The sequence below is a fragment of the Schistocerca americana genome, chromosome 2 (assembly GCF_021461395.2).
Source record: "Schistocerca americana isolate TAMUIC-IGC-003095 chromosome 2, iqSchAmer2.1, whole genome shotgun sequence".
NCBI classification, from domain to species: domain Eukaryota; kingdom Metazoa; phylum Arthropoda; class Insecta; order Orthoptera; family Acrididae; genus Schistocerca; species Schistocerca americana.
Window position 1 is genome coordinate 123,875,257 of NC_060120.1, and position 144,179 is coordinate 124,019,435.

A 144,179-nucleotide genomic window follows, 5' to 3' on the forward strand; every position below is an offset into this window, starting at 1 on the left:
TGCCAGTAAACTCAAGAAGAACGAGAGCAGACGGACAAGTCATCTTTGAAAAGATTGTACCTTTGGCCGCATATAACCTAAAGTACATACAATTTATATACACTCCTGGAAATTGAAATAAGAACACCGTGAATTCATTGTCCCAGGAAGGGGAAACTTTATTGACACATTCCTGGGGTCAGATACATCACATGATCACACTGACAGAACCACAGGCACATAGACACAGGCAACAGAGCATGCACAATGTCGGCACTAGTACAGTGTATATCCACCTTTCGCAGCAATGCAGGCTGCTATTCTCCCATGGAGACGATCGTAGAGATGCTGGATGTAGTCCTGTGGAACGGCTTGCCGTGCCATTTCCACCTGGCGCCTCAGTTGGACCAGCGTTCGTGCTGGACGTGCAGACCGCGTGAGACGACGCTTCATCCAGTCCCAAACATGCTCAATGGGGGAAAGATCCGGGGATCTTGCTGGCCAGGGTAGTTGACTTACACCTTCTAGAGCACGTTGGGTGGCACGGGATACATGCGGACGTGCATTGTCCTGTTGGAACAGCAAGTTCCCTTGCCGGTCTAGGAATGGTAGAACGATGGGTTCGATGACGGTTTGGATGTACCGTGCACTATTCAGTGTCCCCTCGACGATCACCAGTGGTGTACGGCCAGTGTAGGAGATCGCTCCCCACACCATGATGCCGGGTGTTGGCCCTGTGTGCCTCGGTCGTATGCAGTCCTGATTGTGGCGCTCACCTGCACGGCGCCAAACACGCATACGACCATCATTGGCACCAAGGCAGAAGCGACTCTCATCGCTGAAGACGACACGTCTCCATTCGTCCCTCCATTCACGCCTGTCGCGACACCACTGGAGGCGGGCTGCACGATGTTGGGGCGTGAGCGGAAGACGGCCTAACGGTGTGCGGGACCGTAGCCCAGCTTCATGGAGACGGTTGCGAATGGTCCTCGCCGATACCCCAGGAGCAACAGTGTCCCTAATTTGCTGGGAAGTGGCGGTGCGGTCCCCTACGGCACTGCGTAGGATCCTACGGTCTTGGCGTGCATCCGTGCGTCGCTGCGGTCCGGTCCCAGGTCGACGGGCACGTGCACCTTCCGCCGACCACTGGCGACAACATCGATGTTCTGTGGAGACCTTACGCCCCACGTGTTGAGCAATTCGGCGGTACGTCCACCCGGCCTCCCGCATGCCCACTATACGCCCTCGCTCAAAGCCCGTCAACTGCACATACGGTTCACGTCCACGCTGTCGCGGCATGCTACCAGTGTTAAAGACTGCGATGGAGCTCCGTATGCCACGGCAAACTGGCTGACACTGACGGCGGCGGTGCACAAATGCTGCGCAGCTAGCGCCATTCGACGGCCAACACCGCGATTCCTGGTGTGTCCGCTGTGCCGTGCGTGTGATCATTGCTTGTACAGCCCTCTCGCAGTGTCCGGAGCAAGTATGGTGGGTCTGACACACCGGTGTCAATGTGTTCTTTTTTCCATTTCCAGGAGTGTAGAACCTTCGATTTCTTTTCCTTACCAACTAGTGACACGAAAACTATGAAACTTGTACCACTTCTTGACGTAATCTCCCGGCAACCGAACACATCTTTCAGAACGTCGACGCATGATTGCATATACGCTCCCAACACTTCCTCAAGAGTCTGGTTTGACGTCTGGAAAATCGTTGATATAATAGCGGCACGGCTAGTGAATATGCGACCACGGAGAGCGTCTTTTATCGTTGGAAATGGTCATACCCCGCTAGGAGGCAGGTCATGTGAGTTGGGAGCACAAGTAATCACGTGAAAGTTGTCACGACGTAACTGCAGCATTGCCATCGTCAGATGTGCTGGGGCGTTGGCAAGGTGAAACAGGGCACATGCCGCCTTTTCCGGCAGTTTTTCACTCAATGCTGGAAAGAGTTTGTTCTTCAAATATCGTGGTAGGCTGCGCCTGTCATTACAGTACCCCGTACAACGCAATGAGTAGGGATTACGTCACTGCTGTTCCACAGCAGGGCCATAATCATTTATTTTTTCAATTTTATAGGCGGTGAGTGTGTGTTCTTCCATTGAGCTGACTGAAACGCTTCAGGACTATAAAACGGCTTCCGTGTCACATCCACTGTCACAGTCGATGAAAACAAAGTCACATTCATGCCATCAACACTCGTCAACATTGCTTGGCAACATGCCACGCTCTCAGTCTTGCGGTCGTCCGGCAGTATTCGTTGCACTCACCTCGAGGACTCTTCCTACGTTTCGATGTTTGCAGGCAGGATTGTGTTCACAAATCCCACTGAAATACCAACGATTAGCCGAGCGGTCTAAGGCGCTGCAGTCATAGACTGTGCGGCTGGTCCCGGTTGAGGTTCGAGTCTTCCCTCGGGTATGGGTGTGTGTGTTTGTCCTTAGGGTAATTTAGGTTAAGTAGTGTCTGTGGTGTCACCGCCAGACACCACACTTGCTAGGTGGTAGCCTTTAAATCGGCCGCGGTCCGGTAGTATACGTCGGACCCGCGTGTCGCCACTATCAGTGATTGCAGACCGAGCGCCGCCGCACGACAGGGCTAGAGAGACTTCCTAGCACTCACTCCAGTTGAACAACCGACTTTGCTAGCTATGGTTCACTGACAAAAGACGCTCTCATTTGCCGAGACGACAGTTTAGCATAGCCTTCAGCGACGTCATTTGCTACGACCTAGCAAGGCGCCATATTCAGTTACTATTGATATTGTGAATCATGTACCGTCAAGAGCGACGTTCATCATTAATGGATTAAAGTTAAGTATTCCACCAGCTACGTCCGTTTTTTCTAAATTCTAAATTCCTTGACCTGTTCCAGACCTCACGCCAGCATGCGTGAGCAAAAACGCGTGCCCTTCGGCCTCCTCTAGTAACACGGTGTTGGCTCTCCTGCCAACCACAACATTGGCGACGAGGCAAAACCGCGTTCTTATCGATATTGCCCTGATTTACTTGTGTAATGGCTTCGCCACAATCTCCAGATGTACTGTCAGAATTTTATTGCTTACAGAATCAGCTGACGCAGGCCTTACTGGATGCCCTTGGACAGCTCATCCAGGGTCAACGTGCAATGCAAAACGATGCGGCAGCCACTGCTCCACCGCTAACGCAGCCACAACACGCTGTTGCACCAACTTTTTGTCCTTTTGATGCTGCACTGGAAAGCTGGACGGAGTGGTCACGCCATTTTGGATTCCATCTCGCTGCCTACAGAATTCAGGGTAATGAGCGGCAGCCTTTTTTGTTATCATCAGTCGGCGTGACCATGTACCGTGTGATAGTCAAATTATTTCCCCGGCGCGACGTAGCAACTCTGTCCTACGAAGAAATTTTGTCTGCATTAGATGTATATTTCAAAGAATCTGTCAATGTAGTTGCAAAACGGTATACCTTCTTTCGTACAAAATGTATGGCAGGTCAGACTAATCCGGAGTGCGTTGCAACCTTGCAAGGCCTTACTAGGGATTGTGCTTTTGAGTGTCAATGTGGACTCCCTTATTCAGATACTATGGTATGTGATGCAATTGTACATAATGATTCCGATGTTCGTATAAGGCAACAGATTTTGAAACTAGTCAATCCCTCCCTTCAACAAGTGATGGATATATTAGATCGGCAGGACACACTTGACTTTGCACAGGAATCATTTAAAACTTCGCCAGCAGTGTGTCAGGTTAACCGGGCCGCCGGGCGAGCTGCACGGAGCAGTAAACAGTCCTCGCGCACGGCCGCGCCGCTGCCGCCAGGCTCTCAGCCACATGTGCCACGCCGGCAAGCAAATGCAGTGCTAAAATCATGCTCGCGGTGCGCTACTAGACATTCACATGAGATTTGCCCGTCACGCCAAGCTATTTGCTTTTATTGTAATAAAAAAGGACATGGTCAGAGCGTTTGCCTGAAAAAGCTCAGATCGGAAGCTCAATACCATTCCAGGCCCTTTGCTTCACGCCGGAATCGGAATCGAACCAAGGATACTCAGGCTCGTGAAACTTCACCCATGGAAATTCATGTAGTTCATTCCACTCTGTCCAGTGCCACTCTGTCTAACAGTGACTCTGTTCATCCCACAAACAGTGTGCGTCAACATCGCCAGAACTCCCGTAAAGCCACAAGTGATTTTGTACCAGTGTCAGTTCACGTTGCACGAGACAGTCACTCTTGTCGTCAGCAGAACAATAAAGTTTTTGCAGACTTGGACATTAACGGCAAAGTGATACCATTTCAGCTCAATACCGGAGCTGCAGTTTCACTGATCAATCAAGACATGTACAAACAGCTGTGCACATCTCCGTTGCGTGCTGCAAATGTTACGTTAACTAGCTATTCAGGTCAAGACATCCCTGTGTTAGGACAGTGCAGCCTTCTTGCAACATACAAAGGACAAACAAAACTTGTGTTATTTTACATCCTTCGTTTTTCTTCTGCAGTGAACTTGTTTGGTTTCGATTTATTTCAGTTGTTTAACTTGTCTATAGTAAATGAGGTCCTATCAGTGACCCAGACTGTGCCTTCAGACAGTGTTTCTCGTATATGTGAAGAATTTGCAGACATTTTTGCACCGGGCCTCGGTTGCGCTAAGAACTATAAAGCACATTTGTAACTGAAAGTAAACGCGCAACCGAAATTTTTCAGAGCGCGCAATGTTCCCCACGCATTGCGTGATGAGGTCGCAAAAACATTACACGATTTGGAATCACAAGGTGTGATTGAACATGTGCAGGCTTCTCTCTGGGCATCACCCTTAGTAATTTTGCCAAAATTTTCCGGAAAATTGAGACTTTGTGTGGACTTCAAGGCAACAGTGAATCCACAACTAGTGATTGCAACTTTTCCTTTACCCCGCCCGGAAGATCTTTTTGACAAACTGTGCCCGGATAAATATTTTTCGAAGTTGAACCTAGCAGATGCATACTTGCAAATACCGGTGGACGAAGAATCCCAGCGCGTTTTGGTGGTTAACACACATCTTGGTTTTGTATCGATTCAAACGACTGCCATTCGGGTGTGCATCCGCCACTGCATTGTTTCAGCAATTTCTAGAAACTGTTTGTGCGTCGGTCCCTACTGCAGCAAACAATCTGGACGATATTGTGATCTCCGGAAAGACGGAAGAAGAACATTTAACCAATCTCAGAACATTATTTCAGGTCTTGTCCGGATGCCTTCCACGACGTCATCTGCCACCATCCAAGCGTTATCTGCTATCTTTTGCATTGAAGGTCTTCCACAAACTATTGTTTCCGACAATGGCCCACGATTCATGTCCACAGAATTTCAGTCATTCTGCAAGGCCAATGGTATTCAACATCTGACGTCCGCGCCGTTTTCGCCACAGTCAAACGGTGCCGCTGAACGATTGGTCAGGACTTTTAAGTCACAGATGCTGAAGTTGAAAGAGTCGCATTCTCGGGATGACGCGTTATTGCTCTTTTTGTCCTTCGCTTGCGGAAGGACAAATGTGTGTTTTTTGCTCGTGACTTGCCATACCTGGGACATGTACTCAATGCCCAAGTCATACATCCCAGTCCCGAGCACCTCCATGCCATACAAGACTTGCCTTCGCCGCAGAATTTGAAGCAGCTACAGAGTGTGCTGGGAAAAATCTACTATTATCACCGATATGTTCCACACGCCTTTTCCATTTCACCTTCGCTTCATCGCTTACGCCGTAAAGGTGTTCCGTTCGTCTGGACGACGGAATGCGAACGCGCCTTTCGCCAGCTGAAATCGGCGTTGCTTTCCAATACTTGCCTTACGCCATTCGATCCCCGGAAGCCCTTTTGTTGATGGTGGATGCATCGGATTTCGGGATCGGTGCTGTGCTTGCGCACAAAGATGGATCGCACGATCGCCTTCTTGTCTTTGCGTCCAAATTGCTCTCGTCTGCGCAAAGAAATTATTCACAGATCGAGAAAGAAGCATTGGCTCTCGTATTTGGTGTAACAAAGTTTCATGATTTCTTGTATGGTCGTCACTTTACCATCATCACAGACCACAAACCTTTGACATCGCTTTTTCATCCGAACAAGCCTGTACCTCCACGTACAGCGCAGAAATTCATTCGCTGGACTATTTTCCTCTCGCAGTACCGTTACGATATCTTGTATCGGTCCACTGCTAAGCACGGAAACGCCGATGCGTTGTCCCGTTTGCCTGTTGCTGAGTATAGAGCATTCGATTCCTCCGAACTTGCTTGCATCTTCATTGCTTCGGAAACCGATGACGTGGTCGAATCGTTTCCGATTGATTTTCGTCGTGTAGCTACAGCCACAGTTGCCGACCCTGTCCTTGCTACCGTTCTGCGTTTCGTTGCTACTCAATGGCCCTTGTCAAAGTCACGGATCGGGGATCCGTTGGTTCGCAGAATTTTTTGCTCACAAGGAGAGACTTTTTGTTCGACGTAGTGTTTTGCTGTTGCGTTCTGATAATGATTAGTCCAGGGTTGTGGTACCACGTTCGTTACAGTCCTCCGTCTTAATGCTTCTCCACTAAGGACATTGGGGTATAGTAAGAACGAGCAACTTGCTCGTCAGCACTGTACTTGGTTCGGAATCGATGTGATTACGAATATGTGCTCTTCTTGCATGGTGTGTGCCGAACAACAATCAGCACCACCGCGGAAATTCTTTGCATGGCCAAAAGCCACTTCCCCTTGGCAACGCTTACACATCGATTTTGCTGGTCCATTCTGGAATGCTCGATGGTTGGTTGTGGTAGATTCATTCAGTAATTTTCCTTTTGTTGTCCGGATGTCTTCCACGACGTCATCTGCCACCATCCAAGCGTTATCTGCTATCTTTTGCATTGTAAGGTGTCGGGCAAATCCAACACCTTCCATGAAAACCCTGACATGATAAGCAAATCCAGTAGTATGTCACATAGCTCCGAATAAATCGTGACATTAAATTAACCAAAGTAATACGAGTAACGAGTGAGCAAATGGAATACCACAGACGAACACAAGAATGCCTAAATGCATGTCATACCTTCCCACCATGAGACAGACGCAGTTCCGAGGGGAGAAACGAGAACAGAAGCCGAGAGCAGAACCGTGTCAAGCTGAAGGCCCTACGATAAGGGACGGACACCCACGTCGCCAGCTAACCGCTAGTACCACCCCCAGCCCATGTTAAAAGCTAGAGCCCTCCAGAAGAACAGTATAGATCTCACGATAACACAAAAAGGGCCACCCACCAGCCGCAAGTTTTAGCATGAGACTTCTTCGCGTCTTTGTTACGTCAGGACCACCCCCCAGCCCATGTTAAAAGCTAGAGCCCTCCAGAAGAACAGTATAGATCTTAAGATAACACAAAAAGGGCCACCACCTGCAAGTTTTAGCGTGAGACTTTTTCGCGTCTCTGTTACGTTGCAAACTTTAAAAACATTGCCCCACCATGAAAAGTATAACGTTTCTCATTGGATAGACAAAATTTTCGCAGGCGGAGCTTAAGGTTTGCATTGAGGCCCTGATTGGTCAGATGAAAACACAGCCAGATAGCTTTTCTAAACCAACTTCGGTAAATTGTAGTAAGGAGAAGTTAGGAGGGAGTTGCTTCCGAGACGGCGAGGTGAGTGGAGCTGTGCTTCCCGCCGCCCCCTGACGAACACCGACAAGGTAATGAACGCACGTAATGCCGCATAACAGTGCATAAAGCTTCACTCAGAACTGCAGAAGTCTCATCTGTTACACCCCCTTCTTGCGTAATACTAGTGTCGATCGTCAATTAAAGCTCATGGTGTTCACATTTGCCACTTGAAGTAAAAATCTGAAACCCGATGATTTTTCTGTTATGTAGTTATTGAGAAGCCACATCAGCCAATGTAATTTATGACAAGTTAGATAAGTAATTAAAGATAATTGAGGGTCACTGTAGACCATTTTGATAGTTTTCTCTTTTGTGAAACTTAATTTAAACCTAGATTATAGATGTGATATGGCATAGGTCATCCTTCGATCCATTGTAGAACTTGGAAACCCATTCAGGGAATATTCGTTCACATTTTTGTTGAACGCAGTTGGTTTTTACCATCCTGTATTAAAACATTTCCTTTTATCAATAGTGCAATTTATCGATGTTTTGTGAGTAGAATAAAATTTCCAATGGTAAACTTAACTGCTGTTTCGACGTTATTTTACCAACTAACTAAAAATAGGAAAGCCTTGAACCCCTTCCACTAAATGTAGTTAGAATTTAGATTCTTTTACAGGGAGTGCAGTGGAGCTGCCGCTGAAATCATTAAGTGTTTGGTTATATCATCGCTAGTCTCACTGAACTCTTCTGAATTCTACATGTCATGTGTGGTCTGGCGTCTCCTTACCAGCAACAGGTCCCAGGTTCAAACTAGTCAATTCCCTAAAAAACACGCTCAGAGCGTCGTTGCCCGAAAGTGGTAGGGAGACACGATATAGAACAAACAGACGCCATGCAGAATGTTAGAGCATTGAAGGTCTTAAGCAGACTATTGTTTCCGACAATGGCCCACAATTCATGTCCGCAGAATTTCAGTCATTCTGCAAGGCCAATGGTATTCAACATCTGACGTCCGCGCCGTTTTCGCCACAGTCAAACGGTGCCGCTGAACGATTGGTCAGGACTTTCAAGCCACAGATGTTGAAGTTGGAAGAGTCACATTCTTGGGAGGACGCGTTATTGCTCTTTTTGTCCTTGTATCGCTCTCAGCCCCGAGATGGTCGCTCGCCGGCTGAGTTGCTCCACGGTCGTCATCATCGAACCTTGATGTCTTTGCTACATCCGCCGCATCGGGTTCCTGTGCAGCGGCAGACACCTGCTTTTGCTCCAGGCGACGTTGTCTACTATCGCCACTATCGAGATTCACGGCGTTGGTTCGAAGGGCGCATTCTTCGCTGCCTCGGCCGCGCTATGTATCTGGGTTTGGGGGCCTCTGATGAGGTGCGTCGGCATCTCAATCAGCTGCGCCTCTGTCGTCGCACGGGATCTGCCGCTCCCCGGTCTGCTTTCAGCGACGGTGCCGTCCGGTCAGCGCCCTGGGGATCCATCTACTGGCTCGCCTCAGCCCCAGGTGTTACCAATGCTGCCTTCCATTTTGCCCCATGGCGACGCGCCGCCGCCGCCGCCTGTTCTCCCGCCGACGACGCCCGCAGTGGACGCTTCGCTCTACTAGAATCTGGAGTAAATATTCAGTTAGCTAACGTTGTTCTCTGATCTCCAATCACAGCTCTACGCAGTGGCATGTAGAAGAATTACTGCTACATTAGATAAATAGGCCATCCTAGATACTAAGTCTATCTGTGCGAAACTGGGGCGCATCGCTAGTTTTCTTATAATCAGCACTAATACTTTCGTTTACGATAGAGATTTCTCGTTATAAGGACCCAGACGACGGAAACATGATGTCGCCTATGAACCGAGATTTTAGCACCGAAATATACTGAACAAGAAAGTGAATTTCATTCATAATGGATGCTGTTCAACTCCGTGACTGTCCTTTTATAGGGTGTAGAATAAGATCCGTTACCAGTCACAAATGAAGGTGATTTATTTAAGACACAACTGGTTTCGAGCTTGAGCCCATCTTCAAGTCATCATACATTCATTTTCATGTTACCACATTCTGTGTTGGCGATCACTACTTAAAAAAAAGGTAGACTACGTAACGTTGACTAAAGAGGCGAATGTGAAAGAATTGGAATTGGTGAAGGGATACGTAATGAAAATATTGGTGTACTTACACACAGCTGGAGTATCGAAGTCGTAATTGCACATTGGTCACATTTATTACAAACATATTTTCGATTTTCACACATTAACTGTACATTTGTTTGCATAGTAGTTATTTTTAACACTTTATATGTTCATAACTGTAGATAAGACAAGAACGCGCAACATCCATGGTCTTTACATTGGTACACACAACGTTAGTGATGGCATTTTTCCTGGAGCAAGTCCCGCCAATTTATCCCTTTACACACATTCCCGTTCACTGAGCCCCACCCAGGTGGAAGTTACATCAAAGTTCATAGCATCGCAGACGTATCAGTCGTACAAGTAACTTCCACACTAACATGCCAACTTACGCATAAGTTACGAAAGTTGAAAGCTGCTCTACTTTCTTGCGCGATATCGCTTGCCCCACCACCGCCTATGAGCTTCAGCACCAGCCGATAGGTGGATCTCCTCTTTCTACTCTGGTTCGTACAGACCTAAAATCTTGTGTTTATTGGCGCCGCCATGTTAGATGACCCAGAACATTAACAGACTGTTGTTTACATTAAGGTTGTTTACGATTGCTCTCTGTTCGTAATTTCTGTCTTTTGCAGGCGACAGTTGTTTCAAATAGGAAATATTACAGTGCTTATGCTAATAATACAGTGTCAGGAAGGCATTTTCAAACGTTTTTTCTGGTCTTAAATACGTATTTGATTCAGCAATACGACGCACTCAGCCTCATAATTGTAGCTTTCTTTTTTTTTGTATACATTTCAAATACCGTAACGATAACCAAGAAGCTAAGTTTGTGATATGAAAATGAAGCTTTCATAATCTATTTAAATCTTCTTTTACTGTTGTAATGTTGTTGCATTAATTTGTTCTGAAAGCGGTGCTGATATTCAAGACCATAAAAAAGGGTTAAAAGCTGTGAACTATCTGAGGAAGTTAACCTTGCATTACTGCGCAACTGTTTCACCAGGTATCCAGTCTAGCTTACCAATTTCCCAACCAGACTAACATTAATTATAATATTTTAGTACTCATCTTACGATAACCGGTGATATACAGGGTGTTACAAAAAAGTGCGGCCAAACTTTCAGGAAACATTCCTCACACACAAATAAAGAAAATATGTTATGTGGACATGTGTCCGGAAACGCTTAATTTCCATGTTAGAGCTCATTTTAGTTTCGTCAGTATGTACTGTACTTCCTCGATTCACTGCCAGTTGGCCCAATTGAAGGAAGGTAATGTTGACTTCGGTGCTTGTGTTGACATGCAACTCATTGCTCTACAAAATTAGCATCAAGCACATCAGTACGTAGCATCAACAGGTTAGTGTTCATCACGAACGTGGTTTTGTAGTCAGTGCAATGTTTACAAATGCGGAGTTGGCAGATGCACATTTGATGTATGGATTAGCACGGGGCAATAGCCATGGCGCGGTACGTTTGCATCGAGACACATTTCCAGAACGAAGGTGTCCCGACAGGAAGACGTTCGAAGCAATTGATCGGCGTCTTAGGGAGCACGGAACACTCCAGCCTATGACTGGGGAAGACCTAGAACGACGAGGACACCTGCAATGGACGAGGCAATTCTTCGTGCAGTCGACGATAACCCTAATGTCAGCGTCAGAGAAGTTGCTGCTGTACAAGGTAACGTCGACCACGTCACTGTATGGAGAGTGCTACGGGAGAACCAGTTGTTTCCGTACCATGTACAGCGTGTGCAGGCACTATCAGCAGCTGATTGGCCTCCACGGGTACACTTCTGCGAATGGTTCATCCAACAATGTGTCAATCCTCATTTCAGTGCAAATGTTCTCTTTACGGATGAGGCTTCATTCCAACGTGATCAAATTGTATATTTTCACAATCAACATGTGTGGGCTGACGAGAAATCGCACGCAATTGTGCAATCACGTCATCAACACAGATTTTCTGTGAACGTTTGGACAGGCGTTGTTCGTGATTTTTTGATTGGGACCCATGTTCTTCCATCTACGCTCAATGGAGCAGGTTATGATTTCATACGGGATACTCTACCTGTGCTGCTAGAACATGTGCCTTTACAAGTACGATACAACATGTGGTTCATGCACGATGGAGCTCCTGCACATTTCAGTCGAAGTGTTCGTACGCTTCTCAACAGCAGATTCGGTGACCGATGGATTGGTTGAGGCGGACCAATTCCATGGCCTCCACGCTCTCCTGAGCTCAATCCTCTTGACTTTCATTTATGGGGGCATTTGAAAGCTCTTGTCTACGCAACCCCGGTACCAAATGTAGAGACTCTTCGTGCTCGTATTGTGGATGGCTGTGATACAATACGTCATTCTCCAGGGCTGCCTCAGCACATCAGGGTTTCCATGCGACGGAGGGTGGATGCATGTATCCTCGCTAACGGAGGACATTTTGAACATTTCCTGTAACAAAGTGTTTGAAGTCACGCTGGTAAGTTCTGTTGCTGTGTGTTTCCATTCCATGATTAATGTGATTTGAAGAGGAGTAATAAAATGAGCTCTAACATGGAAAGTAAGCGTTTCCAGACACATGTCCACATAACATATTTTCTTTATTTGTGTGTGAGGAATGTTTCCTGAAAGTTTGGCCGCACCTTTTTGTAACACCCTGTATATATATATATATATATATATATATATATATATATATATATATATATATATAATCAAAAGAAATAAATCAGTTTATATTTGGACATTTATTTTAACATTGATCATTGAAATTTCAGCATATTAAACTTGATTCATAACTAAACTGCTGCCTTATTTAGGAGTCTGTAATCTTATGGAACACATCAAATAAGGAGCCAATATTGGGAGACTACATACAACACTGCATTCATAAAATAACACACGAAAAACGTTGAAACATATGCAAGAGGAAATTAACCACAACCAACCGATTCAATTTTCACCCAAAGAAGTTACGTTCGTAGCGCAATCCTGTCCGTCATGAAATTACCACACACTGGTGTACTAAATTCATACTAACTCTCTGTGTAATCTTCCCGAAAAGAACAGCTGAGGGCTACTTTGATGCTTACACCACATGCTTCACGTGGTCAACTTGGTTTACACAAAGAGTGTAACTCCACAATAGTTTTGATAATTAAAATAAATTACATCGAAACGCAATTTATAAAAGAAAAACCTCGAACTGGTTACTATCGTCTTACTATTGACCTGATGGGTCAAACAATTGTATAAGCACGTGGTACTGGTCTCACAAAGTACACCCACGTGGGTTGAACATAAAGAAAAGTTGCTATATTGAAAAATATTGTCAAGATGAGACGTTATAATCTCACGCACATTCACATTTAAGATTGATGATCTTAGTTAGAGTTACTGATCAATATGTGGTTCCACTTTACTCACAAAGTAGTGACAAAGCAACTAGCGGAATATATTCTGAATTTCACACTCGAAATACACTGCGTTGCAATTTAAGATAACATTAGATATTTTAGAGCTAAACCTGAAATGAAGGTGATTATATTTTCAGTTAGGCTGGACTTAAGAAATCCATTGTTCTACGGACTTAGCAGACACGCGCTTAACCGGAGATCTTACCACTTCAGACGCTCGCCATGGACCGACTGCCGTGGGTCCCTCCTGAAGGGTGCCTCACAAATACAAACGGAAGTGGCCAGAGAGGCAGCTTCCTATACCAACATGACAAGGGACGGACAGGACCATACTAAGAATAGAAACCTCTTTGCTTCTAGAAAGCGTAGGTACCTGTTCCGACGTTGGTCCTACTGTTCTCTAGCAGACAGGCTTGTCTGCTACCATCAAGCATGCAACTAGAAATACATTTGCTCATTCATTCTTTCACACAGGAGGGAAGGGGGATGACAGTATCTTGTCATATACAGTATATAAAAGAAAGCGGATGTAGGTTCCGTATTAGACTGTGTAACATGAATTACATATAAACTGTGTTTTAAAGTGTAGTAGTGTGACAGATCGTACTTGTTTATGTGTGAAAGTAACACGTTTCACTGCTCAGTCTCCTCCCAGATAGTCGGAAACACCACAGTAAATTTAGAAGAGGAATTTATGCCGTAAATGACAACAGATTTAAGAAATTAACATGAAAGGAATCCAACAGAGACCTTTCACTGTATCTGTGTCGAAAGCTGATGAAGTTATAGCGCCGTAAACAACGCTTGATTGCTTACTCGCACTGATTCTTAATCATTACATTTTCAACTTCCTGATAATATGAACAGCATATTGAATGTTCACGTTTGCCAGAAACTTATCATTGTTTTCTTTGTTAGCACATAAGTGTGTGCAGTAAGGAAAGAAGTAAACAAGCACACTATCATGACTTGTGGATGTCAACAAAATGAAAGATTCTTGAAATGTTGAACGAACAGAACTTTATGGAGGTATATCTCCATGCAGAATTGGGTTCTTGTTTTATTAGACTGCCTGTGTCATTGTAGTTTACACATCTTCTCACTTTGAAATCGCACCCAGTAATTGTCATTCACTACATGACTAATAATAGTAAAAACCATAAATTTATTTTCCTTCTTCTCTATAATCATCTCGCCTTTAAACCGTCAATTTTGTTTTCAGTACAAAACTACCTGCAGAGCGGCTGATTGCACTGGTTCAAAAGTAGCATGACGTGAACTGGAGAAGGAATTAGGATCAGAAAATAAAAATTAACCAAATTATTTCAGAATAAAAATATATTAATCCGCATACATTTTTTATTCTATGTTCAGTAAATTACATCAGAGAACTGAAATTAACAGAACTGAATCTTGTCCATGTTGTCCAGTGTCACACACATCCTTTTAATAATGCTGCTGGCTGTCTCCTTGTCAGTGCCAGTGAAGTATCCAATAGGCAGAAGAAAATCACCAGAGGCAAAGTATCTGAGTGTTAGTAGGAGCCGGTTCGTTGGTGGAACAGAGTCATTTCTGAAAGAAAGAAAAGAATAGCATGAGACAAATTGTCTGACACTTCAAGATAAATTTAAAAATGTCATTTATTTAAGTGTCCCTCGGACTGAAATTCCACACTTACTTCTGTACTCTTTCATGATCTCTTTCAAACGTATTGTAATTGCACAATTTTGTCTTGGAACCGAATTTTGCAAATAGAAATTACCACCACATTACAGTTTTAATAAACAAGCATTTATTTATTAATTGTATCATATAGTATGTAGTCAGGCATTGCAATTGCATTCCCATCATTGGTAGTTCCAGAAGTTAAATGTGAAATTAATTTAACTTACAAAGTGCTGATGAAACGGTGTGACTTAAAGCTGAGTGGCATTGCTTTGAATTTTTTAAAAAAAATCTGTATTACATGAGTAAACTAAACATTACAACCATATTAGTTGATTGATTGCAAAACAACAACTTATTTTCTGTACAGGTGTGGAAGCAGCATGTTGTTTTTAGGATCCAGCGGTCATGTAAGCCTCTTCAAATTTATTTTTCAGTGATAGAATTTCCACTGCTGTGCCTGGATTAGAACCACAACTGCGTCCTTTATCTTGAGACTTTAGTGTGGAAATTTAACAGTTTTCAAACTTTGCAGACCTGTAGCATTTCACAGAGTTGTCCTGTATCTTTACAGATTAGTAGGTTTTTTCTTCCTTACCGAGATAATTGAGAAAAACTAGAGATGATTAAGTTGAAAAATGCACCTTTTGTGTTGTTTATATAGAATGACGCAGTAACGTGTATGTTCATCATAACAGTCCTCTCAGAATCGGACAGTCTCCCTACGCAACCCAGCTGATCTCATGTACCGTAACCTTATGTCATGCTTATGCATTTAAAAATGTATCTACAATTTATTCTAACTAACAGACACAAATGCCATTGCCAGTCAAAGGGCTTCTGCGTGATGCTGACAATGCATATTGTTCTTACCACTTGCTTCTGTACGTTAAATATTGCATTAGCCCAAACACTCATTCAATACGAGAACAGGAAGAGCAAATATGAATGATATACAATCATGCATCAGTAACACAGCGTGCTATCTTAGTGGAAGGCAATAAGACTGGAGTTTCTCAAACAGCCTATCAACACATTGCCTTCCTCTTAGTTATTGGTGGAGCTGGGCACACGAATTTCACGCAGGGTATTTCAATAAGTGCATGACATTCAGTATCAAGTCTGGGAGTCTATAAGCAGAATGAATTTCAAATTTTTATCAGTAGTTAATGAGACTTGGGGATGGAAACAGGGGAGAGGTAAATCTTAAATTCTTTACAGTTGCTATAGCCTACTGAAGGCCCAAGAAAGCATGCTTATCTAACACGTAAGTAGTATGAGTCTACATTACAAAAATATAACAATAATTTAATTGTTTTTTTACGTGATTGCACCACCAGTTACACAGATCATATTATGTAGACTGTAGCTGATACAAGGAGCACAGCAGCATCTTCGCAGTCGAGGAGCCATAGGTTGGTGTTTCAGTTTGTGTGCAGGAGTAGAGGTCGGAACTATGTTCTAAATTGGAAGTAAACAGAAAAAACCCAGGAATCATCAGCAAATGTTCTCAGTGTTTACGGCAATGAAGAACAAAACTATGGTTTATCCTGCAAGTTACCTAAAACCAATTGTGTGTAAATCAAGGAATATTGTGCAGGGACTCACTGAATGGGGCAGTGCAGTTGTTAAGAAACTGAACTAATATTCAGGAGGATGGAGTTTCTCTGTCAAAATATCCTGATTTTGGTCTTCCTGGATCGCTACGGCAAATGGCTCAACGGTTCCTTAATCAAGGCCACGACAACCACCTGCCCTGTCATCACAAACCGTGTTATGTATACTGCGTGTTATATATTTTGGCGTACTGATTCTCATTGTAATAGCTTGACGAATTTTATGTCACTGTGGATTATCCTTGGATAAATGAAGATAAATCAAAATGAAATAGAAATGTTTGTCAAATGCAAAATACTGATCCAAATAAAAATGTCTTCAGCTGTTCAGTTATTTATACAGAACAAAACGATAAAGCCATTGTATTACAACAGGACTAATCACTGCATTTAAGGCAGCTTTACCACATGAGAATGTAATAAAACTTTGTTACAATAAAACATACAGTGTTAGTTTTGTTTCTATGTTGTGGGAGGGTAATATAACCTGCTTCGTAACATAACAGTTCAATATCAATAGGTTACAAAACGAGTAACAGAAGGATCAGTGTTGAAAGATTCTCCATGGGAATCAAAATAGTAAATTGCTTTTACTTCGGTCATCTACACAATGCTAAGTTGAAATCAGCGAAATACTGTTCATATATTTCTTTCCTGAATTTTGTTGAAAAATCAGCAACCAGTTGCATGAAAGAAATTTTATTTCTTGATCGGTATTAGGCACTTATTACCCTTCTTCAGAAGACTGTACAGAAAAATATGCCATAAATAAGTACAATATAGATAACAGTATTAAAATTTAAGAAAGAAAAGTATAAAAATTTAAAGATAAAGAGATGATACATACTCATAGTTACCGCATTATTAGCGAGCGTCAAAAATAAACATGTGTATGCAACAAGAGGAGACATCATGCAAGAACTGGAGCTAAACAACTAATGACATGTATATCTCGAGGCCGGTCTCAGAGTGACGGTAAAAGTAAGATAAAATATTAAAGCAAAACCTTACGCAACAGTAGTCGCCATAAAACACGAACGAAAATGTGAGTGCGCATATCCAGGATATTAACTAAAACTATAAAACCCTGTGTTGCTGATGATGAATAAAGCATGAATTGGTATGTATCCCTTCGGTAGAACACTTGGAAGATGATTTCCTTTTTCCTACCACCTGGTTCTTATGGAACTCTCGCATTCAGTTGGGAAAATGTGGCGCATTCATAAAGGAGAAGGCGCATAGAACGATAGTGCGAATGGCTCTTGAGTATTGCTCGCGTGGTTCGGAGGCGGAGCCGGCCGCGGTGGCCGAGCGGTTCTAGGCGCTTCAGTCCAAAACCGCGCGACTGCTACGGTCGCAGGTTCGAATCCTGCCTCGGGCATGGGTGTGTGTGATGTCCTTAGGTTAGTTAGGTTTAAGTAGTTCAAGTTCTAGGGGACTGATGACCTCAGAAGTTAAGTCCCATAGTGCACAGAGCCATTTGAAACTTTTTTTGTTTGTTTGTTTGGATGCGGGCTGCTAGATTTGTTATAGGTAGTTTCGATCAGCAAGCAACTGTTGCGAAAATGCTTCGTGAACTCAAATGGGAATCCATGGTGGGAAGTCAACGCTCTTTGCAGGAGGCACTATTGCGGAAATTTAGAGAATCGGCATTTGGGCCGACTGCGTATCCATTCTACTGCCACCGACGTACATTTCGCATTAAGATCTCGAAGATAATGAAAGAAATTAGGGCTCATACGGAGGCTTACAGAGAGTCCTTTTTCCCTCGCTCTACTTGCCAGTGGAACAGGAAAGGAAATGACAACAGCGGTTTGTGGTACACTCCACCATGCACCGTTCGGTGGGTTTGCTGAGTATGGATGTAGATGTACCTGATACTTTTTCAGCTGTCTTGTCTCCAGATGAAATCGTCCTGTTTACAGCAGAGAGTGAGCTGTTTTCCAACAGTAATGGAAGACTGCAGCAGAATCCTGGCTGGCTCACAACTTTTCATCTTCTCTTAAAAATAAAAGTAGTGTTGTTAATATATTTCGGAATGGCATAAAAACTGAAGAAATTAGATACTGTAAAACATTCTGCAACATATAATTCAACGTGTTTTATCATTGATTGCTAAAAGTTGGTCTAAGTTTATCTTGGACATACAAAGTAGTAGCCTGTATAACCTACAGAACACAATGAAACGATAACAGTGTTTAACATTCTCTATCACAGGAACTAATTACTTCACAGTGTCAGGGATCTGCGTCGCCTAATTGTTACTTTCACCCTATATTTAAACGCACTGTGCCATGTTTAACACACTCTTCGTTGTTTTTTTGTTTTTTTTTTTTTAAAAAGCCTCAAGTTAAATTCTGAAAACGTATGTAAAGTAATGGACAGGACTCTGACTTGTTATTTTGATGCATATTCTTTTAATGTACAAGGGTTAAGTTAGAAAGTTGTGAGTCGACGAAGCTAACGAATGTGATTGCGAAATAAAGATTGTGGGAACAGATTTACCTGTAATGAAGCTTTATGTCTACGTTTGCACCAAACTTATTGAACTTCTTATCGTAAAAACTGAATGAAAAGTATTCCGTAAACCCGCATTAGACAGTTGAGAAATATCAGATGAGTGTGCGCTTTAATGCAGGTGATGTAGTACATATATCGCAAATAAATTACGAAAAAGGCAACTGTTACACTGTATGTAGTGTGGAGAACAATATTCTAATTATGAAAGTATTTTCAGCACCATGCTGCATTATTACTAACAGGAAATATGAGTTCATTCAGCTGCTATGGCTGGGTTTTGAAAACACATGCCACTTCGAGGTCTTGCTATAATTATACTCGTTTCCGCAATATTCACATTTCACAGCAGTCATTTCAATTTCTATCTGCAATAAACAGGCAAGCGCTAAAAACGTAAAGTTAGCGATAGCTTTTGTCCTGGAACAACTCCCTGTAAAACACATGCCCTGTACAGGTGAGCCGGCCGGGGTGGCCGAGCGGTTCTAGGCGCTACAGTCTGGAACCGCGCGACCGCTACTGTCGCAGGTTCGAATCCTGCCTCGGGCATGGATGTGTGTGATGTCCTTAAGTTAGTTAGGTTTAAGTAGTTCTAAGTTCTAGGGGACTAATGACCTCAGAGGTTAAGTCCCATAGTGCTCAGAGCCATTTGAATCATTTTTTTGTACTGGTGAGAACCAAAGGCCATGGACTATTCTTCGTAGACGAAAAACCTTACATAGCTTTTGGCGAGGGAGAGTACACTTTGTAGGTGTGGACGGGGATAAATGGGCAGGACTTGTTCTAGGAAAAACGCTACCTCTACCGTTTTCTATTTGGAATACAAAGGTTATAGTCAAAGAAATTTGAACTAAGAAATACAGAGAAACTACATACAGGGAAACATAGCAGTTTAACGTTTCCTCACTGGACTACAGAGTCTGTAGTCACAGGAATTTTATCTATGAAGTACAGAGAAGTTACACACAGGGAAACATAGCATGCACTGCAAATTACGAACATGACAACGGTTGCATGGTCGTAATACCGTAATATTCTGAACTGCCACATTTTACCTTTCACATATTATCGGCTCTTTACATTTTATATTGTGTTTAAAATTAGCTGCGAATTTTGACGTTTGTCTTATCGGAGACGAAGAGACGCCGTTGCACAGATAACACCATTGGCGAGCTGGCTTTCCCTACCCCACCGGTTCGGTTGGTAAAGCACTTCTGTTGCTGCGACGTAGATAAACAGTACCACGTGGTGCCACGCGTTAGATGCATGAAATTCGTCAGGTCTCGTTGTGAAGTAGTAGTTTTTGGCGTTTTAGTGTTCTGCGGACGTCAGGTTTGGTGAACGAGTTTTATGTTGGCGTTGCATTAATAATATCAATGCAGCGTGCGTAAACACGAGATTCGAAACGAAAGTGGTCATCCAGGAGTACGATCGCCGAGCAAATAATGTTCTGCTGCAATATATTCCTCCGAATTCAACAAAAGTAATGAACAGTGAGCCATAGGACTCTCTTGTAACGGATGAAGCTCCAACGATGTACTGCAGGAAAGCCGATATTTAGGTTTCGGTACAAAGAAATGTTCCTTTGGATAAACTGAAACTAACATTTATAAAAAGCAGTTACTGGAACCTTAAGTGTCGTACACGTGAAAAACTGCACGCTACTAAGTCGATGAACTAGCTAACGCTAAAGAGCATAGTTAAATCAGGCTTCCTCCGTACCTCGAACAAGAAGTTTATGTTTAGTGAGGCTGAAATGCGGACATAAGAAGCCACTGCAAATGTTACACCGCACGACTGTTTTCAAGTAGTTAGCCGTACCAAGACGGTAGATCGGGAGACAAGTATTCCTGAACGACGGATGGCTTTTGAGTAATACGTAACGTCTCTCGTTGCCACGTTAAAATCTGCTTCTTTTGACAAAACATGGCAGAGTTTAGACAAATATTCATCTCACTAAGATTCCAATGGTGCTGAAATTGTGACAGGGCCCTGAAACAGTGTATTATTAAACAAGCAAGTGAGGGGAAGACAAGTCAATATTTTATAAAAAGCCCAGTCTCAGTACAAAAACAAGTACAACTTCTTAACTTACTTTCTTAAATAACCTGCAGCAAGTCTCGTTTCACCACCTATCTACACCACTTAAAATTGCGTTATTTAATTGAAAAAGAAGAACACTGTAGTTCCTTGAATCTCCTGGTGTATATAAAAGTTTCGTATTTTAATCATATGTCAAAATTTCCTGCTCCTTGTCTGTTATCATTTGCCAAAATCTTGTTTCGATATCTGAAACGATATCTGAAACTCTTTATGATATGTACATGAGGGATTTATGAGTATTTCATTCTGGCCTCTTCGCTGGCTTGCTCATTGTGAAAGAGCGCTTTACATAAGCTTCATTTTCTCAAGATGGGAGGCAGAGAGTGATATCCTTCCATGTTTAAAGAAAATTCAGTATATTTTGCACATGTCATATACAGCAACACATGACCTAACACTCTCAAAACGCAAATTCCTAGCGACCCCTGTTTATCACTGAAAACTTTAAGAATTTCTTGTAGTGGTTTACCTAATCTAAAAAAAAATCACAATAACTGTTACCATTAACGAAATGATAGGCAGTACGTCATGAAGCTGATGAATCAAGCTATAATGTAAGCAAGAATCTTAGTTTTATATCGAATAATTTCTTTAATATCACTTGAGAAAGGTTTGCAGAGTGGCCAGTTTGTGCACCTTGCAGTTCACGCAGTCTAGCAAGCCCTAACTCATCACCCTGGTTACTTAGTGTCTAATTACGGGACAGTGACTTGAATGTTAGCTGTAATGATCGCCGTGTCTTATTATAGGACCAATACATGGTATTCCTTGTTCTAGTCAATGCTGTTAGGCAAGTCACTGAAAATTTACTTCTTTTGGTGTGTGATTCACCTGTTTGCTTTCACCATGTGGCTATAGCAACAGCAGACAACGGCAGCCGACAATGGCCAATTGCGGCAGAGTATCCAGAGCATTTGACGTCATGTCACTGTGCAGCTGCACTTGTAAACGGAATTTTGTTGCAGTCAGTTGCGAGTCAGGCTGTGAATAGAGCAATCAAAGAAACTCTACGGTCCCCCATGAACATTTTCTCAGGAGATGGGGGCGAAACGTTAGGTTTTAAAAGATCCAGTTGACCAAGTCGTAATACCTGGAATATTTTCTCAATTGTGTCATTTCCAGCCATGACAGTTTTCACTTTACAATCAAATAACAGCCAAGCTTTCCATATTTACCGGAAACCTTTCACCAATGATGTTGTCATAAACAGCTCCTCCGGTTGCCCCATGCACCACACACATTCTTCAGCTCTACCCTTAACCATATACATAAATTCCTACTCAGTCTTTTGATTAACAGTATGTACTTACAGTAGTCAAACAAATAGCATACAAGAATGGATGGAACCCAAATAGAATTGATAAATGTCACAACAGAATTAAAAAGAAGAATGCACCTCTCCTAAGTCAGTGTCACAAGAACAAATAAACACGTTCGATCACATCTTCTTTATAGGAAAATTTTCATACCTAGGAGCTAACCTTCTTCACAACAGTGATATTCAGATATTCTTAAGCATTAAAATAAGGTATAATAGCACATCATTCGAAGACAAATAGCCAATTTCACTACAAATTTGGTCCTTACAAACGTTTATGTAGCAACTGGTCACAGTTCTACATAGACCAAATACGACGAAGATACAGTGTAAGATACCAGGAACATATGCATGTCGTCAAGCCAAATAACTTTGATAAATCAGCTTTTGCAATGCATTTGAAAAAAACATAACCACTCAGCTGGAGGAATTAAAGACAACCTGTTGATACGACACATGATCAGCAAAAGGAAATAAGTAGATCAACTTGAAGAATTTGAAATTTTCCTCCACCACTTCAACTCACCATAACTCATTACTAATGAAATAGAGTCTTTGCAAACAAGTCATGTCTCCACATTTTTCATGAAATATTTAGAAATGAAAATGGTGACTCATTGCTCGTGATAAATAGTAATCAAAATATCCTTTATCATTAAATGCCTTACAGTACAAAATTATTTGTCTAACTACTTGATTTGTATATACCCTGTGAAAATCCAACATGTGAAAATAGATCACTTTAAACTCATTTCCAATTTATTTGACATATATTATTTGGCAGTGACTCTTTAACATAGCATAATTTGCCAGTAACCATTCTGCATATTATAGATGACAGTGTGGTTTCACGACCATGCAACAACTTTCGTCTTCGTTATTTGTATTATCTGCTATGCTTCCAAGTGTGTAACATCTCTGTACTTCTTAAATGTAAGTTCGTTAAGAATAACCTCTGTATTAGAATTTTCTATGTCATGAGTTCATGCCATAACTTTCGGAGGCGTAATATGGCTTTTCAAATAATTGCTATGGTGACAAATATGTGGTTAATGTCTGAAAATCGAAAATCTGTTTTTAAAAAAATTAACATATGTGATATTACGGTTTGTATACTCCAGTTTTATGTAATTGCATTAATATTTTTTACACATATCACTCTGACACTTTCTAATGTTTCACTTGCGTCTGTTTAGTGAATATCACGTAATTCGTTTTTATTTACTCCGACATTGAAAGTGGATACATTAAAAACGATGTATAACATCTGAATATAGGCCAAAGCTAGAAACTGCTAGTGTCTTAAATAAATTGCCTTCAGTTGTGACTGGTAGCGGATTACTCTACAAACCAAAGTGAACAAAGTATGCTCATTAGAGGAAGAGAGGATATTACACATATTTTACAGGAACTCCCCTTGAAGATGCGAGATTTAACTGATGCTCCAGGATATCTAAATACGACTTAAGCCAGTCCTTATCCACACCTCGTATTCCAAGTTATTCTAACTTCTGCAATTAAATTCTGCGGCCATACGTGTCGAATGCCTTTGATAAGTCCAGAAAAGTTCGATTCACGCAATCACCTTTGTCCAGCTCCTCAAAAATAACATTTTTGAACTGTACATTAGCAGATTCTGTACGTCTTCTGGTCCTGAAAGCATTGTGTTAATTGTAAAGGAGGTTAAATTTATTTAGGCACTTCATTAATCTAGTTTTCATTAGTTTTTCAATAATTCTGGAAATGATGGACAGTTAAGAGTTTGGTCTGTAGTTTTCTGCATTTTCCACATCACAATTTTGAAGTCTGAGTATTTCTTACATGGTCGAGAAAATAACCAGATTTGGATGATTATTTTTGTCAATGGTGTGTTAGTGGTATTTGCACGTTATGTAAGAACAAAAGCTGGGATTACAACTAGACAATTTATTTTTATTATTTAATTGGTGTGTAACTTGTGCCACCTCTCTCTCTGTTGTTGGATAGAGTACCATTGATTTTGGTGGTTGGTACTGTGTGAGTAAGACGTCAGGGTCTGGAAATTTCTATTCCAATTTTTTAACATGTTACCAAAGCCAACTTTCAGAATGTTTGTTATTTTTTGTTTAGCTTTTTTGAAAACCTTTTATTCTGATATTTAAATTCAGCTGTTACTGGCCAGTGTTTACTGTACTACATTTGATAATATTCCAGGTTTCTTTGCTTTTGTTTTCTGCCAATAATAGCGTTTTACGATTTTTAATTATTTTGGCGGCAAGAAATACCTTTCTGTAGATTCTTCTAAAGGTTTTTTTAGATTGCAAAATTGCTTGATTTTTGTAGACACAGTAAACAGCAATACGAGAGAACAACATGTGCATTCTGGAATATCCATTTGTTTAAGATATGCATACAGTCTCAGTCTGTGCTTTTTACCGTAACCCTTCCCTTACCACTTCCCCATCCCTTCTGCAGCCAATCAAAGCCTAATGTTAAAATAAGACAGGCAATCAAACCACAAGACGGCAGAATTAACTCAGTTGTGTTAGTGGGAAATTTAAAACCTCCCCTATCTCCAGCCAATCACAGCACTGTATTTTAGACTTCATTAAAATGAAACAGTAACTCAAAATCGGAGGTAGCAGAATATTTTGGTTGTGGTTTGTAAGCCCCCCGTCTCTTCCAATCAGAGCCTAATATGTTAGTTTCCAGGAAAATGAAAGAGCCAGTCGCAATGAAACCCCATCTTGCCTGTACTAAAAAATGGTCGAATTTGTGGAAAAATTACATTCGAAGTATTTCCACATCTGAAACAACACGGATATACACTTAAAGGTTCATAAACTCCACCGCAGTTTCATAAAAAGATGGAAGATTAAAAAAGTGCTGTCAAGTATGTTTCCATTTCAGAATGAAATTACTTTTTATCGACTGTCTGATGTAAATCTATTGATATTAAGGTTGGTAATGCTGATACCATTTCTGTTGCATAAGAAACTTGTCAAGTACTATTACTGTTCACTGAAGGTGCATCAAAGTATATGAAGATTGTCTGTGCTATTTTCATTTCCAGGAAAAATTAGATGCACGTCTAGTTGAGAAAATATGTATGTGTAGCTCCACCTTCGTAGACATTTAAGTCATATCAACAAAAAGTGTTCTGATTGCACTGCTACATATTCCAAAATGTACAGATGAACTTCCTTTTGCCAATGCAAGACTTTTCACTGTTAAATTTGCTAATTCCTGGTGTACAGTTAGATCTACAGCAGAGCTCATGTGAGTGTTTCGTCAACTAAATTCTATATATTTAACATGTGGTACAGAGGTCACCTGCTAACCTCTAATTTATTTAAGTATTGTCAAAAAGTTACCTGTACATATTTTAATAAATTACAAAGACAATTTAGATGCAGAAATATGTAATTGCACTGTCCATTGTGTTTTCAAAGTGTGGTACAACTGCCGATCTTCAGCCGTTAACAAATACTGCTTAACCTAAAAACTTTTGTCATAAGTGCCAATATGCAAGCTGTGTGTATTTTAATAAGTTTTATATGCATTTTACATATGAACATATTTCATTTGAAGGCTATCCATACTTCCAAATGTATTCTCTGCAGTTTTATTTTGGTGCAAAATTTGAATTCTTGTCGAGATTTGCGTTATACTTCTGAGAAACATAAATGTGCTTTCTTACTCAATAAAGACAAATAACTTTACTTTTGAGACATCGACTCTGCCATTTTTTTAGGTGTATCTCTGTCGCCTTACCAGATAGGACTGACAGAGAATCTGCAGGAGGGTGTCATAGAGCTTTGAAACAACAGAACTGGTATAATCTTGAAGACAGATGTAAACGATCCCACGAAAAGCTACCAACAGATTTTCAGGAACTGGCATTGAATGACGTCTCCAGGCATATGCTACAATACCCTACTAATCATTCCTACAGGGCTCATGGGGACAAAGTCAGACTAATCGCAGTATTTGCAGAGGTGTTTAAACCCTCTTCCTTCCCATGCTTAAAGCATGACTGGAATGGGATAAAGTCCTAATAATGGGTACAATGCATGCACCCTCTGCCATGAACTTCATTGTTGATTGCAGAGTATGAATGTTGATGTAGACCTTTGGTAGTATTGTAGGTGCCAACGAAGATTACACTCTCCATTTTTAGTAATAATCGTAATAAAAGCAACTTTACATTGTGTATTATCATTAAATAGTGTCTGTAAGCTTTTGGGAAGCCATAGTTACATTAGCAGTAATTAATTTTGTGCTTAACCATGACTAGGCCCAATCATTTGTAATGAAAGTCAATAACTACCCTTCATCATATTTTTTCTAGTAATACATTATCTCTGCCCCACCTAAATTGGTGGTAAAAATGTTTTGTGATGACAGTTCACAATGTCAGATTTAAATGGCAAAACACTGTGTTAGACACTGTTGGAACACTTATAGATGTGGAAATATTTAATTTGAGTATGTTACACCAAGAGTACACCTAAGAAATTACATTCAGAATGCCCATTTATTTGTGTCTTTGCCAATTATTTTAGCCAACATGCAGGTTAGTATCGTTTCTTTAGGCCTAACTTGGAATACCAAGTGCTGGTTTTTTTTAGCCACATGTGTTTAGGCATGAAGCTAGTTGTGAGGAACTTAACTTGATGGCCCACAGTGATGTTTTAGACAGCAGATTGACAGATATGAATATGTATGTCGAAAATAACATTATGATACAATAACTTCTCAGTGAGAAAATTCAGTCTATTTGCATTGCTGATGTACTTTTGCAGACATTTTAGAGCATTGTGACACTTGATAAGCATCACTGATACGGAAAAAATTAATCTGAGTCTCTTTTTTGCTTGATTATGTAATAAATTAATCAAACTTTGGGTATTTACAAGTACAGCAATCTGTGTTATGACAAGCAGCAAAATCATAAACCAGAGACTGATTTTACTTCATATTTTTTAATTCTTGCAGAATAGTACATAAAATGAACTTGACGTTAAACAGCTACACATCATTAATTCACTGACTACATTACAAAAGCAAACTTTGGTTTTTAATTGTATATGAAGAGTATGATTTATACTCATTCTCATAATTCACAGCAATTGATATACAATTTCCGACTAAACTTACAGATGCAACTGGTAAGGCAACCTATACACCATTTTTGTAGATTCAGAAGGATGTAGGCTGCAGTAGGTACTGGGAGATGAAGAAGCTTGCACAGGATAGAGTAGCATGAAGAGCTGCATCAAACCAGTCTCAGGACTGAAGGCCACAACAACAACAACACCATTTTTGTAGCCAGGAATGGAAATATTATTCACAATATTAAAAAAAATTGTCATCATTTTATAGAGTTCTGGTGGAGTTCACATATTTTTTTAGTCTGTGTGCCCTAGTCGTGTCTTAGATGTGGAATACAGAGAAACATTGAATCATACTTCGGCACAATGCAGGAACTGCAGTATCAAATTTACCTGTCAGCAGCAGGCAAGTGACTTTCAATTATAAAATGTCTTTCCTGTACAGAAATATACATAATGAATGTATGAGTGCAGGTTGTAGTTGGGTGACTGACGACATATGGGAGTTTGGGTCTTGCTGTGAGTCATGCATGGATAATCATCTTGAGGTTGAAGTTCTTTTATCTCTGTTTCCTTACAAAGATATTAGTTTCTGGAGAGGAGCCACCTTGACCAAAACATAATTTTTATTTTTATTTGTATTCCCCAGACACACTTTGCTGAGTGTAGAGAACTATTTCCCTATTTGTTACAAGTTTTTCTTCAATTATGGCTTCTTGTATTTGATGGTTTTCATCAGTTATTAGCTTTTATGGTGAGTTTTTGCCACATTTGAGAAATTTCAAGTTAGTTTTGATGTTTGTTGGGTTGTGTTTCATGTCCATAAAGTGTTCTGCAAATCTAGAATGACAGCTGTTACTTATTAATGCTCTCCGTGTTCTGTGTGTCTGATATTAAAGTTTCTGCTTGTCTGTCTTATATAAATTAGTTTCCAGTGTTTCAGTGTAGTTTTGTTCAGTCTATGCAACATCTACTGAAAACAGGCCAATTTGTGTGTAACTGAATTATTATAGTATTTGAAGGCATACACAGAAAAACTGATAACTCTCAAATACAAAAGCTTAGAGATAAGTGTTGCCATATGTTTCTGGATACAGGAACTATCAAAATTGACACTGGTACCATCCGTAAATACGTATCAATGTCAATTTTGATAGCTCCTGTACCCAGCAACAGATGGCAACATCATCTCTCACCTTTTAAATTTGAGGGTTAACCCTTTTTACTGCACATATATTCATTTCTGTTTGACTGTGCTGTTGGTGGTGACCTCCCTGAACATGGAGAATAGGTGTTGGTTGTTATCCCTGTGTGCTGTAAGGTCAAGGAAATTTAATATTTTGTCATTTGCTGTTTCTATAATGAATTTTATTTTGGGGAGAACTGTGTTTACATCATTGCAGAGTTGTGAGATGTGACTGAGTGCTTCAGTTAATACGTATACGATGTCATCTACATAACAATACCAATACACTATCCCGTATTGTTTGGATATACTGTCATATTTTGTCATATATGACAGCAGTACACATGTGATGTGGTACGACAGTGTAAGGAAGCTGTGACCACTGGAGACAGTGCCACAAGTTCCCCCAAAAAATCGTAACACAACACACACACAAATGTGATACTAACAAATGTAAATACACCTGATGATGGAGACTTAAACATTTGAAACGCGTCGTGGGGATAAATAAACAGTGACTGGTAACACAAAACTTGTTTCATTTAATGTCAGTAACAGTCACGGTAAAGCCTAACCTAAAATGTTCGCATTTAAAGTTTACACAGCCCAATTTTTACACAGTACAATCGAGTCACTGTCACGAATGATGATGAAATGATGAGGACAACACAAACACCCAGTTCCGATGCAGAGAATAATCCTCAACACGGCCGGGAATCGAACCCGGGAACCCGTAATCTAGAGGCAGACCCTACGAAGCCATGGACCCAAGTTGTCAACAAGGCACTGTGCAAGCTGGTGGTGGCTCCGTAATGGTGTGGGCTGTGTTTGCATGCAATGGAGTTGGTTCTCTGATCCTGCTGAACCTCTTGGAGACCATCTCCAGCCATACATGGTCTTTATGATCCCAAACAACAATAGAATGCGCCATGTCACCAGGCCACAATTGTTCACGACTGGTTCGAAGAAAATTCTGGACAGTTGGAGCTAATGATTTAACCACCACATCGAATCCCATCGAACATTTATGGGATGCAATCGAGAGGTCAAATAGTGCTCAACATTCTGCATCACCAACACTATCGCATTTATAGACAGCTATAGAGGCAGCATAGCTCAATATTTCTGTGGGGGACTTCCAACGACTTATTGAGTTCATGCAACGACGAGTTGCGACAGTACTCCGGGCAAAACAAGGTCCGACATGCTGTTAGGAGGTATCTGACGATTTTGTCACCTCATTGTATTACTGAGTATTTTAGTTCTTAAATATATCTATGTTTCTCCAGATTCCGATGGAATGGTCCTCAAATAATGTTTCACGCATTTAGCATTAGCAGTCAATTTCTTTAATGGTTGTAAGTTCTCCATTCACCATTCCTTACCCCGGTGCTATTCAGCCTGACCGCTGCGGCACACTAGTGCGCCGTGAATCACAGTCTGGGACGCTGTGGACTTGTTTCGCAGTTAGTGGCAAAGAAGATAGTTGTGGGGAATTTAATTTCTGTTGTCACCCTGTGTGACCTTGGAGGGATTTCGCTTTAGATGTTGGGCAACCTGCACAAGCTAACCTCGTAGCCGAATTGTCGTGCATTATACTTAGTACCAGCAGTGTGCGTGTTGTGTTCTCATACAGTTTTTACTATACTGTGAATTTATTGTAATGTGGACAAGACGTTAAACTATGGAAAAGTTTTTAAATATGTCAAGTGGAAGTAAAAAAGCGAAAGCTCTCTGAGGATAACAAACGCCAGACTCCGATGTCGTGCGTTTCACGAGGTACGAGTCACCGGCATGTGGCCTTCTTGCAAGCCTGACACTCATAGGTTGCAGTGGGGGAGAAGTAAACTCTGACAAAGTCAAGTGGTAATTGAAATATGAAATGCAGATACAGAAAATACCTCCCTTGTGAACAATGAATAGCGTCCACAGTGTGTTTTGTGCATGAAAGTATCGGGTGATCAAAAAGTCAGTATAAATTTGAAAACTTAATAAACCATGGAATAATGTAGATAGAGAGGTAAAAATTTGACACACATGCTTGCAATGACATGGAGTTTTATTAGAACAAAAAAAAACCAAGTTCACAAAACATCCGACAGATAGCGCTGGGCAGCAAAGCGTCAGTGACTGCGCATGACAATCGTGCATAAAAGGAGATGTAATGAGAGAGAGAATCAGATGCGCCAGCAGTCGCAGCATGTTGACGTTACCTCAAATGGTTCAAATGGCTCTGAGCACTATGGGACTTAACAGCTGTGGTCATCAGTCCCCTAGAACTTAGAACTACGTAAATCTAACTAACCTAAGGACATCACACACATCCATGCCCGAGGCAGGATTAGAACCTGCGACCGTAGCGATTTCGCGGTTCCAGACTGCAGCGCCTAGAACCGCACAGCCACTTCGACCGGCTGTTGCATGTTTGCTGTGTGTTACAAACGACAATGCGACAGGCCTTACTGCAGATATTTTTCCTGTAATTGAGCGAAATTCTTGTTAATTTAGAAAAATACGTTCCTCAAAACAGTGATAGGCTTCGCGGGGTTAAAATTCCTTCAGTGATAATTCTTGTTCTGAATTCAAAACTGCAGATCAGGAAGAGTTGACCGAATTTTCATCAGATACTTCATTGCAAGTAAATTTGACATTGGAAACATTTGAGCAATCAGTAAAAAAAGAGTTTCCAAGCTTTAGCAAGAAAGCAGTGAAGATATTAATTTCTCTTGCAACGTCTTATCATTGTAGAAATGGGTTTTCGGTAGTGGCTGTCATGAAAACCAAGTACAGAACAAGACAAGAGAAGAGAAGGGAATGAAGGTAGCTGTATCTCATTTGATGTCCAGATTTGGCAAGTCGTGTAACAAGAAGCAAGCACAAGTGCCGCATTGAGGTGAGTAGTACAGGGTGATTCAAAAAGAATACCACAACTTTAAAAATGTGTATTTAATGAAAGAAACATAATATAACCTTCTGTTATACATCATTACAAAGAGTATTTAAAAAGGTTTTTTTTCACTCAAAAACAAGTTCAGAGATGTTCAATATGGCCCCCTCCAGACACTCGAGCAATATCAACCCGATACTCCAACTCGTTCCACACTCTCTGTAGCATATCAGGCGTAACAGTTTGGATAGCTGCTGTTATTTCTCGTTTCAAATCATCAATGGTGGCTGGGAGAGGTCGCCGAAACACCATATCCTTAACATACCCCCACAAGAAAAAATCGCAGGGGGTAAGATCAGGGCTTCTTGGAGGCCAGTGATGAAGTGCTCTGTCACGGGATGCCTGGCGGCCGATCCATCGCCTCGGGTAGCTGACGTTCAGGTAGTTACGGACAGATAAGTGCCAATGTGGTGGCGCTCCATCCTGCTGAAATATGAATTGTTGTGCTTCTTGTTCGAGCTGAGGGAACAGCCAATTCTCTAACATCTCCAGAGAGTGTGGAACGAGTTGGAGTATCGGGTTGATATTGCTCGAGTGTCTGGAGGGGGCCATATTGAACATCTCTGAACTTGTTTTTGAGTGAAAAAAACCTTTTTAAATACTCTCTGTAATGATGTATAACAGAAGGTTATATTATGTTTCTTTCATTAAATACACATTTTTAAAGTTGTGGTATTCTTTTTGAATCACCCTGTATTTTATTCGTAACTTCCTTTTTGTTAATTATTTCAGTTTGTACAAGGTATCCTGCAGGGGCGCCACGGAAACGACATAGCTGGTCAGCGGAGGCACGAACTCAAAAAGGCAGAAGACCACTGATATACTGTGATAAGACAAACCATTTTGACTACTGCCCGCCGCGGCGTTGGGTGCTGCCTGGTGGCGTTGCGAGCACGTGACGCGATAGCAAAAATATGTAAGCAGAGCAGACACGGACGGGGGATCACTGCAGTGAGGGTATGGACTGAAAATGGGGAAGTCCAAGCAGATAAGCGACTTTGATAAAAGGCAGTTTGATATTAGGCAGAGGCTGTGAACGAGTATCACGGAAGCGGCGAAAGTGGTCAGAATGTCACGTGCTACTGTCGGGAGCTTCTACGTAAAGAGGCGCAAGGACAGTAAATCACCACTAGGTGCGTTGGACGTCCACGGCTCTTCACAGAACGTGGGCTTCGGAGGCTTGTCTGCCTTGCAAAGTAGGACAGATGGTGATCTGTGGCACCTCTGATAAAAGATAAAAAATGGTTCAGATGGCTCTAAGCACTATGGGACTTAACATCTGCGGTCATCAGTCCCCTAGACTTAGAACTACTTAAACCTAACTAACCTAAGGACATCACACACATCCATGCCCGAGACAGGATTCGAACCTGCCACCGTAGTAGCCGCGTGGTTCCGGGCTGAAGCGCCTAGAACCGCTCGGCCACCGCGGCCGGCGCCAAAAGATCACGATGCTGGTGGACGCACAAGTACAGGGCTATTACAAATGATTGAAGCGATTTCATAAATTCACTGTAGCTCCATTCATTGACATATGGTCACGACACACTACAGATACGTAGAAAAACTCATAAAGTTTTGTTCGGCTGAAGCCGCACTTCAGGTTTCTGCCGCCAGAGCGCTCGAGAGCGCAGTGAGACAAAATGGCGACAGGAGCCGAGAAAGTGTATGTCGTGCTTGAAATGCACTCACATCAGTCAGTCATAACAGTGCAACGACACTTAAGGACGAAGTTCAACAACGATCCACCAACTGCTAACTCCATTCGGCGATGGTATGCGCAGTTTAAAGCTTCTGGATGCTTCTGTAAGGGGAAATCAACGGGTCGGCCTGCAGTGAGCGAAGAAACGGTTGAACGCGTGCGGGCAAGTTTCACTCGTAGCCCACGGAAGTCGACGAATAAAGCAAGCAGGGAACTAAACGTACCACAGCCGACGGTTTGGAAAATCTTACGGAAAAGGCTAAAGCAGAAGCCTTACCGTTTACAATTGCTACAAGCCCTGACACCAGATGACAAAGTCAAACGCTTTGAATTTTCGGCGGGGTTGCAACAGCTCATGGAAGAGGATGCGTTCAGTGCGAAACTTGTTTTCAGTGATGAAGCAACATTTTTTCTTAATGGTGAAGTGAACAGACACAATGTGCGAATCTGGGCGGTAGAGAATCGCCACGCATTCGTGCAGCAAATTCGCAATTCACCAAAAGTTAACATGTTTTGTGCAATCTCACGGTTTAAAGTTTATGTCCTCTTTTTCTTCTGCGATAAAAACGTTACAGGACACGTGTATCTGGACATGCTGGAAAATTGGCTCATGCCACAACTGGAGACCGACAGCGCCGACTTCATCTTTCAACAGGATGGTGTTCCACCACACTTCCATCACGATGTTCGGCATTTCTTAAACAGGAGATTGGAAAACCGATGGATAGGTCGTGGTGGAGATCATGATCAGCAATTCATGTCATGGCCTCCACGCTCTCCCGACTTAACCCCATGCGATTTCATTCTGTGGGGTTATGTGAAAGATTCAGTGTTTAAGCATCCTCTACCAAGAAACGTGCCAGAACAGCGAGCTCGCATCAACGATGCTTTCGAACTCATTGATGGGGACATGCTGCGCCGAGTGTGGGAGGAACTTGATTATCGGCTTGATGTCTGCGAATCACTAAAGGAGCACATATCGAACATTTGTGAATGCCTAAAAAAACTTTTTGAATTTTTGTATGTGTGTGCAAAGCATTGTGAAAATATCTCAAATAATAAAGTTATTGTAGAGCTGTGAAATCGCTTCAATCATTTGTAATAACCCTGTATTTGGGGGCATACTGTTCATCGTCCATTATTGAACATGGAGCTCCGCAGCAGACCACCCCTACGTGTTCACATGTTGACCCAATGACATCGCCGGCCGGAGGGGCCGAGCGGTTCTAGGCGCTACAGTCTGGAACAGCGCGGCCGCTACGGTAGCAGGTTCGAATCCTGCCTCGGGCATGGATGTGTGTGATGTCCTTAGGTTAGTTAGGTTTAAGTAGCTCTGAGTTCTAGGGGACTGATGACCTCAGAAGTTGTCGCATAGTGCTCGGAGCCATTTGAACCCAATGACATCGTCAGATACGAATGTAGTGGGTACAGGACCATCGGATTCGACCGTTGATCAATGGAAACGCGTCGACTCTTCGGTTGAATTACATTTTTGCTACACTAGGTAGATGGTCGTCTCCACAAACACCGTCATCGAGGTAAACGGCGGCTCGAAACGTGCAGCGTGCCGCGGACGCAGGCTGGTGGGAGCAGTATTATGCTATGGGAGACTCTCCCGCTCATGCATGGGACCTGTGGTAGTAATCGAAGATACCCAGCCAGCTACGAAACACGTGCATTCCTTCATACTTGATGTCTTCCCTGGCGCCAATGTCGTCTTTCAGCAGTATAACTGTTAGAGTCTCGGTGTCAGAACCTTGCAACTCTGGTTTGAGGAGCATTATCGTGAACCGACGTTAATGTCTAGGCGACTAAATTCGCCTGGTCTAAATCCTTTGGAAAACCCATGTGGGTCGCTGTCGGGCGCTATCACTGGGAACCCAAATCAGCGGCTCATAATTTACGCGATTTACATGACCTGCCCGTAGACGTCTAATGTCACATACCTGCACAAACCTACCAACAAACTGTCGGATCCCTGATACATAGAATCAGTGACGTATTTGGTTTCAGAGAAGGACAACCAAGCTGTTAAGCAGGTGCTCATAGCGTTTCGGCCCAACAGTGCACCTGAAGATGTGAATAATGCTCTCTACATGTCACGACGATACAGTTGATGATGATTGGATTGTGGGGCGCTCAACGGCGTGGTTATCAGCGCCCGTACAAAATCCCAAACTTTGCTCACAAGGAGACGGCATGACCGTGGGGTCCGGGATTTGTCCGAAATTTTGTGTGGTGAAAGAGGACCCCTAACACCTCACGCGGTTAAAATATTAGGACGCACTACGCGGGAAATCCCGAGAAAAATCGATCCAAAGTTTCTGAGGTGCCTTATGAGTACAAAATGTTAGTCCATTGCCGAGCCGTCGTCTGGCCTACATGGTTAAAGGTCGGACCCTTACGCCAGAGGTCTCGGGTTCGATTCCTCCTCCGGCACTTTTTTTCCCCCCCTCCTGTTACTTGCAAAATTGCAGCGCATTGTTACAGGAGAATCGTGAAATTAATGCCCGGGAAGCCTGTATAAAAATTCAGTTATCGTCACCAATATTCCGAGACAATATACCTGGTTTCCGTCAAAATTATCAAAAACTCAAAACATTTTCGTAAATGTTAATGGGGCATATTTTTGTACAGATTTATTGCAAACGCCCTGTGATTGTAAAAAATCCGCTTTTATATGTTGCGCAAGATGTCGCAAAAATTATTGTTTGTTTTTTTTTACGATAATTACCACTGCGGTTCTTGTTTATAATTATTATATGGATAAAATTGAATGTTTCCCAATCGAATTTGTTATTCTGATTAAAAACCCAATGATTCTCCTTATATACTTTACAATGAAAAATGGAAAACCCACTGCCATGAATTGTGTTCTTGGACAAAAAGAAAATAATTTTTATTCAATTATGTAACTAATGTGTTAAAGATAATGTAGGTTTGGGAAACTTTCTGAATAATTGGTGGAATAACAAAAGAAAATAAACAGAAGAAAAGTGCCAGATGAGGAATAGAGCCCGAGACCTCTGGTGTAAGAATCCGAGCCCTAAACATCTAGGCTTTGGAATGGACTAACATGTTATACTCATAAGGCACCTAAGAAACTTTGGATCGATTTTTCCCGGGATTTTCCGGGTAGTGCGTCCTAATATTTTAACTACGTGAGGTGTTAGGGGTCCTCTTTCACCACACAAAATTTCGGACAAATCCCCGACCCCACGCTCGTGCCGTCTCCTTGTCAGTCCAATTTCACCTCTTTTATGAACGATGATGAAATCATGAGGACAACACAAACACCCAGTCATCTCGGGGGGGGGGGGGGGAGGGGGGGTTTAAATCTCTGACCCCTCCGGGAATCGAACCCGGGACTCTGTTCTCGGGCAGCGAGAACGCGACCGCGAGATCAGGAGCTGCGGAGACGGGACAGATGTCACAGACAAGATGCTGTCAGCGTCTCGTCTGATGATCAGCTTACCCAGCCTTCAGACGTTCTCTGCTGTGAGGAAGGTGCAGAGTGAAGAGCCGCAGTCAGTGACGTGGCGAGTTAGCTACACGCGGCCGCTGGCTCCGGCCCGCGCATCAGCGACTCCGGCCTGCAGCGGAAGTCCGCGTATCGCCCGCGAGGCGGCGGTGCGCCGGCGCGGACTCGCGTTACGCGTCTGGCTCAGCTTACCGTAGCCGGCCGCACACGCCCGTGTCGCAGCCACTTTTCGCTGTTCTCTCTTCCAGCAGAAAAAAGAAAAAAAGTTACCTAGTAGCTCTCCTTCCTTAGTAATCAGCAGTACTAGACTGGTCTGTGACTTTCCTCAAGTAGTCTCTGATTTGTAGAAAAACCATTTCAGAAGCAAAGATCGCACAAAACATTTTTTATTCAAGATAACCGTTTTCAACATGTTAGCTGTCATCTTGAGGTGTTAAACTTTTTTTTGTAGACAAACATGTTCATTTTACGATGAAGTCATGCATAGCGAGCGAGGTGGCGCATTGATTAGCTCACTGGACTAGCATTCGGGATGACGCGGGTTCAAACCTGCATAGGGCCATCCTGATGTAGGTTGCAATATTTTGTGCTTTACTTATTCTAGGATTGAAGATAACTGTGCAAGTTGAAATGACATGTTTAATGTCCCAATATTAGCACAAAAAATACGCCCTTTTACACAGAATTTTAGAACATGTTTTTTGCTCGCGTATCATGTCGTTTTTGGAAACCCAGAATCTACTCTGTAGGTATCAACATGGATTTCGGTAACAGCGATCGTGTGAGACCCAACTCGCTTTATTTGTTCATGAGACCCAGAAAATATTAGATACAGGCTCCCAGGTAGATGCTATTTTCCTTGACTTCCGGAAGGCATTCGATACAGTTCCGCACTGTCGCCTGATAAACAAAGTAAGAGCCTACTGAATATCAGACCAGCTGTGCGGCTGGATTGAAGAGTTTTTAGCAAACAGAACACAGCATGTTGTTATCAATGGAGAGACGTCTACAGACGTTAAGATGGCGTGCCACAGGGGAGTGTTACGGGATCATTGCTTTTCACAATATGTATGTAAATGACCTAGTAGATAGTGTCGGAAGTTCCATGCGGCTTTTCGCGGATGATGCTGTAGTATACAGAGAAGTTGCAGCATTAGAAAATTGTAGCGAAATGCAGGAAGATGTGCAGCGGATAGGCATTTGGGGCAGGGCGTGGAAACTGACCCTTAACATAGATAAATGTAATGTATTGCGAATACATAGAAAGAAGGATCCTTTATTGTATGATTATATGATAGCGGAATAAACACTGGTAGCAGTTACTTCTGTAAAATATCTGGGAGTATGCGTGCGGAACCATCTGAAGTGGAATGATCACGTAAAATTAATTGTTGGTAAGGCGGGTACCAGGTTGAGATTCATTGGGAGAGTCCTTAGAAAATGTAGTCCATCAACAAAGGAGGTGGCTTACAAAACACTCGTTCGACCTATACTTGAGTACTGCTCATCAGTGTGGGATCCGTACCAGATCGGGTTGACGGAGGAGATAGAGAAGATCCAAAGAAGAGCGACGCGTTTCGTCACAGGGTAACTGTGATAGCGTTACGGAGATGTTTAGCAAACTCAAGTGGCAGACTCTGCAAGAGAGGCGCTCTGTATCGCGGTGTAGCTTGCTCGCCAGGTTTCGAGAGGGTGCGTTTCTAGATGAGGTATCGAAAATATTGCTTCCCCCTATTTATACCTCCCGAGGAGATCATGAATGTAAAATTAGAGAGATTCGAGCGCGCACGGAAGCTTTCAGACAGTCGTTCTTCCCGCGAACCATGCGCGACTGGAACCGAAAAGGGAGGTAATGACAGTGGCACATGAAGTGCCCTCAGCCACACACCGTTGGGTGGCTTGTGGAGTATAAATGTAGATGTAGATGTAGATGTACAGTTTTCAATGTGACAACAAAAAACAGTTGTCAGGATAAAGCATCTCAAAAAAATAGGTTCAAATGGCTCTCAGCACTATGGGACGTAACATCTGAGGTCATCAGTCCCCTAGAACTTAGAACTACTTAAACCTAACTAACCTAAGGACATCACACACATCCATGCCCGAGGCAGGATTCGAACCTGCGACCGTAGCGCTCGCGCGGTTCCAGACTGAAGCGCCTAGAACCGCTCGGCCACACCGGCCGGCGATAAAGCATCACGTCAACATCCAAAAGTGAAATAATACTAAACACAACAATATTAAATATTAACTCTCCGAAGGTTAAATTATCCTAAACATGACAACATCAAAGTTTAACTAGAAGTTTCTTTACAAATTGTTTTAACACTTACGTTGTAATGTTGATCAGTACTACGAAAATCGTCCGATTCCGGTTCAAAATTCGGTACTATTTTTAGGATGACAATCAAGTCTATGGTGGATTGTTAGTTATGTGACAAACTGAGCAAAAGATTACCCAAGGTCGCTCGAGTTTACAGTGGACGCAAACTCGTGAACCAACAAGTTCATGCCTCTGCAGGTGGTACTTACCTTAAGCTGCGATGAGCTGTCGTCTGCTGGGCCGCTCTCTTCAGCTGAAATTCCTATAAAACTAATTACACCTTTGCTGAATTTTCCAGCAGAAACTTTCGCTATGTTTGTCGTTATGAGAGAGAACATTTACTCATTCCTAGTCTATGTGGCGATATACACGCACATGGTTGGAGCAGTGTGCATATTATAATGCCCTCTCAGTTCTCGCAAGAGCAATTAATCAATTGGCTGGTTCGTTTCTCCACAGTTGGTGCTAAACGGTGCTACAGCAAATTTCTAGCTGGATATCATCAGCTGTGAATCCAGTGTTCACACAAATTACTCCTCTGCGTCGTACATTCTGCACTAGACGCCAGTTCAGAGTCTCACCAAAATTTCCGTCTTGTCTTTCTCGTAGCCGAACTGGCTCTGAGCACTACGCGACTTAACTTCTGAGGTCATCAGTCGCCTAGAACGTAGAACTACTTAAACCTAACTAACCTAAGGACATCACACGCATCCATGCCCGAGGCAGGATTCGAACCTGCGACCGGAGCGGTCACGCGGTTCCAGACTGAAGCGCCTTTAACCGCACGGCCACACCGGCCGGCATAGCCGAACTGTCTCCCCACCTGGGTTCTTTTGTTCTTCACGTCACAGCTTTTTTCGACCAACAGCAGACTTCCTCTTTTTTTGTGGAAACTCTCTCTACCAATCGCAAGGGCCCTACCATCAAACTGTGTCGAAACTTCGGCTCCTTACTCCTTCCTAGTGAGCTTCCGTCAGTCGGACGTTTTGTGCCCACACCAGACGTGAAAATGCGTACATTGTCTCTCACGTGTCTACCAGTTACTGCATACGTGATCGAAAATGCGTCACTGGTCTTGTTAGTATGCATTTGGAATTTTGAAATGCAGTTTTTTAAAAGCTTTCATTCCTGTCCTCCCTCATATGGCCCGTTAACTCACTCTCCCCTTCTGAGTCACCTGGTCAGTAATTGACCTGGCTTGCGACACCCCTTTAAGTGGTTTCCATTGCATCTCCCATGGTGCGGCCTTGCCTCTGCTCTCGCCTCTCTGAATTCCAAACTAAAACGCTTCTCGCTGCTTGTTGTACCTTTCACTCAAACATGCATTATAGGATCGGTGTGTTAATTACTGTCGATTTTGAGTGTCATCCCTTCACCATTACATACTGATAGGCAAATTTGCTCATTACTGCCGAATCAAGTTAGGTTTCATATTCACTTTCCCGTTGCGATGTATAAAGCGCTCATGTAAGGTGTGAATAATCTGACCTTCATTTATTCTTCCACCTTACAAAGTTTTCCCTGATTTCCCTGACTCACTTCAGGCAAATTCCAGATTGATTCCTTTGAAAGGCGCGGCCAACTTCCTTCCCCATTATTCCCTGATCCAATGGGACTAATGACTTCAGTGTTCCGTCCCCTCCCCCACACCAACCAACCAACGATCCTCATGCACAAGATGTCAAGTGGATAAAACTCAGCAGATTATAAACGTTTGTCATCGCTAAAATATTTAAACACACAAAGAATGTTGTCCAAAAGGCGATGTCCATGTATATATGGCTCACAGATGCTTGTTACATGACTCAAATAAGGTAACAAGCATCTGTGAGCAATACGCATATGGACATGACCTTATGGATAAGATGGTGTGTGTTTTTAAATATTTTCAGAGCTGGCAAACGTTTATAATGTGCTGAGTTTTATTCACTTGATGTTTTGAGCATGAGGGCAGCGTAAAATGAACATGCTTTCCTATAAAAAAAAATATATATGACCTGAAGATGACAGCTAAGGCTGTTGATACTGTTTCTCTTGACTAAAAAGTATTTTGCGCGATCTTGGCTTCTGAAATGGCTTTTAACCATTAAAATAGGTCGCCCTTCAATACTCTCATAACGAAAAAATTCAGTCTCTGATTTGTGATTTCCGCCTTCGTTTCAGAATGCAGTAACGATCTTACTTTACCTTTGGGGTACACAGCTCTTATCGTCATTTTATCGACTACTGCATGAAGGATAACTCTCGGAAGCTAGGGTAAGCTATATTTTATCACACTCGGCTTTTTTATGCTCTTACACATTGCATCTACATCCACAGGGTGGTTCTTAGTAACGTTTAAAAACACCCGAAGAAACGTTGATGATGCTGAGACAATTTTTTTAACAAAAGACATTTGGAGACGCAAATATCGCGAAATATCCGAAAAGTGCTCTTACACATTGTATTTGCAAGTACCGGGTGGTTCTTATTAACGTTTAGCAACCCCCGACGAGACATAAATGACACTGAGAAAATTAATTTAACAAAAGAGACATGGAGACGCAAATATTGGGAAACATCCGAAAAGTGAACGACAAATGCTGAACATGTGACGTCACCAGATGACGTGCCTCACCACACGTGCGGTGTTTGGGCTTATTGTCTGTCGCATCTGATTATTGCAACCCAAGTCAAGTATTCACATCGGTGTGTCCCGGACCTACATGTGTGAGTACAGCGCTTGAGGCTCTGAGTTCGAATCTTGCGTGTGGCAGATAGTATTTTTTTTCATTCGATTACATAATTATGTGTTTACATTGAGGTAACATTTATTATTTCACACACCGGTCTCGTGATCTCAACTGGTTGTCAGACTCAACCGCTGCGCCAGTGACGAGGTACATCATTTGTTGACTGCACATGTTCAACATACGTCATTCACTTTTCGGCTATTTCGAGATTTATGCGGCCCTATGTGTCTTATATTAAATTACTTGTCTCATTGTCATCTACGTCGCTTTGCGGTTTTTTAAAATGTTAATAAGTCTCAACCTGTATACTGTCCAGTCACATTAAAGTGACCACTTGCCAGACACCTGAATAGCCACCTTTTGCAGCGTGGACGGCTGCGAGAAGCTCCACTAGATTTCTGGGGATCCATGGCGCGAACAGCCCGATCGAGGTAGTCCCATAGATTCCCAGTCGAGTTTAAACCCTGGAAGTTTGGTGGCCAGGGAGTACGGTAAACTCACCCTGCAACTGTTCGAACCACGTATGTACACTGCAAGCTGTGTGACACATCACATTGAGCTGAGGAAAAACAAACTGCATGTACAGCTGCATGTACATCTACGTATATAATCCGCAAGCAACCGTACGGTGCGTGGCGGAGGGTACCCTGTACCACAACTAGTCATTTCCTTTCCTGTTCGACTCGCACGTAGAGTGAGGGGAAAACGACTGTCTACATGCCTCCGTATGAGCCCTAATTTCTCGTACCTTATCTTCCTGGTCCTTACCTGAAAAGTGTCCGTCCCCTGTAGCTGAGTGGTCAGCGCGACAGAATGTCAATTCTAAGGGATCGGGTTCGATTCCCTGTTGGGTCGGAGATATTCTCTGCTCAGCGACTGGGTGTTGTGTTGTCGTAATCATCGTCATTTCATCCCCATCGACGCGCAATTCGCCGAAGTAGCGTAAAATCGAAAGACTTGCACCCTGCGAACGGCCTATACTACAGGAGGCCTTAGTCAAACGACATTTACATTTACCTGAAATGTATGTTGGTGGCAGTAGGATCGTTCTGCAGCCAGCTTCAAATGCCAGTTCTCTAAATTTTTTCAACAGTGACCTTCGATAGGACGTCGTCGTCCCTCCAGGGATTCCCATTTGAGTTCCCAAAGCATCTCCGCAACCCTTGCGTGATATTCGAACCTGCCGGCAGCAAATCTAGCAGCAGGAAAGGACGGACAGTCAGCTTCAGGATGGATGGGACATGATGGACAGAGGTCGAATCCCGAGCTCTGGCCACGATAACTCTCTCCCCGCCTGCCACAGTGCTGGTCGTATACCTAGTACTGGATTTTTTTATAAATTTTATTTATTTTTTGTGTGGAAACGTTACAACTCCCTACTCAGAACGGAAGGAAACCAGATCGGACTTAATTCTACATGGTTGTGTCACTGAAAAAAGAGAAAAGTACATTTCCAGTCTTGGCTTGCAATAATTTTTGTTTGTTTTTTAATCAAACTCAAAAAGAGACTAACAGGGCCATAAAAATGAAATAAACTCTAACAATACGTCTGAAAAGGGATCATAACGAAAATACCAAGAGAGCTAGTTAACTCCACGCCTTTCTTTTGTCAAGTTTATCAAAAGCAAGGTAACATGAATGAAACATACGAACAGAAAAGGGATTCTACGCTTTAGCAAATCGTAGACGACTGAATACGACGTACAGCACATTCACAATAAACTTTGCTATTCCAACGAGCAGTAACCGTGTATCTGTAAAAGGCACGAGTGTCCCGTTCCCCACCACGTAACGAACACAACCGTACTGTTCTTCGTTCTGGGAAAGGAGGTTAAGTCGTGGCGCATGAGAATCTCGCTGGAGACTGCCGCTTCCGCCACCTTGCCAACAAATGCCAGTTGTCGTCGAAGCCAGCTCCACTGCCTGTGTTCGCAGGCGACTAACTGATGACGTAATGTATCCTTTTCTTGGCTACGACTGCATCGGTCTACCTCACTTAGGGCAAGGCGAAAAAGTCGAACGTTGGTGGGGACAAGGTTATGAAGAACTCGATACTACGAGGACGCCACTTCCATCGGAAAAATACATAGACTGACATTGGACCAAACAACCTTCCAATGTGTCTCTGGCGATAGGAACTCCACAGAGGAAGAGTGATTTGGAAACGTCCAGCGACGTAACTGCATTTTGACAGAGAGATACGACTGGGAAGAAATATCAGTCCCTAAATAACTTGACAACAACAAAAAAATCACGAATATGCCTGAATTTATTATTTATCCTAATAGCATCTATTGGAGGGGTAAGCTCGCAGGTTGGAGACAGGCAAAAAGATCCTTTTAGACGTCAGATAAATTGCTAGGTTTCCCCAATACGACAACCATTGCACTGTTTTATCGCGTCTGCCTAACAGGCTTTAAATATCCCCAACTCCTAGTGCTGCCACCTGCCATCTGTGCGTGGTTGTTGGACGTTGACATCGAGCATTGGCGGTGGTCACATTAATGTCACTCGACTGTGTACATCTTAATCTACGTCTAACTACACAAGTCACGTTACGGTCTTTGATGAAGGGTACTTCCAGTACCACAGTGATCCTCCTCCTCCCACTGCTCATTCAAATGGCTCTGAGCACTACGGGACTTAACAGCTATGGTCATCGGTCCCCTAGAACTTAGAACTACTTAAATCTAACTAACCTAAGGACATCACACAACACCCAGTCATCACGACGCAGAGAAAATCCCTGACCCCGCTGGGAATCGAACCCTGGAACCCGGGCGTGCGAAGCGAGAACGCTACCGCACGACCACGAGCTGCGGACCCCTTCCAGTGCGTTCCCTGTTTCAGTAGCGAATGGTATGTGCGAAGGGTGACTGGTCAATAAACTTCCACATGAGCTGTAATTTTTCAGATTTTCTTGTCGCAGTCATTTCACGAAAAGTCTGAGAGAAGATAATATTTTGCCCGACTCTTCTTCGAACGCACACTCTCCGATTTTCAACAGAAAATCTCTCTGTAGTACACAACGCCTCTGTTGCAGCGTCTCCCACTAGACTTATTGAACATCTCCGTAAGGCTCTCGCTCTGTTTAAACGATGCTATGACGAAGAACGCCACACGCATGCGTCATATGCTGCATAGGAATCCCACTCTAACGATTCCTATGCGAAATCTGACGGATGCGTCTGGCGTTATGCGACAGACATAGTTTGGCCGACTCACAGATTAGGCGAGGGCAATGGTGCACATGGGACTAAGATCCGAATCTAGTATTTTTCCTACTTGTGGTTGTAGTGTGGCCGCCCTGCATCTCCAGTTGAGAGTTTATATGGTGGAATAGTTAGGTGTGCTGTGTTAGTGGTTTGCTCTCTGATGCTTTCGAGATATGAGGTGAGTTATTCTTTTGGAACACTCGACCTGTTACCATGTAACTGATGGCTGTCTGTCTGCTATAACAAAATCCCAAAGAATTATCAGTACTCCGTATGTAGGTACATAACGTAACTCACGCTTTAAGTTTAGCTGTTGGTTTAAAATGATGCCGTATATGGCACCTGATACCAGAAGTTCAGAAATCAGCGCCACGGAGCAAAGACCCTAGGAACTATCTGGGACAAATGTAAGCTTCCGCACCTTTACTCCACAACGTTAGTCTTTTCCTTTTCCGTATTTAATACCGAACGCGTAGGTGTATTTAACATATTTAATGGACCTTAATTTGTAGTTCTATGTTTTACATCGATAATTCAGTATTAATAAGACTATTTCAACTTCATGTTAGAAAAATTACGAGAGAAAAACTTCCTCCACCCCGTTGTCTTCTGAAACGTTAGAGGAGGCTAAGATGCTAATAGAAAAGTGATCTTACATTAGAAATGCGGCTAAAAGGCTTGGATGAGATGAATTCACACTACGTAAAAGATTTAAAACGGTCTATTGAGTGGCATCATTGGGGCGCTTCAAGAGAGTATTTTCTGAGACAGAGGAAACTGAAGTGGCAGAGCACTGTTTCAGTCTGGATTCTAAGTTCTATGGCTTTACTTTTAAACACTTCCGACATTTAGCGTATCACTTAGCGGCAAGTAATGGCGTTTCATAAAGAAACCCAAGTGGTAGAGGTGGACTAGCTCAGTTATCGCTCGTCATAATTTCAGTTTGAGGTAATAGGAGAAAGTCAGGATCGGGAGGGTAATGGGATTCAATAAAGTACGAATGGAATCTTTCTTTTTCAGCATCTTGGAAACTTTGCACTCTAAATACAGTTTTCCGCTCCATCGAGTCTCTAATCAAGATGTAATGGGGATGCAGACTGTACCGGAAAAACTGCAGAAAAATGTGGCAAGAAAATGCCAAATAATGATAATACAATGTGTTTCCTTCTGTTAAGATGTTATGTATTTAAATTAGTGATATGTTAATGTCATGTTTCGATGTTCAGTACGATCACGAAGATGGAGAATTATGATGATGATGATGATGGTGATGACTGTGATGGATTTGATATATTAAACTATTAGACATGTTAATAGCAGTGGTACCTGACAAATACGTAATTCTCCTTTAGCCTGTAATTACAACAATTTCCTTTGTGTACAATTTTTCCCCATAAGAATGCGATGCTTATCCCAGGCCTAGGGCAAAGATCTATTTCCTTCATTTGTAACATTTTGTTAAATATAGCTTTAATATCTCAGCAGACAATCTTGAACTTATGGTATCGTGTAAAGTATGATACTAGATGAATTGTATAGAATTTTCATTGTAACCAGAAAAGCAGAGTCGAAAAACAGAATAGCACGTCAGCCACACAGCGTTATTTGGTCTCCTGTATATGAAACGAAACGGAGAGTGAACTCGATTTGTTTTTTTATCCAGTGTTAGAAAACGCTGAAGATGGAGAAATACAACTACAGTTATATGAGGGAATGCCGAAGCACAGCCGATTTTCCGAACAGGAATTAAGGTAGGCTTTTTTGAACAACGCATCAGATGGAACTTGAAAAATGACCAGACATTTAGGGAGTATTGCAGGCTGAATATGTCGCAGTTCAACTATTTATTCGATCTCGTCAAAGAAGATATCAAGGATTCTTCTCCCAGATATCCATACTCTATAGATTCAGACGAAAAACTAGCTTCAATAATGAGGTATATAAAATTAAAAATCTTCCTCAATGTGTTACTGATTTATTAATAATGTAGACGTTATAAAAAAGGAGAAAAGCATACTATAAAAATAAGAAGTAAGACTCATTACAATATTACAAGGATTGGTCCGTTTGCTTTTCAGTCTCTGTGTAACCAGATTGTGCAATGTCGGTGTTATCCACACTTGATGGCGTTGGAGTTGTTGAGTATGAGTCAGCCCACCGAGAATTCATCGACTCCAAGATTTTGTCATTTTGACGTCTCCTGTTAACGAGAGGTCTGAATGGTGTGATGTCTTCGAGGTTTTCTGGAGAAACATCGTTATTGGACGAAGTTTGGCACACCACTCTGTATCTCGTTCCACGTGGACTTTGCACTTCATTTCCCTCAACGATGGATGTGTTTCTGTGAAATATATTACAAAAACAATTCAATAAAAATAATAAAAATTCAAAGGAGTGAAAAGTAAGGAAAACCGGCAAACACAGTGGGAACTTACTCTCACTTCTGATCTACTTTGTGTAAAAACGTGAACATATCAGTCAGTCCCCATTCAGTGCCTTTACTGCAAGTAGAACTTCCAGTACTTTTTTCTTTCCTCTGCCTTTTTTGATGTGTGTACTTAACGTAGTGCCACCTTTTCTTGCAATCTTCCCTAAAACAAACAATTTAATTAAACAATTATTATAGTATTAGTACTAAAAGTAGTAGTAATTTTGAATATTACATCTATATTATTTTTATTTTGTTTTTAAATTTAAGGCAACAGGAGATATTTTTATATCTTTGGCATCTGCGTTCAGAATATCTTCTAGTTATGTTGGCAACGTCTTACGAGTTGTGTTACTAGTTCTACGGAAGGAATTAGAGCCGATCCTTTTGCCAACGATCCCACCGATCAGTTAAAATCAAAATGTAAATAATTTGAAGAAAAGTGGCGATTTCCTAACAGTGTTGGTGCCATCGATGCAAAACATGTGCGAATTTTTTCCCCTGAGCAACCAGGTTTATTGTATTACAATTATACATTTTTTTCTCTACCTTTCTTATTGCTTTGGTTGACGTGAACTGCAAATTGATTTTCGTTGATGTCTGGCCATACGGGCAGGAAGGCGACAGTGGAATTTTGGGCAAAAGTAATAATAATAATTTGGAAGTGGAAAGATATTTACTCCGCCTACTAAACTGCCGAATTCGGACCTAGTAGTGATACGTGGTTTTGTAGGCGACGAGGAATTTCAATTACATCGCAAGATGTTGGAAATTTTCTCTCGCCGAATTGCTAGTAGTGATTAACAAAGTTCGTTTTTCACTACCGTCATTCAAGAGCTCCTAGAGTTTCTTAAAATGCCTTCGCACTGTTAACTCATATATTTCGAATATTATATTCGCCAACCAGTCTAAAGCCAGAAACGACTGATAGACTGATTATTGTTGCTTCCTGTTTATACAATTTACTTAGAGATGCAGTCTTAGAGAAATATAAGCAGCCTCCATTTGAATTAAGCAGCATGTACTCTAGATCTTGGATCATTAGCAAGCAGTGGAGGTTATTCACACGTTGAAAGACTTTCTGTGCGAGATTCATTTACAGATAACTTCAGCAGCCGCGTAGGTGCAGGGATAATACAATGGCAAAGCAATTAAGTTAAGAGGACTCAGTAGGCTTCGAACTTCATAGCGTTGCAGAGTCTTTTTCAAAATATGTAAGCACATATTTATAAATTAAACCTATATAATATAGAGCAGTTTCTGATGTTTCCTTTTTGTACGCTTCATTATTATAATAATACAAGAATAGCAAGTGGAATGGTGCAAAAAATAAACTTTTTTGTTTATTGCAATACGCACATTTGCCTGAAAATAAACTAAGAAACAATATGATAAAACGAAAATATACAGTACTTTTCTAACTTGTTCTCTCCACGAATTCTGCTATTTGTCTCGAAGCATTATTCATCATAGTTTGGTCCTCGTATAGGGGTAACCATACAGCTTAGAAGCAAGGATTTTTTTATCCATTCTATCAGTTTCTCATCATCCACCACTGTAAATAGTAGGTAGGACATGGTCACATCTTGTTTTTTGTCAATGCTTGCCCTATCAGAGCACTATCTCTGAAAATGTCGACGTAGATGGGGCGACAAACTCCAGTCGTCCTTCATTGCATCTTCTGCACAGTGACTATGAAATGTGGCGCTTTCAATGGAAATGAATACATGGTTCGTAGAAAGTTACTACCTAGGCTTTATTTGGTTGCAAGAATAACGTGATATCCCTTCCTATATCTTTTGGAAAACAATCAAAATAAACTGGTTGAGAAAGAGAATATCCTTCGTTAGAAAACTCAGTGCGCTTGTAAATGTATCACTGAACAGGTAGAGTCTCGAAGATATACAAAATGTTGCCCAATTGGAAAACATAGTGACAGCACAAGGACAGCAGAAAGATGCGGAATAAATTGAGCCAAGGCAGCACTCTGTGAAAGGAAAAGAATTTTCACAGCAACCACACATAATCTACCGCTGAAGAACAAGCCATTTAGCTGGCGGGTGCTTTTTTATGGGGGAGAGTCCTGGACATTTGTCGTGGACGAAATGAGACGGATTCAAGGGTTCCAAATGTGTTGCTTCAAAAGGATTCTCAGTATCCCATGGGAAGCTATTTAAATGGAAATTTTCTCTAGGGAACTAAAGAAAACCGCGGGCTGTTTGAGATGATTAAGAAGAGAAGAGACGTCTGGCTGGTTCAAATTCTGTGACATGATAGCTTTTTGCTGCAGAAGATTCGTGGAACTGAAAATGTAGGCCAAAGATGTTACCTGTAGATCTGCAGCCAATAAACCCAGGATTGTGAAATTAAAGAAGAAGGAGCAATATAGAAGAACCAGGACCACAAGCTAGTGTAGTTAGAGATCGCGGGAAGCACAAACGTACAAAGTTTCATAAGTGCAATGGAGACTGAGGGCACGTGTAAACTTGCAAGTAGGCTGTTTAGGTTCTTATATTGGTAACGCCACCGCCACGTAGCGCTCTGTATGAAAATCACTGGCTGTGCTGCGTGCAATCTGTGGCTGGTTTGAATTGTTGTTGGCTATTGTAGTGTTGGGCAGTTGGCTGTTAACAGCACGTAGCGTTGCGCAGTTGGAGGTGAGCCGCCAGCAGTGGTGGATGTGGGGAGAGAAATGGCGGAATTTTGAGAGCGGATGATCTGGACGTGTGTCTATCAGAAACAATATATTTGTAAGAATGGATGTCATTAACTGCTATATATATTATGACTTTTGAACACTTTTAAGGTAAATACATTGTTTGTTCTCTATCAAAATCTTTCATTTGCTAACTATGCCTATCAGTAGTAGATTTAAGTTAGCTTAAGAGGGGGTAGGCTATATAACAGAACGAGTTGTGATGAATTGGAAGATATGCATTGAGAAGCTATAAGAAAATGGTTTGGCCAAAACAGAATTTTTAAAGAGGATATGAACAAAACACTAGGGTTTAGGGACAAGAGGTATAGATAGGACTTTTTGGGAATAATGATGAATGAAGGGAGAAGTTTTGTTTGGAAAATACTGCAGTAAAACCTACCATGTCTTTTCCTTTTGTGTTATCCCACTATGTGTTTGTGGACCCTTGTGTATTTGTGTTCTTCCTGTCTTTATGTGTTTATCTGATAAGAGATATGTTGTAGAATTTTTCTAATAATATGTTACTTTCTTTGTAAAGATATTTAGACATTATTTATTTTGTTCTGTTTTAATGCTCATGTGTGAAGTTGATGTTTCAAAAGTTATTCTGATGTATGTACTTAGGTCATAATTTCTGTAACACTGATGTATCTGTTTATTTCTATTCTTTTGTAAAGCCTGTACTACTACAAATGTTATCTGTATTGTTATGTTCTTTAATGTTGTATTTTGTACCTTTGTTATTGTATTATTATGTTATAAAATTGTAATTGACACCAGTTCATCAAATTATTAACTTGTAAGGTACATTTCACTGCACACGTTTCTGTTGGTCATAGTATATGCACAATATGTGAAAAGAAAGAGGCCTGTTAGTGTTTGGACGTGTGTTAATAATTCAGCAAGGGACTGATTAACAACAATGCTGGTTCTAAGGACAATTTCAAAAACTTTGTGCGTGCACAAGTGGTGGTTTATGGACTTGCTATATTGTCCGCAGGACTCTTTGATGGTGATTGTGCACCTGTACAGTCGCAACAGATGGCTGCTGGCCGTCTCTACAAGGACTACAGTGGGTCTGCGTCTTTGATGGCCCACCAGTACCATTATTTCTACAAGGGCTGCAGTGGGTCTGCATCTTTGACGGCCCACCAATACCATTATTTCTATAAGGACTACAGTGGGTCTGCATCTCTGATGGCCCACCAATACCATTATTTCTACAAGGACTGCACTGTGTCTGCACCTCTGGTGGCCCACCAATACCGTAATCTTTGACAGGACTACAGTGGTCTGCTCTGTGATAATCTCCCTACCAATATTCTTCAAAACTTCGACTGACTCTGCTGTGGGTTTGCTCTGTTGTCTCCCATTACCTGTGTGCATGTCAAGAGTCAGCACTGTCTTTCCGTTGGAAGGACAACACTACTTCTTCAAGACTGCATGGAAATCCACTACTTCCGTGTGCATTTTCTTTTACTACTCAGACTTTGAGAAAAACACTGCAATTTTACTGTGATGAATGATCAGGACTGTCTTTATGGACTGTGAGAAAATTTTAGCTTTTGACCAACAATGTATCGATAAGTGTGTACATTTGATTTCTTTGTTATTGTAATTATGAAAAAAATTTTCAAATCTGTATTGGTCACTGCCCAAAACAATTTGTAAAATTTTTTGTGGGGAGCATGGGGGTTATGTAAGTAGGCTGTTTAGGTACTTACATTGGTTACGCCACCGCCACGTAGCGCTCTGTATGAAAATCACTGGCTGTGCTGCGTGCAGTCTGTGGCTGGTTTGCATTATTGTTGGCTGTTGTTGTGTTGGGCAGTTGGTTGTTAACAGCGCGTAGCGTTGCGCGGTTGGAGGTGAGCCGCCAGCAGTGGTGGATGTGGAGAGAGAAAAGGCAGAATCTTGAGAGCGGATGATCTGGACGTGTGTCTATCAGAAACAGTACATTTGTAAGAATGGATGTCATTATCTGCTATATATATTATGACTTTTCAACACTTTTAAGGTAAATACATTGTTTGTTCTCTATCAAAAATCTTTCATTAGCTAACTATGCCTATCAGTAGTTAGTGCCTTCAGTAGTTTGAATCTTTTATTTAGCTAGCAGTAGTGGCGCTCGCTGTATTGCAGTAGTTTGAGTAACAAAGATTTTTGTGAGGTAAGTGATTTGTGCAACGTATAGGTTAATTTAGTCAGGGCAATTCTCTTGTAGGGATTACTGAAAGTCAGATTGCGTTGCGCTAAAAAATATTGTGTGTCAGTTTAAGCACAGTCATGTATAATTTTTCTAATGGGACGTTTCAAACTTCAGGACAATCAACAAGTGTAAAAGAATGAGCAGAAAAGCTCGGAGACCATGAGGGAAAGGAGGTTGATTTTTGATGTACAACTGTGCAGAATGAACAAAAATAGACTATACAAACAAATATTTGATTACCTCTGAAACAGGAAGACCACCACGATGTGGATTAAGGAAGCTCGGAAAAACCCTGAGAGGTCTAACAAAGCAAAAGTACGCATATTAGAACGACACAAGTTTCGAAACAGAAAGAACAGTTTCGGAAGATTTCAAGTCGAATAAAGGCCTGCTATCACCGGAAGAAGATGGATGTAAGAACAAAAGCAATAGATTAGTAACATTATGAAGGAGCATTGCAAACAGATGAAGCTCCACACAAAGAGGACAAAATGAAGTTATTGCGTCATCCTAAGTGACCAATTCACCAATAAAAAAAGAAGCGACTGATTACAGTTTCTACACAAACGAACTATCACGAGACTAGTTTTTGTTCCGTTGGCTGTGGCCCCGTGTGGATGTCATAATTCGCCTGTTTGAGGTTTCTGTTTTCTTCGTCCTCTGGCCAGCATTCACACTGGACGTCCAGGAACCGCTACGTTGGCAAACACGGAACAGTTGGACGTCCACTTCGCCAGAAGACGGACGGCCCGGGGTGGCCGGCGACATCTCATCTCAGATGGCTGAGTGCTCAGGTTTTTCGCCCCGCGGTGCCCCCCCCCCCCCCCCCCCCAACCACCCTGTCAGCTGAGTGACGGGGCCTTGCTGTCTCTCTGAAGACCACTGGCGGGCTGGATGGGATGCTCCAGCCCCGCCCCCAGGGAACGTCCGACGCCGCAGGCGGCCGCACAGCAAAAACACGAGGTTCAGCCGAGTTCGGCACAGCCGTTCCGCGCCCTCCACGGGGATCAGCACATGAAACACGCCGCGGCGGGCGGCCAGACCTCCCACGTGTGTTGTGCGTGGAAGGTGGACGAGGGTGGAGGAGGACCACATGGGACAGTCAGCGCTCGCTCTAGGAAACCTGTGCGTGGAATTAGGTTTTCTACAATTCCGGCAAAAATCACCAAAAAATCAGTGATCTCAATCTTGGCCGTTTCAGTCTCATACTTAACATAGCGCTAGCCATATACCTGTTGCACCACAGTTAATAACGAAAATTAACATGAGTGAAAGTAAACTATAGTAGAAGCAGGAACTTTCCAGTAAGTATGAGCCCACAGTCGAACTGGTTCAGAGAAAACTTTGCGAATTAGTGGTGTAACGTATTTCTATGTTTACGACGTTTCTCATCGAGCCATATACGTTATCTCGCATTTCTAGCCGCTTCTCTCACACAAATAATGATAAAAATTCAGAAATTCAGGGTCGCCACCAGCCCAAGCCCTTCCTAACCATTTAGAAAAAAACGGAGCTGGAAAATTATTAGTTTAATTACTTTAATAATTTAATTACAAGAACGCAAATTTCTTTAAGCAGCCGGATAAATAGCACTCCATGTCGTGCATGAAGCAACTTGATTAATTCAGGAATGGAAAACAGTGTAAGGGGGTAAGGTCGACACCAAAGGATTTGTCTTTCACGTAAATTATTTATTGTAACTAAATATTTGGTTGTACATCCTAACTACACATAACTGGTGCCTGATTCGAAATATTTAAGTAAGAATTACGTGAGAATGAAACAGAGCACAATTTAACTACAGCAAGAAGAAACACAGAAGACGGGGGTGGGAGACCATTATACTATAATCTCCTTTGCATTAATACCATAAAAATATCTCAGTGAGATTTGCTTTACGATTCTACGCATGCACTATTCTGGACAGAGATTTAACGAATACACAAGGCTGTGCGATAATTATTTAACATGCTGCTTGCAAACGGCCGATCTAGAGCACGTGGTGCATTCTGACTCAAACTGTTGTGCTGCTTTGTAGAAAGCGCACGAAAGAACGGATGTTCTTGCAGAAATTGTACCTCATTAAACAAGCAAATCGTTAAAATAAAGCCTATTTCGGTGCCGTGGTGGACCAGAAGGGTCATTGATTACCAAACACGTGGCACAAAATCGACACACGAAGACAACAGCAATTTCCACAAAATATAAGATTAAAAATCATTAAAAAAATAGCTCGCTTCACACGCTTCAGTTAAGTTGAAGTTCTTAAGTATTTCACCAGTTAAACATAACGAAGTCCTAACTCAACCTGATTCCTATCACCTGAAACCCCCCTTAAGAGTTACGATCCGTAGTCACCAAGCATTCACCGAAGAGTGTCCCTTTCTCTTTAGAGATTACCTAGCTCCACGTGCAGCGGAAGCTACCAGAGGGGTAGCCCTCCGTCACCAACCTCACACACAAAAACAGCCTTCGACACAGTCCTCGACTAAGATGATTCAGGTATTGGAAACCTAAGTTGGTCATCCTAAGCTCTCCTTTGAACAAGAAGCAACATCGTCTGCTCCCAGCAGGCGATGACCAATTCAGCGATTCCCACAAAACAAAACCGAAACCCACATTAAAACACACATATAATAATCAATAGGCCTTATTTGAGTGCTCAGTCTTTCTGGAAGAGTTCATGAATTGAGCTAAAATCAGGTAGTAAAACGAATAGGTTGTACCGAATTCGACAAGCGTCTTATGAAACGACTTCACAGAGACGTTTCAGTGGTTACGAGGTGCCACCGACTTCAGTATGACTATACGGAGGTTGGACAAAAATATGAAAACAGCGTGCGGAATGCATGCCTAGAACATAAATGCAGATGCTGCCCAAGCCTGCAGCTTGCGCCGATGTATTTGACCATGAAAAGCACTTGTGCAATGTCCTCAACACGTTGCAAGTGTCCGTCTTGGTCAGAACAGTGTTGTATGTAGTTGTGAATTCATTATGTAGAAGCTAAGTGAATGCGAACGTGGACAAACTGTCGTTGCTCGTTTGGTGGATACTTCGGTAACCAAGGCAGCCGAAGTGTTTGATGAATCAAGGGGCACAGTATTGAAGATTTATACCGCATCTAGGAAAGCTGAAAATATCAGCCTCTAAGTCACAACGCGGGTGAAAGTGTGAGTTAATGATTGCGACAGACGGTCATTCAACGTGATTGTGTCGAAAAATTAGAGGACGACCGCTACAAAAGTCACTGCAGAACTGAACGCCGGAACCCTGTCAGCACCAACACGCACACGAAAAGAGCTCCATACTCATGAAGTAATAAGTGCTATCGACAGGGGATGTCAAATTGATTCCATATTTTTAGATATCCAGAAGGCTTTCGACACCGTTCCTCACAAGCGTCTCCTAACCAAACTGCGTGCCTACGGAGTATCGCCTCAGTAGTGCAACGCGATTCGTGATTTCCTGTCAGAAAGGTCACAGTTCGTAGTAATAGACGGAAAGTGATCGGGTAAAACAGAAGTAATATCCAGCGTTCCCCAAGGAAGTGTTATAGGCCCTCTATTGTTACTGGTCTATATTAATGACATAGTAGACAATCTGAGTAGCCGTCTTAGCTTGTTTGCAGATGATGCTGTCATTTACCGTCTTGTAAAGTCATCAGATAATAAAAACGACTTGCAAAATGATTTAGGTAAGATATCGGTATGGTGCGAAAAGTGGGAGTTGACCCTGAATAAAGAAAAGTGTGACGTTATTCACATGAGTACTAAAAGAAATCAGCTAAATTTGAATTACGCGGTAAGTCACACAAATCTGAAGGTTGTAAATTCAGCTAAATACTTAGGGATTACAATTACAAATAACCTAAATTGGAACGATCACATAGATAATATTGCGGGTAGAGCAAACCAAAGACTGCTATTCATTGGCAGAACACTTAGAAGGTGCAACAGATCTACGAAAGAGACTCCTCACACCACGCTTGTCCGCCATTTTTTGGAGTATTGCTGTGCGGTGTGGGATCCGTATCAGGTAGGACTGACGGATGACATCGAAAAAGAACAAAGAAGGGGAGGTCGTTTTGTATTATTGCGAAATAGGAGAGATAGTGTCACTGATATGATACGTGAATTGGAGTGGTAATCATTAAAATAAAGACGTTTTTCGTTGCGACGGGATCTTTTCATGAGATTTCATTCACCAGTTTTCTCCTCCGATTGCGAAAACATTCTGTTGGGACCCACCTACATAGGGAGAAATGATCATCACGATAAAATAAGAGAAATCAGGGCTCGCACAGAAAAATTTAAGTGCTCGTTTTTCCCGCGTGCCGTTCGAGAGTGGAACAGTAGAGAGACAGCTTGAAGGTGGTTCATTGAAAGCTCTGCCAGGCAGTTTATTGTGAATAGCACAGTAATCACGCAGATGTAGATGTAGAACCTAAGGCGAACTCGAAAGCCACGTATCAGCGATGCAAATGCCAGTAACAGGAAAACTTGGTGCCGAAGACATAAACCTGGACTATGGAGAAACGGGCCAAAGTCCCGAGGCGGAGGAGTCTTGTTTCACACTTTTTCAACTTCTGGCCGAGTTTACGTCCTATCAGTGAGACATGGTGGGTAGTCCGTGATAATTTGGACATCGATGTCGTTTTACTCCATGAGCTTCTGCAAAGTCGTTTTATTGTCAAGGACTATGCGACTATTTTGGCTGATCTTGTGAATCCCATAGTACAATGCTTGTTACCCAATGGTGAAGCTGTGTTCAAGAAGAAAGTGCCTCTGTTCATATAGATCGCATCGTCCACGACAAGTTTTCTGAGACCAAAGATGAATTGTTGCCTCTCCCCTGGCAATTATAGTCACCAGTTCTCAATATTGTTGATACTCCGTGAGAGAAGGCTGCGTGGAGAGATGGGTGCACGATCGCTATGCATCTCCATCATTGTCCCTTGAACTTACCAGTGGTTTGTAGGAGGTATGGTATAACATTCCCCTGAAAACGGTACGAAACATACATTCATCCATACCGAGCTGACTTGAAGCTGTTTTGAATGCCATATAGGGTGTTTAAAGAAAAGTGCCCTACAGAACGTAATATTTGTAGAAACTCGAAGAAAATTCCTACAATTACATACCTCGAGATCAATACCTGTTGAGAAATAAGCCGCTTTACTTGTGACCAGTAATGTGTAGTATTTGTTCGTGTCTGCCGTCTTACTTTTGCAGCATGGTTGTGTGACGAGGGCCTCCAGTCGAGTAGACCGCTCGCCTGGTGCAAGTCTTCCAATTTGACGCCACTTCGGCGACTTGCGCGTCGATGGGGATGAAATGATGATGATTAGGACAACACAACACCTAGTCCCTGAGCGGAGAAAGTCTCCGACCCAGCCGGGAATCGAACCCGGGCCCTTAGGATTGACAGTCTGTCGCGCTGACCACTCAGCTACCGGGTGCTGCATGGTAAACTACCACAATACGCATGCGTGGGCAGATCCAAACCCTCGGGAAATCATAAACACAGGATCAGGATCGCTTTAGCATCAATTTTTGGGCAGAATATGTCTCTGACAGACTTGCAGGCAAGTACACTTTAACAATGAGTTTAACAGATGTATCGCCGGTTTATACGCGATAAATTACCAGCACCATTGGAAAACGCTACCCTTTCAGAAAGACAACTACTGTGATTTTGCATGACTGGGCAACCACGCTGTTTTCAACGGATCGTAGCGTAGTACCTCAATGCAATGTTTCATTCTCTATGGCTATGCCTTCTCCTTCAGATTTCTGGTTGTGGGGACATTTCGAGATATTGGTGTATGGCCAGCCTATCGACATGAGCATGTGTTGCAGGAACGTGCGACCGATGCACGTGAAGCAATCCAAATTGATTCGTGTGTAAGACGTATGCATTGCCGGCGATGGGCAGGGCATAGGAGAGTCTCTGACCAGAGAGCAGTATGTAGTTAGTTGTTGCTTGTCGCTAGTCGGCAGTATTCGGCAGTTGTGTGCGCGTGTCGGCGCGTGTCGAGAGTCTGCTCTGGTCGAGACTCTGGAGGATGAGTATTATTGTTTAAGGTAAAGAAGCAGCCTTGCGCATATCTAGTAATGTACGTGAATTGTCATTCCAATTTTTTTTTAAAAATGCCACAATAATAATTTTTATAATATAAAGTAATTTTAAAAAAAATCATTCATTTCAATTTAAAGATTTTATCCAATGAATAATTAATTCCTTTCACGAATCACAAAGCATAGGCCAGCATTGCACGGAGCTGTGCCGAAATTTTTTCAGGTAAGAGCAGATATATTCGCAGTTTTTATTGAGGTAAGAATTATTGCTTTTTTTTATTCAGAATGCAGGGCCGAGGCGCAGCGCTGCTGTCGTCATAAAATTTACCAGGTTTTTATTATTTTGGTGTTTGGGAATTTTTCTGTTTCGAACTTAACATTAAATGAGAAAAGAATTTTGTGGGAACCTTAAATGTGAATGCATTTCTGCACATAGATTATAAATGGGAGCCAATTTTGTTCAGAGGTTACAATATTTAAAATTCATTTAATTATTATTTCCGTGGGAGGTTACATCTGGTTCATATTTCTTTTAATATTTTAGTGTGTGGAGGTTACACGTGTGTATTCCAAATAATGCGAGAGTCATTGAGAAGAAAGTCTGAAGGATGTACGTAACAAACAGACGGGAATAAGAAGGCAGACTGGCACACATCTCAACAGGTATTCGTCTGCAGACATATCATAATTGGAACATTTCTCCTAGTGTTCACCAGTGCTGCCACCTCTTGCAATATGTGATACTTTTTTTTTTGTTTTGAGTATTCTGTATGTGATGAAAGAAAACCAGAGAACTTCGAGAAATTTCGCCATAGCCCACCAGGGAAACACAATTTCGCAATATGCTGGTATTTAAGAGCGTTGTAGTGTTTTTTTTTTTTTAACACGTATTGTTTTACGATACAACAACATAAGATCCCATGGGAACAACTGCTTTATCACACCATGTCGTAAGACGTTACGTGAACGTTAGGAAGAAAATGGAGCTGTGGCGACTCCCTCCGTTCACCTCCACTCACAACGTCGTGCTTGCCGAACACCGGTTGCCAGCAAACCTCCTAGGTTCTCTCTAGGTTCAGTTGCAACCGTTGGAACCACGCCAATGCGTTCGATGCAAGCGTTTTTCAGTTTCTGTGGTTTGAGTCTGGGTGAAAGCTGTTAAAGTGGCGGCCAATGGACGGTTGCAACTAGTTTCTACTGATAAAAGGAAATTATTTTAACTGGCTGCAAAGCGTTTAACAACCCTGCTCCAAAGAGATCAGCGTGTGCATGCACATAGCTTTTTGTGTTCCGTCCGTAGCATTCTCGTTGAAGCAAATAAGTACTAGGGTCATGTTGGCCTTTTAAAGGAAGTGTACATCTCAACCTTCTGAAAATTTAATACATCCTAGTGTCTAATATTATTCCCTTGAGGGATTTTTCTGCAGAAATGTGTTAAATACATAAAGCCTGGGGTATCAACAGCAAAAGTATCCCACGACCCTCTGGTAACTTCACTTTCAAGACGAATAACTTTCACTCTTCCATACCAGAGGACGACCACTACAGCTGATAACTGAGGACTGCTTACTATACTCATTGCTAGAAATGAATTGCACACATTAACTTGGCTCACTTTAGGGTGAAGGTGGCATAGTTAGAAATAAGCGTGCTATAGTTTTACAAATATGTTAGTGAAATTAAGCTGCGTACCAGATTCATAGTCAGTGCACGCACTGGAGGCACTCCCTACCAGCTAAACCAACGATAATTTTTCTTCAAATTAGAAAATTTGCAGCATTTGTAATGTTCGGGAATTTACTCAGTTATAGCTTATTAACTTTGGTACTAATTATCTGCAATGTATCGTCAGACAGAAGCAAAGTTGTCTTATCAGAATCAGTTTATCAAATTCTTTTCATCGTATGCATATAATATAAATATGTAAAAAAGAAAGAATCTTTTACTCAATTTCATTCATCACAATAGATGTTTTTGGAAACCCTGCAACTCTAATTCATTCTGTAAATAATGAAGAACTGCGCCACTCCCATATATTTTTTTCATTCTTAGCACAACGCGTTTGGAAATTTCTCATTGCCCCGCTCAACTATTTACATTAGTATTTTGTGTGTTGTGCTCCCTGTCTTGCATTATTGTCGTCTTTTTGTGATTATAATATAATGTGCCTCCTCCATTAGCACACGCAAACCATCGCGCATACTGTTTATGAAATTTCCCAGGTTTCTCGTGCTGTGATTTCAGTTACTACTTCTTAGAGTTTATTTTTGGAACTAAAAGATATGAACGTTGTCCCATCGATATCTTTTATGACTGTTTTAGTCAGAGTCTATTGGTGTACGTTGCCCTAGCCCAAGACGCAAAGCGCGAGACGCTGTCTCGTCAAGCATCGTAATTTGCTGCCCAAGTTTACCTTGTTTCTGAACTACATCGCCACGAGCGACTGTATTTAATTCCGTAAATTAAATTTGCTAGTCTCCTAAACTTCCTGTTTTGTTGTGGTAGCTCGGGAACAAAGCTGAGATTACTTTCGTTAAAAGCAACCTTAACTTTCATTTATATGTCCTTAGGCTCATAGCAAACAGCTTACGCATTCCTTTCGGTGTACTGTATTATTGTGTTGTTTATTTATTGTTTAAATTAGCGTACGCTTAGACTCTTGTCTGCAGTGCTAGGATACGTATCTGATCTGCGTGGTGCTAGTCGACAATAATAAAAAAGGAAGCTAAGTCATTCCTTCAGAACTTTTGTTCAGAAATGCGTATCGGGAAGCCTCCAAAGCTGAAATACTTACAGTAGACGGACTTCTGTTCATAAGATATATATCTTTCACCGCCTTTGTTTGATATGTAAAACTATTAACATTTCTTTAAGAAAAATGTTTTTGTACATTTTGACCTGAGCTCGTCGTTGTGTTAATGGTACCATTGGATGACTGTTGCGAAAATATACTGATCAGCCAGAACATTATGACCACCGAACTACTATAGATACGCTACTGGCCACTAAAATTGCTACACCAAGAAGAAATGCAGATCATAAACTGGTATTCATTGGACAAATATGTTATACTAGAAATGACATGTAATAACATTTTCAAGCAATTTGTGTGCATAGATCCTGAGAAATCAGTACCCAGCACAACCACCTCTGGCCTTAATAACGGCCTTGATACGCCTGGGCATTGGGTCAAATAGAGCTTGGATGGCGTGTACAGGTACAGCTGCCCATGCAGCTTCAACACGATAACATAGTTCATCAAGAGTAGTGACTGGCGTATTGTGACGAGTCAGTTGCTCGGCCACCATTGACCAGCCGTTTTCAATTGGTGAGAGATCTGGAGAATGTGCTGGCCAGGGCAGCAGTCGAACATTTTCTGTATCCAGAAAGGCCCGTACAGGAGCTGTAACATGTGGTAGTGCATTATCCTGCTAAAATGTAGGGTTTCGCAGGGATCGAATCAAGGGTAGAGCCACGGGTCGTAACGCATCTGAAATGTAACGTCCACTGTTCAAAGTGTCGTCAGTGCGAACAAGAGGTGAGCGAGACGTGTAACCAATGGCACTCCATACCATCACGCCGGGTGATACGCCAGTATGGCGATGACGAACAAACGCTTCCAATACGCGTTCACCGTGATGCGAGTATCATGATGCTGTAAACAGAACCTGGATTCATCGGAAAAAATGACGTTTTGCCATTCGTGGACCCAGGTTCGTCGTTGAGTGCACCATCGCAGGCGCTCCTGTCTGTGATGCAGCGTCAAGGGTAACCGCAGCCATGGTCTCCGAGCTGATAGTCCATGCTACTGCAAACGTCGTCGAACTGTTCGTGCAGATGGTTGTTGTCTTGCAAACGTCCCCATCTGTTGACTCAGGGATCGAGGCGTGGCTGCACGATCCGTTATAGCCATGCGGATAAGATGCCTGTCATCTCGACTTTAAAAACACTTTTACGCCTGAGGACAATGTTAGGCCTACTTACAGACTCACAAAGGAGAAATACTGATATTAGACGCCAGTGCTGAAAAACAGTTAACAGTACTTAAAGGAAAGAAGGGACCAGACGGTGAGGGAATCCGTGATAGATTTCACGGTGATTACGTCAATTACCTAGCTTCTTTCCTGCCTCGTGTTTATCGAGTATCTCTTGCGCAGCGAATAGTCTCACCTGGCTGCAAAAGAGGAGAGATCTCTCTTACTTACGAAAGAGGAAAAAAAATCTTATGTACAGAATTACAGAGAAGTATCGCTGGATGCTAGAGAGTAACCCAACCTCAAACATTATGATGATACTGGAGCAAAATAAGCTTCTCTGAAAGAGTCAGCATGGACTCAGGAAGTACCAATCCTGTGAAATACAGCCTGTATCATTCAGCCACAACATACACTGAGGTGACAAAAGATATAGCATAGCGATATGCACTTACACGGATTACACGGATAGTGGTGGTATCGCGTACACAGGGTATAAAAGGGCAGTGCATTGGCGGAACTGTCCTTTGAACTCAGATACTTCATATGGAAAGGACAACGAGGTGATTACGGCCACACCACTGAAAGTAACGGACTTTGAACCCGAATGGTAGATGGAGTTAGACGAATGGTGTATTCCGTTTCAGAATTCAGTATTTCAGGAGTGTTCTGAGAATACAAAATTTCAGGCATTACCTCTCTCCACGGACAACGCAGTGGCCGATTGCCTTCACTTCACGACGGAGAGCTGCGACTTTTGCGCAGAATTGTCAGTGCTAACAGACAAGCAACACTGCGTGAAACAGCAGCAGAAATCAATGTGAAACGTACGACGAACATATCCATATCCGTTGCGACAGTGCTTCAAAATTTGGCTATAATGGGATATGGCAGCATACGAGCGACGCGAGTGACTTTGCTGACAGCACGACATCGCCTGCAGCGCCTCACCTAGGCTCGTGACCACATTGATTGGACGCTAGACGACTGGAAAACCGTGGTCTGATCAGATGAGTCCTCATTTCAGTTGGTAAGAGCTGATGGTAGGGTTCGAGTGTGGCGCAGACTCCATGAAAGCATGGACCCGAGTTGTCAACAAGGCACCGTGCAAGCTGGTGGTTGCTCCATAATGGCGTGGGCTCTGTTTCCAAGGAATGGACTGAGTCCTCTGATCCAACCGATCCGATCCTTGACTGGAAATTATTATGCTCGGCTACTGGGAGACTGTAATGTCTCTTTCTGCTATAAGTTATATGAGGAGTCTATTAAGTTCGTGAAGTTAAATTTCGTACAGCTATCTTTCAAAAATCTTCGTAAGAAATAATTACAAATAAGCAATATTGTATTTGCAGGTTGCCAAATTAAACTTTAAATTCTGATTGAAAACGAGCGCCAAGCTCCCTACAAACAATATCAGATGCGTTAGCGTAATTAAATTGATGCAAAGAGGCACCTGACCTACAAAAAATTGTATCACTGAAAATAGTCACTTTATGATAAAATAGACCATGTGGTTTGATGCTAATTAATTTTGATAGTATTTTAAATAAGTTCTTCTGCTCCGACTTCGTCTTGTGGAAATAAAAAGTTTAAATACGCCGCGTAATGGGGGCCAACTTTCTCAGTCAAAAATGATCGCAGCTAGCTCCGCAGCAGTTGCAAAAAATGCTACACGAACTCTTACGTTATAAAAAATGTGGCGTGGGTTCCTTAAATGATTACTCTACACTCCAGATTACCTTATTATATTTTCGTAACTCTTTTACACATGAATTATGTTCTAGTAATTAAAGGAGAGCAAGACAAACGCTGTCGCAATATAATCGTACTTTCTGCACTCAAACAATAGCTAAGACACAAGAAAACATCAGAAGACGACTAAGTTCGTTGTCTTCCAGTCCTTTTATAATATAAGAAAGATTATAGTGCTCAGTTTTTTAGTTTATACATATGATCTTATATCATGGGGAATATTGTCTTTTTTCTATTATCAGAACCGATAAATTGTCTTTAAAGTTTTTTCGTCACTTTGTCCGTATCACAATTACGCATTAAAATTCACACAACATTACGCAAGTGTAGTTCTTTTGTCGTTATTTGTATTGTTCATGTCAAATGTATGGAATGGGACACTACAAGACCATTTGCAGCCATCATGGTGTTCATGTACCCAAACAATGGGGTGTGAAGTCGTCGAGCCGTAATCGTTCGTGACTGGTTTGAAGAACATACTAGAGAACTCGAGCGAATGATTTGACCACATAAATCGCCTGATAAGAAGCCCATCGATAATATATGGGACATAATCGAGAGGCCAGTTCATGCACAAAATCCTGCGACGGCAACACTTTGGCGATTGGGGGTGGCTATAGTGGCAGCATGGCTCACTATAGTCTGTCGGTAAATTGAAGAGCGAGCGAGCGAGTCCCCAATCTGCCAACCCACTACGTCACAAGGCGCTACTACAGGCTGTTTCACAACTTAGTACCGGACCCGCCGCGGCGCGCACTTTAATCTGTGGCGACGCCGTGTACAGATACGTCCCGTCTGCGTTTATTTTTAGACAAATGCGTCTAGACTATCAGGAATACAAAAGACGATAGCTCCTTCCGAAACACAACATTATAGAGTAAATAATGTTAACATAAGAACGGAAGTCAGAATTCTACTGCAAAAATAGAACCGAATGCCTGTTCATGTCAGTGTATGTTCCTCTATTGCTATTCATAAAACGAGTCCCATATAGTTCAGCCAATCTGTAGAATCTGAGGTTTGTTCCTAATTTGTGTTTCTACTAAAAGTTAGAAGTTTCCTTTGAAGGGCTGCATTGAAACTTAACAATTCTTGCAATACGAAGAACGTTTAAAAAGTAACCAGAAATTTATGATTTCGTGTGTTGTATTACTTTTTTTGCCTACTTCGTAAACAAGTCTGAAAAGTATCTGCACAATGTTATGCATATTGGGTACTTTACCTTGTCAGTTGTCAAAAAGTTTTATATTTTCTGTAAGTAAAGTTGTTGTCCACCCAAGTTTCATCAATATAAAAGAATTTCCTGCCGAGCTCCCTTAATTTCCTCACTTGGATCAGGTACTTACATCTCCAGTCAATTATATCCGTTCTCTCTACCAGAATCTTTCGTTTACTTACAGATCTTTTCCAGGCAAATCCCATTTCACGCAGTGTCTTGTGTAAAACATCTTTCTGCCAAGGAAAATCTACTTTTTGTTTCACGGCAGTAAGCAATTTCCGTAATGTCGGCACTAGTTTTTGGTTTATGTAAAAGTCCTCAACGTTTGCCGTATGTCCGACTTTGTGGAACTGGGTTTCCTCCAGAAATTATTAGTTTTCTTTCGTGGCGATTCCAGTAAACAATTAGGCTTATTTTTCGCGAACCTTCCTTATGTGTCCTATTGTGGCGAGGCTGACTTTTGCATAAATTGCAGCCCTTTGATTGGGACTGGTAAAATTAGCAAACAGTTATTTTTGTGTCTCCTCCTTAGCACACGTTGTTATAACATTAGAGATGACTGAACGCTCGTTACTCCGCAGATACCTGCTCTTCGTATTCTGCACATTTTCTTGGAATGTAGAGCGATTATCCATCACTTTCGGATACATACGTATATCAGTGAGTATACAAAGTTAACTGATTGACACTGGAAACTACGATCCCCGAACAGAAACAACGTATATCATTGCACGCCAATCCACACCGCTGGACAGGTAACGGGCAACTGATTTTGGGTGCCCTTGTAGGCCAGTGACAGCGTTCTTCCGGGAAAGGCCGCTTCCCCAACTACATCTACATCTACATCTACATCTACATGATTACTCTGCAATTCACATTTAAGTGCTTGCCAGAGGGTTCATCGAACCACAATCATACTATCTCTCTACCATTCCACTCCCGAACAGCGCGCGGGAAAAACGAACACCTGAACCTTTCTGTTCGACCTCTGATTTCGCTTATTTTATTTTGATGATCATTCCTACCTATGTCAGTTGGCCTCAACAAAATATTTTCGCATTCGGAACAGAAAGTTGGCGACTGAAATTTTGTAAATAGATCTCGCAGCGACGAAAGACGTCTTTGCTTTAATGACTTCCATCCCAACTCGCGTATCATATCTGCCACACTCTCTCCCCTATTACGTGATAATACAAAACGAGCTGCCCTTTTTTACACCCTTTCGATGTCCTCCGTCAATCCCACCTGGTAAGGATCTCACATTGCGCAGCAATATTCCAACAGGGGACGAACGAGTGTAGTGTAAGCTGTTTCTTTAGTGGACTTCTTGCATCTTCTAAGTGTACTGCCAATGAAACGCAACCTTCGGCTCGCCTTCCCCACAATATTATCTATGTGGTCTTTCCAACTGAAGTTGTTCGTAGTTTTAACACCCAGGTACTTAGTTGAATTGACAGCCTTGAGAATTGTACTATTTATCGAGTAATCGAATTCCAACGGATTTCTTTTGGAACTCATGTGCATCACCTCACGCTTTTCGTTATTTAGCGTCAACTGCCACCTGCCACACCATACAGCAATCTTTTCTAAATCGCTTTGCAACTGATACTAGTCTTCGGATGACCTTACTAGACGGTAAATTACAGCATAATCTGCGAACAACCTAAGAGAACTGCTCAGATTGTCACCCAGGTCATTTATATAGATCAGGAACAGCAGAGGTCCCAGGACGCTTCCCTGGGGAACACCTGATATCACTTCAAGTTTGCTCGATGATTTGCCGTCCATTACTACGAACTGCGACCTTCCTGACAGGAAATCACGAATCCAGTCGCACAACTGAAACGATACCCCATAGGCCTGCAGTTTGATTAGAGGTCGCTTGTGAGGAACGGTGTCAAAAGCTTTCCGAAAATCTAGAAATACGGAATCAGCTTGAAATCCCCTGTCGATAGTGGCCATTACTTGGTGCGAATAAAGAGCTAGCTGCGTTTCACAAGAACGATGTTTTCTGAAACCATGCTGATTACGTATCAATAGATCGTTCCCTTCGAGGTGATTCATAATGTTTGAATGCAATATATGCTCCAAAACCCTACTGCAAACCGACGTCAATTATATAGGTCTGTAGTTCGATGGATTACTCCTACTACCCTTCTTAAACACTGATGCGATCTGCGCAATTTTCCAATCTGTGGGTACAGATCTATCGGTGCTCGCTCTTGAGTTTACAGACAGACTATATTTCTACATGGGACTTCCATCGAGTCCCTGCCACGTCGAGCTGCTGCACTACGCCCGACAACACGAAGGCCGACACGATATTAGGAGCTATGTTGCGATTTTAGTCAGTTCAGTGTATGACTCTGGAAACAGTGCAGCTGAAGACAGCGATCGAAACGCGCCAGTGTGAGAGCGCTCGAGCGGCGCTGGAAGACGTGACTATTGTGAGCGCAGCAGGCTGCTGGATTGACCAGACCGCCTGGCTGGGCCTGTGGAGGCGGGCAGGAGATGTGTTCCCAGCGGGGGCGGCCGCCTTGTCGCTAATTAGCCGCGGCGCGTAGAGGCGGCATTGTGGGGCGGCGTCGGTGTCGGCGTCGACGTCGCCGTTTTTGGCCGCGTCCTGTGGGGGAATGCCGCCATTACCGGCCACGGCGCGTCTTAATTACAGCCGTGGATGCCGCAGGAATCAATCAGGCGTGCACAGCCCCGCGCACCTGCGAGCCGTGGCGGCTGCAGCCTCGGACTATAGGCTCTGTGCTAGCAGGAACTCGCTGCGTCACCCCGCAGCGCTGGTCCCTGTTCCCCTGTCACCTCGCTGGCAGGCGACTCGCAATCGCCAGCAGTATAGAAAACTGTGTCCTTACAGGCCACAGGTGAACCTACACTTTTGGCTACCATAGAAACTTCTGCGTCCGGAGGCTTGGGGAGCTCCGTTTGCAACAACAACGTAATTTCCTGATGAGCAAAAAATTTATGACCACTGTCTTCCGCGAGGCTGAATTCCGAGTGGTGTCACGTGACGCGGTAAGAAAAGTGTATGAACGGAGCAGCCATAAGTTGGGAATCATCTACCACGATACGGTCTGCAAGAGACTTTCACAAAGGTTGGTTGTGTTAGCCCAGAGCCTGGGAACGGGCATCTCGAAATCGGCCGAGCAGTCATGAGCATCAATCGAAAATCGTTGAAAGACGGTAAAATAACGAAATTACAATTATATCAATACCATTAGCTGCTCACAGGTGTTGATATACACCAATGTGTGCCCCGACCGGGACTCGAACCCGGGATCTCCTGCTTGCGTGGCAGATGCTCTATCCATCCTTTTTTCTTTTCGTTGTTGATCGTTGTGTTTCGTCGTTGCGGACGTCACTTGACGTCCGTTCAAGTTCGCTGTTGATCGTTTCACTCAGTTTTTTTTACAACAGAGGCCAACCAGCTCTCCGACCGAACACGCTGAGCTAAAGTGCCGTCATACATCTGAGCCACCGAGGGCACAGACGATAGTGCGACTGCGGGGATTTATCTCTGGCACGCTCTCCGTGAGACCCACATTCTCAACTTATAGTCCACACGCTACATTCGTTGTGCCCCTGCCCGAAAGAAGAGATGCTATCAAAATATCGTTAAGGCTAACCGGCTGATGACGTTCTTCAGTGCGGATGCACACGAATTGCCTGAACTCTTACGGGACTAGGTGGATTGTCTGCCGCGAGTTATGGGAATAATGGCAGGGACACTACGAATGTAGTGTGTGGACTATTAAAAGTTGAGAATGTGGGTCTCACGGGGAGCGTGCCACAGATAAATTTCTGCAGTCGCACTATCGTCTGTGCCCTCGGTGTCTCAGATGGATAGAGCGTCTGCCATCTAAGCAGGAGATCCCGGGTTCGAGTTCCGGTTCAAATGGCTCTGAGCACTATCCGACTTAACTTCTGAGGTCATCAGTCGCCTAGAACTTAGAACTAATTAAACCTAACTAACCTAAGGACATCACACACATCCATGCCCGAGGCAGGATTCGAACCTGCAACCGTAGCGGTCGCTCGGTTCCAGACTGTAGCTCCTAGAACCGCACGGCCACTCCGGCCGGCTCGAGTCCCGGTCGGGATACACATTTTCAACTGTCCTCGTTGGTGTATATCAACAGCTAATGGTATTGATTTAATTGTAATTTCGTTCTAGAGAGCTGCACGGTCAACAATGGCGTCTGTTCTTTCGAACACGTCCGAAAGAAGAGATGCCATCTTCATATCGGTAAAAAAACGAGTGGGCCATAAGGTTTTTAATTTTTCCTTCAATATCCGTCTCAGTTGCGATAATAGTGATTTCATTTTGGTGACTAGTTTCGGACAATCACATCGATTATCAGACCACGACCTGCAAAAGACTTTTTGGTGTTAACAGAGGTAAAACTACAGTGTTCCTCCATGACTGGACATACAAGGTGAACGTTACGCAAAGTGTTACAAAAATTTTACATCTGTGTAGCACATGTTTTTACATGCCTTAAATGTCTGTGTAATGATGCAGTTCCCAACAAAATACGCATTATTCCTCACCATTAACCGTTACAGAGATACAACATGATAATCCTAGCATGAACATAATAAGTGAATTCTTTCCAGTTGTACACAGCAAACTCAAGCGCTGCGCCACCCTAGGCATCTCGTAACCTAGATGGAGATCGCGAAATGCGACAGTCTCATACGAAATTGAAAAATAACATGCACTTTTAGTTTAAAAAGTAACTCTTAAGAGCACAGACCTCCTTCGACGAAATTAGGCAGAATCTTAAGAAAACACCATGTCAAAGTAATCTTATGACCGCCTACAAAGACGTGTGTTCTTCTCTGTTCGGCAAAGGACAAAATGGGACTGCGGAAGGCTCTAATCTACATTAAACCTTGTCACTGTGGCAAATCCTGCACTAATCAGCAACGTTCACAGTGCGTGAAAGATACGTTGATCATGATCGCCACTCTCGTCTTTCGCAGTCCAGTAAGTCAGTCACAGCCGAGCACTGGATCTCCGCAAGTCATTCCATGGACTACTCTGCCACGGAAATCTTGGCCTCAACGAGGTCGTTCTGGGATTAAATTATTAAGGAATCCAGGTTGACTCTTACAGAGAAGTCCACAGCAACCAGCCACGTGTTACAATGCTATTTATTTATTTAAATAGCGTCGTTAACGGATTCAAACCGAAAGATTGATCTTCAGACGGCTAGTTCACGATAAGATGCATTTGACATTAGCTTTCACTTTTTGTTTCCCAAAACGATGAAATTTCCTTGGGTTGGTGGTGTCCTGTAACCAAAACAAGATGTGAGACAATGTCTTTTAACTTTTAGTTAATGTAAACAAATTATTCTAGTGGAGATGTTTCTGTTACTTACGTTGAATAAACCGCGCTATTACGTTCCAGTTCTGGCTGCCTGTGATCACGCAGCAGATAAGACTGTATGACGCACCTTGTTTAAGTTTATTTATACACATAACCTGAAGCACTGCTCACACACCAAGAAATTTCACCACATGGAAGTATGTACACAAAGATGGCGATATAGCAAACATAACAATGCCAAAGACTTCCACTCTCAGAGATATTTCGATATACATTCGTGACAGCAGGAATTTACAAATTACTGATGTTCCGCTACCTAATATTTGTATTAAACGAAACTGATTAAAATTAAGATAAACAAATAAAGCTGCCAGTTTGTTATAAAATGATACACTAGTGATAGTATGTAAGTATTGTGGTATACGTTGGAACTATAAATGATAAGGGATAGATGTACGTAAATAAATAGTGCAGCTGTGGACATATTATGTAAATACTCTGGCATACATCGGAAACAGCGTAGATGATTTGGAATAAGTATTACAACAGTGGACATTACAACTTTTTTAAAAGATGTACCTAGTTAAAGGTATTGTATGACGAGACAAGGAGATATATATTATTCACTATTTCATGTTGGGTTAGAGTTGCATGTTGTTATTGTTAAAGGGGAAGGGGAGTGAAATTTCGAAGAAAGGCTGCATTGGGTAACTCGGTTTGTTCATTGAGGAGAATTTGTGGCGATCTGCGTTTATGCACGTATATTTCAATCTCTTCAAGTAAATTCATAAAACTACCTTTCTCATCATGGGTGCACTAATCGTACGTGGTCCTCAGTGCTCTTTATTCCATGATTGTAAGTATTTGTGCGCGTGGCAAATGTGGATTTTGATACGTTGTTCAAACGTATGGCATCTGTATCCTCTTTGAACTGAGTCTCAATGCTTCTCCCAGTTTGTCTTATGTAGTAGGAGGGGCATATTTGACAGCTGAGTTTCTATATGCCAGATTTGTTGTATGGGGAGTTATTATTCTTTAAGTTGTGAATTGTCAATTTTCGAAAAATTAGCGTTAAGGAATCGATGGAAGTACGTTCATCACAATATCTTCTTAATCGTGATGGAGGATTTCAGCTGGATAAGGCGTGGGGCCCAGGTATTTCTTTAATTTCTTTAGAAAGCAATCATTTCAAGACCAATATCATGTCTACAATTTCATCGGTTGTGACACCTGAATTTTAACTCTGCAAGTGCGAAATCCGACAGCGAGCGAGCATGTAGCATCAAATCGCGCTTGCGCCAGCGCACCATAGATGGAGCAGTATCTGAAGAGGGCGCACATCTCGACAGAGGTCGCTTATGTAGCGGCTGCATTGACGCATGCAGCTCCACGCCAATTTTTGGTATAAAGGTAGAGGCGCGAACTAACAACCTCCAGTGCGAAACACTCACTTGAAAATGGCTGAATGGTTGTCAGCCGAAATATCGCGGCGAGAATTGGACGTTATACGGCTGCAGTCTCGTGGAATATTCTTTACTCCGGTAAAAGTTCTAGAATCAACTCTCCATTACTATTGTTACAATTAATTACAATCATTTACATTTATTTTACACAAAATGGCTTGCCCAAAACTAAATATCTGTCAGTTACGATCGACATGAAATGAAATAAGCGCATGGCATCATGGGCCGGGAGGCCCCTATTGGGGGAAGTTCGGCCGCCAAGTGCAAGGCTTATTTCATTCGACACGACACAGGGCGACTTGCGCGCCGGCGATGAGGATGAAATGATGATGAGGACAACACAACACCCAGTCCCTAAGCGGAGGAAATCTCCAACCCGGCCGGGAATCGAGTCGGGCCCCGCTTGCGTGGGAGGCGAGCACGTTCCACCCAGCTACGCAAGCGGACTACGATCAACATAAGATTTTTAATTAAAATTTTTTGCTTGTAAATTTTATTAAAATAGTCCATCAGGAACAAGCTGTTAAAACTGGCATGTATCTATGTCACACTTCTGTGTGGTACGACAGCGCAGCGCTTCCATTTGCTGCATTCGATTAGTAAGGATTCACATTGTACGGCCACACAGGGTTTGTCATGTGGTATCTGTGTAATGTGGGAACAGTTTGATGAAACGTACGTCTAAGGAATGTAAAACATGTATTGCATAAATGTAAAATTTCTGTAATGTTTTATGTAGCGTTCAAGCTATATTTACCGTCATAGAAGTGCATTCTAATTTTGCGTACGTTAACAATATAAAATCTTCTGTAGGCCATCGTTTGAAAATGGACGCTACTGTCTGAAACGAGCAATTAAAATGAAATGACTGCTATCCCAAATCTGACAGATACCGAAGGGAAAACAATGATTTTAATAGCCTAAGCTGCTTATTGGAATTTTATAAAAAGACGATAAGGTGCTCGATCCCCACGTGTCATCACAGACAGTGGCAGTTAGAGGCTTGCCCCTCTTTGTAAAGCAGCGGTAGTAATTGGATGCACCATGACATTTGTGGACAACGTGAGCACTATTGAAGATCAGCAATATCCCTTCATCCCTTCATATAAGGGAGGATAGGAACACAGCAGTCAGTCGTAGTCCCATTGGTTTTATTATTCTTGGATATCCAGGTTTCAGCTATAAATTGCCATCTTCAGTGCTAAAATATAATGAAATTACAGAACCAGAATTGATGTACATAAAATTATAAGTTAAGAACCCAAGTTATGCTACCCAATATAAATGATCCATTTTAGTCAACATACCAGTTGAGTAAGTTACAATCTAACAAACTCCCAGCAGTACCTGTTAACATGCGACTTAGCTGGTGTACAGGCACAAAGGAGTTGGGGTTGTTGTTTGCAACTACAATGGTACAGGAGCCTCACTTTGCGTCATGTAGTGTTAGTAACAGCCTCTATATTCCCAAAACTAACGAATTCAGTTTCTTTCCGATACAGTGGTTTAAAATTCACTTTTTATTAAATAAAAATCTGCTTGTCTACCATCATATCACCTTTAAAACACATCACGAAACGCCGATTTATTAAGTGTTTACTCATCTATTAGTGATGAAGCGATCCACCAAATCTTACGCAAAAGATAATTAACTGCTTCATACAGCTGTCTCCGTATACTGAAGGTAAAGGTAACAAGGCTACTTTAATCAGGTATAATTAATAAAAACATACTAATGCCATGTAGCAAGGCAAATTTCGTAAGTAACGGATGGTGCACTGCTTGCGAAGAACGATATAATGCGTGGCCTTATACCGGTACTTAGCTAGTGAGGATAATAGCTGAATGATGTTTTACTTTTTTGACGGTAGAACGGATATAGCGTTGGACAGTACCAGTGAAATAGAAGACAAATTGACCCACTCATTTCCAGAAATGTTTTAATTTTTATTTTGAATGTGATGTAACAACTTTGTGGGGGATTGTTGAATGAAGCAATTAACGATCTTTTGCATAAGACTTGGCGGATCGCTTCACTACTAGCGAATTAATAAGCACACTGTAAATCGGCATTTCTTGATGTATTTTGAAGGTGATATGCAAATAGACTTGCTGATTTTATTTAATGAAATATTGGTTTTAATCTACTATAACGGAAATAAACTGGGATAGTCAGTTTTAGGAATAAACAGGGCATTGATTAATTGATTGATTGATTTTAACAGGAGAGCTAAAACCGCTTAGGTTAACCCGCCACTGCCCCCACCGAAACTAGGAGTATTGTGCGGTATCGCTCCCCGTATATCTAGTAAAGCCAACCAGTGCCCTTAAATAGTGCAAGGAGTCCCTCTACCAGTTTTTTGTTAGACACAATTTCTTCAGGTCTAGTTGTCCCGAAGATTCTCTATCTATTGCTCTCCAGTGCCATGCATTCAAAGATTAGGCGTGATGCAGTTTCTTCACCCTCGTCACAGCTCCTACATTTAGGGTCCTCTTCCATTATACCCATTGTGTGTAGGTGTTTTTTGAAGTTCCATGGCCGGTCATCAGTCCAGTCATGAGTCTGATCTCTTTCCTGTTCAATCCGAGGATTACAGAGCTTCTTTTAAAACGTGGCTTGTGCAACATTACCTTACCACGTTTTTGTTTATGGACCTTGATCCAATAGCCTACGTGCTGTTTCCTAAGCCAGTTCCGTAGTTCTAATTTGATAATAGCCTTGGTGAGTCTCAAGACAGGTTCCGGACCAATAAATGGAGTTGTTCCCCTATCCCAGCCAGTCTATCGGCTTGTTCATTGCCACAGATCCCTGAGTGGCCAGGGACCCACACTGGGTACACCCTACTGCTTCCCCCTAGCTCCACCAGAGCCCTGTGGCAATCTGCAACAATCTTAGATCTTGTTGCAGGAGCTGCCAATCATTTCAGGGCTGCCTGGCTGTCTGAATAGATGTAGATGCTACGGTCATTGTAGCACCTACTCATATTCTCCTCCACACATGCCCTGATTGCAGTAATTTTGGCTTGGAATACAGAGGCCAAAACAGGGCATTACTTACACTACATGACGTAAACTGAGGCTGCCGTACTTGCTGCAAACAACGACTTCAGTACCCTTCTGCTTGTACATCAGTGACGTCGTATGGTGACATGTACTACTGGGAACTTGAAGCTCATTCAAATGGTATGACGATTATTCAAATGGTTCACATCGCTCTAAGCACTATGGGACTTAAAATGTGAGGTCATCAGTCCCCTAGAACTTAGAACTACTTAAACGTAACCAACCTAAGGACATCACACACATCCATGCCTGAGGCAGTATTCGAACCTGCGACCGCAGCAACAGCGCAGTTCCGGTTCAAATGGTTCAAATGGCTCTGAGCACTATGCAACTCAACTTCGGAGGTCAACTTAGAACTAATTAAACCTAACTAACCTAACGACATCACACATATCCATGCCCGAGGCAGGATTCGAACCTGCGACCGTAGCGGTCACGCGGTTGCAGGCTGAAGCGCCTTTAACCGCACGGCAACACCGGCCGGCCGCGGTCCCGGACTAAAGCGCCTATAACCGCTCGGTCACAGCGGCCGGCTGTTGACTATTGGATAACATGGTGCTACACTCCTTGTCTTTTGTATTATAAATCATTTCTGACTCTGTAATTTCTGTGATGGCGTAAGCTATCGCCAGCACACTGGTCGGCAAAACTGCAGCGCGAAGATCGATAGTAGGCGCTGGATCAAGCGCGCCTATCACGAGAGAGGTCAGAGTCACATCAACAAGCAACATGCCGCCAACGCCCTGTCAGCAGCAGATATTTGTGCCGCCGCCGCTGACCACAGGGCCTCACTGACTCATTCTAGTTTGGCGCCTGTCATTCACTCTCAGAGCGGGCTTAGTTCATATTCCAAGGTTGCGACAGTACACAGCGACCAGATTAGTGACTATACCGAGACTAAAGTTTGAAACAGCAAGATTACCGATATTTTCTGCAAGAGGACTATTACTGATGAGCTTCTATCACGACACATGGACTCTTTTCAAGATAAGTAAATGTTCATGTAAATAAAGAACCTTATTAACCCACGTGTGCACTTGTGTTGCTGAACAAGGATACCGGCCACCCGTAACAACACTCTCTCCCTTGCTTACTACGGTACAAGACTCTAAAGTTTCCTTATACTTTAGCACTGAAGATGGCTATTTATAGTTGAAGTCCAGATATGCAAGAAAAATAAAACAACGGGACTGCGATTGGTCGCTGTGTTCCTATCCTTCCTTATAATAATATGAAGTCGCCGTGCACAACTGTTCCGTATGGAAGCGAAGCTGGTGAATATCCCTTCATACTTGGTACCTTCCGCAACGGCGATGGCGTCTTCCAACCGCATAACTGTTCCTGTCACAAGGCGACAACAGATGACATTGAACTCATGTTGATGTCTTGTCCACTAAATTCTCTTGATATGAACCTGGTGGAACACATATGAAACGCTTTTTGGCCCCAACTCCACCCCCACAGACTAAAGGCCCGTCGTTTACGGGAAATACGTGACTTGTGCGTAGACATAGGTGCCACATATCTCCGAAAACGTAAATATGACCTATGAAATCGATCCAATCCACAGACGTCGCTGTATTGCATTCCAGAGAGGGATCAATGAATAAAATAGTTTTGGGTATTGTAACACACCAAATCAAATAAACTGCGAAGTTTCGATAGATTTACTGCAATGCTCTTCACGGTGGTTAATTCCCGCAACAAGCGTCGATAATTTTGTTTCTGTAGTGTTTTGCAGTGAAGCGGCCTAATACCTAAAATTGTTTTATTCAAAATGACACAGGCCGTGGAAGGCTAAGAACTTATACAAATAACCATAATGTTTCAGCTCATCAGTGTCTCTGTGTCTGTGTGTGTGTGTGTGTGTGTGTGTTTGTACGTATGTTTGTGTGCGTGTGTGCGTGCGCAGTGTGTGGTGAAGCACTTACTGCTTCGCAAGCTGTCGTCTGTGATACAGTTCGACACCTCCTCCTCTTTAAGGATGTGTCTACTTTACAACGCATACTAACAGACATACTTGTTGCCTACAGGCGGTTTCGAAGTCGTTACCTAGTGCTAACGTAAACACTTCCGTGTCGCTCACTAGACACACCTACCTACTCATGCCTCCTAGCGTTGGACATTCATAGTGATTAGCGTCCGTTCAAAAATCGTCCACCAAGCACGATATAAGGGAAAATCAAAAAGTTTCCTCAGTAAGACCTTCATAGCTTTGGAGTTTTCATGGGCATCGTTCAGAGAATTGTAACCAATTCTGAAGACCCCTGTTGCTAGGCTGTTGATGGAACGAAAGGTGAAATTATGAAACACATCGAAATACTGTATTCACAGTACAATGAACGGTTTAAAAGTCACGTAAGTGGATCGGTATGAACAGTAAAACGGGAACGTTCGTTCGAAAGTCTGTAATACACAAATTTTCTTATGCAGACAAATATTCTGAACCAATCTGGTGTTCACGAAGGAGACCAGTTCATAACATTGGTTTAGATACTGCACACAACCTGAATATCGTGCTGTTCACACACTACCCGACTGAAAGTATGAGGACAGCTCCTAGCTCCCATTAATATGTGGTGTGTCCAGTCTTCGCCTTTCCCAAGGCTTGTCTGAATGTCAGTGGAAGAATGGCAAACCATTCTTTCTCTAGAGTGAAAAGCAGAGAAGGTAGTGATGTCGGGAGGTGGGAAATGAAACAACGTCGAAGTTCTAACTTATCTCAAAGGTTTTGGGTCTGGAGAGGACAGTCCATTTCAGGAATGTTGTTGCCCACATTCCATGCCTTCAAAGACGATCCTTTATGAAAGGTTACATTGTCATGCAGATACAAACTACCATAGTCTCCGAACTATTCCTCTACTGAACGTAGAACACAAGATGTAAAATATGTTCACACTTTCCACATTTACCATTTTCTTAAGCTTAGCAGGGGAACGACAGTCTAATCACGCAAAACGTACCCAAACCGTAGCACCACCTCCTCTGTATTTCGCTGCTGGCACTACACATGAATGTAGGTAATGTTCTCCTAAAACTGGCCAAACCCTTAGCCTTCCATCGGATTGTAGCGTGATTCATCAACCCTAATCATTCGTCTGCATTCACTCACTAAACTGTGGCGTAGCTCTTCACACCCCTCAAGGATCGCTTTTTGAGTCCCTACACACAGTCACTTTGCCAGCTTAACAGATGGTAGCACTTTGGAACTCACGAGTGATTCCTTCAGCTGATTTCATTCCTTCATTTACAATAACCCTCCGCAAGCTAGACGGCACATCAGATTGGCTTAGGCTTAGTTTAGCTGCGGTTGTTGTTTCTCATATCACTTCATAATCGCATCACCAACAGTTGAAATGAACAGCTTTAGAGAGGTTGAAATATTCCTCGTTGTTGTTGCGGTCTTCAGTCCAGAGACAGGTTTGACGCAGCTCTCCATGCTACTCTATCCTGTGCAAGCCTCTTCATCTCCCAGTACCTACTGCAGCCTACATCCTTCTGAATCTGTTTAGTGTATTCATCTCTTCGTCTCCCTCTACGATTTTTACCCTCCACACTGCCCTCCAATACTAAATTGGTAATCCTTGATGCCTCGGAACATGTCCTTCCAACCGATCTCTTCTTCTAGTCGAGCTGTGCACAAATTTCTCTTCTCTCTAATTCTATTCAATACTTCCTCATTAGTTATGTGATCTACCCATCTAATCTTCAGCTTTCTTCTGCAGCACCACATTTCGATATCTTCTATTCTCTTCGTGTCCAAACTATTTATCGTCCACGTTTCACTTCCACACATGGCTACACTCCATACAAATACTTTCAGAAATGACTTCCTGACACTTAAATCTATACTCGATGTTAACAAATTTCGCTTCTTCAGAAATGCTTTCCTTGCCATTACCAGTGTACAATTTATATCCTCTCTACTTAGGCCATCATCAGTTATTTTGCTCCCCAAATAGCAAAACTCATTTACTACTTTAAGTGTCTCATTTCCTAATCTAATTCCCTCAGCATCGCCCGTCTTAATTCGATTACATTCCATTACACTTCATTTGCTTTTGTTGATGTTCATCTTATATCCTCCTTTCAAGGCACTGTCCATTCCGTTCAACTGCTCTTCCAGGTCCTTTGCTGTCTCTGAAAGAATTGCAATGTCATCGGCGAACCACAAAGTTTTTATTTCTTCTCCATGGATTTTAATTCCTACTTCGAATTTTTCTTTTGCTTCCTTTACTGCTTGGTCAATACACAGATTGAATAACATCGGGGATAGGCTACAACCCTGTGTCAATCGCTTCCAGACCACTGCTTCCCTTTCATGCCCCTCAACTCTTATAAATGCCATCTGGTTTCTGTAAATAGCCTCTCGCTCTTTGTATTTTACCCCTGCCACCTTCAGAATTTGAAATAGAGTATTCCAGTCAACATTATCAAAAGCTTTCTCTAAGTGTACAAATACTAGAAACGTAGGTTTGCCTTTCCTTAATCTATTTTCTAAGGTAAGTCGTAGGGTCAGTATTGCCTCACGTGTTCCAACATTTCTACGGAATCAAACTGATCTTCCCCGAGGTCGGCTTCTGCCAGTTTTTCCATTCGTCTGTAAAGAATTCGCGTTAGTATTTTGCAGCTGTGGCTTATTAAACTGATAGTTCGGTAATTTTCACATCTGTCAACACCTGCTTTCTTTTGGATTGGAATTATTATATTCTTCTTGAAGTCTGAGGGTATTTAGCCTGTCTCATACATCTTGCTCACCAGATGGCAGAGTTTTGTCAGGATTGGCTCTCCCAAGGCTGTCAGTAGTTCTAATGGAATGTTGTCTACTCCCGGGGACTAGTTTCGACTTAGGTCTTTCAGTGCTCTGTCAAACTCTTCAAGCAGTATCATATCTCCCATTTCATCTTCATCCACATCATCTGCCATTTCTATAAAATTGTCCTGAAGTACATCATCCTTGTTCCTCATGAATTTCTTATTCATGTGACATCCAGTCTCCTTCGATGTAACAGAGCTCTCCTGACCGACTCATTCTGCTGTTACTGGTCCTCTACCGACAGCACAATTCTCCCCGCCTCCTTCTATACTGGCGGGTCCGCTTCTCGTGACAGTCAGGGATCAGTTCCGAATTACATAGATGTGTCTGGATACTTTTGATACATAGCGTACGCAGCTTTTAACTTCCGAATTTTCTGGGCATAGTTGATACGATTGTGGAATGAAGGTGCTGAAAGGGAATACAAAATGAGAATGGCTATAGTGCAAAATGGCCAAACAGGAATGAGTCGAGGGCAAATGTAAGGATTCAGAAGTATATTTCACTAGGGGAAAGATACACATCGCCTACAGGAAAATTAAGGAGGCCTTTGGAGAAAAGAGAAGCAACTGTATGAACATCAAGAGCTCAGATGAAAAACCAGTCCTACGCAAAGAACGGAAAGATGAAAGGTGGTAGGAATATATAGAGGGTCTGTATAATGGAGATGAATTTGAAAGCAGAACTATGGGAAGGGCAGAAGACTTAGATGAGGGGGAGATGGGAGATACGACACTGCGACAAGAATTTGACAGAGCTCTGAACGATATTACTTAAACAAGACCCTGGGGGTTGATGATATTCCGTCAGAGTTATTGATAGCCTCGGGAGAGCCCGCCATGACAAAAATATTCCATCTGGTATGCAAGACGTGTGAGATAAGTGAAACACTCTTAGACTTCAAGAAGAATGTAATAATCGCAATTCCAAAGAAAGCAGGTGCTGACAGTTGTGAAAATTACAGAACTATCAGTTTAATAAGTCATGGTAGCAAAATACTAACATGAATACTTTACAGAAGAATGGAAAATCAAACAGAAGTCGACCGCGGGGAAGACCAGTTTGGATTTCGAAGAAATGAAACAACACTCGAAGCGATGCTGCCTCCCACGAATTACTTTAGAGGATAGGTTGAGAAAAGGTAAACCTACATTCATAGCCTTTGTAGATTTAGAAAAAGCTTCTGAAAATGTTGACTGAGGACCATCTTGGACATTTTGAAGGCAGCTGACACAGTACACGGAGCGGGAGGCTATTTACAACATGTACAGAAACCAGATGACGGTTATAAGAGCTGAGGGGCACGAAAGGGAAGCCGTGGTTGAGAAGGGTGTGAAAAAGGGTTATAGGCTATCATAGGCGTTACTGAATCTGTACACTGAGTAAGCAATAAAGAAAACCGAAAAAGAAGAATACGGAGTGGGAATTAAAGTTTAGGGAAAGGAAATAAAAACTTCGAGGTTTACCGGTAACACTGTAATTCTGTCAGAGACAGCAAGGACTTGGAAGAGCAGATGAACGGAATGGACTGTGTCTCGAAAGAACACCAACAAAAGCAAGACAAGGATAATCGAATGCAGTCGAATTAAATCAGGTGATGTTGAGGGAATTAGATTAGGCAACGAGACACTTAAAGTAGTAGGTGAATTTTGCTATTTGGGCAGCAAAATAACTGATGATGGCCGAAGTAGACGATATAAAACGTAGACTGGCCGTGGCAAGGAAAGCCTTTCTGAAGAATAGAAATTTGTTAATATCGGATATACATTTAAGTGTTAGGAAGTCTGTCGTGAAGGCATTTGTGTGGGTAGAGTGTAGCCGTGTATGGAAGTGAAACATGGACCATGAACACGATGGACAATAACAGCATAGATGCTTTTGAAATGAGGTGCTACAGAAGAATGCTAAAGATTAGGTGTGTAGTCACGTTACTAATGAGGAGGTACTGAACAGAGTTGTGTGACAAGAAATTTGTGGCAGAATTTGGATGAAAGAAGGAATCGGTTGATTGGACACATTCTGAAGCATCAAGAAATCACGAACTTAGTGTTTGAGGGGAAAGCGGGGTGGGGATCGTAGAGGGAGACCTAGAGATGAATACGGTAAGCAGATTCGGAAGAATGTAGGCTGCAATAGTTATTTGGAGCTGAAGAGGCTTTCACAGGATAGAGCAGCGTGGAGAGCTGCATCAAACCAGCCATTGGACTGAACACAACAACAACAACAGGTGCAACTGCCGTATCAAAGCATTTGAAAATTGCCTCGAAACTTGTAATGACAAAATAAACATCTTTAAAAATTTTAGCTATCAAAATGTACCTGTTCAGCGTTAACGCCGATAGAGTGCAGAGGATCTCTTTATCAATATGAAAAAAATTATGGAAAATGTGCCCATGTTGAGTACTCTGTATGTGACACTTCTGGTTTCACTTCTCCAGGCTCATGACCAGAAAGTTCACACCGGGGTGCTAGTCCAGTCACAGAATTTTATACATTAATTTATTTATGGCTTAATTATCTCAACCAGATCATGGCACAAAGGCCCTCTCTTACATCGGATCATCAGATAGTAGGTGGATGTCAGCGTTTCATAATAGATCGAAATAAAAATCGGTATGAATTTGTCTCCCACGTATCTCTGGCACTGAAATAACGTCTGCATCTGCATGACTACTTTGCAGTTCACAGTTAAGTGCTTCGCAGAGGGTCCATCGAACCTCCTTCACACTACTTCGCGAGCAGCCTCTTTAGAAAGTATGTAGCATTTTCTACGGCTTCTGCCAATAGAAAGCAGTCACTGGTTCGCCTTGCACACAATATTATCAGTGTGACTGTACCATTTTAAGATGTTCGAAGCTACAATTTCTAGATATTTTGTTATATTTACTGCCTTTAAACTTGTGCTATTTATCGTGTAACAGAAATTTGATGGATTCCTTTTAGTACTCGTCTGGATACCTCACATTTTCATAGGGAAAAATAACCATCGTAATAAATGAAGAGACTTCATTTATTATGATGGTTATTTTTCCCTATGTAGGTGCTAGCCACCAAATTATTTTCGCATTTAGAGGAGACAGGTGGTGATTGAAATTTCATGAAAAGTCTCCCCACCGAGAAACACGTTCTTGTTTTAATGATTGCCACCCCAACTCGCATATCATATCCGGGACACTCTCACTCCTATTTTGCGACAGAGCAAAATGACCTACCCTTCTTTCAGCTTTTTCGATGTCTTCTACAATACCACGCACGAGCACACCGGAAGATGGACAAGTATAACGTAGACAGCCTCTTTAGAAAGTATGTAGCATTTTCTACGGCTTCTGCCAATAGAAAGCAGTCACTGGTTCGCCTTGCACACAATATTATCAGTGTGACTGTCCCATTTTAAGATGTTCGAAGCTACAATTTCTAGATATTTTGTTATATTTACTGCCTTTAGACTTGTGCTATTTATCGTGTAACAGAAATTTGATGGATTCCTTTTAGTACTCGTCTGGATACCTCACATTTTCATTGTTTAGAGTCAGTTGTCACCTTTCGCACCCTAAAGATGTCTTGTTTAAATGATTTTGGAATTGGTCTTGATAATCTGATGACTTTACTACGAGGGCGTACTGGAAAGTAATACCTGCGAATATTTTACTTGAAAACCCTTAAAGCTTTTAAATGAAACAAATTTTGTTAACGTTCTACCTCTTTATTCTTCACGTCTACTTATTTATTTCTCAACATAGTCAAGCTGGCGATGAACACATTTTCCCTAACAAGACACCACTTTGTTGATGAATTCACTGGAGAATGCCAGACTTCATTGACGGAGCCACAGCCTCCTCGAAGTCTTCGAAGATGTTCTTTAAGTTCTGGAAACAGATGGAAATCGGACGGGGCCAACTCGGGACTGTGTGGAGGACGATCAATGACAGTGAACCCAGGGCGATGGATTGTTACAGATGTCGCAGCTTTCATGTGTAGTCTTTCATTCTCATGCTGAAGAAGAGAGAAAACGAGCTCTTCGAATTCGAAACTGGATTAAGTACGCTGTTCCTCATTTGCCAACATAGTTACTTTACACACTGCCATGTCACACGCAACTGTTCGCAGTCGTCTAGCGGCAGAGGACTGCAAAAATGTAGACACGAAGAACAAAGATGCAGAGCATTAATAACTTTTGTTTTGTTTAAAAAGCTTTAAGTGTTTCCACGCTAAATAATGCTAAGGCATTACTTTCTAGCACGCTCTCGTAAATAATATCTAGACAGAATTGTCTCATAGTAAACAAGACAGGTTGTTTGCTTCAGTAGATTTTTGTATCACTCTCAATTACCAAAACATCAAACGAAGAAGATATTCAAAATTGCGTTCTCATAATTATGTAGTACATTCTTAACTTCGTGAGTGTGCAACTATATCAGTGACTGTGGAAAGATATTTGAACAGTAAACTAGTATAGGGTGGCGATATCAGCGGGACATTCCATAGTCACATATAGTTAATTAAGAGAACCAACTGCATCCAGAAATTAATGACAAATCCGTTAACGAGCGCGAAATTTTAACATTTATTTTATGAACAGACTGATTCTTGCATAGCAGATAGCAGCAACCAGCCACTTTCTTGTAACTTTATTTATTTGCATAAATAGCGCCGTTACCGGTTTCGAACCGACAGGTTCATCATCATACGGCTGTTCTCGTTAAGGCACATTTTTCTTGCAGTTTACTTAGCTTTTGTCTTTTTATTCCCACATATGATGAAAATTCCTTGTCCTGGTGATGCCCTAGAACCAAAATATTACGTGAGAAATTGTCTGTTTAACTGTAATTGTGAATCATAACGATTTCAAACAATGTAAACACATGATTAAAGTGAAGATGTTTTAGTTACTTACGTCGAAAATTCCGTGCCATTACACTGCAGTATAAATTGCTCGTGTTCATTCAGTAGTGAAGACTATAATAAGCACTTATATATAAAAGTGAAGATGTTTTAGTTACTTACGTCGATAATTCCGTGCCATTACACTGCAGTATAAACTGCTCGTGTTCATTCAGTAGTGAAGACTATAATAAGCACTTATATATATATATATATACTTAAGTGGCAAGGAAACTGGTATAGGCATGCGTATTCAAATACAGAGATATGTAAACAAGCAGAAGACGGAGCTGCGGACGGCAACGTCTACAAAGACAACAAGTGTCTGGCTCAGTTGTTGGATCGATTACTGCTGCTACAATTGCAGGTTATCAAGATTTAAGTGAGTTTGAACGTGGTGTTACAGTAGGCGCAAGAGCGATGGAACACAGCACCTCCGAGATAGCCATGAAGTGGGGATTTTCCCATAACCCCATTTCACGAGTGTACTGTGAATAACAGGAATACAGTAAAACATGATATCTCTAACATCGCTGCGCCTGTGAAAAGATCCTTCAAGAACGGGACCAACGAGAACTGAAGAGAATCGTCCAATGTGAAAGAAGTGGAACCCTTCCGCAAACTGATGCAGATTTCAATGCCCGAATCACCATCGATATGGTCTTTCGGAGCCGAAAGGACACTCGTGTATTCTTGATGACTGCACGACGCAAAGTTTTACGCCTCGCCTGGGCTCTCCAAAACCGACATCGGACTGTTGATGACTGGAAACATGTTGCCTGGCCGGACGAGTCTCGTTTCAAATTGTATCGAACGGATGGACGAGTACGGGTTGTAGATAACCTCATGAATCCATGGACCCTGCATGTCAGCAGGGGACTGTTCAAGTTTGTGGAGGCTCTGTGATGGTGTGGAGCATGTGCAAATGGGGCGATGTGGAATCTCTGATACGTTTAGTTACGACTCTGACAGGTAATACGTACGTAAGCATCCTGTCTGACCACCGGCATCCATTCATGTCCATTTTGCGTTCCAGCAGACTTGACAATTCCAACAGGACAATGCGACACCCCACACGCCCAAAATTGCTGCAGAGTGGTTCCAGGAAAACATTTCTGGGTTTAAACACTGCCACTGGCCACCAAACTCCCCAGACATGAATTTTTATCGAGCTTCCCTGGGGTGGCTTGCAATGTCCTGTTCAGAATATATATATGAACAGTTGCAAGGACAGTGTTACAATGGAAGAGCAGCTTCTCACACGCCACACATTTCTGTAGTCACTGCTAAGTAACGCTTGAAGTAGAGTAAACAGGACGGCACTGGACAGCAGCTGACTAGAAGCCAGTCTAATGAACACTGTGGCAAACCGATGGGAGGGTTTGGGTTCGGTGAATGTCAGGAGAATGTTACCTGCCATCACGTGTAGTGCCAACAGTGAAGTATGGATAAGGTGGTGTTACAGTGTGGTGGTCTTTTTCTTGGTTAGGACGTGGTTCCCTTGTAGCGTTTACGAAAACACAAAATGGGGAAGGATATGAACACATTTTGCAGCATTGTGTACTGCGTACAGTAGAGGAACAGTTCGGAGATAATGATTGTTCGTATCTGCATGACAACGCATCCAATCATAAAACAGAATCTGTGAGGCAATGTCTTCTGTACAATAGCATTCCTGCAATGGACTGGCCTGCCGATAGCCCCGACCTGAACACAATGGAACAGCTTATAATCACTTAGAAAGATGATTCGTCCCAGACCCCAGCGTCCAACATCACTGCCTTCTCTGGTTTCGGTTTTTGTGGAAAGATGGACTGCCATCTCTCCATAGACATTTAGACCCCTTACTGAAAGTGTCCGCTGCAAAGATCAAGCCGTCATAAATACGAAGGGTGGACACACCACATATTGATGTCTACTATTACGTGTCTGGATACTTTCGATCATTAGCAATGTCTGGCTATATTTCTTTTGCCTGTTCCGCACCTAATGTCTTTTTTCTGTTTCTCGTGGTTTGTACTTAACCGACTACTGATTGCTAGATGTATTTTATATTCATGTTGAACAAGTGAAGTATCTTTGTTGCCTACATCAGTGTGATTACATTTATGAGGCTGTGGCTCTCTGTTGTTATCACTGAAGACTTCAGTATGTATTTATTTCAGTCTGAATAAGCCTCTCATTTGGGTACTGTTGTAATCTTTCCACTTACGCTTAATTTATAATGGTAGTTTTAATCCTGTTAGTTGTGGTCACTCAAAAATCCGGAGTTAACTACGTCCCAGTGTACAAGGACCTGACAGCCTTACGGGAGAAAATACTAATCAACACAGCGAGTCAAGTTTCTTACATTAACGCCATTTACAGACGAAAAAATAAAGAAAGCTATAAGCATGAAGCACAGCCTCCGAAACTGGTCTAACCGAGCAAATGAAACCATACAGTGGCTGAAGCTTTATTATTAGAAAACGAGTAATAATAAAATTAGTGTGTTCAAAAAATCAGAAGAGCTTTGGGAAGTTCACCTAATGGCAACGTTTCTGGGGGACATTACTTATACAACCTATAAAAATATTCACTTGTTTCGTTTGAAATGATGCAGATTTGGAATGCAGCTGACAACACTGTAATTAGAACTAAAACAGATCATGGTAACTGTCTAAGAAACCTAATTCTCTCATAATGTGCTTTGCGGTACCCAAGATACAACAAAATTAGTTTGAACGTATTGTGGATGAAATACCAGCCCATCGCTTTAGCGCTGAACCACCTGGAGCGGTCCGAGGGACTGCTACCGAGTACCCAGGGCAGTGACGTCATCATGCGCAGCCGGCTGTGATGTTTTATTCCCACAGGCCAGGCCTCGCAAAGGCTGTCGTCCCAGTCAAGAGTTTGCTTTACACAGAGCTTTCTGAGCCCCGAGATGGTGCGAGAGGACAATTTATATTAATGACAACGCGGATCCCCCCCTGGACTCTCCGCTTCTCGAGACGATGTACACACAGCAGCAAAAAGTAAGGAAAGTACTTGCACGTGATACGTAAATTCGTACCAGTGCGATGTAGCCCTAATTCTCGACTTCATTATGACTTGCATTAGTCTTAGCAGGGATCTGAATAAGAATCAGGCAACCTCACCTGGAATTTTAGAATTTTAACACACACACACACACACACACACACAGGGAGAGGGAGAGAGAGAGAAGATTAATGAATGTAGCAATTCTCTGTAGTATATAGTAACTCTTAAATCACAAGTATGATTGAGAACATTTTCACTATAAGTGGTAAGTTGTCACCTACAAGTTTACGGAATACAATAATAGATTAAGATACTGATGATGCAACTACCAAATCTTATTTTGCAACATGTCTGCTTAGCTTTCGCTCCACCAATTGCATGTGGAATTGCAGTAATACATTTGGGAATGGATTCTAAACGTATATTATGTGTGGCCCTAGGCAGATCGTGCACACTAACAGATCAGCCTATTACAGCGGACTGTGAAGAACAAAAGAGGATGGCAGAGAGTTTAACGGCCCGTCGATGTCGATAACAGTAAGTATGCAGAAGTTCAAACTCAAAAAGATGGGCTACAATAGTACTAAGTGTCAGATCGCGGGTTACACACATGTATCTCTCCATCTTTTGTGTATGTGACTGTGTGGTGTGAACTAACTGTATGATTCGGAGATTTATTTTGATTTAACTTTGTGGCCAGTTGCTGTTCTGACGTCACATGAGGGAATTTCTGTGCGCCACATGTCTTTCGATTGTGTAAACTTGTGGTTGTGTGTTATCGTATTTTTTGAAGCATTGGTTTGGGACTAGTCCAACATTTTCCTAAATGGGCGTGAAAAACCGGCTCAAAACCAAACTCAGGCTGATTGGTGGACTAGATTAGTGACTGTTAATCCGCTATGCGTATTTGATCCACATCTGGCTCACCTGATAAATTTATTTTCCAAATAGTTAATGTAAACGTCAGCTGAAAGGCCCACAAGACTGCTTCCCATTGCTCGACCATCAAGCAGCTTATAAATTTTGTTGTTGTATGAGAAAAAGTTATGTGACAGAATTGACTCTAAGATCTCTATGAGTTCACATATCTCTGCCTAGCAAACGTGTTTGTTTTTTAACATACTGCACTTAATTATTTCACTATGTGTGAACAGTGCCAGTAACCATTAAGAGATAACCTGATTTATTACAAAATGTATGTTGATGACACAGTCATCCTGTTCAGTGGTACAGTAGATGAAATAAAATGTTTTGTAAATGCCATTAGTATCATAAAGTAGAATGTCAAATTCACTGTTGTTCATCAGACAGATGATCTACAAATAAAAAGAGTTAAATCAAGAGCATACTTTTGAAATTCATAGAAAACCCACCATTACAGATATAATTATAAATAAATCTTGATGCTACACTGCACAGCACAAACTGCTTTATTTCAGATCCAAGTTAAAATGTATACATAAGCTTGTCCTTAGTTCAACCACCAAGGAGAAAGAAATCAATATTATCAAAACTGAGGCTAAAAGTAATGGCTGTAAACCACAAATAATTGAATTCCTATACAATAAAATTACAGATGTAGAATTACCTGCAGTAAATTTACAACCAGCAACATAAAAGGAAATATTTGCATGCATTCCCTTCAAAGGCATAATCTTATACCAAGTTACACATATTTTCTGAAACAGGAGTTCAAATAAGTATATGAACCAACAATACTGTGCAACAAAACATAATACACATCACAAAAATCACCATTCTAGGCTTTGAAAAATCGGAAATTTACAATATTGCTTTTGGAAACTGCCCCAGCATTCATCTTGGACAGATCAGCAGATTTAAAGTAAGATACAGTAAACACATAGATGTCTTTAGACTAAAAAAATTAAGTAAATCAACAATAGCCACTCACATAGATCAACTAAGACACTCTGGTGCTAATATTAAACTTACAGATACTGCATACCACTAACAAGGAAAAGAAAATTGACCTCTTAGAAGAACTAGAAACATATACTCGTATATTATTTTATTCATAGCTGTAATTTTCAGGTGAAATTTCAGTCATCCATTGCAAATAAATTTAATTATCTTTTACCAGTTCTGACGAATTAAATTGTCATCTTCAGCAGTCTACAAAATTGGGAATATTATAGATCCTTAGACATTGGCTATACATTGATATGAAGTATAAAAAGTATATTACAAAACTTACTTAGTTTAACAGAGAGTCAATATCTTCTTCATAGAAGGATAATACTGTGGTATGTCCAGAAATTTACATCTTGTATAAGTTTTAAACATCATCTGACAATTTACAATAACAGAATCACATCTATATATTAGTTGCACTAGCAGCAAGAACATATATAAAAGCATATACTAAAAATAACTAAGGTATATAAAGAAGTTATATATATCTTACACTAGGAAAGAACATGATACACAATACTAAGGTATGAAAGAGATGGGATAATTTTCATATTTTATAAGAGATCATCATCCAACAAATATTTTAAATTTAGGAGACAGTGTTCATATATTTGAAATTCTTCTAAAAGGCTCATTTTGTAGCCCTTGTCAATTAAATTAAATTTGCATATGAAGTACAAATTCAACATATTGAATTGAATTTTCTGCACCTGAAACTATGTTAAGTAGATGATGAAATTGACTTCGATATTTACAGGAAATCTACTACAACAGATAATATCATTCATGCCTCTTGTTGTTCATCTCTTCAAGCACAAATTGGCATTCTTTCACACTATGATCAACCATATCAGTGAGGTGCCCATAAACCCTCAGCTGTTGCTACAGAACTTAGTAGCTTTAAGTGTATAGTGGTCAGTAATGGATGTGAAGCAAACCTCATACAAGAACTTCACAATAATAAAACAAAAAAGAATATAAATTACTCTGTACTTAATAAAATGACCTTACTTTTAAGAAATACACTACAGTTCATTTCTTGTTAACATTTCATATTGTATAGACAATTTATTTATAAAATATGATATCACTATGTCCTTTACCAACAATGATGCCACCAAGTTTCTTTTCATATATAATGAGGAACTTCAAACTGACAAATTTCTCAGTTCTCGAGTATATAAAATATGATGTAATATATGTCCAAGCTTTTGTATTGGGTAGACAGGGAGGGCATTTAAGACCCACTTCTGTGAATACTCGCTCAACAAAGAAGGCCAGAATTCATATAAGTCAAGTTTTGAAGAACACTTCAAAACAGAGAAACACACATTTCCTCCTCCATCCATTTTTAAAATGGAAATGTTACAAATTATTGACAAGAGCTAAAAAATGAACCTTTTATTAAGAATTTTAAATGTGTAAACATTTTCACTTAAATTCAAAATATTTGTTGAATGATCAACCTGGAGTAAAAAACAGACAGTAGTTTGATTGTATATCATCTATTATAAAATCCGAAAATTAGCCCATCCCTTTAACATATTAGAATTATCTGATATATTTTTTCAAATGTATTATATAAAACTTTTTATGTCCCTTGGTTATATTTTTATAAATTCTTTTATGTATGTTTCTTGCTGCTACCACAACAGATACATATATTTGATTCAGTTATTGTGCTCATACAACATATGATATATCATTGCTCAATAGGAAACAAATTATTTCTTTATATCTTTGCTCAATGGATATTCATTACATTGTAAACAAAATAGCGAATTTCAAGGCATGTGTGAAGCTATTAAGAATGTTATGAAGAGTACCACAGTGATTTGTCTGCAATAGAAACGCTCTTTGCAATGCAGCAGCATACACATTGTCATGGAACACCATAAGGATCATAACAAAACAGATCTCTGCCTACTGGAACATATGTAAGTGTATACAACTGTTTCGTCCTATACCTAAATAAATGCAGGCACATTAACACGTTTTTATTAATGAAATAGCATATAAAGTAACGCTAAATATTGAAATATTTGTGTGTTGTGCAGGAGCAGATCACATGCTACTGATCAAAATATAAGTGCAATACTGTAAATGTTATCCATCTGAAGGTTGTCATGGAACCAAAAAACTGCTTATGAAATTGAAATGAGGCATTTAAAAGTACTTGTTTCTATTTGAATTGTTTGAGAATGAACATTAACAGCTGTGGAGTTCATAAAATTCAGTACAGATAAAATAAATTTATTATTATTATCTTGCTGTGCCTTTTTGCAAATAAGAATTATTAATGGGGAGAATGTTGTTAAGTAGTTGTCGTAGTAAGAGCTTTATTCATCTATAGATCTCTTTTTACAAGGATATAGGACATGTCACAGTGTTTACACTTTGACATGAAATAAGCTAATTTGTATACACGTATATTTACAGAATACTACTTAGAGACAATCGTTAGATTTACTCCTGGTATACAACTCTTTTCTAACAAATGACTTATTAAATAATGTAATGCCACACTGTTCACTCATATCTCACTATCAGTCATTGTACACACATTGTTTCATAACACTCCTCTTCCCTCACACACACACACACACACACACACACACACACACACACACACACACATATATATATATATATATATATATATATATATATATATATATATATATATATATATATGTGTGTGTGTGTGTCTGTGTGTGTGTGTGTGTGTGTGTGTGTGTGTGTGTGTGTGTGTGTGTGTGTGTGTGATGCTACAGATCTTTATTTATGGAAATATGCAGTACAATCAGCAACAAATTTTGCATATTCACATACACCTTTACCTTTAACCCAAATAAATACAGACTCATTTTGATTAATTTTCCTTTTGCTACAAGTATATAAGACAAGAGGAGAGGTTGAGTCATAAGCTGATTTACCAGAATCTTTATTACCAATTTCAAACATATGATAGGTACAATAGGCAATTACATCTCTATCATTAAAACTTTCAAGAACAGGTACACTAGGAATTCCGTTACCACCTCTTAGAATGGCAACGGTGAACCATCCATTTCCATGTGAAAAACTGTCATTTATATCCAAGCTAAAATTAAGAGAACATCCAAGAAATACACAGGGTCCATCAACGAGGGCATTGGCTGCAACACTCTTCACAGGAATGTGATTCTTCTTGTCTCCCGATGCTGTTGTAAGTTCAATGTTTTCTATGGTATATATATATATATATATATATATATATATATATATATATATATATATATTTCTGTTGACTCGTTTGCACTGCCTTGTTATAACATATGATTCTAAAGAAAAGCTATTTAAAAATAATGGCATGCTCCAACAACTGCAAGCTGGAGCCCTACTCTGCACTCCATACTGTACATTATTACTTATCTTCTTATTAATAACTCATTGTTGTTGTCATTATTACACTGAGGCCATTTGTTTGGAAGTCGTTCTTTCGCATTTCGCTTCTCTGATCTCTACTAAGTCTAGCTGAAAACTGCTCATATTTCTTTCCATTTCTCTGGTTTCCTTACAACTTTTAAACGCTGGCAGTGTTCACTCCTTTATAGAACTTTAGCTTCAAATGTCTTCCTCAAGATAATTGTATCATGAAAATTTTCCACCTGGAGATTAGAAACTTTTGGCATGGAAGTGTCATGATAATGCTGTTATTTCGAAATCTCTATGTGCTTAGATTACTTCATTCTGTCTTTAATACGGTGCTTAATGTTGTCTCCTGCATACTCATACCGTTGATCATTGCTGATTGTTCTGCCTTTGAGACAGTTCCTTACATCAAGCACAAGAGAGTCCCTAATGCACTATCTATTTCTCTGTTTATTTTGGCAAGGCTGCTGGTAAAACGAAAGTAATTCATTGCATTGTAAGTTTCAGTGGCTATAGTGATCATTTTGTTCAGAATTTAAAGCAGTAGCCAGAAATGTATCCAAAACCTTTTGGCCTCAAGTTCTTTATTTCACTGCAATCACAAGTATCTGTTTTCTTCCAAACAAAACTTATGAGCTTTGTGGTGCTTGAGTTCATCTGTTTCTGGTTGACAAAAATAATTTGAATCGGCGCGGAAGCCAAGAAAGGTAAATATAATATTCTGCTCCTGCTATTAAGATCCAATTTGAATGTGACTCCTTCCCAACCCACCATTGGAAATGTCTCCTGGATGGTATGTCTGAAGGAAGAGGATATGGAGGCGCTTCTGCATTCCTAACCCTATTCCATGTTACATTACTTTACCACTTTGGAATTCACATCAGCCGAAAATCTGTACACATTTAATTAGGAGCCATACATACATGGTGATCTCTTAAAGATGGGAAGTACTACACTCCACTGTAAAGTACTAAGAACAATTTAACGCTGCTCTGTGTGCTCTGATAGAACCACATCCTTCACATCATCGTTTTTAAGCTTGTTTGCAGTTGTAGGAATGAATTGACACCACCATCATAACTGAAAACATCAATGTAGATGACATCAGTCTACTCGAAAACACACCCATCATATCACTGTTTTTAAGTTTGTCTGCAATTCGAGGAATAAATAAACACCAACATCATAACTGAAAACGTCAATGAAAATAGCTTCAGCCTACTCGATAACCCTGTGTAAGACATTAATTCGGAAAGTATATCCATAGTGGAGAATTTTCTTTCCTGTTTTTGATTTAATATGAGGCTTTGTTTTGTGCCAAAAATTGTACTGTTGTACTGTTTCCAAAGTTACGTCATACAAGCATGTTAATGTAAGAGTTAATACAATTATACAGTTGTCACATCGTTCTTTAGTGTGCTCATTGTATGACACTTAGCCACTAATTTTTATTTTTATTTGAGAAAGTTGGTAGGTTGCTTGTTTCGAAGTGCCTTCAAGCTCGTGTTCATGTTTACTTCATCCTTCATTGTCGTTCTCTGATAAATAATAAAATATTTCAAAAGTACTCTTTCTATCAAATATGCCTAGACGTTAACGCTGCTACAATGTCTTACAATTCTGGAGCGGGAATACGCGTTTACAGCAAGAGAAACAGTGTATGCAGAGCTCCGTTGCCTTGCGAGGCACTGCTCCACTATCATTTGTCATCACGTGACCGGTAGTCGAGGAGCATGATTGGTTTCCGGCCGGCACCGCCGCTGTCGGAAATGTTAGCGCGCGAAAAGCGTTCGTGGCGAGCGTGACCCTCGGCTGGCGATTCCGGCGCTGCAAAATAAATGACCGGCTGGCGAGGGTTTGTCTTTCCCTCGGCGCTCCTTGGCACGCGACGCGCAACTCATTACGGGCCGCCCCCGCGTAATGGAGATGTGTCGCGCAGATAATGCTATCGCCTCGCCGCCATCTTGATTGCTGCTTCGACACTGTTTCGCCCTAAGGTTGGCTGGAGTGAACAACTTCTTGCTTACTAATGAAGCGCGGGGCTCTGTCGAGCACTTCCTACCTTTTCCGATAACCTGGAATGGGCATGCAGTACAAGGTAGAGACGCCACTGCAATGAAAATTAAGGGTATGTGCCTCACTCATTACTGGTTATCCAGTAAAACGTTTACTTTAGTAAGCATAATGACACTGTTTTTTCGTAGCTCAACTGAAAACACCAGTTAACCGAATCTCAAATGCTACAAATAATGTAGACATCATCTACATCTACACGATTACTCTTTAGTCCAAAATTAAGTGCCTGGCTGAGGGTTCGTTGAACCTACTTTAAGTTTTTTCTCTACCGTTCCACTGTCTAACAGCGCGCAGGAAAAGCGAACACTTAAATCTTTTTGCGCGAGCTCTGATTTCTGTTATTTTACTACGTTGATCTTTTCTCCCTGTCTAGGTGAGCGCTAACAAAATATTTTCACACTCTGCCAATAAATCGCAGTATTTGATTTGCTTTTCCCGCAACGTTATCTATGTGATCGCTTCAGTTTAAGTTATTCGTGAGTGTAACTAAAACTTGGGGGATGCCTTTTAGTATTCATGTGGCTGACTTCACACTTTTCGAGTAAATTGCCACTTTTCTCATGTTGCAGATATCTTGTGTCAATCACTTTGCAATTAGTTTGCATCATATGATGACTTTAGAAGAAGCTAAATGACAGCATCGTCTGCAAACAATCTGTCGGCTGCTCAGATTTTCTCCTAAACGGTTTATGTAGATCAGGAAAAACAGAGGACCTGTAGCTCTTCCTTGAGGCAATGCCAAATAGCACTTTTGTTTTATTTGATGATTTTATGTCGATTGCTATGTACTGTGACCCTTGTGAGAGGAAATCCTTTGTTATTACATCTGCAGTGTACTTATAGGTCAGATCATTATAAATAACTTACTACAAACTAAATTATTCACTTAATTGTCTCAACGAGCACATCTGAACTGCCAGATGCATTCTCCTTCCTTCACAAATAATAATGGGGACAAGATGCACAAGAATGGAATTTTTGATTGACAATACTCAAGTTAGATTTAAACTTACGATAAGCAACAGCGTACACAGTCGACGATAATGAACAAAGTAAGAGCATATGGACTATCAGACCAATTGTGTGATTGGACTGAAGAGTTACTAGATAATAGAACGCAGCATGTCATTCTCAATGGAGAGAAGTCTTCCGAAGTAAGAGTGATTTCAGGTGTGCCGCAGGGAAGTGTCGTAGGACCGTTGGTATTCACAATATACATAAATGACCTTGTGGATGATATCGGAAGTTCACTGAGGCTTTTTGCGGATGATGCTGTGGTATATCGAGAGGTTGTAACAATGGAAAATTGTACTGAAATGCAGGAGGATCTGCAGCGAATTGACACATGGTGCAGCTAATGCTATTGAATCTCAATGTAGACAAGTGTAATGTGCTGCGAATACATAGAAGGAAAGAGCCCTTATCATTTAGCTACAATATAGCAGGTCAGCAACTGGAAGCAGTTAATTCCATAAATTATCTGGGAGTACGCATTAGGATTGATTTAAAATGGAATGATCATATAAAGTTGATCGCCGGTAAAGCAGATGCCAGACTGAGATTCATTGGAAGAATCCTAAGGAAATGCAATCCGAAAACAAAGGAAGTAGGTTACAGTACACCTGTTCGCCCACTGCTTGAGTATTGCTCAGCAGTGTGGGATCTGTACCAGATGGGGTTGATAGAAGAGATAGACAAGATCCAACGGAGAGCAGCGCGCTTCGTTACAGGATCATTTAGTAATCACGAGAGCGTTACGGAGATGATAGATAAACTCCAGTGGAAGACTCTGCAGGAGAGACGCTCAGTAGCTCGGTACGGGCTTTTGTTGAAGTTTCGAGAACATACCTTCACCGAGGAGTCAAGCAGTATATTGCTCCCTCCTACGTATATCTCGCGAAGAGACCATGAGGATAAAATCAGAGAGATTAGAGCCCACACAGAGGCATACCGACAATCCTTCTTTCCACGAACAATACGAGACTGGAATAGAAGGGAGAACCGATAGAGGTACTCAAGGTACCCTCCGCCACACACCGTCAGGTGGCTTGCGGAGTATGGATTTAGATGTAGATGTATATAGCATTTGTGGCCTCTAGGCCGAGAGTGCGCAGTAAGCAATTGCGCGTCTAGCCAATCAGCGCTCGGTCTTTTTCCGCATTCCGTACTGTGTAAACTTCCGTCATATTTGAGCATTCTGTCGTGTTTTACGTATGCGAAAGTACGATTGACTGATTTCTGTGGTATTCTGTATGTATTCTAATAATGGCTGAAACACCTAGAAGGTGCCAAGTGCTTCACAAACAGGCAAGAGACCTTATCTTTTTTTAAGTGTACTCGTTCTTCAAACGCGAGGCGGATTTTCAAGGTGCAGGAATGTAACGTAGCTGCTGCGGAGTCAGTCAGAGGCCATTAACGCTGTCGCCGACAATAAGAGCGAGGCAGTGAGCAGTGTGGTATCAGTGACGGGAGAGGGACGAACGGGGGGGGGGGGCAGAGAGGGGAGCGTAACTCATGTTAGTGCTACAATGAAAGGTGTAAACATCCTGAGATTTCCAGAAAAATGGCTCTGAGTCGAGCTATCACGCCTGTGGCCATCGATATCAGAGAGGTTTGCAGCGAGAACGCCGTGGCGCTGGTAATCGTGGACCGACGCAGAAGTCGAACAACGTTGGCTGGTGTGCATTCTCACAAGGAGGCCCTCGAGTCCGAGGTCGCAAGAGGCCAATGATCTGTACAGCGTTCGTAGCCCCACATACTGTCTACCATTCAATAACAATACTGACTGCTACTGGCAACAGGGGGCGCTAGTGGAGGTGTATTCAGTGGTGATCACAGCATGAGGCTAAGAAGCTTAGCTGAATTGCTTAGTTGACTATTAACCCACAAAACAGAGCAATGGCAACGAAAATCAAGCAAACACTGCATTAGATCTACAACAACAGTTGCCGAAATTGACATTTCGTCAGAAAGGAAGCCAAGGAGTATCGCAGAGTGGGAAAGAACTGGCAAATGAAATATTAGCGTATCTGCAATATGAGTCAGTGCAATGCATGGCGTCGTATACGAACAACTGATCGGACAATATAGATGAGAAGTACAACAATGTCGACAAGTGCTTAACAAATGAAAGTCATACTGAATCAAGTGTCAGGCTATGTAGTTCATCACCCTTGTCAGACAGGGAGCCAGAAATCCCGTCTGCAGTGAAACGTAGTAAAGGACATCGTTGTCCACCGAGTAGTAAAAAAAATTATTTTTTAATTATGACCAGATTTCGAATAAGTTCGCAGCAGTACGACCGTGTAGTATAGAAGAAAAACTACGGCTATTCAAGGGAGGACAAGAACGTAAACGCCGTATTCGGCGAAAATTTACTATTTGCACGATATGCGGGAGAGAATTGTCAGAACTTGAGCTTCGATTAGTGCCGAAGTGATAAGGAATACCACTTAGCCCATGATAAGAAGATTGCAGCACTGCATTGATACCAATGGCCATTACTTCGAACACCTTCTCTAAATGAACGTTCATGCCACCTTTTTGACCTTGGTTGACCTTCAAAGACTTTACTGTTGTACATCACTGGATTCGTCTCGATAGCCGCTATCAGAAAATAATTACCAAACTATAGCATTCCATTTTAAAAAACAAAGTTGACCTTCATATCTCTGAAGCGACCCCACCTAGCAACAAAAAACCATGGTCATATTAGTAGTGGGACAAAGCAGGCGTGGCCCCATTCTTGCCAGATGTATCCAAGATGGTGGCGATGACGTCATCCAAGATAGCGGCGTGTTGACTTGGCAACAGTGCATGACTTCATCCGAAATGGCGGCCATGGCGTCAATCCAGATAGCGGCTATTGGCGGTAAGTTTGAATTTTGGCGTGTAGAAGGTCGTTTGGGTTACCTCCACTAACCTATGTTAGTAGCAGAGATAGCCCAAGTGCCCTTTCTTTACCGCCAAAATTCAAACTTGGTGCTAGTTCATGGGATGAGGCGGCAGTCCATGGACTTAGGTTAGTGGAGGTAGCCCAATTGAACTATTTTCTCTCCATTTTCGTCGTGTGTTGCATTATCCTGTTGGAATTTGACATTCCCGCCATTTTCTGGGTGAGGGGGTTAGGTTAGTGGAGGTAACCCAATTGACTTTCTTCCCACCAAAATTCAAACTGCCCACGAAAAGTTGCCATCTTCAATGACGCCATGGCCACCATCTTGATTGACGTCATCGCCTTTACCTTGGATACATCTGGCAACAATGGAGAGTGGGGCCACTCCTGCTTTGTCCTAATACTCATATTATGGCCCCATCGTCCCACGCATCTTTTGTCCCACATACTTTTCAACTCCTATTATATTTTCGGAGTTATTCTTCGTGGCAATAGTTAGTGACTCACCCTGTATGCATAGGAGAAAGCAATACATTTAGTGCCTTTCTAGGAAATGCAGAACGTCTCTCTTGCAGCGTCCATCACTGTAGTTGGCTGATCATCTTCGCGACGTTTTCAACCTTATCAAATGAACCTATGGCGAAACATGCTGGTGTTCTCTGGTTTTTTTCCGTTTCCTCTACCACTCCTATCTGGTGCGGATCACATACTGACTAGCAATGTCCAAGTACAGGCCGAACTATTGTTTTGTAAGCTACTTCCTTCGTTGATACACTTCATATCCTTCCAAAGAATCTCATCTAGCACCTGCCTTGCTCGCTATTAATTTTATGGGGACGTTCACTTACAATCGCTCTGTACACATACCCCTCGGTGTTTTATAGAAGTATCTCCGTCCAAGTGATTGTTCTACAATTGTGTAACCATACAATAAAGGGTCCTTCTGCCTGTGCATTCACAATACTTCACGTTTGTTTACAATAATTTACGTTTGTTTATGTTGAGAGTCAGTTGTCACTCCCTGCAACAAGCGTCGATTCTCCGCAGTTCTTCCTGCATTTCGCTACAGTTTGCAGCGAAAAGTCTCATGGAACTTACGCCGTCATCCGCTAAGCCATTTATAAACAGTGGATTGTGAAAAATAATTGTCCTATAACCCTTCCCTGAGGCACGTCCAAAGCTACTTCCGTGTCTAAAAACTTCTCTCCGTTCAGAATGACATGCTGTGTCTAGTTTGCTAGAAACTCATCACACGAGTCTCACAGTTGGTCTGATATTCCGTACTCTCGTATTTTGTACATCAGGCGGCATTGAGGAACCGCATCGTATGCCTTACAGAAGTCAAGGAATACGGCGCCGACCCGGGCGCCTGCATCTACTGCTTTCTGAGTCCTGTGGAAGAACAGAGCGGACTGGCTTTGAGACGATCGTTGTTTACGAAACCCATGTTGGTTCCTACGGACTAAAGAAATGTTATAATATCCAGTCATAGAACATTCAGCAAAATTCTGCAACTGAGGGTCTCCATATATATAGGCGTATAGATTCCTACGCCCGTTCGACGATCCTCCTTGAGGAGGGGAACGGTCTGTGCCTTTTTCCAGTCGTCAGGAACGCTTCGCCTCTCCAGAGACCTACGGTGCACTACCGCTATAAGAGGGGCTAGTTTCTTCGCATACTTTGCACAGAACCGTATTGGTAGCCAATCAGGTCCTGTGGCCTTTCTTCTGTTGAGCCTTTTTAGTTGTTTTCATATCCCATGGTCATTTACTTTAATAGCAGCCATTTTGTCGTTCTTGCGAATATTTAAAAGATGTGCTGCAGAGAAATCCTCCTCTGTGAAACCTTTTTGGAAAAAGGCGTTTAGTATTCTGGTTTTTTCCACGTTGTCCTCCACTTCACTGCTATTACAGCCACATTGTGTCTGGACAGATGGCTTCGCTCCGTTTATTGACTTAACGTACGAGCAAAATTTCTTAATATATTCTGTCAAATCGGTAGACAGAATATTACTTTTGAATTCGTTGAACACTTCACGCTTCTCCTCACGATAATTTTGGCTTTGTTAAACTTCTATTTGTCTGCGACGCTTCGACTACGTTTAAATTTGCCGTGAAGCTTTCTTTGCTTTCGCAGCAGTTTTTTAACACAACTGTCAAACGACGGCGGGCCTCTTACATCCCACAGAACTTCGCTCGGCACGTACCTGTTAAAGCGTATTCTAGACTGCTCCTGAAGTTCGTTCACTGATAGCGTTGTTAGTGCTGGAGAAGAAAGTTTCGTGCTGACCAGTCAGGTTGCCTGAAATCTGTTCGCTGTCACTCTTGCTAAGCAGAAAGGTCTTCCTGCCTTTCTTTGTATTCCTGTTCACATGTAATGCTGTGTTCTGATCACTGATTGCCTGTTCTACGTTAAGTCGAAAAGTTCGGGTCTATCTGTCACTAGCAGGTTTAAGATGTTATCTTCGCGAGTAGAATCGCTAATTAAATGCTAAAGACAATTATCGGATGAAAAATTTAGAACAATTGCAAACTACACCTTGCTCCTACTCGCCGCCCTAATCAGTTAGGTCTACCAGCCTATAGCTGGTAAATTGGAATCTCCGCCTAATACTATAACATGGCCAGGAAATTTATGCGAAATATTCTCCAAGTTTCACCTTAAACGTTCTGCTACTACTCCTATTGAGGCAGAGTGTCTTTAAAAGCATTCGATGACCATGTTTGGTCCGCCCTTGACACTTGTCTTCTCCCAAATTATTTCGCATCTGAAGTCTGCACTGTTCTCATTAGACACAATCCTAATTTTTATGGCTATAAACACGCCTACACCATCAGCATTCATCCTATCTTTGCGGTATACAGTCCAATTGGAATTTAGACTTTCATTGCTATTGACCTGCAGCGAGCTATCTGTCCCCAGTACTACGTATGCGTTGTTACATTTCACGTGTGATTAGTTCTGCGAGCTTTCCATAGATGCTTCACCCGTTAAGTAAAACTGTGTTCACATTTGCTTTCTCCAGTCTGGCTGGCCGATGTGGCCGAGCAGTTCTAGGCGTTACAGTCTGGAACCACGCGACCGCTACGGTCGCAGGTTCGATCCTGCCTCGGGCATGGATGTGTGTGATGTCCTTAGGTTAGTTAGGTTTAAGTAGTCTAAGTTCTAGGGGACTGATGACCTCAGCAGTTAAGTCCCATAGTGCTTAGAGCCATTTGAACCAATTTTCTCCAGTCTGCTGTGACGAATCCTACTTTATATGGACTCAGTATGCATCTTATCTGGCCTGTGGAGTGATATGTCTATCCTAAAGAAAAACACACTTGCACGCCACACATACCCCGCTACCCTAGTTACCGTTCCTGCGTGTTGTGCAAACCTGATCTGTTAAGGAGAACCTACAGTTCTCCACCCAACAGTGGAGATCTAGCAGTTTGCATCCTATACCATAGCTGTCTTCACCAAATCAGCTAGTCGCCTGTGCGAACCGAGGATGGCCTCTGAACCCAGACAGCAGGTCTAATTTGTGCCTTCATGAGTCTCTGTTTGCAGCTGGGTACATTCCATACACTGAACTGCTGTTGGCATAGTCTCCTTTACATCTCGGATGAGACACCTGTGGACACTGGCCTTCCTTCCCGATCTGCCCACTATTTTCTTTAGCGGCTCCGTCACGCGCTTGACATTTGAGCTCCCAATGACCAGCAATCCCACCCTCAGTGCTTGTCCAGACCTCTCCAGAAGATTGGATACAGACCCAACATGCGAGACATCCTGTGATGGCTCAGACATACTTCCAGCAGCAGGTAATACCCCTAACCTGTTTTTCAGACATAAGGGGACAACCATGCGGCCAGTATCCACTTTTGCCTTCGTCCAGAAATTCGCGACGTCGCCACTGTTCGCTAAACACCGTCACGTAAATGTAGACCTGCTGGGACGTACGATCAGGAATCGCTGGCGCCGCTGTAGGATTCAGAGGTGCTAAAACATACGTCTGAGGTGCCCCAGCGCCTCTGAAGCCCAGGGCAGCAGCCTGAACCCGACCACGGTCAACACAGCTACCTTCTGTTATGGGCAGTGGCCAATTCCTCATGCACTCGTACACAACAGGTGCATCCTCATCCATCTTTAATAAGTTAATATCTGAACCACAGTTAAGGTAAACCTAACCCAGCAAACTGAAGTCACTTAACACAAACGATCAAAAAATACGTTCTTAGAACCAACATAAATTGCACTGCTAAAAACAGCTTAGTAATCAGTCTCTTCCACTCAGAAGTAAGGTAGAATACCTGTAAACTAATCTATGTACTCGAACTGTGTACAATCGATGAGTTGCTGCTGCTGGTGCTGGCTCCGCTCTGTTTGGAGGCCGGAGACCTGCTGGTATGTGTCTGGACAATGGACCACAGTGCTCACCTGGGGATGTTACGGGTCGATCATGTATGTGAGAGTCATTGTTCTCTTGATCGTTATGCTTTTTACGGCGTTGTGTTTCTTAAGGCTTTAGTTTTTTTTTATGTTCGTGTTGTTCATGGATTTGTGTTGGTGTTGCCTACCGCACGTTAATGTGCGTGTGTGCGTTCGTTGCTTTCTTGTACAAGTTAGGTGGCCGGTTATACCACTTCCGATTCCGTTTCCGTTGCCCCCTGTTTGTTCAAAGTGGTGTTAAGTGTGGGTTACCGTGTATTTATATCTACACTACTGGCCATTAAAATTGCTACACCACGAAGATGACGTGCTACAGACGCGAAATTTAACCGACAGGAAGAAGATGCTGTGATATGCAAATGATTAGCTTTTCAGAGCATTCACACAAGGCTGGCGCCGGTGACGACACCTACAACGTGCTGACACGAGGAAAGTTTCCAACCGATTTCTCATACACAAACAGCAGCTGACCGGCGTTGCCTGGTGAAACGTTGTTGTGATGCCTCGTGTAAGGAGGAGAAATGCGTACCATTACGTTTACGACTTTGATAAAGGTCGGATTGTAGCCTATCGCGATTGCGTTTTATCGTATCGCGACATTGCTGCTCGCGTTGGTCGAGATCCAATGACTGTTAGCAGAATATGGAATCGGTGTGTTCAGGACGGTAATGCGGAACGCCGTGCTGGATCCCAACGGCAATGAAGCAATGGAGATGACAGGCATCTTTTCCGCATGGCTGTAACGGATCGTGCAACCACGTCTCGATCCCTGAGTCAACAGATGGGGACGTTTGCCAGACGACAACCATCTGCACGAACAGTTAGACGACGTTTGCACCAGCATGGACTAGCAGCTCGGAGACCATGGCTGCGGTTACCCTTGACTGTGTTTCACAGACAGGAGCGCCTGCGACGGTGTACTCAACGACGAACCTGGGTGCACGAATGGCAAAACGTCATTTTTTCGGATAAATTCAGGTTCTGCTTACAGCATCATGATGGTCGCATCCGTGTTTGGCGACATAGCAGTGAACGCACATTGGAAGCGTGTATTCGTCATCGCCATGCTGTCGTATCACCCGGTGTGATGGTATGGGGTGCCATTGGTTACACGTCTCGGTCACCTGTTGTTCGCATTAACGGCACTTTGAAGAGTGGACGTTAAATTTCAGATGAGTTACGACCCGTGGCTCTACTCTTCATTAGATCCCTGCGAAACCCTACATTTTAGCAGGACAATGCACGACCGCATGTTGCAGGTCCTGCACAGGCCTTTCTGAATACAGAAAATGTTCGACTGCTGCCCTGGCCAGCACATTCTCCAGAACTCTCACCAATTGAAAACGTCTGGTCAATGGTGGCTGAGCAACTGGCTCTTCACAATACGCCGGTCATTACTCTTGATGAATTGTGTTGAAGCTGCATGGGCAGCTGTACCTGTACACACCATCCAAGCTCTGTTTGACTCAACGCCCAGGCGTACCAAAGCCAGAGGTGGTTGTTCTGGGACTGATTTCTCAGGATCTGTGCACCCAGATTGCGTGATAATGTAATCACATGTCAGTTGTAGTATAATATATTTGTCCAATGAATATCCGTTTGTCATCTGTATTTCTTCTTAGTGTGGCAATTTTAATGGCCAGTAGTGGATAATCATGTGTTTACGTGCCGCAAGGAAATACCATGATATATTGACACGTAACGGTTTCGATGTGTCTCAGATGAACTGGTCTTCCGGCCACGTGTCGAGTTTTTTCTGTAAACGTGTAAAGTTGAAAGCGCGAGTTTTGATGTCTTCCAAGCGAAATAATGTACACGCCGTATATGTTCTTGTGTAAAGTGTTGCGTGAATATTCGGTTTAAAGACTTTGCTGTAGTATTTGTTTCAATACATGTTTTAATATCGGCCATTTTCACTCTGTTTACCATCTTTCCTGTATCATTCCGCTTTGATATTACGAGTATGACTGAGTTTATTACCTGTTGTTTTAGTATAATGTGCAAGAGAAATTACAGCCATCCGTTTTAATATCGCTTAGAGGAGTAAAGATTTGTTGTCTGACAGCCAAATGTAACAAATATATTTCGAGATCTAACTTTTGTGACCAAAAAGAGTGAATTCTCTCTTGCAATTGTTTAACATTCGGTTTTGGCTTCCATTAATAGATTATGAAGTTAAATTTGTCTTTTGCAGCCTCAGCAGGCCAGGCTTTAAAATGAACCTATAAGGTTCGAAACTAGTAGCCAAATGTAAGTACTGCAACTGTTGGCAGATTAAGCGCTTTATGGAAGTTAAATTTCGGTCCAGTGGAACCAGCAGCTCCTTCCACTCCCAGGCCTCCTGCCGTTTCAGGCTCTACTTAAACCTGTAGATTTCTCCTGCATGTTTCCTCTTCAAATTTTCACTGTGTGTTTGGCAGGGCAATATCCGAGTTAACCAAAGATTACGGTTAACCCCTGGGAACAGCTTAGTGATTACTTTATGATAATTAATTTCTTAAGTAAAATTGCCTAATTTTTACTAAATTAAGAACGATCTTCATCAGCTGTGTCACTCTCAGTCGTACCAATGGTGATACTCATGGAGTATCTGTTGTAAGTAGTGCAGTAACAGCAGTTACACAAAAAATGGTCATATGTACCTGCAGTAAGCCATATCAAAGTATTCGTAATAATACAAAATTAGTTTTCATTATAGGTACTAAACCTACTAAAACAATGAATTCACAGGTTCAACACTGAAGAATTTTGTAATACAAAATAAATTTATTTTGAAACGAAATGACATGTGATTAAACCGTCCAGATCGCTACATTTAAGGGCCAGTTAGCCTCGTCTTATTTATTCATTCTGCTTTGAGGCATATGTATGGGACAAGGCTCGACTTAAAAATGCCTACTGGTGTAAAGCGGTAACGGCAATAACAGTAACAAGCAGCAGTGTTAAGACATTGTGCGATAGCATTTCATAATCCCTGGACAGTAGAGGTCTTGAGAAGCAACAGAATTACTGAACTGAATAGTGAATCTCCATTCTAAGTATTCAGAACAGAATGAAAAGCTGGTGTCCACCGTAAAAACTTTGAAGCCAGTCACTGAAAGGAGGTTCAGAAAGTGATCTTATATTTTCCGAAACTGTCCATTAAATGGGTAACATGCTTGTGCATTTGGCTGTGCTAATCCAAACATTTATTATAAAAGCGTCTTTGTTACAGATGTGTTGTTCCTTGCTTTAGTCACAGCTATCTAAGATGTGGATCCCAAGGACCACAAACCTTAGCAATGCCAGTTCTGAAGAAATATCCATTTTATGCCTGTTTATCAGCTTTTTTCATAAGATAGAAGATCATATTACTAATCATTTACTGTATTCAGCTTGCTCTCACTTCCCTCCATTCTACAAGAAGCATTTGTGCCATTCTGTCTGTTTTTCCTTTTTTTTTTTTTTTTCAAGTAAAAGCTGAGATCTCCGTCAAACCATTAAAAACATTAGTGAAATTCAGTTTTTCTGTCATTGTCTGCCATTGATCTTCTTCAGTAAAGAGTCAGCAAATTTTGCTAAGTAACTTGTGGCAATATAATTGTACTACTGTAAAATACCTGATGGAGTACTTCAAGATTCTGTAGCATTTGTTTATTTGTACACACTGGGGAAAACCGTCCTGATGTAGCGCTCTTCCTCTGAACGTTGGTGCTAATATCAGTTTGGTGTAATCCGCTGCAGGTCATTCATATAAAAATATTCCAGTTTTTTACCGTGCTCGAGCTGTTTGTCAAGTTTTCAAAAAGAATCTTTTCTTCATGGATGTCCTTAATGAAGCTATTTTAGTACTGAATCTCCACTGAGTTTGGTTTATCTGTCTCTGCAGTTCTCTAACTCTTTTGGCGGTGGACACCTTTCGAAGTACTAAATATTCTAAGCAGCTCTAAAATAACAAAATCTGTTTTATATTCACTCTTTAATTACAATCATTTAACGAAAAATCATACAAAAATAAGTAAATTATACGCTATTGACATCTACAACAATATGCAAAACGATACACAGTAATACAATGCACAAAACTACACTGTATTGGTTTCGCTATAAATTCATAAAATTGTTTCCATTTAATGGCAGGTATGAAGTTCTTTTATTTTTGACCAGATGTTTAATATTAGGCTTGATAGAAGAGAGCTGAAGATTGATGTAGGGTTGTGGAACTAGTTTTTCATGGTATTTTGTCATTGTATCTGTATATGCTGAAAATCCCATTTCACACAAATATGCTGTTGGGCATGGGTGAAGAACGTTCAGAGCTAGTGTGGCAAGTTCTGGAAATTCATCAGAAACTCTGTTCCAAAAATCAACAAGTAACATTGTTTTGAACAATAATTCCATGCATGAATCTGATTTCCAAAAGGATTTGTAAGTTTCATGTGTCATATTTTCTGACTTCTGAAAATTTGATACAAAAGGATTCTGAACCTATGAATTTATTTTCAGTTTTATATGCTGCTCTTCAGGGAAATACATCTCAAAAGATGTGTGCATATCACTTGGACAATGGACCAGTTCCTCAAATATTTCATTTGGTAATTCTGCTGTCTCCTGAATGAACACATTCAATTGCAAAAAGCTTTCTTGTTCTCTCTTGCCAACAACAATAATCCAGCAATCTAATTTTATCTAAAGCAATTGTTACTATTATTGAAAACTGTTGTCTGCTTTACTTGTAAAGAAAAATTTAATTCATTAATTTTTCGTCAAATATCTAGCAAAAAGCTAGTCTGAACATACATATCACATTCCTCAAATGATCTTTTAATTTAAAAGGAATGTCAAGTCATAAAAGCTTGTAATTCAGCTCTTAGTTTGAATAATCTTGTTAGATCTTACCTAACCTCAGTGTGGAACACTAGCGGTTTATGTTTGCTCCTATAATGTTCACGCAATACTGAAACAATCAGCACTGAACTGGACAGGATTTAACATAATTTACTATTTTTACTGGTGGCACCTTCTTTGCCATGAACCCTTCTCTATACTCGTTCTAGCTGCTCCCTGCCGCTGTTGGATAAGCAGCTGCCAGCAGCAAGTCGTAAACTCTTAGCTCACTTATTTGTTAGATAGTTTAATTCTTAATTTCTTTGCGTGTTTTTTGCTACTTGCATTGTTTTAATTCATAAATTTCGAGCGTATTATAGTATTTGAGAGTTGTAGCATCGCGTTTTAGTACCTGAATAGTGTAAATTCGCGTATTCGTCTGTCTTCTGTTTTTGTTTTGAACGGCCAGTGTCGGTTGGTCACAGCCAGTGTGCTCCCTGCCGCCGTTGGATAAGTAGCTGCCAGCAGAAAGTCGTATACTCCTAGCTCACTTATTTGTTACATAGTTTAATTCTTAATTTCTTTGCGTGTTTTTGGTCCTTGCATTGTTTAATTCATAAATTTCGGGCGTATTATAGTATTTGAGAGTTGTAGCATCGCGTTTTAGTACCTGAATAGTGTAAAATCGCGTAGTCTCGTTCCGCCGCCGAGCAGTGTGTCAGCAGTGCGCAAGTAGCAGCATTACTGCATTTACTAGGCAATCTTGTATTTTAATAACCATTTAAATTTTGTGTCGATTTGTTTGTGCTCTCTGTAGATTAGTTCACACATTCTTTGCACAACAGTTTTTACCATGGATAGGGATTGCAACTGCTGTGTTCGGATGCAGGCTGAGTCGGCATCCCTTCGCTCCCAGCTTCAGACAGTGTTGGCTTCGGTCACACAGCTTGAGGCTGTTGCCAATGGGCATCACTGTGGGGGTCCGGATGGGGGTTTGTCGGGGACGGCCAGCTCGTCCCACGCATCCCCCGATCGGACTATGACTGTGGCTGCCCGGGATACTGCCCGCATTGAGGCTGATCCCTCACCTTTGGTAGAGTGGGAGGTCGTCTCGAGGTATGGCAGGGGGCAAAAGACATTCCGGAGGGCTGAACGGAAGGCCTCTCCACTGTGTCTGACGAACCGGATTCAGGCTCTGTCTCAGGCTCATACTGATCTTCGGCCGGACATGGCTGCCTGTCCTGTTCCAGAGGTTGCCCCTCAGTCTGCGAGATCCGGGCGGTCACAGAGGGTGGGCTTACTGGTAGTTGAGAGCTCCAACGTCAGGCGCGTAATGGGGCCCCTTAGCGATATGGCAGCAAGAGAGGGGAAGAAAACCAATGTGCACTCCGTGTGCATACCGGGGGGAGTCATTCCAGATGTGGAAATGGTCCTTCCAGATGCCATGAAGGGTACAGGGTGCACCCATCTGCAGGTGGTCGCTCATGTCGGCACCAATGATGTGTATCGCTATGGATCGGAGGAAATCCTCTCTGGCTTCCAGCGGCTATCTGATTTGGTGAAGACAGTCTCGCTAACGGGATGAAAGCGGAGCTCACCATCTGCAGCATCGTCGACAGGACTTACTGCGGACCTTTGGTACAGAGCCGAGTGGAAGGCCTGAATCAGAGGCTGAGACGGTTCTGCGACCGTGTGAGCTGCAGATTCCTCGACTTGCGCCATAGGGTGGTGGGGTTTCGGGTTCCGCTGGATAGGTCAGGAGTCCACTACACGCAGCAAGCGGCTACACGGGTAGCAGGGGTTGTGTGGCGTGAACTGGGCGGTTTTTTTAGGTTAGATGGCCTTGGGCAAGTACAGAAAGGGCAACAGCCTCAAAGGGTGCGGGGCAAAGTCAGGACATGCGGGGACCAAGCAGCAATCGGTATTGTAATTGTAAACTGTCGAAGCTGCATTGGTAAAGTACCGGAACTTCAAGCGCTGATAGAAAGCACCGACGCTGAAATCGTTATAGGTACAGAAAGCTGGCTGAAGCCAGAGGTAAATTCTGCCGACATTTTTACAAAGGCACAGACAGTGTTTAGAAAGGACAGATTGCATGCAACTGGTGGTGGCGTGTTTGCCGCTGTTAGTAGTAGTTTATCCTGTAGTGAAGTAGAAGTGGATAGTTCCTGTGAATTATTATGGGTGGAGGTTACACTCAACAACCGAGCTAGGTTAATAATTGGCTCCTTTTATCGACCTCCCGACTCAGCAGCATTAGTGGCAGAACAACTGAGAGAAAATTTGCAATACATTTCACATAAATTTTCTCTGCATGTTATAGTCTTAGGTGGAGATTTCAATTTACCAGATATAGACCGGGACACTCAGATGTTTAGGACAGATGGTAGGGACAGAGCAACGAGTGACATTATACTGAGTGCACATCCGAAAATTACCTCGAGCAATTAAACAGAGAACCGACTCGTGGAGATAACATTTTGGACATACTGATAACAAACAGACCCGAACTTTTCGACTCTGTAAGTGCAGAACAGGGAATCAGTGATCATAAGGCCGTTGCAGCATCCCTGAATATGGAAGTTAATAGGAATATAAAAAAAGGGAGGAAGGTTTATCTCTTTAGCAAGAGTAATAGAAGGCAGATTTCAGACTACCTAACAGATCAAAACGAAAATTTCTGTTCCGACACTGACAATGTTGAGTGTTTATGGAAAAAGTTCAAGGCAATCGTAAAATGTGTTTCAGACAGGTACGTGCCGAGTAAAACTGTGAGGGACGGGAAAAACCCACCGTGGTTCAACAACAAAGTTAGGAAACTACTGCGAAAGCAAAGAGAGCTTCACTCCAAGTTTAAACGCAGCCAAAACCTCTCAGACAAACAGAAGCTAAACGATGTCAAAGTTAGCGTAAGGAGGGCTATGCATGAAGCGTTCAGTGAATTCGAAAGTAAAATTCTGGTCTTACGTTAAATCAGTAAGTGGCTCGAAACAGCATATCCAGACACTCAGGGATGATGATGGCATTGAAACAGAGGATAACACGCGTAAAGCTGAAATACTAAACACCTTTGTCCAAAGCTGTTTCGCAGAGGAAGACCGCACTGCAGTTCCTTCTCTAAATCCTCGCACAAACGAAAAAATGGCTGACATCGAAATAAGTGTCCAAGGAATAGAAAAGCAACTGGAATCACTCAACAGAGGGAAGTCCACTGGACCTGACGCGATACCAATTCGATTCTACACAGGGTACCCGAAAGAACTTGCCCCCCTTCTAACAGCCGTGTACCGCAACTCTCTAGAGGAACGGAAGGTTCCAAATGATTGGAAAAGAGCACAGGTAGTCCCAGTCTTCAAGAAGGGTCGTCGAGCAGATGCGCAAAACTATAGACCTATATCTCTAACGTCGATCTGTTGTACAATTTTAGAACATGTTTTTTGCTCGAGTATCATGTCGTTTTTGGAAACCCAGAATCTACTCTGTAGGAATCAACAGGGATTGCGGAAATAGCGATCGTGTGAGACCCAATTCGCTTTATTTGTTCATGAGACCCAGCAAATATTAGATACAGGCTCCCAGGTAGATGCTATTTTCCTTGACTCCCGGAAGGCGTTCGATACAGTTCCGCACTGTCGCCTGATAAACAAAGTAAGAGCCTACGAAATATCAGACCAGCTGTGTGGCGGGATTGAAGAGTTTTTAGCAAACAGAACACAGCATGTTGTTGTCAATGGAGAGACGGCTACAGACGTTAAAGTAACCTCTGGCGTGCCACAGGGGAGTGTTATGAGACCATTACTTTTCACAATATATATAAATGACCTAGTAGATAGTGTCGGAAATTCCATGCGGTTTTTCGCGGATGATGCTGTAATATACAGAGAAGTTGCAGCATTAGTAAATTGTAGCGAAATGCAGGAAGATCTGCAGCGGATAGGCAACTGACCCTTAACATAGACAAATGTAATGTATTGCGAATACATAGAAAGAAGGATCCTTTATTGTATGATTATATGATAGCGGAACAAACACTGGTAGCAGTTACTTCTGTAAAATATCTTGGAGTATGCGTGCGGAACGATTTGAAGTGGAATGATCATATAAAATTAATTGTTGGTAAGGCGGGTACCAGGTTGAGATTCATTGGGAGAATCCTTAGGAAATGTAGTCCAACAACAAAGGAGGTGGCTTACAAAACACTCGTTCGACCTATACTTGAGTATTGCTCATCAGTGTGGGATCCGTACCAGATCGGGTTGACGGAGGAGATAGAGAAGATCCAACGAAGAGCGGCGCGTTTCGTCACAGGGTTATTTGGTAAGCGTGATAGCGTTACGCAGATGTTTAGCAAACTCAAGTGGCAGACTCTGCAAGAGAGGCGCTCTGTATCGCGGTGTAGCTTGCTCGCCAGGTTTCGAGAGGGTGCGTTTCTGGGTGAGGTATCGAATATATTGCTTCCCCCTACTTATACCTCCCGAGGAGATCACGAATGTAAAATTAGAGAGATTAGAGCGCGCACGGAGGCTTTCAGACAGTCGTTCTTCCCGCGGACCATACGCGACTGGAACAGAAAAGGGAGGTAATGACAGTGGCACGTAAAGTACCCTCCGGCACACACCGTTGGGTGACTTGCGGAGTATAAATGTAGATGTAGGTGTAGACATTTTCCATTTTGTTAGATATACCAATCCTGCTGCTTTACCAATCATTTCATTGACTCCAGATGTACAAATAGAGACACAATTATTCCTATTGAGATGATCATTTTTAAAAATTTTTAATAATGTTGAAAATTTCTTTTCTGGTATTATTACTTGGCGCTGATGCACACCTAAGGAAGCTTTCTTTGAGTGAATGTTGAAAATGACGTTACACAATTATCAGCAAGGTGGCCAGTCCAGCAACACCAGTCGACTCATCATTTGTTAGTCGAATTTGTTGTGCTGAAGGCGCCCAAGAAGTTCTTATTTGATACAGCACGAAAAAACATTAGTTCAGTATGAAACAGTGTCATTCAAAAGTGACACTGTAGGAAGATGCTTTGTAAATTTTTGTCGAGTGTATTTTATGTTATGTCGGCAACAAATGGTTTTATTAAATTCTCAGAAACAGTGTGTTTCTTACCCGCTTGTGCAGTGTGATACCTGACCCAATGCGATGCCTTCATGGCTTTTTCATTCACATGCAAGGGCCATATACTTTACAGTTTTTTGACTTCTTAATGACTGTTTTCTCTTGCAAACAAAAAATTCTTCATTCTTGTCTTTGGTGTTGACATATATGGTTTCTAAATGTCGATGCTTCTTAGCAGGTGTCACGGAAATATTCAGTAGTAGCTTGCTGTATAACATACAGACAAGTGAGCTGTTGAAACCAACAAATCTGATATTGATGTAATATTCGTATTTTTTTTTTTTTTTTTTTACCTTAGCGAGTCATTATATGTCTTACTGCTTGAAACACTAGAGCATTATATAGTTACACCACCTTCTTGTTGAATCTCACTGTCTTGACAGAAAATCTTTTAGGTTTATACCGCATGTTCCAGATGAATCACCTTCGAACTTTCGATGCAAGATTTTGTTGCAATACTTTTGAGCCATTTCCTCATTCTATCTTTTAAAACCAACAGCTTAATTTTAAAATTTGACAAACACAGAATAACATCACGGCATTGAATTTTACAACAGTAGTCAATAACAAACATGAAGTCGAATATACTGTGGAACAAGAGCAGTATATGGATTCACCATGTTGAAATGGATTGCACACTGCAATCACATACTTGAGTAGGGCCTGTGCTTTGTGCTGTACTGTGCAGTGAAGATGAAGCATAGATGCAAAGCAACAAAATCCCTCAACGTGGTTTAGGTGTTTGTGGATGAGAGAGAGATGAAGAGGGTGCAGTGGAATGGTCAGACCATGTATAGATCAGACAACATGCAGCTAGAGTTACCAAGAGGGGGGCAGGGGCAGAAATAATCAGCATGGTCCCAGCATGCATGTGGGTGACAAGTTTTGAGTCACCCTATACCTACTTGTACCAAATAAATTCCTTTGTTTTTTTTTTCTTAGCATTATTGCAGATTTACTATGCTACTTGTTGCTTCTTTTTCATCTACTATACACTGAGAGAAAAAATAACTTAATAAAACCAACACTGATATGTTATTGTGAGAGTTGTTTTTCTCATTGTGCAGCAGGACTTGATATGCTTTGTTCCTTATGTTATTATTTTGGGGAAGCTCCCCAGGGCCCCATTGAGGACATTAAAGTATTTCTGATCTATTACCTTCAGTATTAACAAATATGTTGGCTATTTTCTTTCTATAATTTATTTTGGTATAAAATATATATCTCATTTTCCTACATATATACATTTCTACAATATTTCCTTTGTCATAATCACATAATAGTTTATGTGACTAACCACTACAGGTCACCATCAACCAGCAATGGACCAACTGTAGCACCATCAGCATGGCTCCTAAATAATGTTTCATCAGTCTGTCGAAGTATCACTTTGTAGAAAAAACGATGCACTTGAGGACCATCCTCATGCTGATGCTATTGTTCAAATGATAGCTGTTTGTGTATTTATATGGTTTCATTAAGGAAATTATATATATATATATATATATATATATATATATATATATATATATATGTGTGTGTGTGTGTGTGTGTGTGTGTGTGTGTGTGTGTGTGTGTGTGTGTGTGTATACATACTATATATATATATATATATATATATAGAGAGAGAGAGAGAGAGAGAGACAGAGAGAGAGGGAGGGAGGGAGGCAGAGAGAGGGGGAGGGGCTAATACACAACTAATAGATAAGTTGTACATGAGACTAGAATTTACATGTGATGTGATTTAACAACAAGATATAGCAAAATAAATATAATACAGAGAAAGATGAAGTGATAGGTGTCCATTTAAAAAGGTATTCAAAACGAAGCAACTGTGATATGTGTAGCACATGAGTATGAAATAATCAGGAACAAAAAAGATATTATAATGTTCAGTACAAATGAAGAGACTGTTTTAAGTACCAATGAAACTGAAAAATTGGAAACCTGTGGCAACCAACCTAATAAATTTAGAATTAATGAAACATGGTGTCATTGAGAATGAAGAGAAAAACTTTAAATTAGTTAAAAATATTGAGCAATGTAGAAAGTGCACCAACTGTAGGTTCTTACCACTTTGAAAAGGGAAAATGCAAAAAGTGTGAAAATTAGAAGTAGCATACAAGTGCTGTTCAACACTGAACATCAGATACATTTAAAAATGTTGTTTCAGAAACTATGTAAAACAGCAGAAAGCATCTTATTAGAGTGGAAAACATATTCACGTTCTGTGTGAATAAAATTAACTGAATGCAACTATGGATCATTTTAGAGGGAAATGTTGTTGCCTTAACTCATGTAAAAAGCAATAAAAGGTATGTGCAGAAATTTAGAAATGTCTAATGGCACATACAAGATTATGAAAGAGAAAATTGATTTGTTTCAATCAAGAAGATACATAGCACTGCCAATAATTTTTAAAGCATATATAAACTGGATGTTCTACTAATGGATATCCAGTATTAAGGATTACACACACAATATGTAACATACAATAACTTTTATTCGCCTAAAAGAATTACTAATATTGAAGAATTCATACTAAAAGTGGCATATGGCACTCCTTGATAGCTAAGTCACACAGTCTTAGTGTTTTGGCAAATAACAATGAGATCATAGCATTTCACTAGATTGTTCCTGATAACACAAAAGCAACTCAAACTCAAGAAGTCATATAGGTAATCTTGTTTAATTTCCCAGGATACTCTTGATATTTCCAAGAACAAGTAGATATGAGAAACAAAATAGGGAAATGTAGTTCAACAACTGAAACATACACTACAGAATTTTTTAGAAAATGAAATGAGAAGTGAAATTCTGATGACATTTTGGTTATTCCCACTGCACTGTATGAGAATGATATGTGGATTTTATTGGAGGAGGAAGAAATAATATTACAATCAGGAGATATGAGGGTTGAGAAGAACAGCAGGGTACACCATATATATATATATATATATATATATATATATATATATATATATATATATATGTGTGTGTGTGTGTGTGTGTGTGTGTGTGTGTGTGTGTGTGTGTGTGTGTATGAATGTATTGACAGAATTAAAAATTAACTATATAAGAAACCATTTAGATGGTTATGAAACAAAGTAGAGGGTAGAATTTTAGGTTTGACATACTATCATTAGCAAGGTAATTAGAGACAGAGCACAAATTTGGCTTCAAGAAGTTTAGGCAAATTGTCTGGATATGTCATTTTCAAAGTGACTATCCTGAAATTTGCCTTAACCCAATTGGGAAATCATGAAAAAATTAAACATGGATATCTAGGCAGAAATTTGAGATTCCATCTTCTTGAATATAAGTCCTGTATCCTAAGGATAGTGCACATATCATTTGGCTGTGGATAGAAGAGAATAAATCTATTTAGACACAAAGGACGACTTTCACATTTGCAAAAAGTTATATCCGTAACAACTAATTGTGCAAAGACCACTGGATCAGCCAAGAAGTTATATAGATGAACTTCATGCACAAGGAGTGGAAGCCATAACAGGCTGAAGTTAAAGTATGTGATGTAAGAAGAAGAAGCTTCTTATTGGTATAGTCTTGTTGTGATTGCTAAAGAATTGATTTTTTCTATTTAACAATGTTTTCCAGTCTATTGTTTTACCTGTGTTTTTCTTAACTTCTTGATCAATGCAAATGCTTCCCATTTATATTTGAACATATGTAGGACATGGATCTTCATAAACTGTATGTACCTCTTTCAGTGAGTGTTGAAAATAAGGAATGAAATAATTTCTGCTTTTTAAAAAATGATCTTAAATCCTAATAAATCTCTCAGGGTGAATTTTAAATATTATATGACAATTGGATTTTGTCATAGCTAACCCTCAGGAGACCAGAAGTTATGGATGAAAACCCATCATCCTAGTTCAGTACTCACCAGATATTGGTTCATCCACATCAGCTCCATAGAAATGACAGCAAATGTTTCACGCATCATCTGTCAAGTCATAGTAGGTCGAGCAGTATCTGACAGCCTGAAACAAAAGGAAAACCTGTGTTGTCTCTAAGTGCCCAGCTCCATTAGCATCAGGATGGTTTGACTACTAAATTAAATCATACTTGGTCCAAAAATTATTAGCGTTTTCATACTTAGAATCACAACTCATCCTCCTCACCTATTTTTGTACACACAGGAATTACATTCTTACTTAATATGTAATAATATTAATTTTTCCTCAATGTACGAATTAATATGACAACAGAATTGTTATTGTCATAATTCACAAACACAAATCTATAATGTATAAATTTTGTACTGTTTTTAGAGGAGTAATACATCACTTTCTAACACAGAGGGCATATATTTGGCAACAACTAAGTGAAAATTAGTAATCCTTCCCTCTTGTCAGTCTCGACCTCTTCCTTTCTCTCTCACACTCACACACACACACACACACACACACACACACACACACACACACACACAAAGATACACGCAATAGGAAGTTCGATTGTAAGTGGATTTGACTATTGTAGTTATTAAATTTGTAGCATATTGACTATATGGTTGCACTGCTTATTGTTAACCACTGTGGAGTAGTGGAACAGGACGCAGACCGTTAATGAAAGAAGAGGCACAAAATTTTGTTATGTTGTTATGTGACATGTGAATACTGTATGTTTTGCCTGTACCTTATCACTTAGCTTCGATGTAAACTAAGTGCTGGGCTACAAATGCCGTAAGTTCCAAAGACAGAAATTACGGTCGCTAACCCAACCTATAGCCTCTAGTAAAGCAAATACATCATTTTTCACATTTATTTCCTGTTATAACGCTGAAGAAGTTTTTTCACAATGGTAAAATATGATTATTCTTACGGTCCTGAACCATCAATAGACTCATTCGTATGGAATTCTGTTGCTAAAATATTTTATACAGAAGTGCTCATCACTGCTAGTTAACCCAAACAATATGAATGGAGTACATCACATCAGCTTCGCATAGTGGCCCTGACTAGCCATTTAGTACCGGCCCTGGCAGTATTGTGAATTAAGACCCAGATCCTATGCATAACAGCCTGACAAGGTGGCTGACTACTTAGCTTCAGTAATGGACTCGAATCTGTGGCATTGTTCTTCAATTTATTACCCCAGATTCTCTCTAGACCATTTGCTAAAGAGAACTTCTTTATCGATTAAATAAGTTGCTACAACCCCAAATTATCCTAATTACTCATGTCGTAAATTAAGCTGAATTTGATTACATACATAAGAGCTGTAGTGCTCGACCAGGTAGAAGACATTTCGGATAGTTGTAATAAGAAAAATCGTTAGCAGTGACTTGTTGACCAAACCAAACTGTGTCAAGATATCCTGTATTAAATTTCAGGTCTCTCCACTGCATCTTACGAAGTGTGGCGATCTGTCCATCAGAGAAGAACGTTAAGACTGTACCCCTCACAAAAAGCTCCTCCCACAATGGCTGCCTGCGTGGGCTGTAACACTCTCCTTACTTTTATACACGTATTACATACTCGTAAGAAGCTACACTAAGCAAGCAGTTACGTAACTAATACACGACATATAACGCCTGATAGAATGCCAAGAAAATGCAATGTCACGTGTCATACATCATCAATTTGATTAGGACTGAACACAGTGCAACGAATGTTCAGGCGCTATGCAATACGTATACCTTGAAATGTGCGTAGAAGTTGGAAAATGGAGCCTACTTCCTGTTACGAACGGGATGGCTAAAAGTCAAGGCACATATTGCCCCGTCTGAAGACATTCTATGAATGACACCTGAATGTAGTGTCGAGATGCGGCCGAAGGTGCGAGTGTAGAGTGTTTGTTGCAGACAGGTGTGTAGTGGACATGGCAGCAGGTCGCGAGTTAACCGACTTTGAACGTGGGTCGATAACTGTTGCAAGATACATGACTCATAGCATACCGGAGATCACTCAAGAATTATGGTTTCTGGGGTCAACAGTGCGCAGAGTGCATCTTCAGTATTGTAGACACGATGTTTCTACTTGCTTAATCATAACACAGGACTACCACAAGTTTTAGACCAACGGATGTCGTTGCAGCGGAGCCATACAGAGCGATCGACAGTCTAGGACTAGACTGATCGCTGTCGATCTGTACTTGGCCCGTGAAGGACCCATTTCTACTGGGTCTGTAGGGAAACAAATGTATCACATAGGCTGTAGCAGCCGACAACCGACCCTCGAGTCCATTCGTTAACATCTCGAGACAGGTCTCAACAACTGATTTGGACCCGCGAACATCGCTACTGGACATGGGACAGTGGAGGTCTGTAGCATGGCTTGATGAATTTCGGTTTTGGTCGTACCGACGTGACTGGAGCATGACAGAATGATTTATGCACCACGAAACTATGGATCCTGCATGTTAAAAACATTGTATCAGGTAGGAGGTGGAACACTAAAGGTTTGGCCAGTGTTCACATGGTCTCAATTAGGCCTCAGTATCTCATTTAGGCCTCAGTATGCGACTCCAAGGAACAGCGACACGATTACAATAATGTGGACCTTCACGCAGACCAACTGTATCTCTTTGTAGCATTGGAGTAACCTAATGGAGATGCCACGTGTCAAAAGAATGATGTTACATGTCACCACTGTTTGGTGTCATGTATGTGACTTCATGACACTCAGGTGAATTCATGATCATTGCTTGGGCCTCCAGATTACCCAATTTAAACCAAAATGAACTTTAGGTCGATATTCGTGTATGCCCGATAAACACAGCACCAACAACACAAGGATGAGTGTGGATAGCATGTAACATGACTGTCACGTACGACTGTGCAATTTGTTTCAGCTCTGTTAAGATCACGAGATTGTGTGAGCCTAGTAAATTTTGCTGGGAGTGGAAAGTCTTAGATTTCTCACCATGAGGGAATTGATGTGGAGGGTTCGACAGTCAGTTAGGTATAGCAAAAGGCTTTTCACGGTGTCTCAAAAACAGGGAACGAGTGCTTCCTGGGTAGCAGCCAGTTTTTGCGGAAATCGTCCTGCTTTCCGAAATGTTTATTGTGGACAGTTATTAGCCCTAATCCACTTGCCAGAGGCACGGTGCCGGCAGTCGACACAGCCTTTGGACGAGAGTGAAATTTTGCTCTCTGTCTGCACATAAAAGAGGATCCGCCTGCCTGCACTTCCCTGACATGAGAAAGTTCGTTGCTCCACCTTCCCCCCCCCCCCCCCTCCCACCCCTACCCCCAAGAATTACGGGCTGTCCAATCCGAAGTAACGCTTCCGTTAGCGGATGCCGTGCGGATGGTGTTGACCAATCAACAGAAGAGACTGTTCGAAACCAGTACCAACCTCATGAATCATAAGACCCTTTTTGCAAGTGTGAAGTTTCTGCTGCGTTCTCCTGTTTTTACTTCGAAAAGGGAAAATATCCATTCGTAAGAATGGCAGCAGAATTCAGTCTCCCCTCAGAGTGGAGCTTGAGAATTGTGGAGTTCAGGAGAGAATTTCGACTGAAGAGCATTTGTTTTCCGGCTTTCATATGGGGCTGACTGGCGCCCACTCGCTATACCTAGAGAAAGTAAGTTTCGCTAAGGCACTAGCATAATTCCTCTTCTGAGGAACTCTCATTTAACTCATTTGTTTCTGCATCTTGAATGTTCAGTTATCTGTTATAATTGTTAGTCCCAATTATCTTGGTTTTATGAGGTGCCCAGATACGGAAGACTATTTATTATTCCTTGTTGCAGTCTTCCAATTAATCGCGAATACCATTAAGTTTAGAATCATTTTATTTTAGTATTCAAAAAATTTCTTTGTATTATTCATTGACACAAAAGCTTTGTGTTCTTGATATGACTGTTTGCCTCAGGCTGTGAGAATGCAGTCAGACGGCATTATCCAGTTGTACGACGATGCCCACCTCACTACTGCCAGTCGATGAAGGCTACGCTTCAGCAAGTTGGTCGGGAAACAGTGCAACATGCTCCTTACAGCATGGATCTTTGAACATATGATTTTGACATCTGTGACGACCTAAAGAAATACATGTGTGGAGGTCGGTTTCAGTCAGTTGAGGAAGTGAGAGTGTGAGTGCGTCGTGGATCCGTCAGTGACAGCAATTCATCGTCTCGTCTACGAGTGGGATAATTATAGTAAAGCATATGGTGATTACTTTCGAATGGGACCACTCCATGGTCCCGTCGTGGTTGATGTTTGGTTTTCATTTGACTGCCCCTCATAAATGTGTCATGCGTTCCCCGTAGGGGCATTTTGCACGCTTTGCATTTAATTTCAGCAGCACTACATCAACTACACTCTGATTTATATCTTCTTAACAACACAAGGTGCGTAATTTTCAAGCGTTGTAAGACATGTGGATCACTATCAATCCATAACGATTCCGACATCTGACAGAGTCCATGCCACAACATGTTTCTGAACGTCTGAGGTCTCGCGAAGGAGCAACTCCTATACCAGAGCATTCCTATGACTTCTGGCCACTCAGTTTAAGATATAAACTTGTAGCTCGTTCTCATGCAACGACAATGTTACCACCTTCACGCTCATGTTAGTTGTGGGAGACAGAAGCACACAGTCGTAATCAGCTAATTTGTCGGTATGAGTTTACTAGGAACGTGCGGCGGGATGTTATCCTCAGGATTATCAGCAGTTCTCGTAAGCACGGCGCGCTACAGCGCGCGAACAGCGCTCATTAACAAGCTCGCCGATAGGTGATGGACAGAGATAAAAGCAGTCCATTTTCATTAAATGGCCATCAGCGTCGCGGGTGCGTGCGGCGGCTTTCCGTGTTGTGTCGCCGCGGAGCCGGCGTGCCGCTAATGCACGGTGTCGATCGCACGTCACTGCTTCATTACCGACCGCCACCGCCGCCACCACCACCACCACCACCACCGCAGTACTCACCCCGCGACCGCGTCATAGGAGGCGCCCCTAATCTGCTGTGCACGCCGTATCAATTACAGTTCCCTTCGCAACAGTAAAAACACTTGCACTTCCTTCCCACGCCATGCTTTTATACGCCGTCTTTATTGGACAGTTGTTAGTCAGTCCCTTACATTACTCCCGATCTCTGTAATCGCATATCAAATGATACACTGGCTGATAAAAAAGTGATACATCCAGAAGGGGATGAGGAAACAAAAAATGTTTCATGGGTAGAGAAGATACATCATGTTATTTAAGTGATTACAAAATCGAGCCAAATTTACATAGAACTTGGCACTATTACCACATTTAACAGTATGTTGTTTCAACCCCTCTGGCTTGGATGCATGATCTGCTTCAATGGGGTAACGTGTCATAAAGCTAATGTATTCTCTGCTGGAACAAGGTGGCCCACTACAGTTGTAACTACGTTTATATCATGGATACTGGCACTGAGATGGACATGACATCCGAGCTTGTTCCACATTTGTCCTATCAGGTACAGATCTGGGGATCTCTCTAGCACAGGAATACCTCAACATCAAGCAGACATTTATACACACATGTGCCATATGCCCATCTTCCTGTTGAAAAATGTCACCATAATAATACAGTCGCTTGAGTGGTAACACATGACGACGTAGGATGTTCATGACGTACCGTTGTGCCATCACAGTCCCTCAGCCAGTTCCATCTAAGGCTTGAAGACATTTGCGGTGGCTACCCACACCATGGTGCCAGGTGTAACACAGCTGTGCCTCTTATAACGATATGTTTACGTAATGTGTATACATAAACATACAGTTATAAATGTCCCCGTTCGTAGCCGCTAATTATAACAATATGTTTACTTTTGTGCTGTAACATATAGCTATAATCAGCGGTGGAAACATATTTGCGAACGCCGACCGTGTGCGGCTGTTTCTTGTTGGATCGTCTGATCAGTCGGAAGTTGCATTGCGGAAGAGAGTAAATGCCTATTCAAAATATAATTATTTTTGGATAGCTCAACATGAATTTCCTAAGGGACCGTAGTTTATCATGCATTTACCAATAGAATATGGCGCGGAGAAAACATTTCGCCGCATACAACTTCCGTCCGATTTCGACGAAAGAATTCGTGACTGTGAACTCTCTATTTGGCAGAAACATAAAGAAAATTAAATAACTTCATGAAGGAGTGAGACATAGATTCTATATTAAATAAATAGTCCATACACCAGTTCCATTTAAATCTGAATTTATGGCAATTAATAGACGAACTTACACTGCAACGAAGGATTTAACATGGATGCCGTTTTGACTGGCACTTCTCGTAATGAAAACAATTCCTTCGACGTTTTCACATACACGTCGCACAATAAATCTACTGCTAGGCACTTTTAGTATTACACATTTACTTTACACTAGAACAATATTATTTTTAACAATAATAATACGGCGGCAAGACATGCGCCTCCGACACACGTTACAGGAGACAAGAGAAGAATGAGTAACTGTTCATCGAGAATATCTCGTACATCCAAAAAAAAAATGTGTAAAAAAGTGTTCTTCTTCGTTTTTCGCGCCGCGGTTTTCGAAGTCAATACCTCACTGCATCTCTGACGGCGCTTCGACAATAAACAAGATACGTCACAGGTCGTTCACCTTTTACATTCTCGCAACATTATTTGCTAACTGTAGCTGTTGCCGAGCGACTGCTCGATTAGTGAATGATTTAAAATGATAAGGCAATCACATAATGTTACACTCTCCAAAACATTGGAAGAATTAAACCTCTCCCCATGTCGCCGGCATGCTCACCAATGAAAGCCACCTGGGGTAGTATGGAACAGTGTTTCATTGCTGAACACAATGCGATGCTGTTCATCAGCAGTCCATGCTTCCCCGTTTGGAACCACTCCAAACACAGTCGTTTGTACTTCAATAAGGATAGAAGCTGAAGTAATGGATTAAAATTTATGCCAATGACGGGACTGAACCCATCTCTCCTCCGGTAACCGTAGCAGTATGGCTAACAGAGCAGCAGTGACCAACCTAGTCCAATGCTCTCCCTAACATAAAATTCAGTTCACGCCTTCAGCCCATTTTCCTCTTCTTAAATTGTCAGCATTTCCAGGACCCTTTGGTATTGGAATATCATCCCAGCTTTGCATGTAATGGGGAAACCCTGCCCGTACCTTGGGCAAAGGTGCTCTACTGATATGATCGAATTACATTTTCCTTGAGTCATATGAGTCTCAACTTTACCTACAATTATGACAGAAGCTGAAGAAGTGAATTAAAATTTGTGCCACGGACAGGACTTGAAACCAGATCCCCCGTCTACTAGGCAGATGTGTTAATCATTACGCCACCATGGTACAAATTTTAATTCATCTCTTCAGCTTCTATCATTATCGAAGATGAGCAGTCGTTTGTGTTGGTGTTAACAGCATCCTACCCAAGGGACATGACTCTCTGCTTTGACTGTCGCTAGTCATCTACCAATGGCGCGGAACGTACAGATTATTGCAGGCAGTCCATTAGTTGTTCTAAGATGGCAGTTGCAGTATGAAACGTCACCTTAGAAAAATTATATAAGACTGTGCTTAAACTGACACACAATGTTTTTAGCGCAACCGAATCTGACTTTCAATAATCCCTACAAAAGAATGGCCCTGACTAACATTAACCTATACCTTTCACAAATCACTTACCTCATAAAAATCTTCGTTACTCGAACTACTGCAATACAGCGAGCGCCACTACCGCCAGCTAAATAAAAGATTCAAACTACTGAAGGCACTAACTACTGATAGGCATAGTTAGCAAATGAAAGATTTTGATAGAGAACAAACAATGTATTTACCTTAATAGTGTTGAAAAGTCATAATATACATAGCAGTTCATGACATCCTGTCTTACAAATTTCAAAACTCCGCCATCTCTCTCCCCACATCCATCACTGCTGGCGGCTCACCTCCAACTGCGCAGCGCTACGCGCTGTTCACATCCAGCTGCCCAACACTACAATGGCAGACAACAATGCAAACTAGCCAAAGACTGCACACAGCGCAGCCAGTGATTTTCATACAGAGCGCTACGTGGCGTTACCAATAAGAAAACCTAAACAGCCTACTTACAGCAGATGTGGAGGGTTACAATGTGCTTGGTGCACAATACGGCGATTCTCTTAGTGGTGGTGGAATGTGGCCGACTGGAACCTTGGCATCGATTACGTCTGCCCTCATGTTCCCATCCAGGCCAGCACTGGGTCACTGTCACATCCGAATACCCCCACAAATCTGGATATTGCACGACTCGATCAGCCAGCCAAATGCAGACCCAGAATAAGACTCATTTCGAATTACGTCATGTGCCAATAACACTGTCTCGCACGCGTTTGTGGCATCTCTGTTTTCTTCACAGTGATTACTCGACACCTACCGTGTTCAATCCTCTCATGTACCTAACGGCTCCAAAAATAAGACTAAACACTAACAACACAATGCACACTGGTTGCCATTCTACCTGCCACACAAAATTGTAACTATAATCATTTACATGCCCGCCGTTGGTGTGTACTGTACTATAGTGATCCAGATAAGATTGCGGAACACTGCTGTATAATTTTCCCCTGGTTGGATATGTCGTGTGAACTTTATAGAGAAGAAATGAGAGCAAGTGTCGGTGCGCTAGTGTTTGTTACAGACTGTGGCGTTGTCGGTGTACGTACACTATTTTTGTTGTTGTTTGTGTACCACAATATTTATGCCTGTGTTACATGCCACGACAGTGCACGGGACAAGGCGTGGCGTAACACCGAAGCAAACAGGTTCGCGGGTATCTGGCCGCTGCCAGAGGCGAGTCGAAGGCCGTCGCTGCCTCGGGGCGTGCCCGTTTTGTTCACGGAGAATATTCCGAAATTTTCTCAGAAGATTCGTATTTTGTTCGTTGGTTTAGCCAACACCATCTAAAAGAAAGGCAGAAAAACTCCGAAAACTCGAAGTTGTGAGGTCAGCATGAAGCGGCGAACGTCAACAGCTGTTTTGTGTTGTGTAAACAACGCGCTGGGTACAAGAAACCTCATTGTGTTATGTGATCCTTACGAGACTGTTATTTCAGTAAACAGAAATCATATTGAGTGTTCCTGTGTTGTGTTTGTGTGAGTTCAACCCAATATAACATGAGTTTATGCAGTTTCATCCTCTTTACGGTTGTCGTATCTTGCCTACCAAAGGCTAATGTAAAATTACACCGCAGCAAACGACGTTCATGTGTTCAAGTTTCCTAAGGTCGATGTAATGACACAGAAACAGCTCCATTCAATGACAAGGCAGCATTTCTTAGATACCAATTATTGTATGGTAAGTTTTGTTTTGAATGTAATTTGGTAATGGATGTTTTTATTTTAGTATGCTTTTGTTTGCCGGATCACTTGGCTTTAATATATTACGATTAGGCTAATGTATTTCAGTGCTCAGTTTCCAGGTGCGTCATAGGAATTTCAAAGCTAGAGGCATTCTATAGCTTCTAGAAAGCATCTGCCGCAGATATAAAAACAATAATTGCTACATTTTCAAAATCGCGGCTTCATTCAAATGCTGTAGTAGGCATTTTTATGATCTTTCGAGTCTACATATCTTCAACTGCATGACCATTCAATTAGGTGCCAGAAGAAAAGGCTCGTTGGAGGCAGCAGTAGCGCAGGAAAGTATCAAGATTAGAATAGCCATACATAATGCTCATTTAAAAATTTTTTTATGGAACAGATATCATGAACGGAAAGATTCAGTTAATGTCATATCTTTACAGAAGAACTGGATGAAAATAGTTAAAGAAGCGTGTATTATTTGTGTGTGTATCGATCTATCTGTGCAGTCCCATGATCTATTGTATATTTTGACTGACAATCATTTGAAAATGGAGATCTATTCAAAATCAGTTGCAATAAACAAAATTCTAGTCACCTAATTTTTTCTCGAAACTGTACCGGTAAAAGAAAGCTGTGTGAATACAGTCGACTGTGATGTGCATTCCTCAGTGTTTTTGTGTAAAAGGATTATTTGTAAATGTGTGAAAGTTTTTACTAAATCACTACTGTACCTTTAAAAATGCTCCAAATGTTCCCAACAATTCATATACTCGAAAATAGCATGTTTTACAAAGATATCAGCTGATGTGCTTACAAAGATGCTACGCATGAAATTAAGAGCAATCGTTGCGATCTTAATTGTTTTAGCCTCATTTGCACACAAGCAACTACATGTGTTTTCTCTACTAACTAACATTCAAGTATCAACTCAAAAATCGCTAACAGTGCGAGTCAAAATTCTTTTGGTGTTGGTTGCTGTATATTACGAACGCCGCTTGGATATGACGTCATGATATCTTTGTTTGACTTGTCTCTGAGTGGCGTTGGCGTCACTCAGATGTTAAAGAAATGAAAGGGAATGTGTTACTGTGTACTGAACTATTGATCTGGTTAGGAGTTATTGTGATCTCTGTTAATAGTTTTTGAAGTTCTAGCATCTGTATTCTGACTACAATACAACGCAATTCTAGAGTGTGATTAAGTAAACTGATAATTTTCTCTAAGCTCCGTAGGGATACTGGAGATTATTATATGTTCACTCTCCTGTTTAAACTGTTGCGCAATGAATTATTTGATGGAAAGTCTTAAAGGGATTGATACGAAAGAAAGCAATTGCGACATCAGCAAAATTAATGACTAAAATTTTGAAGAATTGTAAACTCTCTATGCCAGTCGCAATATAACTACTGTGGCACAGAGAGAGAGAGAGAGAGAGAGAGAGAGAGAAAGAAAGAGAGAGATTTTTGACAGTGAAAGGGTTACGCAGAGTTTCTTTTTTTTCCTTTTCTGCCACCCTCGCCTGCATTATACCTACGCCATTCCTGCTTCCCGTGCACTAAAACGAACCTGCACCGAGACATCTTAGCCACGAAGTTCGGGACATCACATACGTGACTCATGTCTGCAAGAGGACTCAGCACCGACGCACCATCACAGTACACGCATAAAGTTACATTCTTGTGCGACCGTATCCTCTATGTGCTACTTTTTTCCTGGCGTATTTCTTCAATTATTTCTTTCGATGTCTTTCCTAATCCTATTTTCTGCCTGTCTCTCACTGTCCACCACTTGATTACTCTTGCCTAAAACGATGTAAGCACACTGGACAAAAAATCAGTGACCCCAGGACTTTTTTTGTTTTGTTATCACTCTTCTGACTGGTTTGATGCATCGGGCCATTAATTACTCTCCTGCGCCCAGCTCTCCATCTCAGAGTAGCACTTGCGACTTACGTCCTCAATTTTTTGCTGGGTCTATTCCAATCTTTGTCTTCCTCTACAGTTTTTATGCTCTACAGCTCCCTTTAGGACCATGGAAGTTACTCCGTGATGTATTGATAGTTGCCCTATCATCCTGTTCCTTCTTCTTGTCAGAGTTTTCCATATATTCCTTTCTTCGTCGGTTGTGTAGAGAACCTCCTCTTTCCCTACCTTCGTCTGTAGCACAACATCTCAAATGCTTCGATTCTCTTCTGTTACTGTTTTCCCACAGTCCATGTTTCACTACCATACAATTCTATGCTCCAAATGTTCATACCTAGAATTTTTTCCCAAAATTAGTGCCTATGTTTGATGCCGGTAGACTTCTCTTGGCTGGGAATGCACTTTCTGTCAATGCTGATCTGCTTTTGATGTCCTCCTTGCTCCGTTCGTCATTGGTTATTTTGTTGCCTAGATAGTAGAATTCCTTAACGTCATCTATTTCGTGATCATCAGTGCTGACGTTAACTTTCTAGCTCTTCTCATTTCGCTACGTCTCGTTACTCTCGTCTTTCTTCGATTTACTCTCAGTCCACATTCTATAATCATTAGATTGTTCATTCCAACCAGTACACTTTGTCTTCATATTCACACAGGGTAGCAGTGTCATCAGTGAGTCTTATCACTAATATTCTTTCACCTAGAATTTTGAATCCACTCTTGATCTTTCTTTTATTTCCATCATTATATCTCCGGTGTACAGGTTGAAAAGTAGCGGTAAAGACTGCATTTCTCTCTTACACATTTATTAATCCGAGCAGTTCGTTTTGATCTTCCACTCTTATTATTCTTTCTTGTCCCTTAGACATGCTGCATATCATCCAACTTTTCCTATAGCTTAACCCTACTTTTCTCAGAATTTGGAAAACCTTGCACCAGGTCGGCAACTCCTACGAATGCGTTCTGATTTCACTTTATTCTCGCTTCAGTTATCAGCTTTAAGGTCTCTGGCGTCTATACCTCTCCTAAATCCAAACTGGATGTTATATTTCTGTAGTGGATGAAGTGACGCTAACACCTTCTTACAGACTGCAATTGTGCGGTCAGTCCAGTCTAGGTAATGGTCGAGAAATAGTCCCAAGTTCTTTGCAGAAGAAAAAAAGGTTATTTCTGTGCCGTTTAGGATTAAGGGTGGAAGAGATTCTCTGAACTGAGGGGTTTTATGAGGGATTAAGGTTGTTTGTGTTTTAGATGGGTTAAGTTTCAAACCCAATTTCTGCGACCAATCTGACAAGGCAAGTAAATCTGCATTTACATGCTGGATGGCTGTGCGCAAGTTTGTTGGGTTTGCACTTAGAAATAGCTGAAGATCATCAACGTATAGTGATATTTAAAGTGGGAGAGAACAGTTGAGAAGTCATTAAAAAATAAAGAATGCAGTTGCAGGCGCAGTACTGATCCTTGAGTGACTTCTCATATTAGATTCTTCCATTATGAACTTTTTGTTCCAATAATTACACATTGCTTGCGCGTTTTAAGGTATGAGTGTAACCATTCTCCAGCACTTGAAGAAAAGTTTAGGCTTTTGAGCTTAGCAGGTAAAATGTCAAAGCCCACAGTGTCGAATACTTTGCTGAAATCTAAAAACCACGTAATAGTCGCCTGCTGTTGGTCCATGGCTTGTTTTAAATCGTCAGTCACTTTTGTATGAACAGTCGGCGTACTGCTATTTTGCCGGAAACGAGATTGGTATTCATCTAAAAGGCCATGTCATGTAATTAGTGAGCTGTCCGTGAACTACATATTCTAAAGCCTTGGATAGTGCTGATAGAATGCAAATGAGTCTTAGTAGGAGGGTTGTTTTACAGATTCCTTATGTACTTCTCTCACCTCTATCGCTTCAAGGACCTATGCCTCCGTTACATCTTCAGCCAAATCCGTTGTCACGTAAAAAGTGAGCTGAGAAATATTCGCAATCCCCGCCAGGGGATGGTGATGCTCCGAATGCAACCTACTGTAGCAGGTTGAAGGGAGTATCAAGGCGTTCTCCATCGATTGTCGTCTTTTTTCAATGATGTTCTACGTGGACGGTCCCTCCTGAGTCACTATGTCTTGAGTGCGCGCTCTGACCATCCTCCCTCCATGGTGGCAGCATGCGAGAGGGATCTGGGTCTTGGCACTGTTCACCATCGTCTTCTGTGCAGGCGAGTGCGGCAGTGTGGAACATTTTTGTAGAATGCTGTAACAGAAGTCCGTGGAACGTCGCCTCCATGCGGTCACGTCTCTACCATAGCCAATCAAGGTTTTCCGGAGGGCATGCTTAATACAGAGCAAACGCCACGAAAGGTACCATACCGGCGAATGCAGGAGTTCCACGTGTCTTCTATGAGACGCCGACATTCCGGAGAAGTCAGATGGGCCACATTCAACGTCCATGGACTACAGTGTGCCATACGTTTTGACGGTCGAGGGTGAAGGCACATATATAGGCCACGTTGTTCGACAATGCTACGGGCCACACTTCAGCAGCTCTCGTCCACCTGACAATAGATTAAGAGATGTAAACCCGATCGATGCGGCTAGATGAATGGCTAGTATAATGTGTAAAGCCATACCAATCTCCATCAGCGTGTTCCCATGAATCCACAAACGCTGGAGTTTATTGACATGTGGCAAGTTCTGCACACCGTGAGTGACGCAGTAAGTGGTCCTTGAGCGCATGGGCAGCTGATATCCCCTCCTCGTATCAAGGCGTCCTGCTGATCCAGAACGAGGCGAATGACCGCATCTGCGAGAAAGGTAGGTCGTTTCCGACGCCGACCCGATGTAGACGGCGTGTAGCTGCTTATGAGTCTAACTCCTCGGACTGTAAGAGTCATGCCTCTGGCGTCAGGGAGATACTCGACGGCCGGCCGCGGTGGTCTAGTGGTTCTAGGCGCGCAGTCCGGAACCGCGGGACTGCTACGGTCGCAGGTTCGAATCCTGCCTCGGGCATGGATGTGTGTGACGTCCTTAGGTTAGTTAGGTTTAAGTAGTTCTAAGTTCTAGGGGACTGATGACCACAGAAGTTGAGTCCCATAGTGCTCAGAGCCATTTGAACCATTTGAAGATACTCGACGTCGTCAGCAGGTATACCTTCCCAGAGGAGAACTGCCACTCCTCTACCGGTGGCAGACGCATAGAAGACATAAGTCGTGTATCCGAATGGTCCTGTGAAATCTTCCACATGCACTTTCTGAAGAAGCATAACGTCATTGTATGCTATATTGAGCGTGTCTTGGAGCAGGGACAATTTATGGCGTGCACGTATGTTATTAACTGTTGCCAGGCGGTAAGTCTGATTGGTCACCCCCTCCAGTAAGTCGTTCAGGACAGTGTATGCGGCCACCACGGGTGGCGCCATCAAAGCTGCCGATGCAGCTACAGTTACTGTGACGAGAAGGTGCTGGATAGGGCCGAGGAGGCCCCTCCACCCTCGGGACCCACTGGGTACCCTGATTCTTCTTCGTTCTGTCGTCCACCCAAAAGTCAGATGTGAGGCTTTTTGGCCACTGAAGAGTACTGTCAGTGGAGCGCTCGCGGGCGTGCTCAGTATGGACCGCCGGCGGCAGGTGCAGCCACTATAGCCGCTGCGAAATCTTGACACGACAGACGGGCCGCGGCTTCGGCGCTCGAGAGGGGGTGACTCTACTCGAAGCCTGTGTGGTAGAGTCCGTTGGGTCATCCAATGGCGGATTCTCTTCCCGTTCATGCATTCGGAAAAGGCAGTCGTCAGACGGCATATGGCGCCGCTTCTTGCGTTTTCGCGGTGACCTTTGTTTGTTGACATGTTCCGTGTCGGAATGCGGGCGGCAATCTTCCGACGCTGCCCCTGGAGGGAGGAAGTTGATACGAGTCCTGATTGGACATCCATCTTCTCAAGAATGTCAGCCTGTGGGTGCGAGTGGTCGTTGTCCTTCGGGAGTTCCGCCGGAGACAAGGTGAAAGGAGGTGTGTGGTCCGCCGCACTCTCGTCCACCATCAACGGCAGCAGGTGTGTCGATCCTGGACAAGAACACCTGTCGCTTCCGTAGCCGCCGTGTAGATGAGGGGGAAGTATAGTGAGTATTGCAAGGGTCCAACGTCGCTGAGCGGTTTCGGAAACAGTCAGCGTTGGACACGTGCCGATTGGACATGCCCTCCCTGGCCGCAACCGACACAAGTATTGCGTTGTTCATTGTCCTTGACGATGGCCCTGCAGCTGCCGATAACTTGAAATATACGGGACACATGTCATTTTGGATTCACGCGGGATGCTGTCTGTCTAGTGTGATTTCTTCCAATAATTGTGTCAGCTTATTTATACTGTACATACTTGTGGCTATTTAAAGTCCTACGAAAAAAAACAACAGGAAGTCTTAATACGCTCATATTATACCAGAATTGTTTGTTCACTTCTTTCAGTAAGTGTGTGTTTTAAAAAATGGTTCAAATGGCTCTGAGCACTATGGGACTTAACAGCTGTGGTCATCAGTCCCCTAGAACTTAGAACTACTTAAATCTAACTAATCTAAGGACATCACACACATCCATGCCCGAAGCAGGATTCGAACCTGCGACCGTAGCAGTCACGCGGCTCCGGACTGCGCGCCTAGAACCGCGAGACCACCGCGGCCAGCTGTGTGTTTTAAACTGACTAGTAGTGCATAGTGTGAGGATTTAATTGTTCATAGTTTGTAAACAACACTTCATCTGTAAACAAGCTCTTGCTCAAAGACGTCGTATCACACTGCAAACTTTTGTACACACCACTCGGAAAACTGCAACCGATGTTGAAAGTTACTGCTATGAATCTGTTGATGGAGCAAAATGTGGTAAAGATTAAATGTGCCGGAATGTTCAAATGGTTCAAATGGCTCTGAGCACTATGGGACTCAACATCTGTGGTCATAAGTCCCCTAGAACTTAGAACTACTTAAACCTAACTAACCTAAGGACATCACCCACATCCATGCCAGAGGCAGGATTCGAACCTGCGACCGTAGCAGTCGCGCGGTTCCTGACTGAGCGCCTAGAACCGCTAGACCACCGCGGCCGGCCGTGCCGGAATGTAGTACCCGCAGAACACTCCTTTGGACGAACATGATCTCACATTCAAGCTGCTTCGTAGTGACATGTGGACTGTGTGTTTCCGCTGCTAAAATGTTAGTTGCACTTCTCCCATCATTTACTTTTCTTTTTCGTTGGCGTATTTTATTCTTCGCACCTTCAGTTCCTTGAATTTTTTTTTTATAATGTTTAGTAAGATGGATCTTGAGGGCTTGGTCCGATCAGAATACCTGTCATCATAGAACACCACCACTGCGCAAACACTTTGTAGTCAACCGCCCTAAAGGAAAACCATATTCATTTTTGATTATCTCATATGTGTGTGTGTGTGTGTGTGTGTGTGTGTGTGTTGGTATGTATATATATATATATATCGTGAAGGTCTAAACAGGAAGCTGAGTTAAAACAGGAAACAAATGACTGATGAAGAACCACAAAGGTAAACATCAACCACACCTAACCCACTTTGAAAAGTGTCTGTCAGTTTTCTGGCTGACCCGTTTTTTTAATATTAATTATAGCACCACTGAAGCCTAATTCCGCCAGTTGATTCGATCCGAGAACAAGACTGTATCAGAAACTAACTACTGCTCACAGCTGTACTCGCTTATCAGTAGTTTCGTTACGATGAGCGACGGAAATTAAGTAAGCTATTTCACGTGAAAATGTATCAGCTGCTCACACGTTTCTGCATGTTCTGGTAAGCACAGCTCATGACGAGCGCACCGCCGTGCCGCCTTCCAGGCTTTCCCAAAGCACGATGCGTCGGCATGTGCAGGGTCACTGCAGAGCAGCACATACAGAGGAGCGCGTGCGGGGGTGCATTGTGCTATTGAAGTAGCTGCACACGATACAACGTGAACGTTATGTAACGAAGACTTTGGAAGACTGGAAGAAACACACTGGAGACTGTATAAGAATTTTAGTCATTACTTGGAATCGCACCATGTAGCATATATCAACCAATACACAGATATGATAAAGATCAGAACTTAGAAAGTAAATAGCTTTTACAAAGAGTAAATATTTTTACCTAATTCACGTAATATTCTTCAAATCAGTAAGTACACATCTCGTACGTATCTGTTCTTCGTCAGGGTTCAAGCTATCTCCATACCAAATTTCATCGAAATCTGTACAACATCTTCGTCGTGAAAACGTGACAGACGGTATATTAGTTGGATAAAACGTTCAAGTAAGACATCTCTTCTTTTTCCATGATCCGATTTTGATGAAATAATGCCTATGAATACCGTGTCCAAAGGCTATGCTCAATATACCTGTGAAAACCCCATTGAAAAGATTAGCGCGTCCAAACGGACAGATACGATGGTTTTAGATAAAACTTTAAATCATGATTTTCATGAAATGTAGCCATTACTATGCTCCAAGCTATGCTCAAGGTACCAGCGAAAAACCGTCAAAATTCGACGAGTAGTTTTGTAGATTGGAGTGTTTAAACACACGGAAAAGACAGATTTAGTAAGGCTCTAAATCACAATATGGTTTTTCCGTGATCCGATTTTCATCTACTATAGCCTATACGGTGCCCCAAGCTACTCTCAAGTTACCTGCGAAAACCCCGTGAAAATTCCTCTACAAATAGTGGAGATTAGCGTGCGCAAACAGATAGGCAAAGCGGATTCAGTAAAACCTTAGATCAATATCTTTTATACCGTGATCCTAATTTGATGAAATGAAGACTATGAGTACGGTTCCCAAACCTATGCTCAAGTTATCTACGAAACCTCATGAAAATTCGTGCAGTAGTTTTGAAGAAGCATATTCAAACAGACAAACACGACAGTTTTATAGGTTTATTGTTAGTATACAAGAAAACAGAAATAATTTTTATTTGAAACGTAGCCAGTTCCCTTATCCTTCCACTTTTCTGTGTAGTTTCCTGCGCCCTTTGCTATGCCAGTGTATGAGAAATTCGAAATTCCACCAAGAAGCGAGTGGAGGAACGTGATTTCATCTTTGGTTAGTTCGCCAAGTAGTCTCTGAACAGGGGGATTGCTGGCAGCCTCTTTCTCTGTTTTCCAGAAATGGGCACTTGATTGGTCACATGCTGTGCCTGACCGTTAGTATTTTCTCATGCTAGTGCGGTGGCTCTCCGGCAGAGAAAGAAACCATTACTACTGGTTTCGACTTGGTCTGGTCAAGACCGAGTTTTGTAAGTTTTCGCTTCTCCTCGGATACTGTCTTCAGCTGGTTTTGGTAGGATACCCATTCAGTTTTCCAACGTCGGACTTCCAGATTTAAATTTGTTTTTAATTAAGTATATCATCGAAATTACTTTTTGATATTTCACGAGTTGATTTTTCGTTAGACTCTGGTTGGATGGACTTGGGAACTCCGTTACTTTTAGTAAAATCAGTGAGGCGCTTAACACTCGAAGGTTTTGGTTGAATTAATGATTACTATTTTAGTTCTGTTCAGTCTGTGATCTTAATTTCTGCTTGGTATCTAGTTTTTCTCTGTATCGTGTGAAATTGGGTAGCCGGCCGCTGTGGCCGTGCGGTTCTAGGCGCTTCAGTCCGGAACCGCGCTGCTGCTACGATCGCAGGTTCGAATCCTTCCTCGGGCATGGATATGTGTGATGTCCTTAGGTTAGTTAGGTTTAAGTAGTTCTAAGTCCAGGGGACTGATGACATCAGATGTTAAGTCCCATAGTCCTTAGAGCCTTTTTTTTTTGTGGGTCAAGCCAAGTTTCACGTTAAATTAACAGTCCCATCTCGGTTTTCTCTCGTTTAAAATGATTTTTCACGGCGTGTTCTCACGTAACCTTTTCCGGAATTTGTTAATCAACAGGGGTTTTATTTGTGACGCGGTGTGCACGTGGTACTGAACAGTAGCTTGCAGTCTCTCGCGTTTTATCGCAATTTTTCCGCATCGCTTCTTGGTATTAAAGTGATTGAATTCTAGAGGTCTTTCCGCGATTTATTTTATGTATTTTGCTGCATTTCCTCAGTACATTCGGTACACGTGGTACACGAGACACTGCGAACTGAAAAGAGTTCAGATGTTATTGTATTTATACATGAGCCTTTATACATTTTTTCTGGTATTATAAAAGACTGACCGGGCGAGGATAATTTCGTGGTAGTATTCTGTTTTGTGGTCACTCACGCTGCCTGAACATAGGTTCTTGCCAATACAACTGCCAGTAACGTGCGATTAACCCCATTTTCATGTGTAGCTGTCCATACATCAGCACGGCTTCAGAAAGCATAGCTCCTGCGAAACGCAACTCGCCCTTTTTTCACATGATATCTTGCGAACCATTGATGAAGGGTATTACACGGATGCCATATTCCTTGACTTCCGCAAAGCGTTTGACTCGGTGCCCCACTGCAGACTCCTAACTAAGGTACTAGCATATGGGATTGGTTCCCAAATATGTGAGTGGCTCGAAGACTTCTTAAGTAATAGAACCCAGTACGTTGTCATCGATGGTGAGTGTTCATCGGAGGTGAGGGTATCATCTGGAGTGCCCCAGGGAAGTGTGGTAGGTCCGCTGTTGTTTTCTATCTACATAGATGATCTTTTGGATAGGGTGGATAGCAATGTGCGGCTGTTTGCTGTCAACAGCGAGGTCGGACTGTACGCTTTTGTACTGTACGTGTCCCTTCACGTTTTCACTTCACGGAAACAATGGACCTAGGGATGTTTAGGAGTGTGGAAATCTCGCATACAGACATGTGACACAAGTGACACCGAATGACCTGACCACGTTCGAAGTTCGTGAGTTCCGCGGAGTTCCCCATTCTGCTCTGTCACGATGTCTAATTCATGCTGAGGTCGCTGATATGGAGTACCTGGCAGTAGATGGCAGCTCAAAGGACCTAATATAAAAAGTATGTTTTTGGGGATGTCCGGATACTTTTGATCACATAGTGTAATCGAAAGGCGGTCTATAGGTGTGCATGCCCGTAATCCGATTGCTAATAACCGGTTGACAACAGTTCGTGTTGACACGTCTGGGATCTCAAACCCTCTTATCTGTGGTAACTGTACGATCTGCCACTGTTGCCCCTATAACACGACGATCCTGGAAGCGTCTGTGATGCGTGGACATCCAGAATATCGTCTGCTGATGTGGGAAAGTTCACGTGACCACTGATGCCAGCATAGCTGCGAATACATAGAAAGATAGATCCCTTATCATTTAGCTACAATATAGCAGGTCAGCAACTGGAAGCAGTTAATTCCATAAATTATCTGGGAGTACGCATTAGGATTGATTTAAAATGGAATTATCATATAAAGTTGATCGTTGGTAAAGCAGATGCCAGACTGAGATTCATTGGAAGAATCCTAAGGAAATGCAATTTGAAAACAAAGGAAGTAGGTTACAGTACGCCTGTTCGCCCACTGCTTGAATACTGCTCAGCAGTCTGGGATCCGTACTAGATAGGGTTGATAGAAGAGATAGTGAAGATCCAACGGAGAGCAGCGCGCTTCGTTACAGGATCATTTAGTAATCGCGAAAGCGTTACGGAGATGATAGATAAACTCCAGTGGAAGACTCGGCAGGAGAGACGCGCAGTAGCTCGGTACGGGCTTTTGTTGAAGTTTCGAGAACATGCCTTCACCGAGGACTCAAGCAGTATATTGCTCTCTCCTACGTATATCTCGCGAAGAGACCATGAGGATAAAATCAGAGAGATTAGAGCCCACACAGAGGCATACCGACAGTCCTTCTTTCCACGAACAATACGAGACTGGAATAGAAGGGAGAACCGATAGAGGTACTCAAGGTACCCTCCGCCACACACCGTCAGGTGGCTTGCGGAGTATGGATGTAGATGTAGATGTAGATAACGCAACGCGTCCAACCTATGTGGCAATTCTCCGAAAGGACCATCCCGCCAGTCGGCAGGTCACAATTAGACACCCTTTGAACTTTCTCATTTGGCTGTAGGAGACACGAGTGCCTCTCCTGGGCATGACTGCCTACTTCCTTCACACGTTTGCACACACTTCTGTCTGTGAACATTCCCCGTTGAAGGGTAGACACAGATTGCGCTCTGGTAAGCTATGTCACTACGCTATCTTTTGGTGGACGACGTCGAAACATTTATCAGTGTATATACTATACCTCAGGTGGCATATTCCGTCATCAGACCAAAATCGACGTCGCTCTCTTCACATGTACAATTTCTTTCAAAAAATGGTTCAAATGGCTCTAAGCACTTTGGGACTTAACATCTGAGGTTATCAGTCCCCTAGACGTAGAACTACTTAAACCTAACTAACCTAACGACAGCACACACATCCATGCCCGAGGCAGGATTCGAACCTGCGACCGTAGCAGCAGCGCGGTTCCAGACTGAAGTGCCTGGAACCGCTCGGCCACAGCAGCCGGCTGCAATTTCTTTCCGGCAGCGTAAAAAGGGTATATTAATTGAATTTATTTTCTTATTAAATTTCAAAATGAATTAACTTTTTACCCCGATTTTATTGACTCACTTTGCAACGGGCTGTACCTCAAGTAGGAGGCACGATAAAGAGAGAACTCCGTTGCACTAAGTTCATTTTCATGATGTACCTGAGTAGCTGGGAGAGCTCTGGCTAACGACTGTACAACCGGTGTCAGGCACACTACCACGAATCGAGCTCAAAAGGTCGGCGCTTTGCAATGTGGCTGTTTACTTTTGTTACAGGAGGGTTGTCGTTCGTGGGACTCTTCTGCTGACGAGGATACAGTCGTTTACGGCTATGTTATCTTTTTACTACTTGATGGAGTTGCACACATGCTAAGGCGCTGAAGTGCTCTTCGAAGGCTCTTTTAAATTGCACAAAAAGTATGTGTTTCATTTAAAAATTTACAGTCTGTATAATCATTTGCCAGTTATAAACGTGCCGCGCTAGGTATCCGCGCGGTCTGAGGCGTCTTGTCACGCTCATGGCGGCTCCCCCCTTCGGAAGTTCGATTCCTACCTCGGGCATGTGTGTGTGTGTGTGTGTGTGTGTGTGTGTCGTCCTTAGCGTAAGTTAATTTAAGTTAGATTAAGTAGTGCGTAAGCTAAGCGGCCGACGACCTCAGCATTTTGGTCCCATAAGACCTTACCACAAATTTCCAAATTTTTCCAGTTATAAACGTCAACATTTGCTTAGGTACGTCAAAAAATTACCACAGTGTTCACTGTAGCTTAACGAACCTTGCACCTCGATATATTCACTCGATTTTGGTGCATTGATATCGACCTGTCTTAGCTGCCTGAGTATGTAATATGGCAATGTAGCCACCTTCACTGTACAGTAGGTGCTGTCTTCCTGATCACATCTAGGCATTCGATATCGCACATCGTCTAAACATTTCCATAATCTGATGTTTCGACCAGAAAATAATTGCATCTTTAACAGCATATCATGATTTATGGGCAGCTGTTGACGGTCAACAGATCAGAATCGCTCTCAGAGGCTTTGAGGTCTATTGAATTCCTTGCTGCCGTTATATGCTTGTCTCTAATTAAATTAGTCACGAGTCAGTTATGTCAGCAATAAGCTAGCGAGAGCGAAATTGCATGTAGCCTGTAAGACGCTCAGTTCCTATAAACCATCGACAAATGAAGACCTTAAAGAGGAAGGGCCTTCAAGCTGTGACGAAAATGACTGTTTCCGAGGTCACAACTGCCACAGCACACATAGTGTTAGGTTGGTGCACAGGTTCGTAGCGTTTTTGTTTTGCATGTTGGTGCTTCGATTGCGAGGGGTTTATTTATAGAGTGTCATTTTTTTATTTCTAGTTATCTGTTGCTAGTGTTTATATATTGTCATTTTGTCATTTAGAGCTGTGGGCGCTATAACATGGAGAGGGAAGTGGACAAATCGGAACATTTCCGATATATTCTTCAGTTTAAATTGAGCAGAGGGATGACGGCAGCGGAGGCAGCCAGAAACATTTTCTCGGTGTATGGAGAGAATGCCACAGTGTCGCATGATCTAAGTCAAAATCACAAAAATCATATGTGCATCTCTGCTTGTTCGTCATTAATTCGCTGGTGAACAGCACCAACCATTCCTATACCGTATCGTTACTGGTGGCGCATAATGATTTCTTTGTGCTAACATAAGACAAAGAAAGGATTGGTTGATCCCAAAACAAGCAGTAACTGCCGTTCAAAGATCTGCATGCTTCCACAAAATATAACGTTACGCATAGGTGGAACAACGACTATGCGGTGCACTATGAATTCCTTCCCCGAGGTGTAACCATCATTGCTGTCATTTACTGTCAACAACTGAGACATCCTGCAGGCGCAGTGCAAGAACAACGACCAGAAGACTTCCTGAAGTGATGCTACTCCAAGATAAAGCCCGTCCGCGTTCTACAAGACTGCCAAAAAAACATTATACAGGAGTTACGTTGGGAAGTCATTTCGCACCCGCCATATTTACCTGATCTTGCACCCTCACATTTTTATCTTTTACACTCTCTAGGCAGCAACCTTCAAGAAACTTCGTTTACGGATAAAAATGCTTTCCGAACGCTGCTCGACGAGTTCTTCACCTCTAAACTACGTGGTTTTTACATTCGCGGAATCGAAAAATTACCCCAGCGTTGGAAGACTGTTGTAAACAATGAAGGAGAATACATTATTTACGACTAGTCTCTGCTATATGTATCTGTTGTGTTTATTAACCTTATGGAAAAACGTTACGAACTTATGCACCAACTCATACATTTCGCATTGTTCCAGACGGGGGGGGGGGGGGGGGGGGAGGGGGGGCTCCGTGACAGATGTCGCAGACGACTTGTGATTGTGTGTGTGTGTGTGTGTGTGTGTGTGTGTGTTTGTGTGGGTGAATTAGTGGGTGTGTGTCTCCTTCGATGACGTGAGATTATCTTTTGCGATTGCATTGGACACCGCAACATCGATATTAGTCTTGGTAAAACAAGAATAACTTCGTTTCAGGACTCACAGTCCTCCAACCTAATTCTCACTCGATGCTTAAACGTTGAGACATCCGTAGTCTGATTCTGGGGTTGTTATGCAATATCGCATAGAAATAGTTACTGGGTTCCCTGACACTGAGATATATCTTTCAAACAAGATATTAGTAGGTATAGGATAACATTATCTGTCAATGTATTTGGATAAAAAAAAAGCGCTGTTACGATTCGTCTGCAGCAGAGGTCCATTTCAACCAACATCGATCATTAGAGTGCTCTTAAACAGCTTTGTAAACAACTTCCCCCCTCATTGAACCGTACGTAGCTGCCTTTTCTGCTTTACGTACTGGACCAGCCTGGGGCGTTCACGCTGATTGATACACGGTCGTCGAATTCCTTGCCCTTTGCAGGCATTTTAAACTTAATTTTTCAAAGTTTCATAGACGATAATGTACGTAGCACGCGAATATTTGATCTATGTCATAATTACTGTGATATTGGTTTCCAGTAGCAGGGCTATAAGTCTGTGTCACGGTTTCTTACTTCAACTTTTTCCCTCGTTCTTTAGCAACCGATTTAAAACAGACGCTGTATTACCAGCACATGTTGTGCAACATTCACAGTCTGTCGCTTGCCGCCAACGTGAAGCAGAACAGTTCGTTGATCCAGTAGAGAACAAGACGTTATCTAGCTGATCAGCGTTTAGGTCACTAGACTAGAGAAAATATTATTGAATTTATTTCGGAACAGCGGGAGGTATCACCAAAAGTGCTGGATTTTATTTTTACTTATTAATTTATTTTCATTTAAGCAGAGGAAAGTGAAGAAGGAACAAGCGCAAAAGGAAAACGATTTTAGCTTTCATTCGATCACAATAAATTGTTTTAAAATGTTGACTTCAAGCAGAAGGTAAAATTAAAAACGCCTTCAGCCGTCTGTATAAAATAGATGCCTGAAGACATTTTTAATTTTACATTTCATTTTGAACAGCCAAAGTCTAGTAGCCATCTTGTTTCAAGATGGACTTGCAGAGGAGACGTCAAGCCGAAGGGCAAAATAAAAAACACAAGTACAGCAATATCTTTCTCCAGTCTTTTCTAAAGAATCTCGTGCTCAGCTTCTTCTGGGAACTAAATGCTGATGTTAGAAAATATTGCCACAGGTCTATATTCATTGTCCTACGAAGACCTTCTTGACTGCATGTTATAAGATCCACCCATAACAGAAATTTTGAATACGTCTTCTTTATATAAAGAGAAACATTTTTTGAAATTGTTCTTTAACAGTGAAGTCGTAACATTACTAATTTACTTTCAAGAACGCTGTACAAGAAAAGCACAGCATAATGCAAAAGGCATCTGAATTTATACTATCTAATAATAATTCTGTACATCATGAACGTGTCAGTAGGATTATGCAGTTATTCAAATAAGCCTGCAGAATTTATGAGACTGGGGGATTCCATTTGACTTTCGGAAGAACATCAATCACATAATCCTGGAGATGTAAAAAGGAGAAAAGTGCGAGAACTATCGCACAATGATCGTGTAGTGCATGTATCCAAACTGCTGAGAGGAATAATATACAGAACAATGAAACGGACTTTAGAAGGGCGATCAAGAAAGGTACTAACATGTTCTTTTGATTCGTCGGCCTAGAAAAACGGTTCAGGAGAGAGATTAGAACTCGCGTTGAAGGGATACCAATGATAAGCTTCGCTGAAGACGTTGCTATCCTCTGTGAAATTAATATGGAATTATGGGATGCGTTCAGTGGAATGAACGGTGTAAAGAGTGCATAATGTGAACTAACAGTAAACCAAAGAAAGGCGAAATTAATGAGGAATAGCAGAAACGAGATTAACGATAATGTTAAAATCAGAATTTAAGACAATTTAAAAAAAGAAAAGGACTAGCGCAGGCAGAGACGGCATTCCTGGTTAGAGGATGTATGCTAAGTTTGAAAAGTTCACGGAGTCACCACCAGATGTCGGCGCTAGAGCCTAATAAAAGGTCGTCCTCTATGAGTGAACAAGTGACGCTTCAGTGCCGCGGACGTCTGTCAGTTGTTGTTCCCGTGTAGTGGTTTCAAATGGTTCAAATGGCTCTGTGCACTATGGGACTTAACATAGGAGGTCATCAGTCCCCTAGAACTTAGAACTACTTAAACCTAACTAACCTAAGGACATCACACACATCCATGCCCGAGGCAGGATTCTAACCTGTAGTGGATTGTGAAATTGGGAAAAAATCGGATTCGAGCAGTACTTCGTAGAGAAAGGTATGAATGTAAAGAAAATTCTTGCCGATTTTCATGACACACTGGGGATTCTG

General features: G+C 41.9%; 1 long non-coding RNA gene across 1 annotated transcript; it reads right to left on the reverse strand.

Moving 5' to 3' along the window:
- Positions 1-47,094: 47,094 nt before the first annotated feature.
- On the reverse strand, positions 47,095-117,665 carry LOC124596610. Its single transcript, XR_006978329.1, has 3 exons — positions 117,566-117,665; positions 47,455-47,610; positions 47,095-47,360 (listed from the first exon to the last, which is right to left on the reverse strand). It is a non-coding gene; the product is annotated as an uncharacterized LOC124596610 (long non-coding RNA).
- Positions 117,666-144,179: the final 26,514 nt, after the last annotated feature.